This window comes from Panulirus ornatus, chromosome 22, assembly GCF_036320965.1.
Source record: "Panulirus ornatus isolate Po-2019 chromosome 22, ASM3632096v1, whole genome shotgun sequence".
NCBI lineage: Eukaryota > Metazoa > Arthropoda > Malacostraca > Decapoda > Palinuridae > Panulirus > Panulirus ornatus.
Window position 1 is genome coordinate 6,553,309 of NC_092245.1, and position 144,179 is coordinate 6,697,487.

General features: G+C 41.3%; 2 protein-coding genes across 9 annotated transcripts in view; one reads left to right on the plus strand and one right to left on the minus strand.

Annotated features, from left to right (window-relative positions):
- The first annotated feature begins 951 nt into the window (after positions 1-951).
- LOC139756514 (FAST kinase domain-containing protein 5, mitochondrial) lies at positions 952-121,523 on the plus strand. Of its 8 annotated transcripts, none has more exons than XM_071675974.1 (7): positions 968-995; positions 11,573-11,701; positions 29,928-31,458; positions 31,562-31,686; positions 43,804-43,954; positions 81,130-81,359; positions 114,381-121,523. In XM_071675974.1, the coding sequence occupies exons 3-7, from the start codon at positions 29,973-29,975 to the stop codon at positions 114,540-114,542; spliced, it is 2,154 nt and encodes a 717-aa protein (XP_071532075.1). In that variant the 5' UTR covers positions 968-995; positions 11,573-11,701; positions 29,928-29,972; the 3' UTR covers positions 114,543-121,523. The 8 variants fall into 8 exon arrangements, with proteins under 8 accessions (XP_071532078.1, XP_071532075.1, XP_071532077.1 ...); XM_071675973.1 differs by lacking the exon at positions 968-995 and adding an exon at positions 1,039-1,275; XM_071675977.1 differs by lacking the exon at positions 11,573-11,701 and having other exon boundaries at positions 952-995.
- Positions 121,524-141,291: 19,768 nt separating this feature from the next.
- JMJD6 (Bifunctional arginine demethylase and lysyl-hydroxylase PSR) overlaps positions 141,292-144,179 on the minus strand; it is a 122,700-nt gene continuing 119,812 nt past the window's right edge. The window contains exon 8 of the mRNA XM_071675981.1: positions 141,292-143,719. Within this exon, the coding sequence (XP_071532082.1) occupies positions 143,686-143,719 (34 nt within the window). The 3' untranslated portion in view covers positions 141,292-143,685. The remainder of the gene's footprint in view (positions 143,720-144,179) is intronic.

The window sequence follows — 144,179 nt, forward strand, 5'->3', positions numbered from 1 at the left end:
TCAGTGTAGAAATGAGAAATTTGAAGCGGAGGTGCAGGACCCAACCAAACTGCTTACTGACTTTATTCAACTTATGATTCCATAGGTTTTAAGGTCCTCATCCCAGGCAGACAACTAAATTAGGGAAATTCAGTAAAGAACCACTTAGACCCACATCCATACTTTCAGTGCGAGTTTGAAAAGATGGTACAATGTAAGTTGCTTGGTGATAAAGATATTCGAGGAAGATGCATGCAGTTTGTAGTGGAGTTGGTGAAACAGCTTGGTCAGCGTTTGCCAGACAATGTCCAAGTGTTACAGTCAATGTCATAACTTAGTACAAGTGAATGCCTGCAACGCACAAAGCCTGGAATACTGGAATTAACAAAGATGTTTACTGTTAACGAAAGATTTTCGCACACGCATTGAGTTCCAGTGGAGGAAGCTTTGATATGTATTGTGAAAAAAGAGCCTCGTCCTGGGATGCAACAGAAGAAAATCCTTGCAGTGACCTGTCTGAGTTGGGTTTGACTGTGTTAACATATGAACATATAAACATCGTGAAGTCGAAGCTTCGAAGTAGACTAAGTTTCAAAAGCTTAAATGCAGTAATAACTATAAAGTATAGATTAACAAGAAATAGAAACTGCTGTTATGACTATAAACTGTCTGAGGAAGTACTGAAAAACACTGGGTTATTGAAAGCATACAACTCATGGCAAGCAGAACCCTCACACCACACGACGTCCACCAAGGTCGGACAGACTGATGACTGGGAATTAGCAGATCAGGAATAATGGTCTATGGTTTAGTGATGAAGCAGTCAGACGTAATGGTTATTAATCATTTGGAACGTGAAAGACCAGAAGTAAGTAGAAAAGAAGTTTTTTTTTTAGCTCATATTGATTTTAGCGTTTCTTTAGCGGTTCTCAGGAGTGAATGTAGCGTGATGTGAAATGTTGAGTTGGCAACTGTGGTTGTTGATGGTGGGGTGACGTCAGTGTCTTGGTAACATGGTAGGTCACACAACGTATGCTGCTCTGAACATTGCACAATGTTGCTCAACTTATGTGAGAAATAACGGAATTGCAGGCTGAACTACAGTGAGATTTGGTGATAATTATTAATCAGTCATTAGAGATCATCAGAAGAACCCAGATGGACGACGTATGTGTGTGTGTGTGTGTGTGTGTGTGTGTGTGTGAGGTGAGAAAGTGATTGGTATGTACACCTCAGACGAGGTGATAACACGTATCATTTGGGAGAATATCTGGCCTGCAACTGGTGCAATAAGAAGTAAGTGCTCATTAAAGTTACTACTGACGGAGTGACTGGGTAGTAATGCATAATGATAAATAATGTCTTAATGATGTAAAGATGAACATGTTGGAGTTTGTCATGATGGTCTTCATAATTAACTGTGGTGGTAAAATGATCACAAGAAGAGGAATCCAATTAGATCAATGTAACAGTGAGTTGAACACTTTATAACAGTGAGTTGAACTCTTGATCACTTGAAAGATTGTCATGATAGGTTAAGGTAGATTTTATGTATTTTAGTCAGTTTTGCTATTGTGCTTCAGTTCATTTTTATATATTACTTACAGGAACAAATAATACCAGCTCAAGAAACTTATTGTAACTAGTATTATTACTTAATTACTTGTGTGGGGTCTTCATGAAATATAGATATATTGATTTTCTTTTTGCAACTTGTACTTTATGGAGAATATGGTAAGACAAGAAAACCATTATTTATTTTTATGACTACATAAAGGTAGGAAGGGTTGTGAAGATTAGTAAAATGTGGAGTTAATTGACATCTAAGTAGGCAAAGGACATAGAAATTAACAGAACGTTTGGACTGGTTACACTCCTCTGTGGGTATTTAGGTATTTACTTCTGCACAAACCTCTGCTCACAACCAGGTCCAAGCACACATTCTTCACATAAAGTAGGGTGCATTGTACACTATAAATAGATATATATTGATTATAACATTGGAAATTAAGATACATTGTATTAGGACTCCCAAGGGAATTTAGGGTCTATTAGTTTATTAAAGCATTTCCTGTATTATTTTGATAACTCCACAATTCCCTGGACCCTTTTATCCTTCCCAGTTTGGTGGAAATGAAAAAATATGCAGATTGTACTTCAGTCATAATGTATTTACCATACATTGTGATATGGCAAAAGAAACAAGCAAAAGTATCTGTTAAGGCCATGTTTAAACAAGATTTAGATTTGAATTTCCATTTTTACTGATAGAATCCTTAATGGAGAAATTGATCAGGAAGCAAAGCATGATTTAAGGAATTACTTTGTATTGTACCATAATAACAGTGAGGAGGGCTTTGTAGTTTGTCTGAGGTTTGGGTTGCTGGAAAATTGGGTGAAACTCTGAGGAAGCAAGAAGACCTTTGAAGCAGCCTAACATTCCCCAATATCCAAGGTTTACTTACCTTAATTTTTCATGGTATCAGAATGTATTACAGGTAATAATGTCTTGTGTATATTTGCGTTTTGCATAAGGAGTGGTTTGTTTACTAGGAATTGCATTCATTGCACCATGAATTCCATTACACATTCTTTGTGATGTTCTCACCGGATAACCAGCCAATGAAACATTATGCTCATGATGTTGTGGGATGCACCAGATGCCATTACTTAGGTAACTAAAGATCAAGGTAAATCTTGTTGACAGGGAAAGTTAGGGAACATTTTCAGAGGCTCTGTTGATATGAAACTTACTTGAAGGTCCTCCTCTGGTAGAAGACAAGCTTGCGCCTCTATTTTTTCTTTTTTCCTGGTACAGTTGCTATTCCTTAGACTTTTCCTGTTTCATGGTCTTCTCTGATTGAGACAGTGACTGAGACAGTTTTTCCCACATGTATTCCAACTACCACGCAAAAGGGCCTGGTTTGAATCCTGACTGTTGGAGGCATTGTGTGTGATACATATATGTGTGTATATATATTTTTTTTTTTTTTTTTTTATACCTCGTCGCTGTCTCCCGCGTTTGCGAGGTAGCGCAAGGAAACAGACGAAAGAAATGGCCCAACCCCCCCATACACATGTACATACACACGTCCACACACGCAAATATACATACCTACACAGCTTTCCATGGTTTACCCCGGACGCTTCACATGCCTTGATTCAATCCACTGACAGCACGTCAACCCCTGTATACCACATCGCTCCAATTCACTCTATTCCTTGCCCTCCTTTCACCCTCCTGCATGTTCAGGCCCCGATCACACATAATCCTTTTCACTCCATCTTTCCACCTCCAATTTGGTCTCCCTCTTCTCCTCGTTCCCTCCACCTCCGACACATATATCCTCTTGGTCAATCTTTCCTCACTCATTCTCTCCATGTGCCCAAACCATTTCAAAACACCCTCTTCTGCTCTCTCAACCACGCTCTTTTTATTTCCACACATCTCTCTTACCCTTACGTTACTTACTCGATCAAACCACCTCACACCACACATTGTCCTCAAACATCTCATTTCCAGCACATCCATCCTCCTGCGCACAACTCTATCCATAGCCCACGCCTCGCAACCATACAACATTGTTGGAACCACTATTCCTTCAAACATACCCATTTTTGCTTTCCCGGATAATGTTCTCGACTTCCACACATTTTTCAAGGCTCCCAAAATTTTCGCCCCCTCCCCCACCCTATGATCCACTTCCGCTTCCATGGTTCCATCCGCTGACAGATCCACTCCCAGATATCTAAAACACTTCACTTCCTCCAGTTTTTCTCCATTCAAACTCACCTCCCAATTGACTTGACCCTCAACCCTACTGTACCTAATAACCTTGCTCTTATTCACATTTACTCTTAACTTTCTTCTTCCACACACTTTACCAAACTCCGTCACCAGCTTCTGCAGTTTCTCACATGAATCCACCACCAGCGCTGTATCATCAGCGAACAACAACTGACTCACTTCCCAAGCTCTCTCATCCCCAACAGACTTCATACTTGCCCCTCTTTCCAAAACTCTTGCATTTACCTCCCTAACAACCCCATCCATAAACAAATTAAACAACCATGGAGACATCACACACCCCTGCCGCAAACCTACATTCACTGAGAACCAATCACTTTCCTCTCTTCCTACACGTACACATGCCTTACATCCTCGATAAAAACTTTTCACTGCTTCTAACAACTTGCCTCCCACACCATATATTCTTAATACCTTCCACAGAGCATCTCTATCAACTCTATCATATGCCTTCTCCAGATCCATAAATGCTACATACAAATCCATTTGCTTTTCTAAGTATTTCTCACATACATTCTTCAAAGCAAACACCTGATCCACACATCCTCTGCCACTTCTGAAACCACACTGCTCTTCCCCAATCTGATGCTCTGTACATGCCTTCACCCTCTCAATCAATACCCTCCCATATAATTTACCAGGAATACTCAACAAACTTATACCTCTGTAATTTGAGCACTCACTCTTATCCCCTTTGCCTTTGTACAATGGCACTATGCACGCATTCCGCCAATCCTCAGGCACCTCACCATGAGTCATACATACATTAAATAACCTTACCAACCAGTCAACAATACAGTCACCCCCTTTTTTAATAAATTCCACTGCAATACCATCCAAACCTGCTGCCTTGCCGGCTTTCATCTTCCGCAAAGCTTTTACTACCTCTTCTCTGTTTACCAAATCATTTTCCCTAACCCTCTCACTTTGCACACCACCTCGACCCAAACACCCTATATCTGCCACTCTGTCATTAGACACATTCAACAAACCTTCAAAATACTCATTCCATCTCCTTCTCACATCACCACTACTTGTTATCACCTCCCCATTTACGCCCTTCACTGAAGTTCCCATTTGCTCCCTTGTCTTACGCACCCTATTATATATATATATGAGCTTCGTTTCACTCAGAGCCAAAACATCCAGGTTCCTTTCCTCAAACATACTACCTATTTCTCCTTTTTTCACATCTTGGTTACATCCACACACATTTAGGCACCCCACTCTGAGCCTTCGAGGAGGATGAGCACTCCCCGCGTGACTCCTTCTTCTGTTTCCCATTTTAGAAAGTTAATACAAGGAGGGGAGGATTTCTGGCCCCCCGCTCCCGTCCCCTCTAGTCGCTTTCTACGACACGCGAGGAATACGTGGGAAGTATTCTTTCACCCCTATCCCCAGGGATAGGGAAGAGTGGTTTGGGAATGTCTGGGGAGTAAAGTCAGGGGTTAGTGAGAGGACAAGAGCAAGGGAAGGAGTAGCAATACTCCTGAAACAGGAGTTGTGGGAGTATGTGATAGAGTGTAAGAAAGTAAATTCTCGATTAATATGGGTAAAACTGAAAGTTGATGGAGAGAGGTGGGTGATTATTTGTGCATATGCACCTGGGCATGAGAAGAAAGATCAAGAGAGGCAAGTGTTTTGGGAGCAGCTGAATGAGTGTGTTAGTGGTTTTGATGCACGAGACCGGGTCATAGTGATGGGTGATTTGAATGCAAAGGTGAGTAATGTGGCAGTTGAGGGAATAATTGGTATACATGGGGTGTTCAGTGTTGTAAATGGAAATGGTGAAGAGCTTGTAGATTTATGTGCTGAAAAAGGACTGATGATTGGGAATACCTGGTTTAAAAAGCGAGATATACATAAGTATACTTATGTAAGTAGGAGAGATGGCCAGAGAGCGTTATTGGATTACGTGTTAATTGACAGGCGCGCGAAAGAGACTTTTGGATGTTAATGTGCTGAGAGGTGCAACTGGAGGGATGTCTGACCATTATCTTGTGGAGGCTAAGGTGAAGATTTGTATGGGTTTTCAGAAAAGAAGAGTGAATGTTGGGGTGAAGAGGGTGGTGAGAGTAAGTGAGCTTGGGAAGGAGACTTGTGTGAGGAAGTACCAGGAGAGACTGAGTACAGAATGGAAAAAGGTGAGAACAATGGAAGTAAGGGGAGTGGGGGAGGAATGGGATGTATTTAGGGAATCAGTGATGGATTGCGCAAAAGATGCTTGTGGCATGAGAAGAGTGGGAGGTGGGTTGATTAGAAAGGGTAGTGAGTGGTGGGATGAAGAAGTAAGAGTATTAGTGAAAGAGAAGAGAGAGGCATTTGGACGATTTTTGCAGGGAAAAAATGAAATTGAGTGGGAGATGTATAAAAGGAAGAGACAGGAGGTCAAGAGAAAGGTGCAAGAGGTGAAAAAAAGGGCAAATGAGAGTTGGGGTGAGAGAGTATCATTAAATTTTAGGGAGAATAAAAAGATGTTCTGGAAGGAGGTAAATAAAGTGCGTAAGACAAGGGAGCAAATGGGAACTTCAGTGAAGGGCGCAAATGGGGAGGTGATAACAAGTAGTGGTGATGTGAGAGGGAGATGGAGTGAGTATTTTGAAGGTTTGTTGAATGTGTTTGATGATAGAGTGGCAGATATAGGGTGTTTTGGTCGAGGTTGTGTGCAAAGTGAGAGGGTTAGGGAAGATGATTTGGTAAACAGAGAAGAGGTAGTAAAAGCTTTGCGGAAGATGAAAGCCGGCAAGGCAGCAGGTTTGGATGGTATTGCAGTGGAATTTATTAAAAAAGGGGGTGACTGTATTGTTGACTGGTTGGTAAGGTTATTTAATGTATGTATGACTCATGGTGAGGTGCCTGAGGATTGGCGGAATGCGTGCATAGTGCCATTGTACAAAGGCAAAGGGGATAAGAGTGAGTGCTCAAATTACAGAGGTATAAGTTTGTTGAGTATTCCTGGTAAATTATATGGGAGGATATTGATTGAGAGGGTGAAGGCATGTACAGAGCATCAGATTGGGGAAGAGCAGTGTGGTTTCAGAAGTGGTAGAGGATGTGTGGATCAGGTGTTTGCTTTGAAGAATGTATGTGAGAAATACTTAGAAAAGCAAATGGATTTGTATGTAGCATTTATGGATCTGGAGAAGGCATATATATATATATATATATATATATATATATATATATATATATATATATATATAGTACAGTACTCGCACTTAATGGTTGAGATTTTTAAAATATATCAGGTTAATCTCATGTTTTTTTTCTTATCATGACAGCCCTCCCTGCTGTTAATATTATTGGTAAAGTTTCAGTTTGAAGGCTGCACAGAAACACTTGTAGCTGTGGAATACGAGTGATTTCCAGCTTAGTAGTAGTAAAGTATGTCAGGGATATAATGAGCTGCAGACTGTGATAATTTTACCTGTAATAAGGATTGAAATGATAGTGGGTATGGCTGTAAATACCAGGAAAGTAAAGATAAACAAAGTAATAGTAAACTTGTTTAGGAATCAAATAGATATATGAAATCCTAATAGTTTAGTTATCTGTTTGCAGTAGTGGGGAGGAAAAAGAAATCTTGTGTGGTCCCTTTATCCAAAGTCAAATATGCAATCCTCGTTAGGCCAGTGATTATTGCATTTCAACTTCAAAGAGGGTATATATAATGCTGTCACTACTCTCTTAGGGAGTGCATTTTAGTATCTAATAGTTCTTATTAGGAACCAATTTCCCTTGAGAGTTGTATTCCAATGTTTAAGATGTTCCAGTATTGATATTTAACCATGCAATATTCAAGAACCACTTCAAAGAAATCTGCAGTTATATATGTCTTCATGCCCATGCAGAATTTTATCGACTTACTCATGTTACCTCTTGACCTGCTGTCTGTAGGATCTAGATCCCCAAAATTTACTGTATCTATATATCTGATGCCTGTTCCAGTTGGAACTCCCTCAAAAGGGTGGCCATGGTAAAAGTCTCCATATCTGAAGAACTCCAGTGCCGCTTCTTATCAGGCTACTGGCAGAGGGCAAGTCTAGTGCAGTGTTTAGAGAAGCTCCTAGCTAATGTTCCTAGTGACTACAACTGTCTAATGCTCTTGCCTACTGCTTCTACCTAATAATCCTGCCTAAATGTTCCTACCTACTACTGTCTACTGCCCCTACCATTTTGTCAAAAAGCCGAACTAGCGCAGTGCTCACTGCAGGAAAATCTAGTTGCAAAGAATGACTGTGAGTTGTGTTGTCAGGTGTTACATATGACACGGAGAGATTGCATGTTTGTGCACAGAATGCCAGTAGTCCACATGTTAGTGAAACAGAAAGAAGAACAGCTACCTGGGTCAGAGGAGTGCAACTGGACTAAAGTGCTGGATCACTAAGCAGATGTCACAAACCCTCCTGATACCTAGGCAGGTAGTACTGGTAATATATCTCTCTTGTTGTTGGCTGCCTATCAACTTCTGCCTGTATCACCCAAAATCTACATCTTTCTTTATGTACTATATCAGTGGTGTCTCAAATCATTTGATGTTAGACTACAGCTCCAAAAGAAGGGAACTAGTTACAACTGATGGGGCTTCCAATTAATTTTAATATGAGTACAGTTGTTTCTGTTATGTTGTGAAAATGATTAATGGTATGTTTAAGACTTATGTCCACAGGGTTTACCCATCCTCAGATTATTTCTTCCGCAACTTTTTCTTTGGTTGGAAGTCTCACGACTTTAAACGAGCAGCAGTTTTATCTGGAAGAAAATGCTTCCTTGAATTGAGCATTATAGCCTTGATATCTTAAGAAACTCTTGACCATAGGTTGATACTTGAACTCTCTTGAGCAAAGCATATAGCCTGAATATTTTGGAAAACTTCTAAGTCATTCCAGGCAGCTATGTATTATCTACAGTGTCCTTATGTGAAAAGAGAAATTCAGTGTAGAATCTATGGTGTCCCTACTTCTGCCCTTGCTCAGATGTGTTCTTTTAATTTGTTTTATGCTCTTTCTGTGTTATTGATTAATCTTCACGTTTTATGTTTAGGATTTCAGTAGACTAAGGAGCTGGCTGGAGTTGCTTTTCTAGGCAAGTATTGAATGTCTTAATTCTCACATAGAAAGTTGCCAGAAATGTCAGGTGATGTATTTTGCAATCAGGGAGAATGAGTTAGGTGTGTCCTGTACAGACAAAGGTAGAATCTTTATGAATCCTTATGAAGGATTTGCAGGACTGTTGTCTTGAGGGCTTTTTACAAATACTTTTCACCAATCAGGGCTCTATAACGCTCACTCTATTGGCTGCGTGTGGCCAGGGATTTTATGTGTGTCTCAGAGGATGATGTGTAAAATACGTGATTTGTAGTGGGCAAGCTTGTGGTGATCAAGATCGATTTGATTAATTGCATTTTAGGTTGCTAAGACACACAATAAGTGAAAGAGGGAAAATCTGAGTAAAAGTTTTATGATGAACATGTCCTGCTCTTTATTAGCTCATATTCATCATACCTTGCTTAGAATTGAAAAGAGACAGTATTATATTGCATTTTTAAACAGCCTCATATGATGCTAGTTTAGTATTTATTCTGTATATCTAATATCTTACTTCATGTTTTGTTTTGAAATGACTTTTGACAAATGTTTTGATTGCTTACCACATGTGACCATTGTGGCTGAATGTTATTCATATACTTGTAAAATGGCTGATTAGTTGATAAAGACTGTGGACCCCTTTTGTGAACATTACCTAAAGGGCATAATTTTCAGGTTTTGTTTTTGGCTACTATAGTAGTGTTCAGCAAGTGTGAACCTGCTTAAAGAAACTTTAGGTTTTGAACTTTTGACAGTAGTCAATTTGTCTTATGTAATGAGGTCCCAGAAAATGTCTTGCAGCATTTTCTTGATGTTTGAGGCCAAACCCAAACTCGCTTTTTAACATAACTGATCGAAAATTTATGGTACATTTGAAGATATTTTTAACCTCTTCATAGTGGAGGTATTGTGTATGAGCATGAGTTTTTTATGGTAATGCACAAGACAAGGACAATGTCAAACTTTAGAAAAAAAAATTCAACCCATTAAAAGGGTTGCATCTGAATGAGACAGTCTGTGTGGTGGCATCTTCCAAGAATTTAGCTTTTATTTTGCCTTTACTAGTGTTTCTTTTTAAAATATCTTGTTGAGAGCAGATTTTAATCCTATCATATGTGGGGTAGACAAGGACAGATGTTGAGGCCTAAGGGTGTTTTCTGTTATGGAACCTCATTGGTGCATAGTTGCTCATCATTTTACAGTTATGCTGACTGATATTTATAGGTGAAAATATCTTGCAAGCAAGTACTAGCATAATCAACCTGAATGTGTCTAATTAGTGTAGTCAAGGCAGTTTCTCATGGGCTGATTCCCAAAACCTTGGTAGAGTTTGGTTGCCTTTAGTGTGCAGAACCCAGATCATCACTGGTGAGCTAATTGCAATTTATGGCATGATCATCTCATATTTCAGGATCATCGATAGAAGTAAAAATGGACCCCCCACATCATAAGGTCCCAATTTCCTGTCTTGGGAACCAGCAAAACCATGCAGAAACAAGTTGAAGGATGTATACCCAAAGAGAGTCCTTATGTTACTTGGGCATGATCCTTTGCAAACTGACGTCATTGGATTATTGTTAGTCATTTCTTTCGATTACTCTGTTACTTGATATAAACCTGTGTCATTGGTAAGGGAAGTTAAGACACATCCTGAAGCCAAATGTCTCATGCCCCCAATTCATGCACCACTTTTACACTAATGGAACTGATTGAGGGTGTCTGGTTAGAGGAAATGAGATGATTTCTCATGGGCTAGTTCCTTCATGAAATCTCAGCAGAGCTTGATTTGCCCTCAGTGCATGGAAATCTCGAGGTTGCTATGGTTGAGAAGATCTTTCCAAAGTCAAGATGATCTCATAACTGTGGTTTTGGGTTGCAAGGACAGTTTCAGTCTTAGGTTCAATGACCCAACTAGTGGAGGCCATCTTCTCACCAGAAGCTAGTGTTCCTCTTGGGATCATTCATTTGTGGAGGTACACCAGGGCTTTGTTTTCTTCTGTATGTCAGACTTTCTGTTAAAGTGATGCAATGCAATTTCTGACTGTTCATGCTCTTAATGTAAATCTGTGTCTGGCAGGAAAGAAAGAGTCCTGAGGTGCCTGTGCTCCCTCTGGTGTACTGTTATTATACTTTATTAGGGTAAAACATTTTGGTAATTTGTTTCAGCCCCTCATAGGACAGTTCCCTTTTTTTTTTGAAACTTCATCATAGTTTGGGATGTTGTGGCAGTATGTGGAACCCTAGGTGGTGTTGATGTAAACTGAGCATTGGCAGTTCCGGTTGATGACCAGGTTTTATAGGTGCTGACAGCCCTCAAGTCTGTTGATGTATTCTTTGAAGTGTTTTTTGTAGCATTTTGAAGGGTAGTTGAGGACACATATAGCTTTTACATATTTTGGACTGACTGCATCAATGTAGGATCCTTACTATAGGGAAGGCCTATTGTTTTGCAATAAAGATGACTAAACTCTTGAAAACAAGTAAGAAATGATTTTTTTGAATTTCAAAACCAATGCTGTTGAGTTGCTTTACAGATAAACTTTTAGATATATAGTACCTCAGGGAAATTTCATAGATTTAGAGACTCCATCCCCAGTCACATTGGTTGGCAAAGTGTGCAGACACCTAGTTACATTGGGTAGACTTGTTATGTTGCTTAGCTTCCTTTTGTAAAGAGATGTGTTTTGAAATTTTCCAGTTTTTGAAAGCTCCGGGTTGGTGGTACAGCAGAGACGCATAGCTTCAAGATTTCTTGTGGACCTACTGAAGGTTTTGACGTGTGTTGAACTTAGGTTCGAGGCCATTAGTCTCCATATTAACAAGAAAGGTATGATGTTTCCTTTGCTATTCATCCTTTATGGACATTTTGAAGCTAGATCAAGGGATCCTGATTTTTAATGAACAACATGTATATACTGTAATGATTGATGAAAGTCCTTGTCATTCTCTTCTTCTTTTAGGGAACTGATCTTTTTTATTTTGGCAGAGATAGCATGGGGAGATGTAGGATGTATGTGGATCCTGAAATTAGAATTGTATCCTCTGTACCACTGTGTTAATACTTTCTTATTCTTTTGTAAGTCTTTGATTTTCAGTTCATGGGCAGGAAGACTCGGAATAATGACCTTAGTGTTGATTGTTTGATTTTAGATTTTTCCTCTCTTAGATGTTGTTGGTATGATTAATCTCATAACTTCTCGGTTAGGTTTCCTTTTCAACCCTTTAAACCTTAGCTTTCAAGTTTTATAAAAATTTCAAAGATATACAACACTGGAAAAATTGACTTTGTAATTGTTTCATCCACAACATTCACAGTGATAATGTGTGAAAGTTATATTAACATTTCAGCGCATGCTTAAAAGTTTGGAAGAATGCCCGTTTTATCGATAATTTTACACAAAAATTTATTACTTATATTCATTTTATCATCTTCCGCAAAGCTTTTACTACCTCTTCTCTGTTTACCAAATCATTTTCCCTAACCCTTGCACTTTGCACACCACCTCGACCAAAACACCCTATATCTGCAACTCTATCATCAAACACATTCAACAAACCTTCAAAATACTCACTCCATCTCCTTCTCACATCACCACTACTTGTTATCACCTCCCCATTTGCGCCCTTCACTGAAGTTCCCATTTGCTCCCTTGTCTTACGCACTTTATTTACCTCCTTCCAGAACATCTTTTTATTCTCCCTAAAATTTAATGATACTCTCTCACCCCAACTCTCATTTGCCCTTTTTTTCACCTCTTGCACCTTTCTCTTGACCTCCTGTCTCTTTCTTTTATACGTCTCCCACTCAATTTCATTTTTTCCCTGCAAAAATCGTCCAAATGCCTCTCTCTTCTCTTTCACTAATACTCTTACTTCTTCATCCCACCACTCACTACCCTTTCTAATCAACCCACCTCCCACTCTTCTCATGCCACAAGCATCTTTTGCGCAATCCATCACTGATTCCCTAAATACATCCCATTCCTCCCCCACTCCCCTTACTTCCATTGTTCTCACCTTTTTCCATTCTGTACTCAGTCTCTCCTGGTACTTCCTCACACAAGTCTCCTTCCTAAGCTCACTTACTCTCACCACCCTCTTCACCCCAACATTCACTCTTCTTTTCTGGAAACCCATACAAATCTTCACCTTAGCCTCCACAAGATAATGATCAGACATCCCTCCAGTTGCACCTCTCAGCACATTAACATCCAAAAGTCTCTCTTTCGCACGCCTGTCAATTAACACGTAATCCAATAACGCTCTCTGGCCATCTCTCCTACTTACATAAGTATACTTATGTATATCTCGCTTTTTAAACCAGGTATTCCCAATCATCAGTCCTTTTTCCGCTCATAAATCTGTTTTAGATATCTGGGAGTGGATCTGGCAGCGGATGGAAACATGGAAGCGGAAGTGGATCATAGGGTGGGGGAGGGGGCGAAAATTCTGGTAGCCTTGAAGAATGTGTGGAAGTCGAGAACATTATCTCGGAAAGCAAAAATGGGTATGTTTGAAGGAATAGTGGTTCCAACAATGTTGTATGGTTGCGAGGCGTGGACTATGGATAGAGTTGTGCGCAGGAGGATGGATGTGCTGGAAATGAGATGTTTGAGGACAATGTGTGGTGTGAGATGGTTTGATCGAGTAAGTAACATAAGGGTAAGAGAGATGTGTGGAAATAAAAAGAGCGTGGTTGAGAGAGCAGAAGAGGGTGTTTTGAAATGGTTTGGTCACATGGAGAGAATGAGTGAGGAAAGACTGACCAAGAGGATATATGTGTCGGAGGTGGAGGGAACGAGGAGAAGAGGGAGACCAAATTGGAGGTGGAAAGATGGAGTGAAAAAGATTTTGTGTGATCGGGGCCTGAACATGCAGGAGGGTGAAAGGAGGGCAAGGAATAGAGTGAATTGGAGTGATGTGGTATACCAGGGTTGACGTGCTGTCAGTGGATTGAATCAAGGCATGTGAAGCGTCTGGGGTAAACCATGGAAAGTTGTGTAGGTATGTATATTGCGTGTGTGGACGTATGTATATACATGTGTATGGGGGTGGGTTGGGCCATTTCTTTTGTCTGTTTCCTTGCGCTACCTCGCAAACGCAGGAGACAGCGACAAAGCAAAAAAAAAGAAAAAAAAAAATTCATTTTATCGTTTGCTTAATTGTATATCTTTTCATTTTATGATAGATGTGATTCACTGATAATTGTTATTATTACAGCAAATTTATAAAAGTTTGTTGAATTACTAGCTACACGTGTCAGATGTAATTTTGTGAAGATTAGATGGGCACTGACAACACTGCCTCCACTTTTGCTAGAAGCACTTCATGCCTCATTTTGTTCAACTTTTAATGCTGGAAGACTCAGTGTCCATAAAATCACTTTCCATATGATCCAAAAACAGATCATCAACATCAAGTAATTCAGGATCAGTTCTTGCATGGTCCTTTAGATTTGGTTAAAAACCACTGAGTTTACCCGACAGAAACCCATGAAAATGTGCTGTAATTGAGATGGTTGGACATTGACTAACTTAGGGGAGAAATTATTACACAGTGCCATTCTGGCAACTACCCAGGTTAGGTAAACAGCCTTGAAACAGAGAGACAAGGCTTGATGCTGAAATTTATATCTGAGTCACTTTATTCCCATACGTGTAGGAAGAGAGGAAAGTGATTGGTTCTCAGTGAATGTAGGTTTGCGGCAGGGGTGTGTGATGTCTCCATGGTTGTTTAATTTGTTTATGGATGGGGTGGTTAGGGAGGTGAATGCAAGAGTTTTGGAAAGAGGGGCAAGTATGAAGTCTGTTGGGGATGAGAGAGCTTGGGAAGTGAGTCAGTTGTTGTTTGCTGATGATACAGCGCTGGTGGCTGATTCATGTGAGAAACTGCAGAAGCTGGTGACTGAGTTTGGTAAAGTGTGTGAAAGAAGAAAGTTAAGAGTAAATGTGAATAAGAGCAAGGTTATTAGGTACAGTAGGGTTGAGGGTCAAGTCAATTGGGAGGTGAGTTTGAATGGAGAAAAACTGGAGGAAGTGAAGTGTTTTAGATATCTGGGAGTGGATCTGGCAGCGGATGGAACCATGGAAGCGGAAGTGGATCATAGGGTGGGGGAGGGGGCGAAAATTCTGGGAGCCTTGAAGAATGTGTGGAAGTCGAGAACATTATCTCGGAAAGCAAAAATGGGTATGTTTGAAGGAATGGTGGTTCCAACAATGTTGTATGTTTGCGAGGCGTGGGCTATGGATAGAGTTGTGCGCAGGAGGATGGATGTGCTGGAAATGAGATGTTTGAGGACAATGTGTGGTGTGAGGTGGTTTGATCGAGTAAGTAACGTAAGGGTAAGAGAGATGTGTGGAAATAAAAAGAGCGTGGTTGAGAGAGCAGAAGAGGGTGTTTTGAAATGGTTCGGGCACATGGAGAGAATGAGTGAGGAAAGATTGACCAAGAGGATATATGTGTTGGAGGTGGAGGGAACGAGGAGAAGAGGGAGACCAAATTGGAGGTGGAAAGATGGAGTGAAAAAGATTTTGTGTGATCGGGGCCTGAACATGCAGGAGGGTGAAAGGAGGGCAAGGAATAGAGTGAATTGGAGCGATGTGGTATACCGGGGTTGACGTGCTGTCAGTGGATTGAATCAAGGCATGTGAAGCGTCTGGGGTAAACCATGGAAAGCTGTGTAGGTATGTATATTTGCGTGTGTGGACGTATGTATATACATGTGTATGGGGGTGGGTTGGGCCATTTCTTTCGTCTGTTTCCTTGCGCTACCTCGCAAACGCGGGAGACAGCGACAAAAAAAAAAAAAAAATATCTAAAGGAGTTAAGGGGTTAAGTGACAAGCTTTTTCTATTTTTCTAAGCTTTTGTGAGTCTTGTAGTGTTAAGAGTGGGTATTTGCTATTGCTTTAGTTCTCTCATGAGGTTCCATGAACTCTCTCAACCTTTTCATTGCTAATGTTTTTTGTATTCCTAGGATTGTCTGGGATATCTGTCGATAAGATGTAAAGTCATACATCAGATGGGAATTCAGATGAGGAAATGAAAGTTTAGAGTCACAAATGTACCTCAGTGTAGAATGCTGTGTCTCTCCACAAATGAAGCTAGGCACAATGAAAGAACAATTACGTTTTCTTTGATAATTTATGATTGATTGTGTTGCATATCTCTTCAAGCAGCGTTATTATATTTCTGGTTACATTCATGGATAAGGTATGAAATCATACATATGTAGAGAATTCAAGTTTAGAGGCAAGGTTTAAAATCACAAATGTGACAGTACAATTTGTTATGGCCAGCCACAAATGTGGCCTAGCACAGAAAAAGATTCATCCGTATCAAAGATGGATTCAGTGTCAGTGATGGGTTTTGAAATCCAGTTGGACAGTACCAGAAAGTTTGGTAATTTTGGGGGGACTGTTCTGTGGTATTATGCAGAAATTTGATAATCAGTGTCTTTTAAGCTTAGTTTTCTTCTTGACAAGACTGGTTCCAGTAGCATTAGTGCTTTATGAGGAGTGTTTCATAGGAGGCTATTGCTATAACATGTGATTTAGGATGTCTGGAGTAGATTCTAGCAATCCTGTTTTCTAAGGAATCATATTTTGTACCTTTGGCTCAACTTAAATGAGACTTCTTGAAGGTTTTGAAATTTTATTTCTGAGAATAAGAGCAAGGTTATTAGGTACAGTAGGGTTGAGGGTCAAGTCAATTGGGAGGTGAGTTTGAATGGAGAAAAACTGGAGGAAGTGAAGTGTTTTAGATATCTGGGAGTGGATCTGGCAGCGGATGGAACCATGGAAGCAGAAGTGGATCATAGGGTGGGGGAGGGGGCGAAAATTCTGGGAGCCTTGAAGAATGTGTGGAAGTTGAGAACATTATCTCGGAAAGCAAAAATGGGTATGTTTGAAGGAATAGTGGTTCCAACAATGTTGTATGGTTGCGAGGCGTGGGCTATGGATAGAGTTGTGCGCAGGAGGATGGATGTGCTGGAAATGAGATGTTTGAGGACAATGTGTGGTGTGAGGTGGTTTGATCGAGTAAGTAACGTAAGGGTAAGAGAGATGTGTGGAAATAAAAAGAGCGTGGTTGAGAGAGCAGAAGAGGGTGTTTTGAAATGGTTCGGGCACATGGAGAGAATGAGTGAGGAAAGATTGACCAAGAGGATATATGTGTCGGAGGTGGAGGGAACGAGGAGAAGAGGGAGACCAAATTGGAGGTGGAAAGATGGAGTGAAAAATATTTTGTGTGATCGGGGCCTGAACATGCAGGAGGGTGAAAGGAGGGCAAGGAATAGAGTGAATTGGAGCGATGTGGTATACCGGGGTTGACGTGCTGTCAGTGGATTGAATCAAGGCATGTGAAGCGTCTGGGGTAAACCATGGAAAGCTGTGTAGGTATGTATATTTGCGTGTGTGGACGTATGTATATACATGTGTATGGGGGTGGGTTGGGCTATTTCTTTTGTCTGTTTCCTTGCGCTACCTCGCAAACGCGGGAGACAGCGACAAAGCAAAAAAAAAAAAAAAAAAGAAATTCTGTTTATTAATATTTTTATTATTATTATTATTATTATACTTTGTCGCTGTCTCCCGCGTTAGTGAGGTAGCACAAGGAAACAGACGAAATGATGGCCCAACCCACCCACATACACATGTATATACATACACATCCACACACAGCACATATACATACCTATACATCTCAACGTATACATATATATACACACACAGACATATGCATATATACACATGTACATATTTCATACTGTCCGCCCTTAGTCATTCCCATCGCCACCCTGCCAGGCATGAAATGACAACCCCCTCCCCCACATGTGTGCAAGATAGTGCTAGAAAAAGACAACAAAGGCCACATTCATTCACACTCAGTCTCTATCTGTCATGTATAATGCACTGAAACTACAGCTCCCTTTCCACATCCAGGCCCCACAAAACCTTCCCTGGTTTACCCCAGATGCTTCACATGCCCTGGTTCAGTCCATTGGCAACACATCGACCCTGGTATACCACATTGTTCCAATTCACTCTATTCCTTGCACGCCTTTCACCCTCCTGCATGTTCAGGCCCCGATCACTCAAAATCTTTTTCACTCCATCTTTCCACCTCCAATTTGGTCTCCCACTTCTCCTTGTTCCCTCTACCTCTGACACATGTATCCTCTTTGTCAATCTTTCCTCAGTCATTCTCTCCATGTGACCAGACCATTTCAAAACACCCTCTTCTGCTCTCTCAACCACACTCTTTTTATTACCACACATCTCTCTTACCCTTTCATTACTTACTCGATCAAACCGCCTCACTCCACATATTGTCCTCAAACATCTCATTTCCAGCACATCCACCCTCCTGCGCACAACTCTGTCTATAGCCCACGCCTCACAACCATATAACATTGTTGGAACCACATTGCTCTTCCCCATTCTGATGCTCTCTGTACATGCCTTCACCCTCTCAATCAATACCCTCCCATATAATTTCCCAGAAATACTCAACAAACTTATACCTCTGTAATTTGAGCACTCACTCTTATCCCCTTTGCCTTTGTACAATGGCACTATTCAAGGATTCCGCCAATCCTCAGGCACCTCACCATGATTCATACATCCATACCAAGCGGTCAACAATACAGTCACCCCCTTTTTGATAAATTCCACTGCAATACCATCCAAACCCGCTGCTTTGCCGGCTTTCATCTTCCACAAAGCTTTTACTACCTTTTCTCTGTTTACCATATCATTCTCCCTAACCCTCTCACTTTGCACACCACCTTGACCAAAACACCTTATATCTGCCACTCTATCATCAAACACATTCAACAAACCTTCAAAATACTCACTCCATCTCCTTCTCACATCACCACTACTTGTTATCACCTCCCCGTTAGCCCCCTTCACTGATGTTCCTATTTGTTCCCTTGTCTTGAGCACTTTATTTACCTCCTTCCAAAACATCTTTTTCTTCTCCCTAAAATTTAATGATACTCTCTCACCCGAACTCTCATTTACCCTCTTTTTCACCTCTTGCCCCTTTCTCTTGACCTCTTGCCTCTTTCTTTTATACATCTCCCAGTCATTTGCATTATTTTCCTGCAAAACATGTCCAAATGCCTCTCTCTTCTCTTTCACTAATAATCTTACTTCTTCATCCCACCACTCACTACCCTTTTAAATCTGTCCACTTCCCACGCTTCTCATGCTACAAGCATCTTTTGCACAAGCCATCACTGCTTCCCTAAATACATCCCATTCCTCCCCCACTCCCCTTACATCCTTTGTTCTCACCTTTTTCCATTCTGCACTCAGTCTCTCCTGGTATTTCCTCACACAAGTCTCCTTCCCCAGCTCACTTTCTCTCACCACTCTCTTCATCCCAACATTCTCTCTTTATTATTTATTTATTATACTTAATTGCTGTTTCCTGCATCAGCAAGGTAGCGCCAGGAAACAGATGAATATCCCAACCACTCATCTACACATACATATACATAAATGCCCATACACGCACATATACATATCAACATATATATACACAGATATATACGTATATACACATGTACGTATTCATATTTGCTTGCCTTCATCCATTCTTGTTGCAGTCGTGCCACACAGAAACTAGCATCCCCCCCCTTCTTCAGCGAGATATCACCAGGAAAAGACAAAGAAGGCCACATTCGTTCACACTATCTCTAGCTGTCATGTGTAATGCTCTGAAACCACAGCTCCATATCCACATCCAGGCCCCACAGCCCTTTTCATGGTTTACCCCAGTCACTTCTCATGCCCTGATTCAGTCCATTGACAGCAAGTCGACTCCAGTATACCACATCGTTCCAATTCACTCTTATTACTTGCATGCCTTTCACCCTCCTGTATGTTCAGGCCCCGATCGCTCAAAATCTTTTTTCATGCCATCCTTCCATCTCCAATTTGGTCTCCCTTTTCTCCTTGTTCCCTCCACCTCTGACACAAATATCCTCTTTGTCAATCTTTTCTCACTCATTCTTTCCATATGTCCAAACCATTTCAACACACCCTCTTATGCTTTCTCAGCTACACTCTTTTTATTACCACATTTCTCTTACCCTTTCATTACTTACTCATACCAAATATTGTCCTCAAACATTTCATTTACAACATATCCACCCTCCTCAGTACAGCCCTAGCTGTAGCCCATTCCTTGCAACAGTATAATATTGTTGGAACTACTATTCCTTCAAATATACCCATTTTTGCTCTCCGAGATAACTTTCTCTCGTTCCACACATTCTTCATTGCTCCCAGAATCTTCTCCCCTTTCCTACCTTGTGACTCACTTCCGCTTCCATGGTTCCATTTACTGCTAAGTCTCTCAGATATCTAAAACACTTTACTTCCCCCAATTTTTTTCCATTCAAACTTGCATCCCAAGTACCTTGTCCCTCAACCTTACTGAACCTAATAAACTTGCTCTTATTTACATTTGCTCTCAATACTCTCCTGTCACACACTTTTCCAAACTCATTCGCTAACTTCTGCAGTTTCTCACTTGAATCATCCGCCAGAGCTGTATCATCGACTGACTCACTTCCCAGGCCCCCTTATCCCCAGTAGACTGCATACTTGCTACTCTCTCTAAAACTCTTGCATTTACCTCCTTAACCATCCCATCCCTAAGCAAATCAAACAACCATGGTGACATCATGCACCCCTGCTGAGGCTGACCTACACTGGGAACCGACCATTTTCCTCTCTTCCTACTCATTCACATCCTTGATAAAAACCTTTACTGCTTCTAGCAGCTTACCTCCCACACCATATACTCTTTAAGACCTTCCACAAAGCATCTCTATCAACCCTATCATATGCCTTCTCCAGATCCATAAGTGCCACATACAAATCCATCTGTTTTTCTAAATATTTCTCACACATTCTTCAAAGCAAACACCTGATGCACACATCCTCTACCACTTCGGAAACCACACTGCTTTTCCCCAGTCTGATGCTCTGTATGTGCCTTCACCCTGTCAATCAATATCCTCCCATACAATTTTCCAGGAATACTCAACAAACTTATGCCTCTGTAGTTTGAACACTTACTTTTATCCCCTTTGCTTATCCCCCTTGCTTTTGTTACAATAACACTATACATGCATTCCGCCAATCCTCATGCATTTCTTCATGACGCATACATGCGATGACTATCTTAACCAACCAGTCAACAGCTCAGTCACTACCTTTCTTAATAAATTCTACTATAGTACCATTCAAACCCCCTGCCTTGCTGTATTTCATCTTCTGCAAGGCTTTCACCATCTCTTCTCTCTTAATCAGACCATTATCCCTGACCCTCTCTCTTTGCACATCACTCCGACCAAAACACCTTACATCTGCCACTCAGTCATCAAACACATTCAACAAACCTTCAAAATATTCACTCTGTCTCTTTCTCACTTCACTCCGTTATTACTTCCCCCTTCCTTCACCGATGTTCCCATTTGTTCTCTTGTCTTTTGCACGTTATTTACCTCCTTCCAAAACATCTTTTTATCCTCCCTAAAGTTTAATGATACTCTCTCACCCCAGCTGTCATTTCTCGTCTCCTTCAACCCTTGCACCTTCTTCTTGACCTCCTACTGCTTCCTTTTATACATCTCCCACTCATTTGTATTCCTTCCTTGTAAGTATTGTCCAAATGCTTCTCTTTTCTCTTTCACTAACATCTTCATCCCACCACTCCCAACCCTTTTTAATCTGTCCCCCTCCCACCTTTCTCATGCCACATGCATCTTTTGCACATGCAGTCACTGCTTCCTTCAATACATTCCATTCCTCACCCACTCCCCTCACGTTATTTGCTCTCACCTTTTTCCATTCTATACTCAGTCTTTCCTGGTACTTCCTCACATATACGTGCATGCACATACACATACATTCACATACACATGTACATATTCATACTTGCTTGCATTTATCCTTTTCCCAGCACCATCCCGCCCCACAGGAAACAGCATCGCCACCCTATGTGACAGCGAGGCAGTGCCAGAAAGCTTATGGAGAAAGGACACATCAGTTCTCATCCATTCTCTAGCTGTCATGTGTATTGCACAGAAACCGGAGCTCCTTAACTACATTTAGGGCCCCACAGACCTTTCCATGGTTTACCCCATACATTTCACATGCCCTGGATCAGTCCATTGACAGAAAATCAACCCCATTGTATCACATTGTTCCAGTTCACTCTTTTCCGTGTATGTTCAGGCCCCGATCAGAAATCTTTTCTGCTCCATCCTTCCACTTCCAGTTTGGTCTCTTGCTTCTCCTTGTTCCCTTTACTTCTGATACATATATCTTCTTTGTTAACCTTTCCTCACTCATTCTCTCCATATGTCCATACCATTTCAGCACAACCTCTTCTGCTCTCTCAGCCACACACTTTTTATTACCACACATCTCTCTTACCATTTTATTACTCACTTGATGAAACTACCTCACACCATATATTGTCCAGAAACATTTCATTTCTAATTCATCCACCCTCCTCTGCACAACCCTATCTATCACCCATGCCTTACAACCATATGATATTATTGGAACTACTATTCCTTCAAAGATACCCATTTTTGCTCTCTGAGATTATGTTTTCTTTGTCCACACATTCTTCATTGCTCCCAGAACCTTTGTCCCATCCCTTACCATATGACTCGCTTCCGCTTCCATGGTTCCATTTGTCATCAAGTCCACTCCCAGTTATGTAAAGCGCTTCACTTCCAGTTTTTCTCCATTCAAACATAACATCCCAGCTAACTTGTCCCTCAACCCTGCTGAACCTTGTAACCTTGCTTTTATTGACATTTACTCTCAACTTTCTCCTTTCACACACACACACTTCGAAAATCAGTCACTAACTTATGCAGTTTCTCACTCGAATCAGCCACCAGTGGTGTATCATTGGTGACCAACTGACTCACTTTCCAACCCTCCCATCCCCAACAAACTGCATACTCACCTCTTGCTCCAAAACTCTTGTATGTACCTCCCTTGCCACCCCATCCATGAACAAATTGTACAACCATGTTGACATCTGTGTATGTCTTGAATGCCCTTTCCCTTTGGAAACTTCATCAAGGGTTGACCATCTCTGTGACTACCGAACTCCATTCCTGCTTCTTAGCCTTTTAGTACCTCACCCTTAACAGGTCACTAGCAGAGGGCATCTTTACTGCAGTGTTTCCAGAGGCTCCTACCTGATATTCCTACTTACTACTTATACCTAATGTTTCAGCCTTTCTAATCCTCCCACCTAAGTGTTCCATTCTACAACTTCTACCTAATGCTCCTTTCTAATGGTCCTACCTACTACTAGTATTCCTTGCTCTTTCCATTTTGCCCAAAGGCATGGCTAGTGCATAGTGCTCACCCAGGAAGGTCTAGAGTTTCAGAGAATGATTTGTGAGTTAAGTTTTGTTAAATGTTATGTGTGACAAGGAGAGAGTGTATGTTTGTGAACAGAATGCCAGCAGTCCCCATGTGAGTGAGGCAGAAAGAAAAGAGATTCTTGATCCAGGGGAGTGCAACTTGACAACCAATACACAGCTGTCACTAACCCTCCCACTACTCAGGCAGGTAGTGCCAGTAATATAGCTCCCTGGTTGGTAGGTGCCTGACAGCTAATACCTGCCTTATTTATTATGCTAGTCTTTTGAAATATTTCTTTTAAAAAGATGCCTTTTTGTGTACCTGTTGGAGCTATCTATCTGTCCATCAAAATGCTTCCCGACATATGTCCAAGTTCCATTCTGACTGACCGTTCTTATCTCGAAATGGATGTAAGTCGGACTTATGTCAGCATGGCATGTAGAATTCGTATACCTGTACAGTATTCTTTTATCCTACTTAATTTCTGTCATGATTATCTCATTTTTTATTAACCAGCTTTGTTATATGATTGTTGTTTCTTCTTACCGCTTATTTAAGATTCAGTTTTCTGATTGATTCATCCAAACTTTCAATGAACTTTTTGGCAGCTTTTGTCAGCACTTTGCTGCTTCACCTGTGACTTGAACGTTATGCAAGCTATATCTTCTTTTAAATTTATTGAACCAACCATGACTTGCTGTAAAGTTCTCAATGTAATCTCCCACTCCTTCAAAGCCTCAAAAAGACTTTTAGCCTTCATCAGAAGTTTTAGTAAGCTCAGTAGTACACATTTTTAAATTTTATCTTCCATCCACAGCATCAACAGTTTTTCCATTTCTTGGATGGGCTCTTGTTGTTGCTTTGTTATTATCATAGAATTCATACTTGCTAAACCTTTCACTGCTTCTCATATTTTTTTTTCTCCTGTGAAATTGTGGAGACCGTTGAATGGGACAGTTGCAGATCACATGCAGTCACATTAACGTTTTTGCTCCTTCATATTGGATGATTATCTACATTTTCAATTCCTAATCAAGTGTTTTCCACAGCTTCCTGCTAGATCTATCTTTTTTGGGGTTTGATACAAAAATGGTCTAATCCAGCATTAAAATTCTTTAGATTTACTTGAATAACATGCTGTTACTGAATTGTGACTGAGAGTGAGAACTGAGAGAGATGCTGTGATGTACACAATGCCAGGATCATCTGACATTCTCTATTGTACACACACCGTGGTAAGCATTGGTGGACATATGATCAAGCGTAATTTTTATTTTTTATATTTAATTTTATTATACTTTGTCATTGTCTCCCATGTTAGTGAGGTAGCACAAGGACACAGATGAAAGAATGGCCCAACCCACCCACACACACATGTATATACATACACGTCCACACACGTACATATACATACCTATACATTTCAATGTATACATATATATACATACACAGACATACATATATACACATGTACATAATTCATACTTGCTGCCTTTATTCATTTCTGTTGCCACCCTGCCACACATGAAATGACACCCCCCCCCCCCCCTCCCCCTGCATGTGCGTGAGTTAGCACTAGGAAAAGACAACAAAGGCCACATTTGTTCACACTCAGTCTCTAGCTGTCATGTATAATGCACTGAAACCACAGCTCCCTTTCCACATCCGGGCCCCACAAAACTTTCCATGGTTTACCCCAGATGCTTCACATGCTCTGGTTCAATCCACTGACAGCATATCAACCCCGGTATACCACATCGTTCCAAATCACTTTATTCCTTGCACGCCTTTCACCCTCCTGCATGTTCAGGCCTCGATTGCTCAAAATCTTTTTCACTCCATCATTCCACCTCCAATTTGGTCTTCCACTTCCTCATTCCCCCTACCTCTGACACATATATCCTCTTTGACAATCTTTCCTCACGCATTCTCTCCATGTGACCAAACCATTTCAGAACACCCTCTTTTGCTCTTTCAACCACATTCTTTTTATATTTAATTATTATTTATTTTTTATTTATTATACTTTGTCGCTGTCTCCCATGTTAGTGCAAGGAAACAGACGAAAGAATGGCCCAACCCACCCACATACACATGTATATTCATACACGTCCACACACGCACATATACATACCTCTACATCTCAACGTATACATTATATACACACGCAGACATATACATATATACACATGTACATAATTTATACTGTCTGCCTTTATTCATTCCCGTCGTCACCCCACCACACATGAAATGACAACCCCCTCCCCCTGCATGTACGTGAGGTGGCACTAGGAAAAACAACAAAGGCCACATTCAGTCACACTCAGCCTTTAGCTGTCATGTATAATGCACTGAAACCACAGCTCCCTTTCTACATTCAGGCCCCACAGAACTTTCCATGGTTTACCCCAGACGCTTCACATGCCCTGGTTCAATCCATTGACAGCACGTCGACTCCGGTATACCACATTGTTCCAATTCACTCTATTCCTTGCACACCTTTCACCCTCTTGCATGTTCAGGCCCCGATCCCTCAAAATCTTTTTCACTCCATCTTTCCACCTCCAATTTGGTCTCCCACTTCTCATTCCCTCCACCTCTGATACACATATCCTCTTTGTCAATATTTCCTTGCTCATTCTCTCCTTGTGACCAAACCATTTCAAAACACCCACTTCTGCTCTCTCAACCACATTCTTTTTATTACCTCTCTTACCCCTTTCATTACATATGCGATCAAACCACCTCACACCACATATTGTCCTCAAACATCTCATTTCCAACACATTCACCTCTTCCAATTGACTTGTCCCTCAACCTTACTGTACCTAATAACCTTGCTCTTATTCACATTTACTCTCAGCTTTCTTCTTACACTTTACCAAACTCAGTCACCAGCTTCTGCAGTTTCTCACCCAAATCAGCCACCAGCGCTGTATCATCAGCGAACAACAACTGACCCTCTTCCCAAGCTCTCTCATCCACAACAGACTGCATACTTGCCCCTCTTTCCAAAACTTCCATTCACCTCACTAACAACCCCATCCATAAACAAATTAAACAACCATGGAGACATCACGCACCCCTGCCGCAAACCGACATTCACTGGGAACCAATCACTTTCTCTCTTCCTACTCGTACACATGCTTCACATTTAGCCAAAAACTTTTCACTGCTTCTAACAACTTGCCTCCCACACCATATATTGTTAATACCTTCCACAGAGCATCTCTATCAACTCTATGCCTTCTCCAGATTCATAAATGCTACATACAAATCCGTTTGCTTCTCTAAGTATTTCTCACATATATTCTCCAAAGCTAACACTTGATCCACACATCCTCTACCACTTCTGAAACCACACTGCTCTTCCCCAATCTGATGCTCTGTACATGCCTTCACCCTCTCAATCAATATCCTCCCATATAATTTCCCAGGAATACTCAACAAACTTATACCTCTGTAATTTGAGCACTCATCTTTATCCCCTTTGCCTTCATACAGTGGCACTATGCAAGCATTCCGCCAATCCTCAGGCACCTCACCATGAGTCATACATACATTAAATAACCTCTCCAACCAGTCAACAACACAGTCACCCCCTTTTTTAATAAATTCCACTGCAATACCATCCAAACCCGCCGCCTTCCCGGCTTTCATCTTCTGCAAAGCTTTTACTACCTCTTCTCTGTTTACCAAATCATTCTCCCTAACCCTCTCACTTTGTACACCACCTCAACCAATACACCCTATATCTGCCACTCTATCATCAAACACATTCAACAAACCTTCAAAATACTCACTCCATCTCCTTCTCACATCACCACTACTTGTTTATCACCTCCCATTTACCCCCTTCACTGATGTTCCCATGTGTTCCCTTGTCTTGAGCACTTTATTTACCTCGTTCCAAAACATCTTTTCATTCTCAATAAAATTTAATGATACTTTCTCACCCCAACTCTCATTTGCCCTCTTTTTCACCTCTTGAACCTATCCCTGGGGATAGGGGAGAAAGAGTACTTCCCATGCATTCCTCATGTGTCGTAGAAGGTGACTAAATGGGATGGGAGCAGGGGGCCAGAAACCCTCTCCTCCTTGTATTTTAACTTTCTAAAAGGGAAAACAGAAGGAGTAATGCAGGGAGTGCTCATCCTCCTTGAAGGCTCAGATTGGGGTGTTTAAATGTGTGTAGATGTAGCTAAGATGAGAAAAAAGAGAGATATGTAGTATGTCTGAGGAAAGGAGCTTGGATGTTCTGGCTCTGAGTGAAATGAAGCTCAAGTTTAAAGGGGAAGAGTGGGTTTGGAATGTCTTGGGAGTAAAGTCAGGGATTGGTGAGAGTACAAGAGCAAGGGAAGGAGTAGCACTACTCCTGAAACAGGAGTGGTGGGAGTATGTGATAGCGTGTAAGAAAGTAAACTCTAGATTGATATGGGTAAAACTGAAAGTGGAGGGAGAGAGAGATGGGTGATTATTGGTGCATATGCACCTGGGCATGAGAAGAAAGATCATGAGAGGCAAGTGTTTTGGGAGCAGCTGAGTAAGTGTGTTAGTAGCTTTCATGCACGAAACTGGGTTATAGTGATGGATGATTTGAATGCAAAGGTGAGTAATGTGGCAGTTGAGGGAATAATTGGTGCACATGGGGTGTTCAGTGTTGTAAATGGAAATAGTGAAGAGCTTGTAGACTTGTGCGCTGAAAAAGGACTGGTGATTGGGAATTCCTGGTTTAAAAAGAGATATACATAAGTATATGTATGTAAGTAGGAGAGATGGCCAGGGAGCATTATTGCAATACGTGTTAATTAATAGGTGCGCAAAAGAGAGACTTTTGGATGTTAATGTGCTGAGAGGTGCAACTGGAGGGATGTCTGATCATTATCATGTGGAGGTGAAGGTGAAGATTTGTAGAGGTTTTCAGAAAAGAAGAGAGAATGTAGGGGTGAAGAGAGTGGTGAGAGTAAGTGAGCTTGGGGAGAAGACTTGTGTGAGGAAGTACTAGGAGAGACTGAGTGCAGAATGGAGAAAGATGAAAACAAAGGACGTAAGGGGAGAGAGGGAGGAATGGGATGTATTTAGGGAAGCAGTGATGGCTTGCACAAAAGATGCTTGTGGCATGAGAAGCGTGGGAGTTGGGCAGATTAGAAAGGGTAGTGAGTGGTGGGATGAAGTAAGATTATTAGTGAAAGAGAAGAGAGAGGCATTTGGATGATTTTTGCAGGGAAATGATGCAAATGACTGGGAGATTCATAAAATATTTGTTATTTGATTTATATTTTTTCCGGTGGTATGTGCAGATGGCCGTAAGTTGCATAGGTCATAAGTTGGGGAGCAACTGTATATCTCTGACACATGTTCCAACTGGAATTCCCTCAATGGGGTGGCCACGACGAAGAAAAATTAGTAATAGTCGTGCAGTGTACAGACATATGTAGCTGTTTACTTGCAGGATTATCCTTTGAGTGAATGTTTAAGTCCAGATTGTCTTGCCCAATGAACCTGTAACATTGAAGCATAATTCCTGGTCTCCAGTTAAAACTTAAGAATTTCTTGATTTTACAGATAGTGATGTATACCTTAGGTTTGTTCATCCAAACTCCTTTAAGCCGTTATCAAGAGGGATGTATCCTGATTGATCTGGTTTAGGGTTCTACTTTGGTATTTTGAGCTCTGAGCAAGGGACCACATACTTTGGCCTTTAAGAGAATCTTTCTTTGGAGGAGAGGAACAAAGGAGTCTTTGGCATTCCACAAGTACTGTGGTTCGATGATATACACTTGGACCAAGTTAGCTTCCCTTGTGTGCTTTTGGATGTGCCATCACCTGAAGAGGATAGGTGAGAGTGGGAGTTAAGCTATCATTTAGGATTAGATTTTTTGTTTAGGGTGAGTTGGCTTGTTTCCTGGTTTTCGTAAATTTTTATTATCCTTTGCAAACACTGCACTAGAGTTGCCCTTTTGTCAGTAACCCATTGAGGGTGGGGCATTAAATGCTAAGAAACGGTATTGAAGCTCACTATTTATGGAGACTCTATTGCTGGGTGTGAACAGGCATCAGAGATAAGAATAGATAGATCCTAGGTTTTTCTAGGTCCTTACTCCTCTTGTGGGTGTGCTTTCAGATGCTCATTGAGTTCTGTCTGTTCATGAAATATGTAAGTTTGGAAGAATGAAAATAAATTTCTCCTCCTTCTCCGCTGTCTTGATTGTGGACAATAACAGGCATGAGGCAGATACCAGCTATAAGTCAATGAATAATGGCAGCTTATTATCCTTGCCACTTGAAATATACATTGTGATGTCATAGACCTAGGCAGGTTACAGTATGGTTTTGTAGCTTCTGTGAATAAGCATGCGCTGACATCATGATTCCCCCATCCTTTTTTTGTAGAAATTGTTTTTTAATTCTCCCTGCTAATGTATGCTCTCTCAGATTCTCATATGGCTCTGCCTTCAGTAGTGAAATAGTTTTTGATTGTACAGAACCTTCATTTTTGACTAAAGTATGGTGGAGAATTAGATGAATATCAACTCTTGTTATTTTGATAAAGACCATAATTATTGTTATATATATAAAGTCATCCTCAGGGTGGTGTCTTAATAGCACATGAATATGTATATAAGTTTTTCTTTTTCAGGTTCAGAAGTGAAGCTGTAGTTTGGCTACTAAACGTGGAAGCATAATGTGTGCTCAAAGGCTTTGGCCAACTGTCCAGGCCCTAGGGCGTGGCTTAATCAGCAGCCGGACAGAAATCATCCAGCAAGGTGTGAAAGCGTATAATGTGCAGAACTTTAATAGTGCTCACCATGGTCAGGGACATCAACAGAACTCTTTATCAGGTCATGATCGTTTCCCATGGACACAGCAAGTTACTCACACAGCTAGAGGATCCTTTAACAAAGTGGTTACTCGATCTCTGCATTCTGGGACAGTGTGTTTTAAAAAGGAATTTTCTGACAATGAAAATGAGCATGCACATGCTATTCTGTGCTCATTACCAGCTTACCATGCAACTACAGTAGGTAAAGATGATATATTAAACTACTCGTTCTACCATCAACATGCACCTCAGCTTTCAGATTCAGAATGGGCAAGATGTACTGGCGAGGAAGTTGCGAATGGATTTATTGCTATGTCCCAACAGTGCCGTTATCGTCCCATGGATTTAGAAGACTCACAGTACTCAGGACTTTGTGCTGCTCTTACTAGTAGATTAATGCATATAAGTGATAATCAGCTTCTTAAGGTACTGTCTGCCTTATCCCTTTGGCCTCCTACCAGTTCTACAACAACACCAAATTTTGTGGCTGTGTGGAATGCACTGGACCATGCTTGCACCAAACGTATGCGGCAGTGGGATATGACTCGCATGTTCTTGGTGGCTGATCTTTGGTTTGCACTGCGACTATCACGAATAACTATGTACAATGTGCAAATGACTAAAGTTTTAGGAAGAAGAGTGACTTCAATGGAACCTCCCCAATTGGTGCAGTATTTGTTTTATGCAAATTTGAGTAGAAAATTGGAACCCTTTATAGTAAAGCAAGAAATAGAAAAGCGACTTATTGAAGTGCTAGGAAAAATATCCATTGAGGAATTAGGTGTTATTGCTATGGGATTCTTTAAAACTCAGACATTTCTCAAAAATGAAAAACTCATTGGTGCCATCCTAGAGAAAACTAAAGAAAGTCTTGAATTTGTGTCTGATGCATCTCTCTGTGCCATTCTCAAGTTACTCAGAAAGAGTGTCCCTGCAACACAATGGAAGTTGTTGCATGGTCTCCTTGATTCTCTCAAACCTCACCTTAATAGACTGAATAACATGTGTCTTCTCCAAGTTGCTTTGCTTGGGAATGACCTTCTTGTTTTTCATCCTGAAGTTATCAACACCATAGCAGCAAAATTTGCTAATGATATTAAAACTCTCAGACTGAAAGATATAGAGAGAATAACTTTCGCACTGATGTTATACAATTATGTGCCACCTAGTCGACCTGACATTTTTAACCAGATTGCTGAGGAGTTAAGACAGCCAGAAAGAATTTTAGAAATTAATCATTATCCAAAGTGTTTTGTGTCTTGTGTAGTATATCTTATGACAATGGGACTACTACCTCAAGACCTCATCTCAGCTGCCCTCCAGCCTTCTATGCTAAGTCTCCTGAACAGTGAGTACATTGTATTAATTTATGTTTGCACATTCAAAAGTTTTTGAAATATGCTGCTTATATAATGTTTCTTGGAGATAACTAATGTCTGTTTTTTTTTCAGTGAACCGCAATTACTCTTCTATGGGTCGTGAGGTTAATGAGCTTGACTGGGCCTTGGAAATAGAGGGTCCTGTAAATTACCGAGGATACAGACTTGATTCCACTATGCGGATGCAGCTAACTAAGGTGCCGTGCTGCATTGTGCATGTTTTATACACCATGCTGTGATTTGAGAAATGATTCCATGCTTAATCTTGAATCATATTATCTCAGGGTGTATGTATCTGAAATAGATTACTTCATCCATAACTATAGTCATGTATCCCCATCTTTTAATTGTATAATTTCTTTGAGTTTGGTTTGCCTCATAAACCATGGAAGATTCTGCCAGATCCCAGAGGATTAGAGACTTAAACATCCAGTATTCTATTGAGTTAAATGTCTCTCAACCCTCATTGACCACCTATTTGATGGCAACATCCTATGTCTTGTCCTAGGTCCTCCCTCTAATCAGTCAGCAACTTCTGCATAACAAGGACATTATCATCTTTGGGCTTTATGATTTGTTAGATCACAGCAAAATAAACATCCTGTATTACAGGTACTTCCATCTTATCATGGATGAATATCGTCGTGTGAGTTACCTGTGGTTCATTGTATTATGTAACTGACTTGTAGTGATTATTGTGGCATTCATGAAGCTTTGGTGAGCCTCATCTGCTCATTTGGTACCATTTGCTGTAGCTGATATGTGTACCAATTGTTCTGTTATCAGTTCCTCTGGACGTATTCGTATACATATGAGATGCTGTGTGGCCATTTCCTAAATATCTTAGTTATATCTGTAATGAAAGGGTAAGAGAGATGTGTGGTAATAAAAAGAGTGTGGTTGAGAGAGCAGGAGAGGATGTATTGAAACGGTTTGGTCACATGGAGAGAATTAGTGAGGAATGACTGACAAAGAGGATATATGTGTTGGAGGTGGAGGGAATGAGGAGAAGTGGGAGACCAAAGTGGAGGTGGAAGGATGGAGTGAAAAAGATTTAGAGCGATCGGAACCTGAACACACAGGAGGATGAAAGGCGTGTAGAGTGAATTGGAACTATGTGGTATACCGTGATCGACTTGCTCTCAGTGGATTGAACTGGGGCATGTGAAGCGTCTGGGGTAACCATGGAAAGGTGTGTGGGGCCTGAATGTGGAAAGGGAGCTGTGGTTTTGGTGCATTACACATGACAGCCAGAGACTGAGTGTGAACGAATGTGGCCTCTGTTGTCTTTTCCTAGTGCTACCTTGCACTCGCGCAGGGAGAAGGGGGTGCCATTTTATGTGTGGCGGGGTGGTGATGGGAATGGATGAAAGCAGCAAGTATGAATATGTACATGTGTATATATGTATATATCCACTTATGTATATGTATGTATACGTTGAAATGTATAGGTATGTATATGTGCGTGTGTGGGCATGTATGTATATACATGTGTATGTGGGTGGGTTGGGCCATTCTTTTGTCTGTTTCCTTGTGCTACCTCCCTAATGCAGGAGACAGTGGCTAAGTATGATAAAAAAGATAATATCTGTAGAATCTTTTTTTTCTTTTTGGATCTTGGAGCTTTAAGGCTACATTACAGTCAGAATCTGGGACGTGATGGACTCCTTTTGAGGAGGATGTAATCCTTTTTATCAGGTGACAGCGATACTGCCTCACTGAAGGTGACTTTTAACTCATGATGTTACCAAAGGCAAGCAGAGTTTGGTAGTATTAGTTCCTGCATGTTTATTAATTATGATTACCCCAGGACCATGATCTATGATAGAATCCTAGTGTTACTCAGGAGCTCTTTCCTGAGGCTGTTGTAGCCCAAGGCTGCACTGCTTCTAGTAGCAGAGAAATATAAAGTTTTTGAGTGGGAAATTTTTTGATGAGTTTGTACTCCTAATGACAGAACCTTGCCAAAGGTGACTTTTCACTTGTCGTGTAACCTTGAACAGGTGAAATCTGATGACACCAGTTCCTGTATACTTAAGCATGTACACTCTACCATATGGGAGAATGGTAAAAAACTGGATCACCAGGCAGGAATAAGGGGGGGCGCTCCTTTAGTAGATAAAAGATTACTGCAGTGGAAGTTTGGAACAAAGGAAGCTTGTTAGAGGAACCTTCTCAAAATGGGTTGATGACACCAGCAGAAGTACTGCTGGAACCATCACTCTTTCTGATCAATGGAAATGAATAGCTTGAAGGTATGGACTCCTGCCTGAATATGTTTGCGGATGATGCGAAAGTCATGAGGGAAGCAAAGAGCTTGCATCAACTTACCTTTGACTGACTCCAAAATTGGTCTGATACATGGTTGATAAAGTTCAACTCACGTAAATATAAATTAGTGAGGGAGGGTCTTGGCGAAAGAAGGCCTTGATGTGCCTATCATCTAGCAGGAAATAAGCCACAGGAATTGTAGTGTTGTGTAAGGAGGACTTATATGTAGACATTGTCCCTAACCTGTCACCAGAGTCTGCTCTCGAGTATTAAAACTTCATAAAAGTTCATAGATAAGGAAATATTTAGCAAGCTGTGTGCATCATGCACAAGGCCATAATTAGAAAATGTATCTCAGGTTTGGTCATCACTTCTAAAGAAGCATAAAGAGCTAATAGAGAAGGTCCAGATGAGAGCAGTAAGGATGGTACCAGAATCTAGAGAGCTGAGTTACAAGGAAAGTTAAGAGACCTTAAATTTGTCCACCCTGAAAGTGAGAAGTGTGAGGGTGACCTGATAACTACCTTTAAGCTTTTAAAACATAATTGACCTACACTGTGAACATTTCTTCGAGAGATGTAGGGATAGAACAACAAGAGGACTTAACATGAGCGAGAAACTTAACAAAGAATGTAAGAGTGGTGGATGAAGATGTTGTTAATATAGATAGCAAACAGAAATATAAAAAGTTGTATGATATTAATGTTCAAGAGACGAAGCCTCACGAGTGTAAAGCTCCCTCCCCTCACAGTGCAAATAGATAATTACATACAGTGGTGTTACCAGACTCTGTCTACTTGTGATTACACTGCAAGTGAAAATATACTCTTTGTTTGGCTGTATTATCATCACTTGTCACATGGGAGAACTGTCTAGTTGAGAGGAACCTCTCTTCAAAATTCATGATTTCCCTACTTCACAAAGCTGTAGGAACCTTGTTAAATGGATCCTAGGGTTATATGTAATAATGATAATGGTATATACACCTAGTGCATGTGTTACTGGGCTCCACCTGCAGTTGATTACACTGAAAGTGAAAAGTCACCTATAGGGAGGCTCTATCATTGGGGGTACAGTTTTGTCAAAGAATTTCTCAAGCAAAATGAGTCCACATTTTTCTGTTATTGGAAATTGTGCATTCTTGTGCTGCTGGAAGCTCTGGAAAGAAATCCTGAGCACCAATAAAACTCTTTCTTAGAAAAGGTCATAGGATAATTATAATTAGAATATTGAGTGAAATGTACTTGGTACATCCCCACAATTGTAAACATCATCTTTAATCATTACAGTGCTTCTCCACTGTATGTTCAAAGTGTATGTATATTCTCCCTTCCTCTATTTAGTTTGTTCCATGGTTATGGGTGTTTTTTTTCATTCTCTTGGGTTCCTTAAAAGGGAAGTACACAGAGGTAGAAAGTTGATCAGTGTTGTCCTAGCTTAATGGCACTGGGGTTGTTCCATTTGGGATTAGACATCAGGTTGTAAGTCCCTGCTGTTATGGTGCTATCCCATTGACCATTCCCTGGCTCAGTCCATTGACAGCACATTGACCACAGTATACCATATTGTTCCATTTCACACTATTCCATGCACACCTTTCACCCACCTTTATGTTCAGTCCTGAGTGCTGAAAATCTTTTTCACTCCATCTTTCCATCTCCATTGTGGTCACCATGGTCTTGTTCCCTCCACTTCTGATGCATATACCCTATTTGTCAACCTTTCCTCTCTCATTCTCTCCATATGTCCAAACCATTTTAGCACACCCTCTTGAGCTCTTTCAACCACATTTTTTACCTCTCTCTTACCCTTCCTTTACTTACCTGATCAGACCACATCACATATGGTCCTCAAAACATTTCATTTCTGACATCCATCCACCTTCGCATAGCCTTATCTATAACCCATGCCTTGTATCCATGAACTATTGTTGGGACTACCATACATTCTTATGTGCCCATTTTTGCACTCCTAGACAGTATTCTCTCTCTCTCTTCACATTCTTTAGTTTTCCCAGAACCTTCACACCCTCGCCCACCCTGTGACTCACTTCTGTTTCCATGGTTCTATTCACTGCTAAGTCCACTCTCAGGTACCTAAAGCATTTCAATCTCTCCAAGTTTTCTCCAGACTCATGCCCCGAGTAACCTATCCCACTGCTGAACTTAATAACCTTGCTTTTATTCATATTTAATTTCAGATGCCTCCTTTCACTCGCTCTTGCAAACCCGATCACCATCTTCTGCAGTTTCTCAATCTAATCTGCCACCAGTGCTGTATCATTAGCAAACATTTATGGACTCACTGCCTAGGTCCTATCATTCCCCACTAAGTGCATACTCACCTCTCTTTTCAAGACTTACATTTACCTCCCTCACTACCCCATCCATGAACAAATCAAACAGCCATGGTGACATTACACACCCCTTCCACGGCCTGACTTTCATTTGAAACCACTCACTCTTCTGTCATCCTTGTACATATTTCTTACACCCTTGATAATAACTTTTCACAGCTTCTAAGAGCTTTCCTCCCTCTGTATATTCTTAAGACCTTCCACAAAGCATCTCCATCAACCCTATCTTATGCCTGCTCCAGATCCATGAATGCCACACACAAATCCTTCTGTTTCTCGTAAAGTATTTTTCCCACACATTCTTTAAACCCTTGGGCAATGGGAGGGAGAAATCTACCTCCTTATTCACTGTGTGTAGTAGAAGGCGACTAAAGGGGGCAGGAGCATGGGGTAGAAACCTACTCTTCTTGTATTTCAGTTTTGAGAAGATGGAACAGAAGAAGGAGCCAAGCAGGGAGTACTCCTCCTCTTCGAAGGCTCAGGCTGGGGTTTATAAATGTGAATGAGTGTACCTAAGATGAGAACAGTGGAGAGATAGGTTGTATGTTTGAGGAAAGAAACCTGGATTTTCTGGCTTTAAGGAAAACAAAGCTCAAGGGTAAAGGAGAAGATTGGTTTTAGAATGTCATAAAAGTAAAGATAAAGCTTAGTGAGAGGACAAGAGCCTCTGAAGCAGAGTTGTGGGTTCATGCATAAGAGCGTAAGGAAGTAAATTATTGATAGAAGATATGTTCTTTTCTTGGGTTGCGCTGTCACAGTCCTTTTTGCCCTTTCTCAGCTTTCCTTGGGATATGAGGAGAGGGTGTGAGAACAGGTGCACAGTCCATTTAGAGTGACTGACAGGTGGATGTGAAGTATGATATGATGTACATTTGTGCATGCATGGATATAAGTACCTACTTGTACTGTACAGGGAGGGAGTTTTACAAATATGGGACCCCATCTCTTCAACACTCTTTACTGTTATACAACCTCTTGAATTTATGTATGTCTGCATGAACCATATCCTATGTCAGTCTTTTCCATTCATCCCTCACTCTTATCCTATAGAAGTATTACTTTAAATCCATATTTAATAGAAATATTCATTTACATCCAAAAGTTCTAGTTTCTTGCTTGATTTCATGTTATATCTTCTGGTTGCTGTATCCCTACATCTCACAAAGTACTATCCACTGTTCACTTTGTTGATCTCTCAAAAATTCAAGATTGTGATCATGTCACCTTTCAGTGTTCTCTTCCAAGGTGGGTAACTTTGAAGCCTGCAGCCTTTCCCTGAATCTTAACTCTCTTAATTCTAAACCATTTTTATGAGTTCTTTGTGCTTCTGTAGGTGTGGTGACCAAACCTGAGAAGTATATTCTAGTTTTGGTCTTGTGTAGGATATGAATAGCTTGCCAAATATTTCCTTATCCATATACTTGAAAGCTATTCTGATAATTGTCAGTAGACACTTTGCTTCTATAAATATTCTCCTAATATGGAACTCTGGCAACAGGATATATATGTGTGTGTGTGTGTGTGTGTGTGTGTGTGTGTGTGTGTGTGTGTGTAATTACTTATTTGAACTGCAGGAAAGGGAGTTTTACACTAATTGGACCCAATCTCTTGAACACTCTTTGCTATCATACAACTTTATAGATTTTTGTATGATGATCTGTATTAATCATGTCCTCAGTATGTTCCATTCATCCACCACCCATATACTTTACTGGTATTTCATTACATTCTAGTTTACAAGTTTCTTGTGTAATTTCATTTTATATCCCCTGGTTACTCTTGTCTTACTACCTCTCAAAAGTACTATTCACTGTCCAACTCTTTGATTTCTTTTAAAACTTGATGAATGTTATCAGGTTACCCCTCACTTTTCTTTGTTCCAAGGTGGGAAAATTTAAAGTCTCCAGCATTTCCCTGTACATTAGGTCTCCTAATTCTGGTACTGTCCGTGTTGTCCTCCTATGGACCTTCTCTACAAGCTGTTTTTGCTTCTTTATGTGTGGTGACCAAACCTGAGAGGCACATTTTAGTTTTAACCAATTGTTTGATATTGATAGCTTAATTATTTTCTTATCTATATATGTGAAAGCTGTTCTGGTATTTGCTAGCATGCAGTTGACTATTCTCCTAGTATGGGACTTTGGCAAGAGGTTAGGGATGATGTTAACCCCTAAGTCCTTCGCAAACAGAATTCTGAAGCTTATATCCTGCTTGGTTATAATCATATTGAAGCCATCTTCCACTTTGTCCCATCCTCATTACTTTACGTTTGCTTGAATTGAATTTCATCATCCACGTTTCAGACCAACTTTGGAGTCTGTTTAGGATCTCTTGTAAGCTGTAAGCACTCTGCTGGTCACCTCAACCCATTGGGAACTGGTTCCGCTAACATGTCTTTTGTTCCCTCCCACTGAGGTAGTCTTCTGTCCATTGTGGGAGTTTCGTCCTTATTCCAGGTTCTTAATCAGCCTCCTATGTGGTACATTGCCAAATGCATTCTAGCATTGCAGGTGCACACAGTCCACCTAGCCTTCCCTTTTATCTAGGATTGAGCATACTCTCACATAAAAGTCATAGAGGTTGGTTACACATATATGACCTCCTTTCCCTAAAACCATGCTGCCTCTCAATCAAGAAATTTCTCAACAGCAGAGAGTCATCTACTACTTTTTAATAATCTTTTCCAGACCCTCACTTACAACACTGAAGAGTTAGACTAGTCTGTGGTTCATTGCCTGTTCCCAGCCTCCTTTCTTATACATACATATGATGTTTGACCTTTTCTGTTCTCTTGGGACTATGCTTCTCTCCAGAGACATCCCGAACAATAATTTAAGGGATTTATTTCCTGTATCTGCTCACATCTTAGCTCCTGCTCTGACGGGGATGATTTGCACTAGACCATGGAATTCTTCTTTACCCAGAAACCCACTATGCTCAAAGAGCCATATGCACTTCCATATAAAGAAAGTGTGCTGACATGACTTCTACTGACAAATGTTTTTGGTTCTTAACCAAAAGCATTTCCAGCAGCTTCTGTAATTCAACCTTTCCTTTTCTTTTCCAACATGATCAATTCATTTTTAACTCTTCAAATGATAGAGCTGTTTTTTTATCTTTTGTTCTCCTTGAATTCAATTTTATATGATTTAGATTCTAATCATCTGCCTCTGTCTCCTCCCACCGAACCTATGCCATCTCCTTTATCCACCATGTGTAAGGCCTTCCAGATACTTCCCCACATCCAAGTGGACAAGGTTTATGGCTCAGATGGTATATCCTCTTGCTGTTTAAGGAAGTGTTCCTCTCAGTGAGCAGTAACTCTTGCTTGCCTATTTTGTCTCAGACTAGTACGGATTTCATAATGCTACCTCTGCATTCAATATCTCCTGTGTGACTCATCTTTTGTCCTCCAAAACTGTCATAACCCTCGACATCTCCAAGGCTTATGACAGAGTGTGGCTTAAGTCTTTGCTTTCTTAATTCCCTTCCTTTGATTTCACTGCCCCTCTCCGGTCATAATGCATAGTTTCCTCTTAGGGCATTCCATCACAGTAGTCATTGATGGAGCATTTTCCCCCTCCTGCCCTTTCAGTAATGGTGCTCCTTAGGGTTCTTCTTATCACTTACTCTCTTTCTTCTCATAATAAGTGATTTTTTTCTCCTTCTAACCATGTTCACTCTTATGCTGAAGATTCTACTGTACATACCTCAGTTCAGTTTTCCTCCCCTCCTCCCCATATCTCTTTTTAAGTACAATTTGTTTCCATCTGTTCAGTTTCAAAATACCATAATTCAACTGTGTAATAATGTAAACATGTTGGGCATGAGCATCTCCTTCGCTATATCTTAGAAACTCCAAACAGTTAACGTCGCAAAGTTTGCTTCCCAAAAGCTGAGAGTATTGTATAGGTACTGTAATTATTTTTCTTGGGAGCAGCTGTTTCACATCAACAGGGGTTTTAATCACCCCTTATATGGAACACTTCCCATACATCTGGTGGGGTTCACCTTCCACCTCTCTTAACTGAAGTGGAATCAAAGGCCTTCCTTGTCATTAATACTCCTAGCATCATCTCTCTTCAACCTTCCCTTTCTGTACCCCATGATGTTGCTCACTTTCTATTCTGTAGGTAGTATTTTAGCCACTACTGTTTACAGGTGTTCCCAGCCTCATTGGACCTGTGGCTCGCATTTGGCTGCTGCTTCCCGTAACTTCTGCATGGAGAATTGGTTGTTATTATACCATCCTCTTTCCTCGAATAGCAACCAGTGGAATTTTCTCTTTTTTTCTTTTCCTTTTCATGTAACTTTTCCTCTTTTAAGAGTCGGGTCTACAAACACTTGTGGGGCCTTAACTTCTTTCTTTCACTTTAACTGTTTTCTTTCACCCTCTTGATATGGCCTTGATTGGGGCATATTATTTGTCTGTACCATATCAGTCTATGAAAAAAGTTATATTATGAAAGTTCATCGGGACCATGAGCCTTGAATGGATCAAGTCCTTTTAGTGTTCCATTAACATTTTTTCTAGACATCTTAATGATATCCAGAATGTCTTCCCTATTCCATCTCTGGTGCTGGGGTTATAATATCTTCCATGGTGAAAACACTTTTTAACTGGTTATTCAGTTCCTCACATATCCCTACATCATTCTCTACAATTTTCCCTCTGAGTCCCTTAGCTTGATTAGTTGCTTCTTGACTATCAACTTAGTCCTGATGAATTTATTGAGAAGTTTAGCATTTTCATCTGCCTTATCTGCAATTTTCTTTTCAGAGTGTTGTTGTTCCTTTTTTCCTATCCTGCTCTACTCATTCTGTGCTCTCTTACACCATGCTAATGCTGGCTGGCTAGAGTGATGCCACATCTTGAAGCTTCTTTATTTATGACAACTTTTATTAAATCATTCTTTTCTTTTTCTTGCCATTCCCCTCTGTATTGGAGGCTTGAGTAACCCATGCTTTTACTCCGTTGTAAATTTCACTGAACCTTTCAACACATAACCCTTGTTCCTGGCTTTTGAATTCCACTTCCCTGGCTACTGATTTTTATTTCTCAATCTAGGTTACCAAGGAAATTATTGAGGCATGTGTTGTGTCTGCGATTATATCTCTTCTTTATTTCCTGTCTCACCTCTGCTCTTGTGATGTCCTGTTTTACTATATATTCAAACTTGAGCATTACCATATAATTTCTTCCAACTGGTGTATCGTATATAGTATTTTCAATGTTCATGCTAATACAAACAAAGACAAGATATATAGTAATGATGGTATGTCAGTCCCTTTCATCCTAGTTTCCATTTTTACACTCTAAAAACTTGTTTCCATGACCCTCATCACCATGAGAATCCAAGTTCCCCCAGTCTCTCTCTTTATTATTAATTTCCCCAATTACCATTACTTAACCATCTCTAAGAAGTAAGTGCTTTACTTTTTCATATAACATCATGAGTAATTGATCCTTCATTGTTCTCATTGTATATTTTTTCCAGCTCATTGCAATTAATTAGAGGATTATATAGTAATAATACTACTATGTTCTTCTTACCTACTGTAACTATTCCCATTTTTTATTGTCTGAATGGGCCATCTTCCACTATTTCATGAAACTTCAGGCTTTCTTTCATTAAAGGGCTAATCCTCCCTCTCCTTTACCTTCTCTTTCTTTTCATTATATCATGTACCCTTCTTGGCAGAACAGGGGAGAGTTTTAACTTTTTGGTAAACTTAGTTACCATGACTTCAGCAATATCAGGTGCATTTTCCCTGTGTGTGTGTATGTGTGTATCGATACTGCGACACTTCATATGTGGAATAACAGTCATTAATCGTTAATCATATGTCTGTTTTAAGAATAATATATATATATTATATGGATTTGTATGTAGCATTTATGGATCTGGAGAAGGCATATGATAGAGTTGATAGAGATGCTCTGTGGAAGGTATTAAGAATATATGGTGTGGGAGGCAAGTTGTTAGAAGCAGTGAAAAGTTTTTATCGAGGATGTAAGGCATGTGTACGTGTAGGAAGAGAGGAAAGTGATTGGTTCTCAGTGAATGTAGGTTTGCGGCAGGGGTGTGTGATGTCTCCATGGTTGTTTAATTTGTTTATGGATGGGGTTGTTAGGGAGGTAAATGCAAGAGTCCTGGAAAGAGGGGCAAGTATGAAGTCTGTTGGGGATGAGAGAGCCTGGGAAGTGAGTCAGTTGTTGTTCGCTGATGATACAGCGCTGGTGGCTGATTCATGTGAGAAACTGCAGAAGCTGGTGACTGAGTTTGGTAAAGTGTGTGGAAGAAGAAAGTTAAGAGTAAATGTGAATAAGAGCAAGGTTATTAGGTACAGTAGGGTTGAGGGTCAAGTCAATTGGGAGGTAAGTTTGAATGGAGAAAAACTGGAGGAAGTGAAGTGTTTTAGATATCTGGGAGTGGATCTGTCAGCGGATGGAACCATGGAAGCAGAAGTGGATCATAGGGTGGGGGAGGGGGCGAAAATTTTGGGAGCCTTGAAAAATGTGTGGAAGTCGAGAACATTATCTCGGAAAGCAAAAATGGGTATGTTTGAAGGAATAGTGGTTCCAACAATGTTGTATGGTTGCGAGGCGTGGGCTATGGATAGAGTTGTGCGCAGGAGGATGGATGTGCTGGAAATGAGATGTTTGAGGACAATGTGTGGTGTGAGGTGGTTTGATCGAGTAAGTAACGTAAGGGTAAGAGAGATGTGTGGAAATAAAAAGAGTGTGGTTGAGAGAGCAGAAGAGGGTGTTTTGAAATGGTTTGGGCACATGGAGAGAATGAGTGAGGAAAGATTGACCAAGAGGATATATGTGTCGGAGGTGGAGGGAACGAGGAGAAGAGGGAGACCAAATTGGAGGTGGAAAGATGGAGTGAAAAAGATTTTGTGTGATCGGGGCCTGAACATGCAGGAGGGTGTAAGGAGGGCAAGGAATAGAGTGAATTGGAGCGATGTGGTATACAGGGGTTGACGTGCTGTCAGTGGAGTGAATCAAGGCATGTGAGGCGTCTGGGGTGGACCATGGAAAGCTGTGTAGGTATGTATACACGTGTGTGGACATGTGTATGTACATGTGTATGGGGGGGGGGGTTGGGCCATTTCTTTCGTCTGTTTCCTTGCGCTACCTCGCAGACGCGGGAGACAGCGACAAAGTATAAAAAAAAAAAAAAAAAAAAAAAAAAAAAAAAAATTATATGATGCATTGGAAACTGATGTGATGCATATGTGATAGTGATATATGCAGAGCAGTGTTTCAAATGAAATATGTAATGTATGGGAGTATTTACATACACATTAACCTACTTATCAGTTGCTCTGAACAAACAGTGTGCTCTTCGCCTCTCCTCCATATCCACTTATACAAGGGCTGTGACATTCTTCATTTACAAGACTGCTACCAGGAGTGGAGTGGAAGTTCTGTGGGCAACTGTGCATTGTATTGAATAAGTTGCACCTGCATTTGATATCAATTAAATGATTTTTATCGTAATATCTACATATAAAGAAGCTAGAGTCTCTTGAAGTTCAGAGCTGATTTCTGTTTTATTACATTTTAAATTGAATTAACTTTAAATACATATCAAATTTTTTTTTCATTTATGTATTGCAATTCTTGTGTTATGACTTTGGGCAGGTATATTTTGATATAGATTTATTGTGCCTGCAGCAATACTTGGGAAACTTACCATTAGGACCTGTAAAAAGCCTAACCCACCAAGAAAGACTGCTACTAGAAGTGAAGGACAAACTAGCAGCCATGTTGGGAGGATTGCACTTCATCACTGCGACACATGTCTTACCCCATATCCAGACTCCAGGTAAGCAGTACTAGGATGTATTTCACTGTACAGGTATACATAAGTAATTTTTAAGAAATATGAATATCCTCCTATATTGTAGAGACCCTTCCATTTATCTGTCTTCCCATGTATTCCCCGTGTGTCTTAGAAGGCGACTAAAGGGGGCGGGGGGCTGGGAACTCTCCCATCCATGTATTTAACTTTCTAAAAGGGGAAAGAAGAAGGAGTCATACGAGAAGTGCTCATCCTCCTTGAAGGCTCAGATTAGGGTGTCTAAATGTGTGTGGATGTAACCAAGATGAGAAAAAAGGAGAGATAGGTAGTATGTTTGAGGAAAGGAACCTGGATGTTTTGGCTCTGGGTGAAACGAAAGCTGAAAGGTAAAGGGGAAGAGTGGTTGGGAATGTCTTGGGAGTAAAGTCAGGGGTTAGTGAGAGGACAAGAGCAAAGGAAGGAGTAGCAGTCCTCCTGAAGCAGGAGTTGTGGGAATATGTGATAGAGTGTAAGAAAGTGAACTCTAGATTGATATGGGTAAAACTGAAAGTGGATGGAGAGAGATGGGTGATTATTGGTGCCTATGCACCTGGTCATGAGAAGAAAGATCATGAGAGGCAAGTGTTTTGGGAGCAGCTGAGTGAGTGTGTTAGCAGCTTTGATTCATGAGACCAGGTTATAGTGATGGGTGATTTAAATGCAAAGGTGAGTAAGGTGGCAGTTGAGGGTATAGTTGGTGTACATGGGGTGTTCAGTGTTGTAAATGGAAACAGTGAAGAGCTTGTAGATTTGTGTGCTGAAAAAGGACTGGTGATTGGGAATACCTGGTTTCAAAAGAGATATACATAAGTATATGTATGTGAGTAGGAGAGATGGCCAGAGGGCATTATTGGATTATGTGTTAGTTGATAGGCATGTAAAAGAGAGAATTTTAGATGTTAATGCACTGAGAGTGGCAACTGGAGGGATTTCTGATCACTATCTTGTTGAGGCAAAGGTGAAGAATTGTAGAGGTTTTCAGAGAAGAAGAGAGAGTGTTAGGAAGAAGAGAGTGGTGAGAGTAAGTGAACTTGGAAAGGAGACTTGTGTGAGGAAGTACCAGGTGAGATTGAGTGCAGAATGGCAAGAGGAGAGCAGATGACGAAAGGGGAGTGTATTTAGGGAATGGGATGTATTTAGGGAAGCAGTGATGGTTTTGCACAAAAGATGCATGTGGCATTAGAAAGGTGGGAGGTGGGCAGATTAGAAAGGGTAGTGAATGGTGTGATGAAGAAGTAAGATTGTTAGTGAAAGCAAGAGAGGCATTTGGATGATTTTTGCTGGGAAGTAATGAAATGACTGGGGAAGGTATAAAAGAAAGTGGCTGGAGGTCAAGAGAAAGGTGCAAGAGATGAAAAAGAGGGCAAATGAGAGTTGGGGTGAGAGAGTATCATTATATTTTATGGAGAATAAAAAGATGTTTTGGAAGGATGTAAATAAAGTGCGTAAGACAAGAGAACAAATGGGTGCATCGGTGAAGGTGGCAAATGGGGAGGTAGTAACAAGTAGTGATGAAGTGAGAAGGAGGTGGAGTGAATATTTTGAAGGTTTGTTGAATGTGTTTGATGATAGAGTGGTAGATATAGGGTGTTTTGGTCGAGATGGAGTGCAAAGTGAGAGGGTCAGGAAAGAATGTTTTGGTGAACAGAGAAGAGGTAGTGAAAGCTTTGTGGAAGATGAAAGCTGGCAAGGTGGTGTGTTTGGATAGTATTGCAGTGGAATTTATTAAAAAAGGAGTTGACTGCATTGTTGATTGGTTGGTAAGGATATTCAGTGTATGTATGGTTCATGGTAAAGTGCCTGAACCATGAGTGTTCAAATTACAGAGGTATAAGTTTGTTGAGTATTCCTGAGAAATTATATGGGAGGATATTGATTGAGAGGGGAAAGGCATGTACAGAGCATCAGACTGGGGAAGAGCAGTTCAGTTTCAGAAGTGGTAAAGGATGTGTGGATCAGGTGTTTGTTTTGAATGGTTTGCTTTGAATGTATATGAGAAATACTTAGAAAAACAGATGGATTTGTATGTAGCAATTATGGATTTGGAGAAGGAATATGACAGGGTGGATAGAGATGCCAGAAGCAGGGAAAAGTTTTTATCAAGGATGTAAGGCATGTATATGAGTAGGAAAGAAAGGAGAGTGATTGGTTCCCAGTAAGTGTTGGTTTGCTGCAGGGATGCATGATGTCTCCATGGTCGTTTGATTTGTTTATGGATGGGGTTGTTAGGGAGGTGAATGCAAGAGTTTTGGAGAGAGGGGCAAGTATGCAGTCTGTTGTGGATGAGAGGGCATGGGAAGTGAGTCAGTTATTGCTTGCTGATGATACAGCGCTGGTGGTTGATGCGGGTGAGAAACTGCAGAAGTTGGTGACTGAATTTGGTAAAGTGTGTGAAAGAAGAAAGTTGAGTGTAAGTGTTAATAAGAGCAAGGTTATTAGGTTCAGTAGGGTTGAGGGACAAGTTTAATTGGGAGGTAAATTTGAATGGAGAAAAACTGGAGTAAGTGCCTTTAGATATCTGAGAGCGGACTTAGCAGTGGATGGAGCCATGGAAGCGGAAGTGTCACAGGGTGGGGGAGGTGGCAAAGGTTCTGGGAGCATTGAAGAAAGTATGGAAGGTGAGAACATTATCTTAAAGAGCAAAAATGGGTATGTTTGAAGGAATAGTGGTTCCAACAGTGTTATATGGTTGCAAGGCATGGGCTATGGATAGGGTTGTGCAGAGGAGAGTGGATGTGTTGGAAATGAAATGTTTGAGGAGAATATTTGTTGTGAGGTGGAAGGGAATTGTTTTAGATTCTAGGAGTGGACAAAGCATTGAATGGAGCCATGGAAGCAGAAGTGAGCCTTAGGGTGGGGGAGGGGCCAAAGGTTCTGGGAGTGATGAAGAATGCGTGGAAAGAGAACATTATTGTGCAAAGGAAAAATTGGTACGTTTGAAGGAATAGTAGTTCCAACAATATTATATGGTTGCGAGGCATGGGCTATAGATAGGGTTGTATGGAGGAGGGTGGATGTGTTGGAAATTAAATATTTGAGGACAATATGTGGTGTGAAAGGGTAAGACAGATGTGTGGTTATAAAAAGAGTGTAGTTGAGAGAACAGAAGAGGGTGTGTTGAAATGGTTTGGACATAGGGAGAAACTGAGTGAGGAAAGGTTGACAAAGAGGATATATGTGTCAAAGGTAGAGGGAACAAGGAGCAGCGGGAGACCAAATTGGAGGTGGAAGGATGGAATGTGAAAGATTTTTGAGTTATCGGTACCCAAAAATACAGAAGGGTGAGAGGCATGCAAGGAATAGAATGAATTGAAGCGATGTGGTATACCGGGGTCAATGTGCTGTCAATGGACTGAACTAGGGCACACGAAACTTCTGGGCTAAACCATGGAAAGGTCTGTGGGGCTTAGATGTGGATAGGGAGCTGTAGTTTCAGTGCATTACACATGACAGGTAGAGACTGAGTGTGAACAAATGTGGCCTTTTTTTTCTATTTTCCTTGTGCTACCTCACTGAAGCAGGGGGTAGCGATGCTGTTTCTTGTGGGGTGGTGTAGCACCAGGAATGGTTGAAGGCAAGCAAGTATGAATATGCACATATAAGAAGGCGACTAAAAGGGAAGGGAGCGGGTGGCTGGAAATCCTCCCCTCTCATTTTTATTTAATTTTCCAAAAGGAGGAACAGAGAAGGTGGCCAGGTGAGGATATTCCCTCAAAGGCCCAGTCCTCTGTTCTTAACGCTACCTCGATGATGCGGGAAATGGCGAATAGTATGAAAGAAAGAAAGAAGTTTGTTGAGTATTCCTGGTAAATTATATGGGAGGGTATTGATTGAGAGGGTGAAGGCATGTACAGAGCATCAGATTGGGGAAGAGCAGTGTGGTTTCAGAAGTGGTAGAGGATGTGTGGATCAGGTGTTTGCTTTGAAGAATGTATGTGAGAAATACTTAGAAAAGCAAATGGATTTGTATGTAGCATTTATGGATCTGGAGAAGGCATATGATAGAGTTGATAGAGATGCTCTGTGGAAGGTATTAAGAATATATGGTGTGGGAGGAAAGTTGTTAGAAGCAGTGAAAAGTTTTTATCGAGGATGTAAGGCATGTGTACGTGTAGGAAGAGAGGAAAGTGATTGGTTCTCAGTGAATGTAGGTTTGCAGCAGGGGTGTGTGATGTCTCCATGGTTGTTTAATTTGTTTATGGATGGGGTTGTTAGGGAGGTAAATGCAAGAGTTTTGGAAAGAGGGGCAAGTATGAAGTCTGTTGGGGATGAGAGAGCTTGGGAAGTGAGTCAGTTGTTGTTCGCTGATGATACAGCGCTGGTGGCTGATTCATGTGAGAAACTGCAGAAGCTGGTGACTGAGTTTGGTAAAGTGTGTGGAAGAAGAAAGTTAAGAGTAAATGTGAATAAGAGCAAGGTTATTAGGTACAGTAGGGTTGAGGGTCAAGTCAATTGGGAGGTGAGTTTGAATGGAGAAAAAAGGGAGGAAGTGAAGTGTTTTAGTTTTCTTGGGGAGTGGTATTTTTTTTTTCCTGGCAGCGGATGGAACCATGGAAGCCGGAGTGATCATAGGGTGGGGGAGGGGGGGGGGGGGGGGGGGGGGGGGTGGGGGGGGGGGGGGGGGGGGGGGGGGGGGGGGGGGGGGGGGGGGGGGGGGGGGGGGGGGGGGGGGGGGGGGGGGGGGGGGGGGGGGGGGGGGGGGGGGGGGGGGGGGGGGGGGGGGGGGGGGGGGGGGGGGGGGGGGGGGGGGGGGGGGGGGGGGGGGGCGGGCGGGGGTGGCCGGGGGGATCGGGGTACTGGGGGGTGGGGGGATCGGGGGGGGGGGGGGCGGACGAAGGGGGGGGGTGGGAGGGGGGCTGGGGGGGGGGGGGGCGGCGGGGGGGGGGGGTGTGGGGGGGGGGGGGGGGGGGGGGGGTGGGCTGGGGGGGGGGCCCGGGGGGGGGGTGTGTGGGGGGGGGGGGAGTGGGGTGGGGCGGGGGGGCGGGTGGGGGGGGGTGGGGGGGGGGGGGGGGGGGGAGGGGAGCGAGGGGTGGGGGGGGGGTGGTGGGTGGGGAAGGACCGGGGGGGGGGGGGGGGGGGGGGGGGGGGGGGGGGGGGGGGGGGGGGGGGGGGGGGGGGGGGGGGGGGGGGGGGGGGGGGGGGGGGGGGGGGGGGGGGGGGGGGGGGGGGGGGGGGGGGGGGGGGGGGGGGGGGGGGGGGGGGGGGGGGGGGGGGGGGGGGGGGGGGGGGGGGGGGGGGGGGGGGGGGGGGGGGGGGGGGGGGGGGGGGGGGGGGGGGGGGTGGGGGGGGTGGGCGGGGGGGGGGGGGGAGCGGGGGGGGGGGGGGGGGGGGGCGGGACGGGGGGGGAAAAATTCGGGGGGGCCTTGAAGAATGTGTGTGAAGTCGAGACATTATCTCGGAAAGCAAAAATGGGTATGTTTGAAGGAATAGTGGTTCCAACAATGTTGTATGGTTGCGAGGCGTGGGCTATGGATAGAGTTGTGCGCAGGAGGATGGATGTGCTGGAAAAATGAGATGTTTGAGGACAATGTGTGGTGTGAGGTGGTTTGATCGAGTGAGTAACGTAAGGGTAAGAGAGATGTGTGGAAATAAAAAGTAGCGTGTGAGGTAGAAGCGAAGGGGTGGGGGGGGGGGGGGGGGGAGACGGGTGTTTTGAAGTGGTTTGGGCACATGGAGGGTACATGAGTAAGGAAAGATTGACCAAGGGATATATGTGTCGGAGGTGGTGGAACGAGGAGAAGAGGGAGAACAAATTGGGGGGTGGAAAGCTGGAGTGAAGAAGATTTGTGTGGTCGGGCCTGAACATTCAGGGAGGGTGAAAGGAGGGCAAGGAATTGAGTGAATTGGAGCGAATGTGGTATACAGGGGTTGACGTTGCTGTCAGTGATTGAACAAGGCAGTGAAGCGTCTGGGGTAAACCAATGGGAAAGCTGTTTAGGTATGTAATATTTGCGGTTGTGGATGTATGTTATACATGTGTATGGGGGGGGTTGGGCCATTTCTTTCGTCTGTTTCCTTGCGTACCTCGCAAACGCGGGGAGACAGCGCAAAGTTATAAAAAAAAATGAATTTATGTATTTGTCTTTTTTTTTTCTTTTTTTTTGAATTGTCGCTGTCCCACCGCATTTGCGTGGGTAGTGCAAGGAAAACCAGACGATAAACTAAGTAGGGGCCCCAAACCCCCACCCCCATACACATTATATAACTTCGTCCACACCATTGCATTGTACATACCTACACAGCTTTCCTCTTTACACACAGACGCTTCACATGCCCTGATTCAATCCACTGACAGCCGGTTCAACCCTGGTTTGGTAATACCACATCGCCTACAGTTCAATCTATTACTTGCCCTCCTTTCACCCTCCTGCATGTTCAGGCCCCGATCACACATAATCTTTTTTTACTCCATCTTTCCACCTCCAATTTGGTTCCTTTCCCTCTTCTCCTCGTTCCCTCCACCTCCGAACATAATTTTTCTCTTCTTGGTCATTCTTTCCGCATACTCATTCTCTACTTGTGGACCACAACCATTTCAAAAACACCAGCTTCCTGCTCTCTCAACCCAAAGGACTCTTGTATATTGTCATACATCTTCTCTCACCCTTAGGATTACTTATCTCCTGAGAATTTACAAACCGACCTACCTAGCCACACCACAACACACTTGTCCCTCGCTAAACATCTTCCATTTCCAAGCACAGCGCATCTCCTGAGACACAAAACGTATCCATTGCCCCACGCCTAGCAACCACATCAACATTGTTGGAACCAAACGTTTTCCTATATTACAGACCCATTTTTGCTCTTTTCCGAGATCAATTGTTCTGACTTCCACACAGTCCTTCAAGGCTCCCAGAATACTTCGCCCCTCCCCCTCACCCCTCCACACCCTATGGATCCCACTTCCGCTTCCTTGGTTCTTCCGCTGCCAGATTCCACTCCCAGTTACTATATAAACATTGCATTTCCTCCTGTTTTTTCTCCATTCGAAACTCACTGCCCGACCAATTGACTTGACCCTCAAAAATAATTACCCTACTGTACCCCAATAACCTTGCTCTTTTAATTACTATTAACTTTCTTCTTTTTACACAATATTTCCTAAACTCTGTAACCAGCTTCTGCAGTTTTTCACCATGAATCTGCCACCAGCGCTGTATCACGCAGCGGAACAAAACAAACTGACTCACTTCCCAATGCTTCTCATAACCAAACAGACTTCATACTTGCCCCGCTTTCAAAACTCTTGCATTAAGCCCTCCTAACATACCCCATCATAAACAATATTTTAAACAACAATGGAGACATCACACACCCCCCGCCGCTAACCTACATTCATGAGAAACCAATCTCTTTCCTTATCTTCCTACACGTTTACACATAGCCTTACATCCTCGATTAAAATAAAAACTTTTTCTCTGCTTCTAACAAACTTTCCCCCAACATATATTTCTTATTTACCTTCCACAGAGCATCTCTGTCTATCTACTATCATATGCCTTCTCCAGATCCATAATGACTACCATACAAATCCATTTGCTTATCTAAGTATTTATACATACATTCTTCAAAGTAATCACATGATCCACACATCCTCTTCCACTTCTGAAAACACATGATTCTTCCCCCAAACTGATGCTCCTGTACATGCCTTCACCCTCTCAATCAATTCCCTACCCATTTATTTGCAGAGTAATACCAACAAAACTTATACCTCTGTAATTTGAGGCACTCACTTCTTATCCCCCTTTGCCATTTGTACAATGGCACTATGCACGCATTCTGCCATTCCTCAGGCCCTCACATGAGTCATACATACATTATAATAACCTTACCAAACAGTCATACAATACAGTTCACCCGTTCTTTTTAAATAATTCCCACTGCATACCATCCAAACCTGCTGCCTTTGCCGGCTCTTTCATCTTCCGCAAGCTTTTACTACCTCTTCTTGGTTTACCAAATCATTTTCCTAACCCTCGCACTTTGGCTATACCACCCGACCAATTCACCCTATATCTCAGCACACTCTATCATATACAATTATATATATATGAATATGGTTGATGTGCCTGTAGGATTGGCGGAGACATGCGAGCATAGTTCGCCTTGTACAAAGCAAGGGGATTAAGAGTGTGTGCCTCATAATTACAGAGGGTTCTAAGTTTGTTGGTAGTATTCTGGTAAATTATTTCGGCGAGGGTATTGATTGAGAGGGTGAAGGCATGTTCGGTAGCATCAGATTGGGGGAAGTGCTGTGTGGTTTAAGATAGTGGTAGAGGATTTTTGGGGGATCAGGTGTTTGATCTTGAAGAAATGTATGTGAGAAACATCACTTAGAAAAGCAATGGATTTGTTGTAGCAATTTATGGATTCGGGAAGCATATGATAGAGTTGATTGAGATGCTTGTGGATGGTTTTTTTTTTTTTTTTTTTTTTTTTATAATTTGTCGCGGTCCCCGAGTTGTTGTTGCGATTGGTCTAGCGCAAGGAAAGACGAACGAAATGGCCCCCCCCCCCCCCCCATACACATGTACATTACACACGTCCACACACGCCTATTATACTTACCTACCATACTGCTTTTCCATGGTTTTACCCAAGACGTTACATGCCTTGATTCAATTTCCACTGACAGCACGTCAACCCTGTATACACATTGGGACGTCCAATTCACTCTATCCTTGCCCTCCGTCACCTCTGCATGTTCAGGCCCCGTTCACATAATTTTTTTTCACTCCATCTTTCCTACATCAATTTGGTCTCCCTCTCTCCGCGTTCCCTCCACCTCCGAACATATACCTCTTGGTCAATCTTCCTCACTAATTCTCTCCATGTGCCCATAAACCATTTCAAAAACCCTCTCTGCTCTCTCAACACGCTCTTTTTATTTCCACACATCTCTCTTACCCTTACGTTACTTACTCGATCAAACCACTACACCACACATTGTTCCTCAAAATCTCATGTCCAGCACATCATCCTCCTGCGCACAAATCCTCTTCCTTATGCCCCAGACTGCATACCATTTACAACATTGTTGAACCACTATCCCTTCAAACATACACCCATTTTCGCTTTCCGAGATTATGTTCTCGACTCAACACATTTTTCAAGGCTTCCCAAAATTTGCCCCTACCCCACCCTATTGATCCACTTCCGCTTCCCATTGGTTCCATCCGCTGAAGATCCCTCTCCCAGATTTCTAATTACTCACTTCCTCCAGTTTTTCTCCATTATCAACTAACCTTCCCAATTGACTTGACCATCACACCCCTACTGGACTAATAAAACCTTTCGCTCTTATACACATTTACTCCTCAACTTTCTTATTCACACACTTTTTCCAAACCTCAGTCACCTGCTTCTGCAGTCTTCTCACTGGAATCTAGCCACCAGAGTTGTATCATCAGCGAAACATCAACTGACTCTACTTCCCAGGTTATCTCATCCCCAACTGACTTCATACTTGCCACCTCTTTCAGGACTCTTTTCATTTACCCCCCCTTACAACCCCCTCAATACAACAAATTAAAAAAAAATGGGAGCACATAACACACCTGCGGCAAACCTACATTCACTGAGAACCAATCCTCTTTCATCCTCTTCCTACACGTACACATGCCTTAAATCCTCGATAAAAATTTTCACTGCTTCTAATCAACTTGCCTCCACCACCATATATTCTTTTAAAACCTTCCACAGTGCATCTATCAACTCTATCATATGCCTTCTCCAGATCCATTATTGCTACATACAAATCCATTTGCTTTTCTAAGTATTTCTCACATACATTATTCTAAAAGCAAACTCCTGATCCTCTCATCCTCTACCACTTCTGAAACCACACTGCTCTTCCCAATCTGATGCTCTGTACATGCCTTCACCCTCTCAATCATACCCTCCCATATAATTTACCAGAATACTCAACAAACTTATACCTCTGTAATTTGGAGCACTCACTCTTATCCCCTTTGCCTTTGTACAATGGCACTATGCACGCATTCCGCCAATCCTCAGCACCTCACCATGAGTCATACATACATTAAATAACCTTACCAACCAGTCAATAATACAGTCACCCCTTTTTTAATAAATTCCACTGCAATACCATCCAAACCTGCTGCCTTGCCGCTTTCATCTTCGCCAAAGCTTTTACTACCTCTTCTCTGTTTACCAAATCATTTTCCCTAACCCTCTCACTTTGCACACCACCTCGACCAAACACCCTATATCGCCACTCTAATCATCAAACACATTCAACAAACCTTCAAAATACTCACATCCATCTCCTTCTCAACATCCACCACACTTGTTATCACCTCCCCATTTGCGCCCTTCACTGAAGTTCCCTTTTCCTCCCTGTCTTACGAACTTTTTTTCCCCCCTTTCCAGAAAATCTTTTTTTTCCCAAAAATTTTAATAATACTCTCTCCCCCCAAAACCTTTTTGCCCTTTTTTCCCCCTTTTGGCCCTTTCCCCTTTCTTGCCTCCTGTCTCTTTTTTTTTATACATTAAAAATAAAATTGAAATTTTTTCCCTGCAAAAACCCGGCCAAATCCCTCTCTCTTTTTTTCACAAAAAATTTTTTAACCTTCTTCACCCCACCACTCACAAACCCTTTCTAATCAACCCACCTCCCATTTTTTTTCTCACCCACAAGCCCCCTTTGCGCAACCCCCATCACTGTTTCCCCAAAAACCCCCCTTTCCCCCCCCAACTTTCCCCTTACTTCCTTTGTTCTCAACCTTTTTCCATTCGTACCGTCCTTCCGGGTTTTTCCCTCAAAAAGGTCTCCTTCCCAAGCTACTTACTCTCACCACCCCTCTTCACCCCAACATTCCCCTTTTCCCTTTTCTGAAAACCCTTACAAATCTTCACCTTAGCCCCACAAAAATAATAAATAAATTTTTCCCCCAGTTGCCCCCTTTTTTAGCACATTAAACCCTAAAAAATCCCCCTTTTATTAATATAAAATATAATATAATATAAATTAGTTATAATTTTTTTATTAATTTAATAAAAAATTTTATAAAAAATTTTTATAATTTATTTTTTTTTTTTAACCCCCCAAAATTTCTCTTGGGCAAACTTTCCTCACTCATTCTCTCCATGTGCCCAAAAACCCCTTTCAAAAACACCCTCTCTTTGCTCTCTCAACCACGCTCTTTTTATTTTTAAAACATCTCTCCACCCTTAAAGTTTTTTTTACTTTTGAAACAAAACCCCCTCACACCACACATTGTCCCCCAAAAAATCTCATTTCCAAACACATCCCCTTTCCCCCTGCGCACAATTCTATTTCCTATCCCGCCCTTCAAAACCCCAAAAACATTGTTGGGAAACCCCAAAATTTCCCTTTAAACCCTAAACCCCTTTTTTTCTTTCCGAGATAAATTTTTCCCACTTTCCAACATTCTTTAAGGGGTCCCCAAAAAATTTTCCCCCCCCTCCCCAACCCTATGATCCACTTCCGCTTCCAATTTTTCCCTCCGCGCCCCGGTCCCCCCTTTTCCCCAAATCTAAACACTTCACTTCCTCCAGTTTTTCTCCATTCAAAATCACCTCCCAATTGACTTGAACCCCCAAACCCCCACTGTACCTAATAACCTCCTTTTTTCCCATTTTCTCTTAATTTCCCTTTTTCCCCACCCCTTTACCAAATTTAGTTTCCCCCTTCGCAGTTTCTTAATGGGAAACAAAAAACCCCCGCGCTGTATCTCACGAACAACAACTGCCCCCCACTTCCCCAAAACTCCCCCAACCCCCAAAAAGACTTTATAAATTTCCCCTCTTTCCAAAACTCCTTTCATTCCACCTCCCCAACAAAAACCCATCCATAAACAAATAAAAAAACCAAGGAGACACACACAAAACCCCCGCCGCAAACCTAAAATTTACTGAGAACCAATCACTTTCCTCTCTTCCTACACTTTCACATCCTTCATCCCGATAAAAACTTTTCACTTTCTTTCCCAACAACCCCTTTTTTTCCCCCCCACCATTTTAAATTTTTAATACCTTCCCCCAGAGCACTCTTCAAATCCCATCATATCCTTTTCTCCAGATCCATAAATGCTACAAAAAAAATCCATTTGCTTTTCAAAGTTTTCTCCATACATTCTTCAAAGAAACAAACCCGATCCACACATCCTCTACCCTTCTGAAACCACACGCTCTTTCCCCCAAACTGATGCTCTGTTACATGCCCTCACCCTCTCAACAATACCCTCCCCATATAAATTTCCAGGGAAACTCAACAAACTTATACCTCTGTAATTTTTAGCACTCACTCTTATCCCCTTTGGGCCCCCTTTTTACAAAGGGGACAAACACGCAAATTTTGCCAATCCCCAGGCACCTCAACCATTAGTCCCTAATACATTAAATAACCTTACCAAAACCCGTCAACAATCTTCACCCCCCCTTTTTTTTTAAATTCCACTGCAATACCATCCAAAAACCCGCTGCCCATGCCGGCCCTTTTTTTTTTCCGCAAAGCTTTTACTACCTCTTCTCTGTTTAAAACCAAAAAACAATTTTTCCCCAACCCCCCCACATTGCACAAAACCCCCCGACCAAAACCCCCCTATATAAGTTTGTTGAGTATTCCTGGTAAATTATAGGGGAGGGTATTGAATTGAGAGGGTGAAGGCATGTACAGACATCAAATTGGGGGAAGAGCAGTGTGTTTCAGAAGTGGTAGAGGAGTGTGGATCAGGTGTTTGCTTTGAAGAATGTATGTGAGAAATACTTAGAAAAGCAAATGGATTTGTATGTAGCATTTATGGATCTGGAGAAGGCATATGAATAGAGTTGATAGAGATGCTCTGTGGAAGGTATTAAGAATATATGGTGTGGGAGGAAAGTTGTTAGAAGCAGTGAAAGTTTTATCGAGGATGTAAGGCATGTGTACGTGTAGGAAAGAGGAAAGTGATTGGTTCTCAGTGAATGTAGGTTTGCAGCAGGGGTGTGTGATGTCTCCATGGTTGTTTAATTTGTTTATGGATGGGTTGTTAGGGAGGTAAATGCAAGAGTTATTGGAAAGAGGGGCAAGTATGAAGTCTTTTGGGGGATGAGAAAGCTTGGGAAGTGAGTCAGTTGTTGTTCGCTGATGATACAGCGCTGGTGGCTGATTCATGTGAGAAACTGCAGAAGCTGGTGACTGAGTTTGGTAAAGTGTGTGGAAGAAGAAAGTTAAGAGTAAATGTGAATAAGAGCAAGGTTATTAGGTACAGTAGGGTTGAGGGTCAAGTCAATTGGGAGGTGAGTTTGAATGGAGAAAAAACTGGAGGAAGTGAAGTGTTTTAGATATCTGGGAGTGGATCTGGCAGCGGATGGAACCATGGAAGCGGAAGTGGATCATAGGGTGGGGGAGGGGCGAAAATTCTGGGGGCCTTGAAGAATGTGTGGAGTCGAGAGCATTATCTGGGAAAAGGGCAAAAATGGGTATGTTTGAAGGAATAGTGGTTCCAACAATGTTGTATGGTTGCAAGGCGTGGGCTAGGGATAGAGTTGTGCGCAGGAGGATGGATGTGCTGGAAATGAGATGTTTGAGGACAATGTGTGGTGTGAGGTGGTTTATCGAGTAAGTAACATAAGGGTAATAGAGATGTGTGGAAATAAAAAGAGCAGGGTTTGTAGAGAGCAAAAGAGGGTGTTTTGAAATGGTTTGGGCACATGGAGAGAATGAGTGAGGAAAGATTGACCAAGAGGATATATGTGTCGGAGGTGGAGGGAACGAGGAGAAGAGGGAGACCAAATTGGAGGTGGAAAGATGGAGTGAAGAAGATTTTGTGTGATCGGGGCCTGAACATGCAGGAGGGTGAAAGGAGGGCAAGGAATAGAGTGAATTGGAGCGATGTGGTATACCGGGGTTGACGTGCTGTCAGTGGATTGAATCAAGGCATGTGAAGCGTCTGGGGTAAACCATGGAAAGCTGTGTAGGTATGTATATTTGCGTGTGTGGATGTATGTATATACATGTGTATGGGGGGGGTTGGGCCATTTCTTTCGTCTGTTTCCTTGCGCTACCTCGCAAACGCGGGAGACAGCGACAAAGTATAATAAAAATGAATATATGTATGTCTTTTTTTTTTCTTTTTTTTTTTGCCTTGTCGCTGTCCCCCGCATTTGTGAGGTAGCGCAAGGAAACAGACGAAAGAAGTGGCCCAACCCACCCCCATACACATGTATATACATACGTCCACACACGCAAATATACATACCTACACAGCTTTCCACGGTTTACCCCAGACGCTTCACATGCCCTGATTCAATCCACTGACAGCACGTCAACCCCGGTATACCACATCGATCCAATTCACTCTATTCCTTGCCCTCCTTTCACCCTCCTGCATGTTCAGGCCCCGATCACACAAAATCTTTTTCACTCCATCTTTCCACCTCCAATTTGGTCTCCCACTTCTCCTCGCTCCCTCCACCTCCGACACATATATCCTCTTGGTCAATCTTTCCTCACTCATTCTCTCCATGTGCCCAAACCATTTCAAAACACCCTCTTCTGCTCTCTCAACCATGCTCTTTTTATTTCCACACATCTCTATTACCCTTATGTTACTTACTCGATCAAACCACCTCACACCACACATTGTCCTCAAACATCTCATTTCCAGCACATCCATCCTCCTGCACACAACTCTATTAATAGCCCACGCCTCGCAACCATACAACATTGTTGGAACCACTATTCCTTCAAACATACCCATTTTTTGCTTTCCGAGATAATGTTCTCGACTTCCACACATTCTTCAAGGCTCCCAGGATTTTCGCCCCCTCCCCCACCCTATGATCCACTTCCGCTTCCATGTTTCCATCCACTGCCAGATCCACTCCCAGATATCTAAAACACTTTACTTCTTCCAGTTTTTCTCCATTCAAACTTACCTCCCAATTGACTTGACCCTCAACTTACTGTACCTAATAACCTTGCTCTTATTCACATTTACTCTTAACTCTCTTCTTTCACACACTTTATCAAACTCAGTCACCAGCTTCTGCAGTTTCTCACATGAATCAGCCACCAGCGCTGTATCATCAGCGAACAACAACTGACTCACTTCCCAAGCTCTCTCATCCCCAACAGACTTCATACTTGCCCCTCTTTCCAAAACTCTTGCATTCACCTCCCTAACAACCCCATCCATAAACAAATTAAACAACCATGGAGACATCACACACCCCTGCCGCAAACCTACATTCACTGAGAACCAAACACTTTCCTCTCTTCCTACACGTACACATGCCTTACATCCTCGATAAATACTTTTCACTGCTTCTAACAACTTGCCTCCCACACCATATATTCTTAATACCTTCCACAGAGCATCGCTATCAACTCTATCATATGCCTTCTCCAGATCCATAAATGCTACATACAAATCCATTTGCTTTTCTAATTATTTCTCATATACATTCTTCAAAGCAAACACCTGATCCACACATCCTCTACCACTTCTGAAACCGCACTGCTCTTCCCCAATCTGATGCTCTGTACATGCCTTCACCCTCTCAATCAATACCCTCCCATATAATTTACCAGAAATACTCAACAAACTTATACCTCTGTAATTGGAGCACTCACTCTTATCCCCTTTGCCTTTGTACAATGGCACTATGCACGCATTCTGCCAATCCTCAGGCACCTCACCATGAGTCATACATACATTAAAAAACCTTACTAACCAGTCAATAATACAGTCACCCCCTTTTTCAATAAATTCCACTGCAATACCATCCAAACCTGCTGCCTTGCCAGCTTTCATCTTCCACAAAGCTTTTACTACCTCTTCTCTGTTTACCAAATCATTTTCCCTAACCCTCTCACTTTGCACACCACCTTGCCCAAAACACCCTATATCTGCCACTCTTATCATCAAACACATTCAACAAACCTTCAAAATACTCACTCCATCTCCTTCTCACATCACCACTACTTGTTATCACCTCCCCATTTGCGCCCTTCACTGAAGTTCCCATTTGCTCCCTTGTCTTACGCACTTTATTTACCTCCTTCCAGAACATCTTTTTATTCTCTCTAAAATTTAATAATACTCTCTCACCCCAACTCTCATTTGCCCTTTTTTTCACCTCTTGCACCTTTCTCTTGACCTCCTGTCTCTTTCTTTTATACATCTCCCACTCAATTGCATTTTTTCCCTGCAAAAATCGTCCAAATGCCTCTCTCTTCTCTTTCACTAATACTCTTACTTCTTCATCCCACCACTCACTACCCTTTCTAATCAACCCACCTCCCACTCTTCTCATGCCACAAGCATCTTTTGCGCAATCCATCACTGATTCCCTAAATACATCCCATTCCTCCCCCACTCCCCTTACTTCCATTGTTCTCACCTTTTTCCATTCTGTACTCAGTCTCTCCTGGTACTTCCTCACACAGGTCTCCTTCCCAAGCTCACTTACTCTCACCACCCTCTTCACCCCAACATTCACTCTTCTTTTCTGAAAACCCATACAAATCTTCACCTTAGCCTCCACAAGATAATGATCAGACATCCCTCCAGTTGCACCTCTCAGCACATTAACATCCAATCCCAATTAACATCTATCCCAAAGCTTCTGATTCAATCCACTGACAGCACGTCAACCCTAGTATACCACATCGCTCCAGTTCACTCTATTCCTTGCCCTCCTTTCACCCTCCTGCATGTTCAGGCCCCGATCACACAAAATCTTTTTCACTCCATCTTTCCACCTCCAATTTGGTCTCCCTCTTCTCCTCGTTCCCTCCACCTCCGACACATATATCCTCTTGGTCAATCTTTCCTCACTCATTCTCTCCATGTGACCAAACCATTTCAAAACACCCTCTTCTGCTCTCTCAACCACGCTCTTTATATTTCCACACATCTCTCTCACCCTTACGTTACTTACTCGATCAAACCACCTCACACCACACATTGTCCTCAAACATCTCATTTCCAGCACATCCATCCTCCTGCGCACAACTCTATCCATAGTCCACGCCTCGCAACCACACAACATTGTTGGAACCACTATTCCTTCAAACATACCCATTTTTGCTTTCCGAGATAATGTTCTCGACTTCCACACATTCTTCAAGGCTCCCAGAATATTCGCCCCCTCCCCCACCCTATGATCCACTTCCGCTTCCATGGTTCCATCCGCTGCCAGATCCACTCCCAGATATCTAAAACACTTCACTTCCTCCAGTTTTTCTCCATTCAAACTCACCTCCCAATTGACTTGACCCTCAACCCTACTGTACCTAATAACCTTGCTCTTATTCACATTTACTCTTAACTTTCTTCTTTCACACACTTTACCAAACTCAGTCACCAGCTTCTGCAGTTTCTTACATGAATCAGCCACCAGCGCTGTATCATCAGCGAACAACAACTGACTCACTTCCCAAGCTCTCTCATCCCCAACAGACTTCATACTTGCCCCTCTTTCCAAAACTCTTGCATTCACCTCCCTAACAACCCCATCCATAAACAAATTAAACAACCATGGAGACATCACACACCCCTGCCGCAAACCTACATTCACTGAGAACCAATCACTTTCCTCTCTTCCTACACGTACACATGCCTTACATCCTCGATAAATACTTTTCACTGCTTCTAACAACTTGCCTCCCACACCATATATTCTTAATACCTTCCACAGAGCATCTCTGTCAACTCTATCATATGCCTTCTCCAGATCCATAAATGCTACATACAAATCCATTTGCTTTTCTAAGTATTTCTCACATACATTCTTCAAAGTAAACACCTGATCCACACATCCTCTACCACTTCTGAAACCACACTGCTCTTCCCCAATCTGATGCTCTGTACATGCCTTCACCCTCTCAATCAATACCCTCCCATATAATTTGCCAGGAATACTCAACAAACTTATACCTCTGTAATTTGAGCACTCACTCTTATCCCCTTTGCCTTTGTACAATGGCACTATGCACGCATTCTGCCAATCCTCAGGCACCTCACCATGAGTCATACATACATTAAATAACCTTACCAACCAGTCAACAATACAGTCACCCCCTTTTTAAATAAATTCCACTGCAATACCATCCAAACCTGCTGCCTTGCCGGCTTTCATCTTCCGCAAAGCTTTTACTACCTCTTCTCTGTTTACCAAATCATTTTCCCTAACCCTCGCACTTTGCACACCACCTCGACCAAAACACCCTATATCTGCCACTCTATCATCAAACAAATATATATATATGACTCATGGTGAGGTGCCTGAGGATTGGCGGAATGCGTGCATAGTGCCATTGTACAAAGGCAAAGGGGATAAGAGTGAGTGCTCAAATTACAGAGGTATAAGTTTGTTGAGTATTCCTGGCAAATTATATGGGAGGGTATTGATTGAGAGGGTGAAGGCATGTACAGAGCATCAGATTGGGGAAGAGCAGTGTGGTTTCAGAAGTGGTAGAGGATGTGTGGATCAGGTGTTTGCTTTGAAGAATGTATGTGAGAAATACTTAGAAAAGCAAATGGATTTGTATGTAGCATTTATGGATCCGGAGAAGGCATATGATAGAGTTGATAGAGATGCTCTGTGGAAGGTATTAAGAATATATGGTGTGGGAGGAAAGTTGTTAGAAGCAGTGAAAAGTTTTTATCGAGGATGTAAGGCATGTGTACGTGTAGGAAGAGAGGAAAGTGATTGGTTCTCAGTGAATGTAGGTTTGCGGCAGGGGTGTGTGATGTCTCCATGGTTGTTTAATTTGTTTATGGATGGGGTTGTTAGGGAGGTAAATGCAAGAGTTTTGGAAAGAGGGGCAAGTATGAAGTCTGTTGGGGATGAGAGAGCTTGGGAAGTGAGTCAGTTGTTGTTCGCTGATGATACAGCGCTGGTGGCTGATTCATGTGAGAAACTGCAGAAGCTGGTGACTGAGTTTGGTAAAGTGTGTGGAAGAAGAAAGTTAAGAGTAAATGTGAATAAGAGCAAGGTTATTAGGTACAGTAGGGTTGAGGGTCAAGTCAATTGGGAGGTGAGTTTGAATGGAGAAAAACTGGAGGAAGTGAAGTGTTTTAGATATCTGGGAGTGGATCTGGCAGCGGATGGAACCATGGAAGCGGAAGTGGATCATAGGGTGGGGAGGGGGTGAAAATTCTGGGGGCCTTGAAGAATGTGTGGAAGTCGAGAACATTATCTCGGAAAGCAAAAATGGGTATGTTTGAAGGAATAGTGGTTCCAAAAATATTGTATGGCTGCGAGGCGTGGGCTATGGATAGAGTTGTGCGCAGGAGGGTGGATGTGCTGGAAATGAGATGTTTGAGGACAATGTGTGGTGTGAGGTGGTTTGATCGAGTGAGTAATGTAAGGGTAAGAGAGATGTGTGGAAATAAAAAGAGCGTAGTTGAGAGAGCAGAAGAGGGTGTTTTGAAATGGTTTGGGCACATGGAGAGAATGAGTGAGGAAAGATTGACCAAGAGGATATTTGTGTCGGAGGTGGAGGGAACGAGGAGAAGTGGGAGACCAAATTGGAGGTGGGAAGATGGAATGAAAAAGATCTTGAGTGATCGGGGCCTGGACATGCAGGAGGGTGAAAGTCGGGCAAGGAATAGAGTGAATTGGATCGATGTGGTATACCGGGGTTGACGTGCTGTCAATGGATTGAATCAGGGCATGTGAAGCGTCTGGGGTAAACCATGGAAAGTTGTGTGGGGCCTGGATGTGGAAAGGGAGCTCTGGTTTCGGGCATTATTGCATGACAGTTAGAGACTGAGTGTGAACGAATGGGGCCTTTGTTGTCTTTTCCTAGTGCTGCCTCGCACACATGAGGGGGAGGGGGATGGTATTCCATGTGCGGCGAGGTGGCGATGGGAATGAATAGGGGCAGACAGTGTGAATTGTGTGCATGGGTGTATATGTATGTGTCTGTGTGTGTATATATATGTGTACATTGAGATGTATAGGTATGTATATTTGCGTGTGTGGACATGTATGTATATAAATGTGTATGGGGGTGGGTTGGGCCATTTCTTTCGTCTGTTTCCTTGCGCTACCTCGCAAACTCGGGAGACAGCGACAAAGCAAAATGAAATATAAATAAATATATATATATATATAATAAAATATATATATATATATATTTTTTTTTTCTTTATACTTTCTCGCTGTCTCCCGCATTTGCGAGGTAGCGCAAGGAAACAGACGAAAGAAATGCCCCCCCCCCCCCCATACACATGTACATACACACGTCCACACACGCAAATATACATACCTACACAGCTTTCCATGGTTTACCCCGGACGCTTCACATGCCTTGATTCAATCCACTGACAACACGTCAACCCCTGTATACCACATCGCTCCAATTCACTCTATTTCTTGCCCTCCTTTCACCCTCCTGCATGTTCAGGCCCCGATCACACAAAATCCTTTTCACTCCATCTTTCCACCTCCAATTTGGTCTCCCTCTTCTCCTCGTTCCCTCCACCTCCGACACATATATCCTCTTGGTCAATCTTTCCTCACTCATTCTCTCCATGTGCCCAAACCATTTCAAAACACCCTCTTCTGCTCTCTCAACCACGCTCTTTTTATTTCCACACATCTCTCTTACCCTTACGTTACTTACTCGATCAAACCACCTCACACCACACATTGTCCTCAAACATCTCATTTCCAGCACATCCATCCTCCTGCGCACAACTCTATCCATAGCCCACGCCTCGCAACCATACAACATTGTTGGAACCACTATTCCTTCAAACATACCCATTTTTGCTTTCCGAGATAATGTTCTCGACTTCCACACATTTTTCAAGGCTCCCAAAATTTTCGCCCCCTCCCCCACCCTATGATCCACTTCTGCTTCCATGGTTCCATCCGCTGACAGATCCACTCCCAGATATCTAAAACACTTCACTTCCTCCAGTTTTTCTCCATTCAAACTTACCTCCCAATTGACTTGACCCTCAACCCTACTGTACCTAATAACCTTGCTCTTATTCACATTTACTCTTAACTTTCTTCTTCCACACACTTTACCAAACTCAGTCACCAGCTTCTGCAGTTTCTCACATGAATCAGCCACCAGCGCTGTATCATCAGCGAACAACAACTGACTCACTTCCCAGGCTCTCTCATCCCCAACAGACTTCATACTTGCCCCTCTTTCCAGGACTCTTGCATTTACCTCCCTAACAACCCCATCCATAAACAAATTAAACAACCATGGAGACATCACACACCCCTGCCGCAAACCTACATTCACTGAGAACCAATCACTTTCCTCTCTTCCTACACGTACACATGCCTTACATCCTCGATAAAAACTTTTCACTGCTTCTAACAACTTGCCTCCCACACCATATATTCTTAATACCTTCCACAGAGCATCTCTATCAACTCTATCATATGCCTTCTCCAGATCCATAAATGCTACATACAAATCCATTTGCTTTTTTAAGTATTTCTCACATACATTCTTCAAAGCAAACACCTGATCCACACATCCTCTACCACTTCTGAAACCACACTGCTCTTCCCCAATCTGATGCTCTGTACATGCCTTCACCCTCTCAATCAATACCCTCCCATATAATTTACCAGGAATACTCAACAAACTTTTTTTTTTTTTTTTTTTTTTTATACTTTGTCGCTGTAATTTGAGCACTCACTCTTATCCCCTTTGCCTTTGTACAATGGCACTATGCACGCATTCCGCCAATCCTCAGGCACCTCACCATGAGTCATACATACATTAAATAACCTTACCAACCAGTCAACAATACAGTCACCCCCTTTTTTAATAAATTCCACTGCAATACCATCCAAACCCTGCTGCCTTGCCGGCTTTCATCTTCCGCAAAGCTTTTACTACCTCTTCTCTGTTTACCAAATCATTTTCCCTAACCCTCTCACTTTGCACACCACCTCGACCAAAACACCCTATATCTGCCACTCTGTCATCAGACACATTCAACAAACCTTCAAAATACTCATTCCATCTCCTTCTCACATCACCACTACTTGTTATCACCTCCCCATTTACGCCCTTCACTGAAGTTCCCATTTGCTCCCTTGTCTTACGCACTCTATTTACCTCCTTCCAGAACATCTTTTTATTCTCCCTAAAATTTACTGATAGTCTCTCACCCCAACTCTCATTTGCCCTTTTTTTCACCTCTTGCACCTTTCTCTTGACCTCCTGTCTCTTTCTTTTATACTTCTCCCACTCAATTGCATTTTTTCCCTGCAAAAATCGTCCAAATGCCTCTCTCTTCTCTTTCACTAATACTCTTACTTCTTCATCCCACCACTCACTACCCTTTCTAAACAGCCCACCTCCCACTCTTCTCATGCCACAAGCATCTTTTGCGCAATCCATCACTGATTCCCTAAATACATCCCATTCCTCCCCCACTCCCCTTACTTCCATTGTTCTCACCTTTTTCCATTCTGTACTCAGTCTCTCCAGATACTTCTTCACACAGGTCTCCTTCCCAAGCTCACTTACTCTCACCACCTTCTTCACCCCAACATTCACTCTTCTTTTCTGAAAACCCATACTAATCTTCACCTTAGCCTCCACAAGATAATGATCAGACATCCCTCCAGTTGCACCTCTCAGCACATTGACATCCAAAAGTCTCTCTTTCGTACGCCTGTCAATTAACACGTAATCCAATAACGCTCTCTGGCCATCTCTCCTACTTACATAAGTATACTTATGTATATCTCGCTTTTTAAACCAGGTATTCCCAATCATCAGTCCTTTTTTAGCACATAAATCTACAAGCTCTTCACCATTTCCATTTACAACACTGAACACCCCATGCATACCAATTATTCCCTCAACTGCCACATTACTCACCTTTGCATTCAAATCACCCATCACTATAACCCGGTCTCATGCATCAAAACCGCTAACACACTCATTTAGCTGCTCCCAAAACACTTGCTTCTCATGATCTTTCTTCTCATGCCCAGGTGCATATGCACCAATAATCACCCACCTCTCTCCATCAACTTTCAATTTTACCCATATTAATCGAGAATTTACTTTCTTACATTCTATCACATACTCCCACAACTCCTGTTTCAGGAGTATTGCTACTCCTTCCCTTGCTCTTGTCCTCTCACTAACCCCTGACTTCACTCCCCAGACATTTCCAAACCACTCTTCCCCTTTACCCTTGAGCTTCGTTTCACTCAGAGCCAAAACATCCAGGTTCCTTTCCTCAAACATACTACCTATCTCTCCTTTTTTCACATCTTGGTTACATCCACACACATTTAGGCACCCCACTCTGAGCCTTCGAGGAGGATGAGCACTCCCCGCGTGACTCCTTCTTCTGTTTCCCATTTTAGAAAGTTAATACAAGGAGGGGAGGATTTCCGGCCCCCCGCTCCCGTCCCCTCTAGTCGCTTTCTACGACGCGCGAGGAATACGTGGGAATTATTCTTTCACCCCTATCCCCAGGGATAGGGGTGAAATATATATATATATATATATATATATATATATATATATATATATATATATATATATATATATATATATTATCCCTGGGGATAGGGGAGAAAGAATACTTCCCACGTATTCCCTGCGTGTCGTAGAAGGCGACTAAAAGGGAAGGGAGCGGGGGGCTGGAAATCCTCCCCTCGTTTTTTTTTTTTAATTTTCCAAAAGAAGGAACAGAGAAGGGGGCCAGGTGAGGATATTCCCTCAAAGGCCCAGTCCTCTGTTCTTAACGTTACCTCGCTATCGCGGGAAATGGCGAATAGTAAGAAAAAAAAAGAAAAAAAATATATATATATATATATATATATATATATATATATATATATATATATATATATATATATATATATATTTTTTTTTTTCTTTCTTTTAAACTATTCGCCATTTCCCGCGTTAGCGAGGTAGCATTAAGAACAGAGGACTGGGCCTTTGAGGGAATACCCTCACCTAGCCCAATTCTCTGTTCCTTCTTTTGGAAAATTTGGTCTCCCTCGTTCCCTCCACCTCTGACACATGTATCCTCTTTGTCAATCTTTCCTCATTCATTCTCTCCATGTGACCAAATCATTTCAAAACACCCTCTTCTGCTCTCTCAACCACACTCTTTTTATTACCACACATCTCTCTTACCCTTTCATTACTTACTCGATCAAACCACCTCACACCACATATTGTCCCCAAACATCTCATTTCCAGCACATCCACCCTCCTGTGCACAACTCCATGTATAGCCCACGCCTCTCAACCGTATAACATTGTTGGAACCACTATTCCTTCAAACATACCCATTTTTGCTTTCCAAGATAATGTTCTCGACTTCCACACATGTTTCAACGCTCCCAAAACTTTCGCCCCCTCCCCAACCCTATGATTCACTTCGGCTTCCATGGTTCCATCCGCTGCCAAATCCACTCTCAGATATCTAAAACACTTCACTTCCTACAGTTTTTCTCCATTCAAACTTACCTCCCAATTGACTTTTCCCTAAACCCTACTGTTATATATATATATATATATATATATATATATATATATATATATATATATATATATATATATATATTTTTTTTTTTTTTTTTTTTTTTTTTTTAAACTATTCGCCATTTCCCGCATTAGCGAGGTAGCTTTAAGAACAGAGGACTGGGCCTTTGGGGGAATATCCTCACCTGGCCCCCTTCTCTGTTCCTTCTTTTGGAAAAAAAAAAAAAAAAAAAAGAGAGGGGAGGATTTCCAGCCCCCCGCTCCCTCCCCTTTTAGTCGCCTTCTACGACACGCAGGGAATACGTGGGAAGTATTCTTTCTCCCCTATCCCCAGGGATATATATAAATATATATATATTATCCCTGGGGATAGGGGAGCAAGAATACTTCCCACGTATTCCCTGCGTGTCATAGAAGGCGACTAAAAGGGGAGGGAGTGGGGGGCTGGAAATCCTCCCCTCTCGTTTTTTTTTTAGTTTTCCAAAAAAAGGAACAGAGAATTGGGACAGGTGAGGGTAGTCCCTCAAAGGCCCAGTCCTCTGTTCTTAACGCTACCTTGCTAATGCGGGAAATGGCGAATAGTTTGAAAAAAAAATATATATATATATATATATATATATATATATATATATATATATATATTTTTTGCTTTGTCGCTGTCTCCCGCGTTTGCGAGGTAGCACAAGGAAACAGACGTAGGAAATGGCCCAACCCACCCCATATACATGTATATACATACACGTCCACACACGCAAATATACATACCTACACAGCTTTCCATGGTTTACCCCAGACGCTTCACATGCCCTGATTCAATCCACTGACAGCATGTCAACCCCGGTATACCACATCGATCCAATTCACTCTATTCCTTGCCCTCCTTTCACCCTCCTGCATGTTCAGGCCCCGATCACACAAAATCTTTTTCACTCCATCTTTCCACCTCCAATTTGGTCTCCCACTTCTCGTTCCCTCCACCTCCGACACATATATCCTCTTGGTCAATCTTTCCTCACTCATTCTCTCCGTGTGCCCATACCATTTCAAAACACCCTCATCTGCTCTCTCAACCACGCTCTTTTTATTTCCACACATCTCTCTTACCCTTACGTTACTTACTCGATCAAACCACCTCACACCACACATTGTCCTCAAATATCTCATTTCCAGCACATCCATCCTCCTGCGCACAACTCTATCCATAGCCCACGCCTCGCAACCATATAATATTTTTGGAACCACTATTCCTTCAAACATACCCATTTTTGCTTTCCGAGATAATGTTCTCGACTTCCACACATTCTTCAAGGGTCCCAGGATTTTCGCCCCCTCCCGCACCCTATGATCCACTTCCGCTTCCATGGTTCCATCCGCTGCCAGATCCACTCCCAGATATCTAAAACACTTCACTTCCTCCAGTTTTTCTCCATTCAAACTTACCTCCCAATTGACTTAACCCTCAACCCTACTGTACCTAATAACCTTGCTCTTATTCACATTTACTCTTAACTTTCTTCTTTCACACACTTTACCAAACTCAGTCACCAGCTTCTGCAGTTTCTCACATGAATCAGCCACCAGCGCTGTATCATCAGCGAACAACAACTGACTCACTTCCCAAGCTCTCTCATCCCCAACAGACTTCATACTTGCCCCTCTTTCCAAAACGCTTGCATTTACCTCCCTAACAACCCCATCCATAAACAAATTAAACAACCATGGAGACATCACACACCCCTGCCGCAAACCTACATTCACTGAGAACCAATCACTTTCCTCTCTTCCTACACGTACACATGCCTTACATCCTCGATAAAAACTTTTCACTGCTTCTAACAACTTGCCTCCCACACCATATATTCTTAATACCTTCCACAGAGCATCTCTATCAACTCTATCATATGCCTTCTCCAGATCCATAAATGCTACATACAAATCCATTTGCTTTTCTAAGTATTTCTCACATACATTCTTCAAAGCAAACACCTGATCCACACATCCTCTACCACTTCTGAAACCACACTGCTCTTCCCCAATCTGATGCTCTGTACATGCCTTCACCCTCTCAATCAATACCCTCCCATATAATTTACCAGAAATACTCAACAAACTTATACCTCTGTAATTTGAGCACTCACTCTTATCCCCTTTGCCTTTGTACAATGGCACTATGCACGCATTCCGCCAATCCTCAGGCACCTCACCATGAGTCATGCATGCATTAAATAACCTTACCAACCAGTCAGCAATACAGTCACCCCCTTTTTTAATAAATTCCATTGCAATACCATCCAAACCCGCTGCCTTGCCGGCTTTCATCTTCCGCAAAGCTTTTACTACCTCTTCTCTGTTTACCAAATCATTTTCCCTAATCCTCTCACTTTGCACACCACCTCGACCAAAACACCCTATATCTGCCACTCTATCATCAAAAACATTCAACAAACCTTCAAAATACTCACTCCATCTCCTTCTCACATCACCACTTCTTGTTATCACCTCCCCATTTGCGCCCTTCACTGAAGTTCCCATTTGCTCCCTTGTCTTACGCACTTTATTTACCTCCTTCCAGAACATCTTTTTATTCTCCCTAAAATTTAATGATACTCTCTCACCCCAACTCTCATTTGCCCTCTTTTTCACTTCTTGCACCTTTCTCTTGACCTCCTGTCTCTTTCTTTTATACATCTCCCACTCAATTTCATTTTTTCCCTGCAAAAATCGTCCAAATGCCCCTCTATTCTCTTTCACTAATAATCTTACTTCTTCATCCCACCACACTACCCTTTCTAATCAACCCATTTCCCACTCTTCTCATGCCACAAGCATCTTTTGCGCAATCCATCACTGATTCCCTAAATACATCCCATTCCTCCCCACTCCCCTTACTTCCATTATTCTCACCTTTTTCCATTCTGTACTCAGTCTCTCCTGGTACTTCCTCACACAAGTCTCCTTCCCAAGCTCACTTACTCTCACCACCCTCTTCACCCCAACATTCACTCTTCTTTTCTGAAAACCCATACAAATCTTCTCCTTAGCCTCCACAAGATAATGATCAGACATCCCTCCAGTTGCACCTCTCAGCACATTAACATCCAAAAGTCTCTCTTTTACGTGCCTGTCAATTAACACGTAATCCAATAACGCTCTCTGGCCATCTCTCCTACTTACATATGTATACTTATGTATATCTCGCTTTTTAAACCAGGCATTCCCAATCACCAGTCCTTTTTCAGCACATAAATCTACAAGCTCTTCACCATTTCCATTTACAACACTGAACACCCCATGTATACCAATTATTCCCTCAACTGCCACATTACTCACCTTTGCATTCAAATCACCCATCACTATAACCCGGTCTTGTGCATCAAAACCACTAACACACTCATTCAGCTGCTCCCAAAACACTTGCCTCTCATGATCTTTCTTCTCATGCCCAGGTGCATATGCACCAATAATCACCCATCTCTCTCCATCAACTTTCAGTTTTACCCATATTAATCGAGAATTTACTTTCTTACATTCTATCACATACTCCCACAACTCCTGTTTCAGGAGTACTGCTACTCCTTCCCATGCTCTTGTCCTCTCACTAACCCCTGACTTTATTCCCACGACATTCCCAAACCACCCTTCCCCTTTACCCTTTAGCTTCGTTTCACTCAGAGCCAAAACATCCAGGTTCCTTTCCTCAAACATACTACCTATCTCTCCTTTTTTCCCATCTTGGTTACATCCACACACATTTAGACACCCCAGTCTGAGCCTTTGAGGAGGATGAGCACTCCCCGCGTGACTCCTTCTTCTGTTTCCCATTTTAGAAAGTTAAAAAAAATACAAGGAGGGGAGGATTTCTGGCCCTCTGCTCCCGTCCCCTCTAGTCGCCTTCTACGACACGCGAGGAATGCGTGGGAAGTATTCTTTCACCCCTATCCCCAGGGATAATATATATATATATATACATATATATATATACACAAATACGCACATATACACACACACACACACATATACATATATATACATATGAAAATGTAAGAAACAATTTAGAAAACTGAAACTTCTAGCTTGAAATGAAATGAAAAAATGAATGTCACATAATGGTTCAACCTCTGGCTATGGAAAAGGGAAATGTATAATTTATTGACACAAACGTCAATAGTAGTTCTCATCAATTTAACCACTGTGTCAATAAGCTTCAATGTCTAAGCTACAGTTTTTCCAATTTCACTATTTTCTTGTGAAAGCACCATGTATGAAAACTATCACTCCAGTAACACAACTATAAGGAAAGGATCACAATTTTGCACGTGATCAAGTATATTCCTAAGAATCCACAGGAAAATGAAACACGATAAGTTCCCAAGTGCACTTTCGTGTAATAATCACATCATCAGGGGAGACACGAGAGAAATATAGCATTCAGTTGATATACAATGAAGAGACGTAGCTAGGACGCCATTTGGAAAAAATACAGGCAACGAGTGTATCATAAACTTGTCATTTTACAAATTTTATCAACTAAGATTATAATTCTTTGTGTATATAATGATAGAAGATTCAGTGATATTTCTCATGGTAATAGAGTAAGAGTTAATAACTGAGATGGCATTACTCCAGTCAATACAGTGATCACGTTAAAAACTGTGATCATTGTATTGACTGCAATAATGCCATCCCAGTTATTAACTCTAACTCTATTCTTTTTTCTTTCATACTATTCGCCATTTCCCGCATTAGCGAGGTAGCGCCAAGAACAGAGGACTGAGCCTTAGAGGGAATATCCTCACCTGAACCCCTTCTCTGTTTCTTCTTTTGGAAAATTAGAAAAAAAACGAGAGGGAAGGATTTCCAGCCCCCGCTCCCTTTCCTTTTAGACGCCTTCTACGACACGCAGGGAATACGAGAGAAGTATTCTTTCTCCCCTATCCCCAGGGATAACTAACTCTATTACCATGAGAAATATCATTGAACCTTCTATTATTGAATACACAAAGAATTATTTATTCATTTATATATTATACTTTGTCGCTGTCTCCTGCGTTAGCAAGGTAGCGCAAGGAAACAGACGAAAGAAATGGCCCACCCCACCCACATACACATATATATACATACATGTCCACACACAGCACATATAAATTCCTATACATCTCAACGTATACATATTTATACACAGACATATACATATATAGTGTCGGCGGAAAAAAATGACACCTACAATGAAAACGAACACCAAATATGGGAAATAGGGGAAAAAAAATGATCAATCAGGGATTTTTATTCATCCTAATACTTTGTGATGTCTCCTCTGAGCTTCCTAATTTTTTCAAGATGGTCTGGCATGCTCCAGGCCAAGGATTTGAAGTATTCTTTGTCAATATTTTTCTACACCTTGGTGATCACCTCTTTTATGCATGGGATGGACGTCGTCTGCATAAGGGATAACTCATGCTGGATGTGTGCCCAGGCATTCTCAATCGGGTTGAGATCTGGGGAATTTCCCGCCCACTCACGCACTTCGATGTTTGTGTCTTCCAGGCACTTTTTGATGAGGTCTGAGCCATGACAAGGGGCCCCATCATGCATAAACACGCCTTCGGGCCGATGAAGGTCATAAAAATGGTGCCTGTGATCCTTCAGCACATCCAAATAATTAGCAGTGTCTCGTTTTTAGGGAGAAAAAATAAATCCCCAGCTCTGTTGGTGCCAATGAAAATTCCCCAAACCATCACTGAAGGAGGGTATTTGACGACTTTTCCGGTGTATCTAGGGTGGTAGCGGTTGGAGTTTGGGCTTCTGTGGCAGCGCATAACACAAACACACTGTCTTGAAGATCGATTCATTGGAGAAACAGGTCTGCATCCATTTCTCTGGGGTCCAGTCTTGGTATCTTCGTGCAAATTGAAGTCTACGGCACTTCATGCCGGCTTTTACAAGTGGCTTCACTGCTGTATGTTGTGACGGGAGGTAGAGGTGACGCTGTAAGCGTTCATGAATGGTGCGCCCTGCCGTCAGTGAGAAGCCTCAAGACGGTCGACCAAGAACGTCCAACTCGGACACAAATATCTTTAATGGAGACGTTTTCCTCCCTCAGAGCGAAGATACGGGACCTCTCCTCCTTCAACGTCATAGTTCGACCCATATTTACTAATGTGGGGCACTATGGGGACAAGCAATGGCATTGGGCGGTATCTTGGAGGTAGCACAGGCAGGAGTGCCAAAATGATATGTCCACACACCGCAGAGTTTTCAGGCAACTGGGGCAGTCAGTTGCCCTGGGCTACGTTCGAGGTGTGAAAACATTCCAGATGTCGCCAGAGAGAGCCACCACTAACATGAGGTGGTTTGTGGCGGTCTTTTTTGAGATGTATTTTCCATTGCGTTTCATTGGGATGTGTCATTTCTTTCCGCCGACACTGTACACATGTACATGATTCATACTGTCTGCCCTTACTCATTCCTGTCGCCACCCCACCACTCATGAAATGACAATCTCCACCCCCCGGCATGTGCGCGAGGGAGGGCTAGGAAACGACAACAAAGGCCACATTCATTCACTCTCAGTCTCTAGCTGTCATGTATAATGCACCAAAACCACAGCTCCCTTTCCACATCCAAGCCCCACAAAACTTTCCATGGTTTACCCCAGACACTTCACATGCCCTGGTTCAATCCATTGTCTGCATGTTGACCCCGGTATGACACATCGTTCCAATTCACTCTATTCTATGCACGCCTTTCACCCCCCTGCATGTTCAGGCCCCGATCACTTAAAATCTTTTTCACTCCATCTTTCCACCTCCAATTTGGTCTCCCACTTCTCCTTGTTCCCTCCACCTCTGACATATATATCCTCTTTGTCAATCTTTCCTCACTCATTTTCTCCATGTGACCAAACCATTTCAGAACACCCTCTTCTGCTCTCTCAACCACACTCTTTTTTATTACCACTCATCTCTCTTACCCTTTCATTACTTACTTGATCAAACCACCTCACACCACATATTGTCCTCAAACATCTCATTTCCAGCACATCCACTCTCCTCCGCACAACTCTATCTATAGCCCATGCCTCACAACCATATAACATTGTTGGAACCTCTATCCTTTCAAACATACCCATTTTTGCTTTCCAAGAAAACATTCTCACCTTCCACGGATTTTTCAATGCTCCAAGAACTTTCACCCCCTTTCCCACCCTATGATTCACTCCTGCTTCCATGGTTCCATCCGCTGCCAAATCCACTCCCAGATATCTAAAACACTTCAATTCCTCCAGTTTTTCTCCTTTCAAAACTTACCTCTCAGTTTTCTTGTCCCTCAACCCTACTCTACCTAATTACCTTCCTCTTATTCACATTTACCATCAGCTTTCTTCTTTCACACACTTTACCAAACTAAGTCACCAGCTTCTGCAGTTTCTCACCCAAATCAGCCACCAGTGCTGTATCATCAGCAAACAAAAACTGACTCACTTCCCAAGCTCTCTCATCCCCAGCAGACTACATACTTGCCCCTCTCTCCAAAACTCTTGCATCTACCTCCCTAACAACTTCATCCATAAACAAATTAAACAGCCATGGAGACATCACGCACCCCTGCTGCAAACCAATATTGACTGAGAACCAATCACTTTCCTCTCTTCCTACTCGTACACATGCCTTACATCCTCGATAAAAACTTTTCACAGCTTCTGACAACTTGCCTCCCACACCATATGTCCTTAATACCTTCCACAGAGCATCTCTATCAACTCTATCATATGCCTTCTCCAGATCCATAAATGCTACATACAAATCCATTTGCTTTTCTGAGCATTTCTCACATACATTCGTCAAAGCAAACACCTGATCCACACATCCTCTACCACTTCTGAAACCACACTGCTCTTCCCCAATCTGATGCTCTGTACATGCCTTCACCCTCCCATATAATTTCCCAGGAATATTCAACAAACTTATACCTCTGTAATTTGAGCACTCACTCTTATCCCCTTTGCCTTTGTACAATGGCACTATGCATGCATCCCGCCAATCCTCAGGCACCTCACCATGAGTCATACCTGCGTTAGATATCCTTACCAACCAGTCAACAACCCAGTCACCCCTTTTTTAATAAATTCCACTGCAATACCATCCAAACCCGCTGCCTTGCCGGCTTTCATCTTTTGCAAAGCTTTTACTTCCTCTTCTCTATTTACCAAATCATTCTCCCTAACCCTCTCTTCGCAAACCATCTCGACCAAAACACCCTATATCTGCCACTCTATCATCTAACACATTCAACAAACCTTCAAAATACTCACTCTATCTCCTTCTCACATCACCACTACTTGTTTATCACCTCCCCATTATCCCCCTTCACTGATGTTCTCATTTTTTCCCTTATCTTACTCACTTTATTTACCCCTTTGCAAAACATCTTTTTATTCTCCCTGAAATTTAATGATACTCTCTCACCCCAACTCTCATTTGCCCTCTTTTTCACCTTTTGCACCTTTCTCTTGACCTCCTGTCTCTTTCCTTTTTTACATCTCCCAGTCATTTGCACTAATTACCTGCAAAACACGTCAAAATGCCTCTCTCTTCTCTTTCACTAATAATCTTACTTCTTCATCCCACCACTCACTACCCTTTCTAATCTGCCCACTTCCTCTCTCTCTCTCTCTCTCTCTCTCTCTCTCTCTCTCTCTCTCTCTCTCTCTCTCTCTCTCTCTCTCTCTCTCTTTCAGTTATTATTATTATTATTATGCTTTGTCGCTGTCTCCCGCGTTTGCGAGGTAGCGCAAGGAAACAGACGAAAGAAATGGCCCAACCCACCCCATACACATGTATATACATACATGTCCACACATGCAAATATACATACCTATACATCTCAATGTACACATATATATACACACAGACATATACATATATACACATGTACATAATTCATACTGTCTGCCCCTATTTATTCCCATCGCCACCTCACCACACATGGAATAACATCCCCCTCCCCCCCTCATGTGTGCAAGGTAGCACTAGGAAAAGACAACAAAGGCCCCATTTGTTCACACTCATTCTCTAGCTGTCATGTAATAATGCACTGAAACCACAGCTCCCTTTCCCCATCCAGGCCCCATAGAACTTTCCATGGTTTACCCCAGACGCTTCACATGCCCTGATTCAATCCATTGACAGTACGTCGACCCCTCTCTTTATATATATATATATATATTCCTAAGAGTCCATGGGGAAAATGAAACACAAAAAGTTCCCAAATGCACTTTCGTGTAATACTCACATCATCAGGGGAGACACAAGAGAGAAATGTAACAGTCAGTTGATATACAACGAAGAGACGTAGCTAGGACGCCATTTGGTAAACATACAATTGTCCAAGACAGACAATGAGTGTATGATAAACTTATCACTTTACAAATTTTATCAATGATAAAGTTATCGAATTTGTATAGACCATCACTAATATTAAGATTATAATTTATCCCTGGGGATAGGGGAGAAAGAATACTTCCCATGCATTCCTCACGTGTCGTACAAGGCGAATAAAGGGGACCAGAGCGGGGGCTAGAAACCCTCCCCTCCTTGTATTTTAACTTTCTAAATGGGGAAACAGAAGGAGTCATGCGGGGAGTGCTCATCCTCCTCAGAGGCTCAGATTGGGGTGTCTAAATGTGTGTGGATGTAAGCAAGATGGGAAAAAAGGAGAGATAGGTAGTATGTTTGAGGAAAGGAACCTGGATGTTTTGGCTCTGAGCGAAACGAAGCTCGAGGGTAAAGGGGAAGAGTGGTTTGGGAATGTCTTGGCAGCAAAGTCAGGGGTTAGTGAGAGGACAAGAGCAAGGGAAGGAGTAGCACTATTCCTAAAACAGGAGTTGTGGGAGTATGTGATAGAGTGTAAGAAAGTAAACTCTAGATTGATATGGGTAAAACTGAAAGTGGAGGGAGAGAGATGGGTGATTATTGGTGCATATGCACCTGGGCATGAGAAGAAAGATCATGAGAGACAAGTGTTTTGGGAGCAGCTGAGTGAGTTTGTTAGTAGTTTTGATGCATGAGACTGGGTTATTGTGATGGGTGATTTGAATGCAAAGGTGAGTAATGTGGCAGTTGAGGGAATGATTGGTGTACATGGGGTGTTCAGTGTTGTAAATGGAAATGGGGAAGAACTTGTAGATTTATGTGCTGAAAAAGGACTGGTGATTGGGAATACCTGATTTAGAAAGATAGATGTACATAAGTATACCTATGTAAGTAGGAGAGATGGCCAGAGAGCGTTATTGGATCACGTGTTAATTTATAGGCACGCGAAAGAGAGACTTTTGGAAGTTAATGTGCTGAGAGGTGCAAGTGGAGGGATGTCTGATCATTATCTTGTGGAGGCGAAAGTGAAGATTTGTAGAGGTTTTCAGAAAAGTAGAGAGAATGTTGGGGTGAAGAGAGTGGTGAGAGTAAATGAGCTTGGGAAGGGGACTTGTGTGAGGAAGTACTTGGAGAGACTGAGTACAGAATGGAAAAAGGTGAGAACAAAGGAGGTAAGGGGAGAGAGGGAGGAATGGGATGTATTTAGGGAAGCATTGATGGCTTGCGCAAAAGATGCTTGTGGCATGAGAAGTGTGGGAGGTGGGCAGATTAAAAAGGGTAGTGAGTGGTGGGATGAAGAAGTAAGATTATTTGTGAAAGAGAAGAGAGAGGCATTTGGATGATTTTTGCAGGAAAATAATGCAAATGAGTGGGAGATGTATAAAAGAAAGAGGCAGGAGGTCAAGAGAAAGGTGGAAAAGGTGAAAAAGAGGGCAAATGAGAGTTGGGGTGAGAGAGTATCATTAAATTTTGGGGAGAATAAAAAGATGTTCTGGAAGGAGGTAAATAAAGTGCGTAAGACAAGGGAACAAATGGGAACTTCAGTGAAGGGTGCAAATGGGGAGGTGATAACAAGTAGTGGTGATGTGAGAAGGAGATGGAGTGAGTATTTTGAAGGTTTGTTGAATGTGTTTGATGATAAGAGTGGCAGATATAGGGTGTTTTGGTCAAGGTGGTGTGCAAAGTGAGAGAGTTAGGGAGAATGATTTGGTAAACAGAGAAGAGGTAGTAAAAGCTTTGCGGAAGATGAAAGCCAGCAAGGCAGCGGGTTTGGATGGTATTGCATTGGAATTTATTAAAAAGTGGGTGACTGTACTGTTGACTGGCTGATAAGGTTATTTAATGTATGTATGACTCATGGTGAGTTGCCTGAGGATTGGCAGGAGCTTGCACAGTGCCATTGTACAAAGGCAAAGGGGATAAAAGTGAGTGCACAAATTACAGAGGTATAAGTTTGTTGAGTATTCCTGGTAAATTATATAGGAGGGTATTGATTGAGAGGGTGAAGGCATATACAGAGCATCAGATTGGGGAAGAGCATTCAAATCACCCATCACTGTAACCCGGTCTTGTGCATCAAAACTACTAACACATTCACTCAGCTGGTCCCAGCACTTGCCTCTCATGATCTTTCTTCTCATGCCCAGGTGCATGTGCACCAATAATCACCCATCTCTCTCCATCCGTTTTCAGTTTTACCCATATCAATCTAGAGTTTACTTTCTTACACTCTATCACATACTCCCACCACTCCTGTTGTAGGAGTAGTGCTACTCCTTCCCTTGCACTTGTCCTCTCACTAACCCCTGACTTTACTTCCAAGACATTCCCAAACCACTCTTCCCCTTTACCCTTGAGCTTCGTTTCACTCAGAGCCAAAACATCCAGGTTCCTTTCCTCAAACATACTATTTATCCTTTTTTTTCATCTTGGTTACGTCCACACACGTTTAGACACCCCAATCTGAGCCTTCGAGGAGGATGAGCACTCCACGTGTGACTCTTTCTTCTGTTTCCCCTTTTAGAAAGTTAAAATACAAGGAGTTGAGGGTTTCTATCCCCCCCGTTCCTGTCCCCTTTAGTTGCCTTGTACGACACGTGAGGAATGCGTGGGAAGTATTTTTTTCCCCTATCCCCAGCATAACAGTATAATTTGAACACTCACCTTTAATCTTCTCGCTTTTATACATTAGCACTACACATGGTTTTTGCCAGTCCTCGGGCACTATGCCATGAGCCATACATACATTGAAAATCCTAACTAGCCAATCAACAGCATAGTCATTTGCCTTATTAGGATTTTCAGTGTATGTAAAGATCTTGGTGAGGATTGTTGGAATGCTTATTTAGTTCCATTATATAAAAATAAGGGAGATTTTCAACATATGGAATGATTTACCAGTTGATGAATGTTTTGCTTCAAGTCCAAGACTGACATTGTGTGTGCCTCCTTAGTTGTATATAAATTTTGCAGGTTTTTCTGTTTAAGTCATCTGTTTGCCATCCTACTCTTACCATACAGATTTGTGAGTTTCTGATCCCTTCCACTGTCACAAAGCTTCCAGTGGCCTGTTACTGTTTGAATTCTTTTGTATTCACAGCCCATGGCTGACCATCATCTCCCTACATGTCATTTTTGTGTGCATGATTCTTCCATTGCATTTGATCCTGAATCAAATGCATACTTTTCCAGGGCCTTTGTCTTCTCTTTATCCCCTTAGCTGTACTATAATGTCATTTCTCCCCATTCTTTTATCAGCCATATGTTCTACATGAGTAACAATAATGTTTTTGGGTTTCCTACAGATTTGGTATTTTGCACAACCTACGATGGTGAACCTGCTGCAATACCCGAAGAGTACCTAAATTCTGCTCCAACTTCACTGAAACGTCCCATAGAATACATGAAAGATCTACAGTGGAATGTTGTTATTGTTGCAGGACGCAATTCTTTCATTCGCAGTACTGATATCTTACGAGGCAATATACACATGAAGAAGAGACAGCTGAAGAGATTAGGTTATCATGTTTGTGTGGTAAGTTTCTTTTTATGTAAGGTAAATTTTACTTTTGTATCCTTAGCTTTATTGTATATTAACTCATATATAATATTGTGTGGTATAATGTCATGAAGAAAATACCAGGAGAGATTGAGTGTAGAATGGCAAAGTGAAACAAGGGGATTGGGTTAGGATTAGGAGGAGGTTTATAGGGAAGCAGTGCTGACATGTGCAAGAGATGCATGTGGCATGTGAAAGGTTGAAGGTGGGCAGAGTAGAAAGAGTAATGAGTAGTCGAATGAAGAAGTGAAGTTGCTATTGAAAGAGTAAAGAGAGTTGCTTGGGCAGTACTTGCAGGGAAGGAGTGCAAGTAATTGGGGGATGTACAAGAGAAAGTGGCAGGAGGCCAAGAAGAAGGTGCTGGGGTTGAAAAAGAGAGCAAATGAGAGTTGGGTGAGTGAGTATCACTAAACTTTAGGGAGATTACGTTCTTTTGGAAGGAGATTGATAATGTATGAAAAACAAGAGAACCAATAAAAACATTGAAGGAAGCAGAAGGGGAAGTGATAAGTGGTAGTGATGAAATGAGGAAGAGATAGAGTATTTTGAAAGACTGTTGAATGTGTTTGATGATAGGGGTGACAGATGTAGGTTTTTTGGTTTGGAGTGGTATGCAAAGTGAGAGAGTCATTGAGAGTGGTTTGATGAAGAGAGAAGAGTTGGTGAATGCCTTAAGTAAAATGAAATGTGGCAAGACATCTGGAGTGGATGGTACTGAAACTGAATTTATTAAGAAAGGGGGTGATTGTGTTGATTGGTTAGTTAGGATTTTGATTATGGATGGATCATGGTGAGGCACCTGAGGATTGGTAGAATGCATGTTTAGTGCCATTGTAAAAGGCAAGGGAAATGTTGTGTGTTCAGACTACAGAGGTAAAAGTTTGTAGATTGTAGCTGGTAAGTTGTATGGGAGAGTAGTGATTGGGAGAATAAAGGTATGTACAAAGCAACAGATTATGGAGAAGCAGTGTAGTTCTAGAAGTAGAAGGGGATGTACACATCCGTTGTATGCTTTAAAGAATGTGTGAAAAATACTTAGAGAAACAGTTTGATTTGTATGTGGCAATTATGGATCTGTTGAAAGCATATGTTTGATAGAAATGCCATGTGGAAGGTCTTGAGAATGTATGGTGTGGGAAGAAAGCTGCTAGAAGCAGTAGGAAGTCTTTGGCAAGGGTATAAAGCATGTGCATGAGTAGGAAGAGAGGAGAGTGCATGGTTCCAAGTGAAGGTTGGTCTCCAGCAGGGGAGTGTAACATCACCATTCCAGTTTGATTTGTTTGTGGATGAGTTGATGAGAGATAGATGCATGAGTCTTGGAGAAAGCGGTAAGTATGCACTTTGTAAGGTATGAGAAATGAATCCGTTGTTTGCTGATTGTATAGCACTTGTTGCAGATTTGAGTGAGAAACTGCATGTTGGTGATTGAGTTTGGAAAAATGTGTTAAAGGAAGAAGCTGAGTGTAATTGTGAATAAAAGCAAAGTTATCAGGTTTAGCATAGTTGAGGGACTTATTAATTGGGATGTAAGTTTGAAAGGAGAAGAGTTGGGAGGAAGGGAAGTGTTGAAGATACCTGGAAATGGACATGGCAGTGTATTGAATCATAGAAGCAAAAGTGATCATAAGGTGGGTGAGGAGGCGAAGGTTCTAGGAATGCTGAAGAACGTCTGGAAAGAGATAACATTATCTGGGAAGGCAAAAATAGGTATATTATTAACACTTAGTACCAATGATGTTTACCTATGTATTGATGAGGTTGTAAGCTGAGCATCACTGATTCTTAATTTTGAAGAGTACTTTGGGAAACATGTCAGATATTGAAAACATGGATGAAAGATTTAAAAAAGGCTTTGCTAGATACTAGAGTTATGAAAGGATTATTTGGAGACTTACATTAGCCTACAGTTGGACAAAATCATCTAACTCAAGGCTTATTTTATGATAAAGTGTTGAATATTCATTTAATTAATTGAGTACTGTACTGAAAAGAAAAAACAGAATGGTTGTATGAGTACTTACCATTAACGTATACAGCTGAAAGCACACTAGGCCTGAAGAATGTTTGAAGCATATTTATTTATATTTTATATTTATTTATTTTGCTTTGTCGCTGTCTCCAGCGTTTGCGAGGTAGCACAAGGAAACAGACGAAAGAAATGGCCCAACCCACCCCCATACATATGTATATACATACACGTCCACACACGCAAATATACATACCTATACATATCAATGTACACATATATATACACACATAGACACATACATATATACCCATGCAAACAATTCACACTGTCTGCCTTTATTCATTCCCATCGCCACCTCGCCACACATGGAAAACCATCCCCCTCCCCCCCTCATGTGTGCGAGGTAGCGCTAGGAAAAGACAACAAAGGCCCCATTTCGTTCACACTCAGTCTCGAGCTGTCATGCAATAATGCCCGAAACCACAGCTCCCTTTCCACATCCAGGCCCCACACAACTTTCCATGGTTTACCCCAGACGCTTCACATGCCCTGATTCAATCCACTGACAGCACGTCAACCCCGGTATACCACATTGATCCAATTCACTCTATTCCTTTCCCGCCTTTCACCCTCCTGCATGTTCAGGCCCCCATCACTCAAAATCTTTTTCACTCCATCTTTCCACCTCCAATTTGGTCTCCCACTTCTCTTCGTTCCCTCCACCTCCGACACATATATCCTCTTGGTCAATCTTTCCTCACTCATTCTCTCCATGTGCCCAAACCATTTCAAAACACCCTCTTCTGCTCTCTCAACCACGCTCTTTTTATTTCCACACATCTCTCTTACCCTTACATTGCTTACTCGATCAAACCACCTCACACCACACATTGTCCTCAAACATCTCATTTCCAGCACATCCACCCTCCTGCGCACAACTCTATCCATAGCCCACGCCTTGCGACCATACAACATTGTTGGAACCACTATTCCTTCAAACATACCCATTTTTGCTTTCGGAGATAATGTTCTCGACTTCCACACATTCTTCAAGGCTCCCAGGATTTTCGCCCACTCCCCCACCCTATGATTCACTTCCGCTTCCATGGTTCCATCCGCTGAGAGATCCACTCCCAGATATCTAAAACACTTTACTTCCTCCAGTTTTTCTCCATTCAAACTTACCTCCCAATTGACTTGACCCCCAACCCTACTGTACCTAATTACCTTGCTCTTATTCACATTTACTCTTAACTTTCTTCTTTCACGCACTTTACCAAACTCAGTCACCAGCTTCTGCAGTTTCTCACGTGAATCAGCCACCAGCGCTATATCATCAGTGAACAACAACTGACTCACTTCCCAAGCTCTCTCATCCACAACAGACTTCATACTTGCCCCTCTTTTCAAAACTCTTGCATTACCTCCCTAACAACCCCATCCATAAACAAATTAAACAACCATGGAGACATCACACACCCCTGCCGCAAACCTACATTCACTGAGAACCAATCACTTTCCTCTCTTCTCCTACACGTATGCATGCCTTACATCCTCGATAAAAACTTTTCACTGCTTCTAACAACTTTCCTCCCACACCATATATTCTTAATACCTTCCACAGAGCATCTCTATCAACTCTATCATATGCCTTCTCCAGATCCATAAATGCTACATACAAATCCATTTGCTTTTCTAAGTATTTCTTACATACATTCTTCAAAGCAAACACCTGATCCACACATCCTCTACCACTTCTGAAACCTCACTGCTCTTCCCCAATCTGATGCTCTGTACATGCCTTCACCCACTCAATCAATACCCTCCCATATAATTTACCAGGAATACTCAACAAACTTATACCTCTGTAATTTGAGCACTCACTCTTATCCCCTTTGCCTTTGTACAATGGCACTATGCACGCATTCCGCCAATCCTCAGGCACCTCACCATGAGTCATACATACATTGAATAACCTTACCAACCAGTCAACAGTACAGTCACCCCCTTTTTTAATGAATTCCACTGCAATACCATCCAAACCTGCTGCCTTGCCGGCTTTCATCTTCCGCAAAGCTTTTACTACCTCTTCTCTGTTTACCAAATCATTTTCCCTAACCCTCTCACTTTGCACACCACCTCGACCAAAACACCCTATATCTGCCACTCTATCATCAAACACATTCAACAAACCTTCAAAATACTCACTCCATCTCCTTCTCACATCACCACTACTTGTTATCACCTCCCCATTTGCGCCCTTGACTGAAGTTCCCATTTGCTCCCTTGTCTTACGCACTTTATTTACCTCCTTCCAGAACATCTTTTTAATTTCCCTAAAATTTAATGATACTCTCTCACCCCAACTCTCATTTGCCCTCTTTTTCACCTCTTGCACCTTTCTCTTGACCTCCTGTCTCTTTCTTTTATACATCTCCCACTCAGTTTAATTTTTTCCCAGCAAAAATCGTCCAAATGCCTCTCTCTTCTCTTTCACAAATAATCTTACTTCTTCATCCCACCACTCACTACCCTATCTAATCTGTACACCTCCCACGCTTCTCATGCCACAAGCATCTTTTGCGCAATCCATCACTGATTCCCTAAATACATCCCATTCCTCCCCCACTCCCCTTACTTCCATTGTTCTCACCTTTTTCCATTCTGTACTCAGTCTCTCCTGGTACTTCCTCACACAGGTCTCCTTCCCAAGCTCACTTACTCTCACCACCCTCTTCACCCCAACATTCACTCTTCTGAAAACCCATACAAATCTTCACCTTAGCCTCCACAAGATAATGATCATACATCCCTCCAGTTGCACCCCTCAGCACATTAACATCCAAAAGTCTCTCTTTCGCGCACCTGTCAATTAACACGTAATCCAATAACGCTCTCTGGCCATCTCTCCTACTTACATACGTACACTTATGTATATCTCGCTTTTTAAACCAGGTATTCCCAATCACCAGTCCTTTTTCAGCACATAGATCTACAAGCTCTTCACCATTTCCATTTACAACACTGAACACCCCATGTATACCAATTATTCCCTCAACTGCCACATTACTCACCTTTGCATTCAAATCACCCATCACTATAACCCGGTCTTGTGCATCAAAACCACTAACACACTCATTCAGCTGCTCCCAAAACACTTGCCTCTCATGATCTTTCTTCTCATGCCCAGGTGCATATGCACCAATAATCACCCATCTCTCTCCATCAACTTTCAGTTTACCCATATTAATCGAGAATTTACTTTCTTACATTCTGTCACATACTCCCACAACTCCTGTTTCAGGAGTAGTGCTACTCCTTCCCTTGCTCTTCTCCTCTCACTAACCCCTGACTTTACTCCCAAGACATTCCCAAACCACTCTTCCCCTTTACCCTTGAGCTTCATTTCACTCAGAGCCAAAACATCCAGGTTCCTTTCCTCAAACATACTAACTATCTCTCCTTTTTTCACATCTTGGTTACATCCACACACATTTAGACACCCCAATCTGAGTCTACGAGGAGGATGAGCACTCCCCGCATGACTCCTTCTGTTTCCCATTTTTAGAAAGTTAAAAATACAAGGACGGGAGGATTTCTGGCCCCCCGCTCCCATCCCCTCTAGCATGCAACATTAAAATCAATTGCTAGATAATGAAGAGGCTACATTGACAGGGTCATCAATATATCTCTCTTCTGATGAGGTTCGAGAATAGCTAGTAGAAGACACTGGGCCATCGACATTTGTTTGTGGTTTAGATTTCTTCAGGAAGATATCAAGTGTTAACTGTACAGTTTGTTTCTTCTTTTCATTTTATATTTCTCCATAACAAGCAAGAGCATCCTGTATCTGCCTGTTAGTTCTTGCAAATTTCGTAATTTACATCCATTTCTTCTAACATCCGTACACCTCTGCTGATAGTAGCAAATGTCTTAGCCAGTTTCGTTGCTTTGAACTTTCTTGGTGGCTTGAGTATAACTTCATGCTGGGCAATTATCTTTAATATCTTCTTAAGAGTAATTGCCTTCCTCTTCTTCACACCCGAGGCAGGATACACAGATGGGTGTTTTGTAAACATGATGGGACGCAAAAACACTCAATAGGAAAGTGTCACGAGAGAGTATTGTACCACATGTTGCTAGCCCAGGCAAAGATCAGAAATCAAATTTTGAAGAATGGTTTCTGCTGAATGCATATCGCTAAAACACCATCGTAAAGTAAAAAAAATCGTAAGTCAAACCATCATGTCAGGGTCATCTGTTGAGTATTCCTGGGAAATTGTATGGGAAGTTATTTAGCATCAGATTGGGGAAGAGCATTGTGGTTTCAGAAGTGTTCGAGGATGTGTGGATCAGGTGTTTGTGTTGAAGAATGTTTATGTGAAATACTTAGAAATACAGATGGATTTGTATGTAGCATTTACGGATATGTAGAAGGCATATGATAGGGTTGCATATGATAGGGTTGATAGAGATGCTTTGTGGAAGGTCTTAAGAGTATATGGTGTGGGAAGTAGGCTACTAGAAGCAGTGAAAAGTCTTTGCCAAGGATATAAGGCATATGTACAAGTAAGAAGAGAGGAGAGTGATTGGTTCAGAGTAAAGGTTGGTCTATGGCAGGGGTGTGTTATGTTCCCATAGTTGTTTAATTTGTTTATGGATGGGATGGTTTTGGAGGTGAATGCAAGAGTTTTGGAGAGAGAGGTGGGTATGCAGTCTGTTGGGGTTGAGAGGGCGTGGAAAGTGAGTCTGTTGTTGTTTGTCGATGATACAGTGCTGTTGGGTGATTTGAGCGAGAAACTCCAGAGGTTGGCGTCTGAGTTTGGAAAAGTGTGTGAAAGGAGAAAGTTGAGAGAGTAAATGTGAATAAGAGCAAGGTTATTAGTTCATTAGGTTTAGAGACAATTTAATTGGAATGTAAGTGTGAATGGAGAAAAATTGGAGGAAGTGAAGTGTTTTAGCTATCTGGGAGTGGACTTAGCAGTGAATGGAACCATGAAAGTGGAAATGAGCCACAGGGTAGGGGAGGGGTGAAGGTTCTCCCAAAGGTTCTGGGAGAGATGAAGAATGTGTGGAAGGAGAGAATATTATCTCAGAGAGCAAAGATGGGTATGATTGAGGGAAAAGTGGTTCCAACAATATTATATGGTTGCGAGGCATGGGCTATAGATAGGGGAGTACGGAGGAGGGTGGATGTGTTGGAAATGAAATGTTTGTGGACAGTATGTGGTGAGAGGTGGTTTGATCGAGTAAGTAATGAAAGGGTAAGAGAGATGTATGGAAATAAAAAAAAAGGAGTGTGGTTGAGAGAGCAGATGAGGGTGTGTTGAAATGGTTTGGACATATGGAGAGAATGAGCGTGGAAAGATTGGCAAAGAGGATATGTCAGAAGTGGAGGGAACAAGGAGAAGCGGGAGACCCAACTGGAGGGGGAAGGATGGAATGAAAAAGATTTTGAGCAATTGTAGCCTGATCATACAGGAGGTAGAGAGGTGTGCAAAGGAATAGAGTGAATTGGAACAATGTGGTATACTGGGGTCAGTGTGCTGTCAATGGACTGAACCAGGGGCCTGGATGTGGACAGGGAATTGTGATTTTGGTGCATTACACATGACAGCTGGAGCCTGAGTGTGAATGACTGTGGCTTTTTTTGTCTGTTTTCCTGGCACTTCCTCACTGATGCAGAGGGTGGCGATGCTGTTTCCTGTGGGGTGGGGTGGTGCAGGGAATGGATGAAGGCAAGCTAGTATAAATATGTAGATGTGTATATGGCTCTGTATATGTATGTATGTATGTTGATATATATATGTATGTATATGAGCATGTATGTACCTATATATGTATATGAATGGATGAGTCTTTTTTTTTTCATCTGTTCCTGGTGCTACCTTGCTGATACAGGAAATGACGATCAATTAAAGTAAAATGAAAAAAATGATATTTATGTCCTAATCTCTCTCTCTCTCTCTCTCTCTCTCTCTCTCTCTCTCTCTCTCTCTCTCTCTCCACTGATGTCATTTTGTCATATTTCAATACCTGTTTTGGAATTCTCATTATACAAATACAGGTGCACCACCGAATTTCCGGCAACTGATGGTTCGGCACCTATAGTCCAGACAAAATTATGTGAGGGAACTTGAAATTACTGCGGCCACCAGACTAGTTCACTGGGTGGCCACAGATGGTGTTGTGTGTAGGGCGCACTTATTTACATTCTTTACACTGCACTTGTTGGTGGTGATACTGCAATTCTGTGAGATTCTTTGCTTATTTTGCTTAAATTCAACCCTAACTATGGCTTCTAAGACATATGAGAGTGTCAGTTGTGGTGTCAAACGTAAACACCAGTCCATATCGATCTAAGATAAAGTAGTACTTGAAAAAATGGACCTTGGTGTTTTGATGCATAAGCTGTGTGACATCTACAGTATTGGTTCATCAACTGTTTATGATGTAAAGAAGCAGAGGGAGAAGATATTTGAAATTCTATGCAGACAGCGATTCCAAGAAGTAAATGATTAGAAAACCTGTGAAGGAATAAAATCTAGACACATGAAGTAACTTTGCTTGGATAAAATGTTTAAGAAGATAGCAGAGAAGAATGTGTCTCACAGCAGTAAGCCTACTGGTACATCTGTGAATCCTGTGGCTTTAACTTCAAGTACCCCAAATGTCTCACCTGCAACATCAGAAATCTAAGATGAAACGATCAGCTACGAAACGGACAGTAATTCTGACTGCCCTCAACTTCCAGACCTTTGTGAATAGTTATACAGTTCCAGTAAAAGTCTAAAATCTGCTACTTTGGGAGCAGCAGTGCTGCAGCATTTTTTGTAAGTAAAGAAATTAATAAATTTGCATGTAATTTTTGTTTAATCTTGTTTAATTAATACCTGTAATCTTGTTTCACTAATGTACTGTTGCACGAGTACCTTTTTTCATTTATTTTTTAATTTACATTTAATATTTGTTTAAATTTCTAGCAGTCCATGGTATACTTTAGACACATGGGAGATGTATAATTAGTGGGTTAGAGGTGTGAGTTTGATAAATTATTATTACGTGACCACGGTGGGATCGGCAAAATGGTTAATCTGGCAAGGCTTTGGAACCAAGAGTGCCAGAAAATTGATGGTGTACCTGTACTAAACATTTCATGATCCAACTTTTTTCCTAGAATACTGAATTACATTGATCTTTTAACATCTTGCTGATTTTCCTGGTTGCCTTCATATTTTTCTCTCACCAAAAAATCCCAGTCTAATATTTCTTATTCTTTGCTTTTTTCATATATGACAGCTAGAGACTGAGTGTGAACGCATGTGACCTTTGTTGTCTTTTCGTGGCGCAACCTCACGCACATGCGGGGGGAAGGGGTTGTCATTTCATGTGTGGCGGGGTGGCGATGGAAAAGAATAAGGGCAGACAGTGTAAATTATGTACAGGTGTATGTATGTATATGTCTGTGTGTGTGTATGTATATGTGTACATTGAGATGTATAGGTGTGTATATGTGCGTGTGTGGACGTGTATGTATATACATGTGTATGTAGGTGGGTTGGGCCATTCTTTCGTCTGTTTCCTTGCGCTACCTTGCTAACGCGAGAGACAGCGACAAAGTATAATATGATATATATACAACTAGAGTCTGTTTCATTGTGTTTATTACTTTCTCATCATTCTCTGTCCTTTGTATTTAGTATTTCTTTTTCAGCATTTCTTATTTTTCAGACTTTTCTTTGTTTGCTTATGTTCAGCTTTTTCTTGTATTCATCTGTTGTTTCCAGTCACATGGCATCATCTGTTTTACACAATTTTTCTTGTGAAGTACTTTTTATTCTTTAATGGTTTTGCTAAATCTCTCATTGGAAATATTTGTGTTGGTATATATATTGTTGTTTTTATCCCCTTATTATTGAGTCCAAGTAAGTTATCCTTACTAACCCTCTAAAGTCACTTTTTTGTAACTCGTTTCAGAAATTCACTTAATTGCACAGATTTAAAGATTTTCGTAGAATGATGAGAATAATTGCTTCTGAACTATTGATTCTTAGTGAATGTCAGTTTGCGGCAATGGTGCGTAATGCCTCCAGGGTTGATTAATTTGTTTATGGATGGGTTGTTAGGGAGGTGAATGCAAGAGTTTTGAAGAAGGGGGCAAGTATGCAGTCTGTTGTGGATGAGAGGGCTTTAGAAGTGAGTTAGTTGTTGTTTGCTGATGATACAGTGCTGGTGGCTGATTTGGTTGAGAAACTGCAGAAGCTGGTGACTGAGTTTGGTAAAGTGTGTGAAAGAAGGCTGAGAATAAATGTGAATAAGAGCAAGGTTATTAGGTACAGTAGGGTTGAGGGACAAGTCAACTGGGAGGTAAGTTTGAATGGAGAAAAACTGGAGGAAGTGAAGTGTTTTAGATATGTGGGAGTGGATTGGGCTGCTGATGGAACCATGGAAGCAGAAGTGAGTCACAGGGTGGGGGAGAGGGCGAAGGTTCTAGGAGCATTGAAAAATGTGTTGAAGGCGAGAACGTTATCTTGGAAATCAAAAATGGTTATGTTTGAAGGAATAGTGGTTCCAACAATGTTATATGGTTGGGAGGCGTGGGCTATAGATAGGGTTGTGCAGAGGAGGGTGGATGTGTTGGAAATGAGATGTTTGAGGACAATATGTGGTGTGTGGTGGTTTGATCGCGTAAGTAATGAAAGGGTAAGAGAGATGTGTGGTAATTAAAAGAGTGTGGTTGAGAGAGCAGAAGAGGGTTTTTGGTCACATGGAGAGAATGAGTGAGGAAAGATTGACAAAGAGGATATTTATGTCAGAGGTGGAGGGAACGAGGAGAAGTGAGAGACCAAATTGGAGGTGGAAGGATTGAGTGAAAAAGATTTTGAGTGATCGGGGGCTGAACATGCAGGAGGGTGAAAGGCGTGCAAGGAATAGAGTGAATTGGAATGATGTGGTGTACCGGGGTCGACGTGCTGTCAGTGGATTGAACCAGGGCATGTGAAGCGTCTTGGGTAAACCCTGGAAAGTTTTGTGGGGCCTGGATTTGGAAAGGGAACTGTGGTTTTGGTGCATTACACTTGACAGCTAGAGACTGAGCGTGAACGAATGTGGCTTTGTTGTCTTTTCCTAGCGCTACCTCGCGTGTGTGCGGGGGAGCGGATTTTCATTTCATGTGTGGTGGGATGGTGATGGGAATGAATAAAGGCAGACAGTGTGAATTATGTACATGTTCATATATGTGTATGTCTGTGTATATATACGTTGACATGTATAGGTATGTATATGTGTGTGTGTGGATGTGTATGCATATACATGTGTATGTGGGTGGGTTGGGCCATTCTTTCATCTGTTTCCTTGCGCTACCTCATTAACGCGGGAGACAGCGACAAAGTATGATGAATAAATATATAAATACTTTTACTGTAATAGTATGTAAAAGTTTTGTAGGTGCTTGATTAGCATGGTGCTTTAGAGAGTGTGAGAGTAAGGCCTCAGTGTCAAGGGAGTTGCCACTTTGCATGTTTGATTAATTATTTTACATACAAAAATATATCCTTATCATCATTATGCTTTCATCTTTTATAATAGATCTCTTGTAATCGGTTTCATTCATTGATAAACTTTTCATAAAACTATAAAAGTTTGTAAAATTACTGGTGGCAGCAGTTAGATGCAGTGATGTCAAGGACAAGTGGGCACGGGCAAATACCTCTGCTTTTGCTAGAAAACCTTTTCCTGCCTTATCTTGGTCAACTTTTGATGCTGAAGGAGGGAGTGTCTGTAAAATTTCTCTACATTCAATTTGAAGACAGATCATCTTTGTCAAATCATTTAGGATCATGACCTGTTTGGTTTTGTGAAAATATCTGAAAACTGCTCAGTTTTCTTCCTAGAAAACCAGTGAAATGTGCTTTCATTGACATGGCTGGAGGATGATTAACTCCAGAAATATTTTTGTTCTCTGCCATCTCTCCTTCCGCCTAGGCTTGGTGCATGGTGTTGAAATTGAGGCATGAAACATTGCGTAAATACGTATCTATAGATTCATCTTTTAGCTCGCAGTAATATATGCATTGAGGCATTTAGAGGTTAAGGATATTATTTCGATTTGTATTTGCAATGAGATCATTAGTCTCATTCTTGAAAAGAAAGTCCTTGTCACTTATTGTGCTAACGTTATCCACAGCTGCATCATATGTATCATATGTATTTTCTCCCATTTCTGTGTTTCGTGCTTTAAGTGCTTTCGTGATATTATGATCCAAAATACTTGTTTATTGATTTGTAGTGTCCAAGTAATGGCACATCACTTGTAGGAATGAGTTCATTCATATTTATTCCCCGTGGTATATGGTTTCCTTTATCAGTTTAGATACCTCACATACATTCTACCCTTTTTTGTTGTTCCCATTTGTACTAATGTGCAAGCTTCTGGTACGAGAATTTGCTTTGATGGTAGGGCTAGTGTGAAGAGCTCACTGAATGTCATGCATGGTGAATAAGATGATGATTCTCAGCTTCCACCTGAAGTACATAATTATTTATTCTTGGTCCATATGGAACTGATTTCAACCTCATATCAAGTATTCTTTAATTGTTTTTTGTTGTTTCATGCAAGGTTCTTATTTCTGGCAGCATTTTGAATTGTCATTTTTGCTTCCTGGTTGAACTGACGTACGTTGTTGTCTCATTTTTGATGTGTTCCATGGTATTCTTGAAGATTTAACTGCATCTTCCTTGTTAAGAGTCCTTCAGGATTAACATGTTTTCTTTATACCCTTGATTTGTTGCCATTTGTAGGTTATTATGCATCTTTGTCTTCTTTTTTCAAGGCTTTGTAGTTGTTTTAGTCTTTCATGGTAGCTCAAATGTTCCATCCCATTGATTTTGCATGTGAAGTGCTTCTGAATTCTAATTTATTCATTTACTTTTTTCATTATACTTAGTCGCTGTCTCCTGCGTTAGTGAGGTAGCACAAGGAAACAGACGAAAGAATTGCCCAACCCACCAACATATACATGCGTATACATAAGCGCCTACACACGCACATATACATACCTGTACATTTCAACATATGCATACATATACATACGTAGACATACTTATATACACATGTACTTATTTATATTTGCTGCCTTCGTCCATTCCTGGTGCCACCCCGCCACACATGAAACAGAACACCCTTCCCCCCGCGTACGCATGAGGTAGCGCTAGGAAGCGACAACAAAGGCCACATTTGTTCACACTCAGTCTCTAGCTCTCATGTGTAATGCACTGAGACCACAGCTTCGTTTCCACATCCTGGCCCCACAAAACTTTCCATGGTTTACCCCAGACACTTCACATGCCCTGGTTCTATCCATTGACTGCACGTCAACCCTGGTATACCACATTGTTCCCATTCTCTCACCCTTTTGTATGTTCAGGCCCCCATTGCTCAAAATCTTTTTCACTCAATCCTTCCACCTCCAATTTGGTTACCGACTCGTTCCCTCCACCTCTGACACATATATCCTCTTTGTCCATCTTTCCTCACTCATTCTCTCCATGTGACCAAACCATTTCAAGACACCCACTTCTGCTCTCTCAATCAACCACTCTCTTTATTACGACACATCTCTCTTACCCTTTCATTTCTTACTCGATCACACCACCTCACACCCCATATTGTCCTCAAACATTTAATTTCCAACACATCCACCTTTCTCCGCACATTCCTATCTATAGCCCATGCCTCGCAACCGTATAACATTGTTGGAACCACTATTCCTTCAATCATACCCATTTTTGCTTTCCGAGATAATGTTCTCGCCTTCCATACATTCTTCAGCGCTCCCAGAACCTTCGCCCCCTCCCTTACCCTGTGACTCACTTACACTTCCATGGTTCCATCCGCTGCTAAAGCCACTCCCAGATATCTAAAACACTTCACTTCCTCCACTTTTTCTCCATTCAAACTTACCTCGCAATTAACTTGTTCCTCAACCCTACTGAACCTAATAACTGTGCTCTTTTTCACATTTACTCTCATCTTTCTTCTTTCACACACTTTACCAAACTCAGTCTCCAGCTTCTGCAGTTTCTTACCCAAATCAGCCACCAGCGCTGTATCATCAGCGAACAACAACTGACTTACTTCCCAAGCCCTCTCATCCACAACAGACTACATGCTTGCCCCTCTCTCCAAAACTCTTGCATTCACCTCCCAAACAACCCCATCCATAAACAAAGTAAACAACCATGGAGACTTCATGCACCCCTGCCGCAAACTGACATTCACTGGGAACCAGTCACTTTCCTCCCTTCCTACTCGTACACATGCCTTACATCCTTGATAAAAACTGTTCATTGCTTCTAGCAACTTACCTCCTACACCATATACTCTCAATACCTTCCATAAAGCATCTCTGTCAACTCTATCATATGCCTTCCTCAGATCCATAAATGCTACATACAAAGTCGTCAGTATTTCTAAGTATTTCTCACGTACATTTTTCAAAGCATACACCTGATCCGCACATCCTCTACCACTTCTGAAACCACACTGCTCTTTCCCAATCTGATGCTCTGTACATGCCTTTACCCTCTCAATCAATACCCTTCCATATAATTTCCCAGGAATGCTCAACAAACTGTAATATGAACACTCACCTTTGTCCTCTTTACCTTTGTACAATGGCACTATACATGTATTCTGCTAATCCTCTGGCACTTCACCATGAGCCATACATACATTGAATATCCTTACCAACCAATCAACAACACAGTCACCCCCTTTTTTAATAAATTCCACTGCAATACCATCCAAACCCGCTGCCTTGCTGGCTTTCATCTTTAACAACACAGTCACCCCCTTTTTTAAATAAATTCCACTGCAATACCATCCATACCTACTTCCTTGCCGGCTTTCATCTTCCACAAAGCTTTCACTACCTCTTCTCTGTTACCAAACCATTCTCCCTCACCCTCTAACTTCGCACACCACCTTAACCAAAAGACCCTATATTAGCCATTATATCATCAAACACACATCTCTCTTACCCTTTCATTACTTACTTGATCAAACCACCTCACACCACATATTGTCCTTAAACATCTTATTTCCGACACATCCACCCTCCTCCGCACAACTATAGCCCACGCCTCCCAACCATATAACACTGTTGGAACCACTATTCCTTCAAACATACTCATTTTTCCTTTCTGAGATAATGTTCTCGCCTTCCATACATTTTTCAACGCTCCCAGAACTTTTGCCCCCTCCCTCACCCTGTGACTCACTTCCACTTCCATGGTTCCATCCACTGCCAAATCCACTCCCAGATATCTAAAACACTTCACTTCCTCCAGTTTTTCTCCATTCAAGCTTACCTCCCAGTTGCCTTGTCCCTCAACCCTACTGTACCTAATGACCTTGCTCTTATTCACATTTACTCTCATCTTTCTTCTTTCGCACACTTTACCAAACTCAGTCACCAGCTTCTGCAGTTTCTCACCCAGATCAGCCACCAGCGCTGTATCATCAACGAACAACAACTGACTCACTTCCCAAGCTCAACAGATTGCATACTTGCCCCTCTCTCCAAAACTCTTGCATTCACCTCCTTAACAACTTCATCCATAAACATTTTAAACAACCATGTAGACATCATGCACCCATGCCACAAACCGACATTCACTGAGAACCAGTCACTTTCATCTCTTCCTACTCCTACACATGCCTTACATCCTTGCAAAGAACTTTTCACTGCTTCTAACAACTTGGTTCTCACACCATATATCCTTAATACCTTTCACAAAGCATCTGTATCAACTCTTATCATATGCCTCCTCCAGATCCATAAATGCTACATACAAATCCATTTGCTTTTTCAAGTACTTCTCACATACATTCTTCAAAGCAAACACCTGATCCACACAGCCTCTACCACTTTTGAAACCACACTGCTCTTCCCCAGTCTGATGCTCTGTACATGCCTTCACCCTCTCAATCAATACCCTCCCATATAATTTCCCAGGAATACACGACAAACTTATACCTCTGTAATTTGAGCACTCACCTTTATCCCCTTTGCCTTTGTAGAATGGCACTATGCATGCATTCTGCCAATCCTCAGGCACCTCACCATGAGTCATACATACATTAGATATCCTTACCAACCAGTCAACAACACAGTCACCTCCTTTTTTTTATAAATTCCATGGCTATACCATCCAAACCCGCTGCCTTGCCGGTTTTCATACTCCGCAAAGGTTTTAATACCTCTTCTCTGTTTACCAAATCATTCTCCCTGACCCTCTCACTTCGCACACCAACTCGACCAAAACACCCTGTATCTGCCACTCTGTCATCTAACACATTCAACAAACCTTCAAAATACTCACTCCATCTCCTTCTCACATCACCACTACTTGTTATCACCTCCCCATTAGTCCCCTTCACCGATGCTCCCATTTGTTTTCTTGTATTACGCACTTTATTTACCTCCTTCCAAAACATCTTTTCATTCTCCCTAAAATTTAATGATACTCTTTCACCCCAACTCTCATTTGCCCTCTTTTTCACCTCTTGCGTCTTTGTCTTGACCTACTGCCTCTTTCTTTTATACATCTCCCAGTCATTTACACTATTTCCCTGCAAAAATCATCCAAATGCCTCTCTCTTCTCTTTCACTAATAATCTTACTTCTTCATCCCACCACTCACTACCCTTTCTAATCTGCCCACCTCCCACGCTTCTCATGCCACAAGCATCTTTTGCGCAAGCCATCACTACTTCCCTAAATACATCCCATTCCTCCCCAACTCCCCTTATGTCCTTTGCTCTAACCTTTTCCCTTTCTGCACTCAGTCTCTCCTGGTACTTCCTCACACAAATCTCCTTCCCATGCTCACTTACTCTCACCACTCTCTTCGCCCCAGCATTCTCTCTTCTTTTCTGAAAACCTCTAAAAATCTTCACCTTTGCACCTCTCAGCACATTAACATCCAAAAGTCTTTCTTTTGCACGCCTATCAATTAAAACGTAATCTAATAATGCTCTCTGGCCATTTCTCCTACTTACATACGTATACTTATGTATATCTCTCTTTTCAAACCAGGTATTCCCAATCACCAGTCCTTTTTCAGCACACAAATCTACAAGCTCTTCATCATTTCCATTTACACCACTGAATACCCCATGTACACCAATTATTCCCCCATTTGCCACATTTCTAACCTTTGCATTCAATTCACCCATCACTATAACTCGGTCTCGTACATCAAAACTACTAACACACTCAATTAGCTGCTCCCAAAACACTTGTCTCTCATGATCTTTCATCTCATGCCCAGGTGCATATGCACCAATAATCACCCATCTCTCTCCATCCACTTTCAGTTTTACCCATATCAATCTAGAGTTTACTTTCTTACACTCTATCACATACTCCCACCACTTCTGTTTCAGGAGTAGTGCTACTCCTTCCCTTACTCTTGTCCTCTCACCAACCCCTGACTTTACTCCCAAAACATTCCCAAACCACTCTTCCCCTTTACCCTTGAGCTTTGATTCACTCAAGAGCCAAAACATCCAGGTTCCTTTCCTCAAACATACTACCTATCTCTCCTTTTTTCTCATCTTATTTACATCCACACATATTTAGACACCCCAATCTAAACCTTCGAGGAGGATGAGCACTCCCTGCATGACTCCTTCTGGTTCCCCTTTTAGAAAGTTAAAATACAAGGAGGGGAGGGTTTCCAAACCCCTGCTCCTGTCCCTTTAGTCGCCTTCTATGACACGTGAGGAATGCATGGGAAGTATTCTTTCTCCCCTATCCCCAGGGATAATGAATAGTAAAAAGAGTGTTGTTGAGAGAGCAGAAGAGAGAATGAGTGAGAATAGATTGACAAAGAGGATATATGTGTCAGAGGGGGAGGGAATGAGGAGAAGTGGGAGACCAAATTGGAGGTGGAGGGATGGAGTGAAAAAGATTTTGAGTGATCTGGGCCTGAACATGCAGGAGGGTGAAAGGCGTGCAAGGAATAAAGTGAATTAGAACGATGTGGTATACCGAGGTGGACGTTCAGTCAATGGATTGAACCAGGGCATGTGAAGCGCCTGGGGTAAACCATGGAAAGTTTTGTGGGGTCTGGATGTGGAAAGGGAGCTGTGGTTTTGGTGCATTATACATGACAGCTAGAGACTGAGTGTGAACGAATGGGGCCTTTATTGTCTTTTCATAGCGCTGCCTCATGCACATGCAGGGGAGGGTGGTTGTCATTCCATGTGTGGCAGGATGGCGATGGGAATGAATAGAGGCAGCAAGTATGAATTATGTATATGTATATGTCTGTGTATGTATATATATGTATACGTTGAAATGTATAGGTATGTATATGTGCGTGTGTGGACATGTATGTATTTACATGTGTGGGTTGGGCCATTCTTTTGTCTGTTTCCTTGTGCTACCTCGCTATCGTGAGAGACAGCGACAAAGTATAATAATTAGATAAATAAATAAATCATCAAACACATTCAACAGACCTTCAAAATACTCACTCCGTCTCCTTCTCACTTCACCTCTACTTGTTATTACCTCCCCATTAGCCCCCTTCACCGATGTTCCTATTTGTTCTCTTCTCTTATGCACTTTATTTACCTCCTTCTAGAACATCTTTTTACTCTTTCTAAAATTTAATGATACTCTCTAACCCCAATTCTCATTTGCCCTCTTTTTCACCTCTTGCACCTTTCTCTTGACCTACTGCCTCTTTCTTTTATACATCTCCCAGTCATTCACACTACTTCCCTGCAGAAATTGTCCAAAAGCCTCTCTCTTCTTTTCTCTTTCACTAATAATCTTACTTCTTCATCCCACCACTCACTACCCTTTCTAATCTGCCAACCTTCCTCGTTTCTCATGCCACAAGCATCTTTTGCTCAAGCCATCACTGATTCCCTGAATACATCCCATTCCTCCCCACTCCCCTTACGTTATTTGCTCTCACCTTTTTCCATTCTGCACGCAGTCTCTCCTGGTACTTCCTCACACATCTCCTTTCCAAGCTCACTTACTCTCACCACTCTCTTCACTCCAACATTCTCTCTTCTTTTCTGAAAACCTCTACAAACCTTCACCTTTGCCTCCAGAAGATAATGATCAGACAACCCTTCAATTGCCCCTCTCAGCACATTAACATCCAAAAGTCTCTCTTTCACAAGCCTATCAATTAACACGTAATCCAATAATGCTGTCTGGCAATCTCTCCTACTTACACACATATACTTATGTATATCTCTTTTTAAAGCAGGTATTCCCAATCACCAGTCCTTTTTCAGCACACAAATCTACAAGCTCTTCATTTCCATTTACAACACTGAACACCCCTTGTACACGAGTTATATCCTCAACTGCCACATTACTCACCTTTGCATTCAAATCTCCCATCAGTATAACCCGGTCTTATGCATCAAAGCTGCTATCATACTTACTCAGCTGCTCCAAAAACACTTGCCTCATGATTTTTCTTCTCATGACCAGGTGCATAAGCACCAATAATCACCCATCTCTCTCCATCCACATTCAGTTTTACCCATATCAATCTAGAGTTTACTTTCTTACACTTAATCACATACTCCCACAATTGCTTCAGGACTAATTTATTATTTTTGTTTATTTAGTTGGTGGCTGTGCAGCACATCAATATTCAGTTTGCTTCATATACATGTATAGACATTAAATATACATTAAGTAGGTTTCTGTCTCTTGTGAAACTTCTCAGAATCATATCACTCATCACTTGACTCAGTGATGTTCTCTGAAATTTAGTTTGTGATTTATGATTGCTCTCAAATATTTGACATTTCTGCTTTCTACCACTTTCTCTTTTGGGCCCATTTTATTCTTTCTTCCATAACGTATTTGCTTAAACTTAGCATTGTTAGATTCCTCCAGCTTCACTCATGTCCATTTGTAAGTTGTGTTCAAGTGTATTCGCATCTTTTGATCAGTTTCTGACCCAGTCACTTTGCTTACTGTTGTGTCATCAGCAAAGCTTCTTACTATGATTTTCTTTACTTTGTTTGTCAGTGTAATGACAGCATTATTATATGGAGTGTTGAGGCTAATACTATTTCCTTTGGTATCCCAGATAGGCTGATTTCCTCCTCAGACATGGTTCCTTTTGCTGCCTTTGAAACTTTCTGTCAGAAACTCTTTAAACCATCTTCTTCTCATATCCTTAACTTATTGTTTAGTTACTCTATCTACAAAATTCATGGGTTTACTTTTTCAGATACCTTTTGTGAAGTTAAGAAAAAGTGACCATCCTTTTCCTTTGGATTAAACTTCAGTGTTTCATTGTAATGAGCTAATAAATGGGTTTGCATACCCGTTTCTTAGTGCAAATCCTAGTTGGCCTTTGTTTATGAAGCTGTTCATGATTAGATAGCATAATATGTGTCCTTTATCACTCTTTAGAAGACTTGTTACTTGCAAAGTCAAGCTAACTGCTTTGTATTGTTTAGGCATTGGCTTGGATGCTCCTTATTGTATTAATGTTACATATACCTGTTTGTGAATAACTGGAATTTTGCTCTCATTAAGACTTTGCCTCAGTAACAAAATCATTGTTTTCTGTTGATGCGTTTGATTTGAGGTATATGGATTTCATCTGGTCCTGGAACTAATTTTCTCTTAGCTGATCAATCATTGTGACTATAATCTTCATCCTTCAGTTTCTTTTTACATTTTTAGGTGAATAGTGATTTCTGTTGTTCAGTGAACACCCTGCATATTTCTTTGTTTTTTTTTCCTGTTTACCTCCTACTGTAACACCCATGTGCAGCAGTGTAGTAATAACATTATCTCAGCTGTTACATTTGCCAGCTTAAAGACACCCTTTCTTTGATTTAACATCTCATCTCTTCAAATGAAATATCACTGTCCATTATACACCACATTTTACTTTTCCTACATTGGCTATGATGACAGTTTTCAGTATTTGCATGTCACTGTACAAAGCTCGTCTCTGCTTTTTGATATTTTGGCCATAATATATGTTTTCTGTTCTACGAGTCTGATTACTGTTTGAATCCATATTATGTCATTTAAACTGTTAGCTTTAATCACTGTGCTTATTATCTCTTCAATATTCACTTTGCCACCATATTCTTAATATTTCATTAGTTTTGTACTTTCATTATCTCCCCCTAGAAACCAGCAATGCACCATGTGTTTTACCTGTAAGTTCATCTTGATTCATCTCTTTCCATAAAAATGCTCCCAGATTCATTTAGTCATAAGATTAATTGAAATTGCGAAGGTAGTATTTGATAGGTAGTCACTGATCAGTGATGTATATTACTGGTACTACACTCCTGGGTATCGAAAGGGTTTGTGAAGGCTGCATGGTGAGCTAGCACTTCAATGGTTGTCAAGTTTCATTCCTGTGACTCAGGTAGAAGTCTTTTTTTTCTGCCTTACCCACGTATGGACTGTTGGCATTCTGTTTACAAACATACAGTCTCTCCTTGTCACACACAACACTTGAAAACACTTAACTCGCTCAGCTTATTCTGAGTAACTAGATTTTCATGCATTGGATTCAGCGTGCTAGTCCTGCCTTTTGGCAAAGTGATAGGAGTAATAGATAGAACTTTAGACAACACCATCAGGTAGAAGGTAGTAGGTTGGGATATTTGGTACAATTATTTAGTATTTAGTGGGAACATTAGGTAAGTACCTCTGGAAATGCTGTGCTAAAGTTACCATCTGCCAGTAGAATGTTAAGGGTGAGTCACTAAAGGCCAAGAAGTGGCTTTGAAGTTCACCAGTAATGGAGATTTATTTTGCTGAAGCCACCCCTTATGGGAGTTCCCATAGGTAATGGGGATCAGAGACATAGATAATTAGATAGAAATTCCAAATTTTCTGTTAACTGACTGTTTTTTTCATACATGCTCACCATTTCCTGGATGAGCAAGATAGTGTCAAGAACAGATGACAAAGCTTTAGAGGGAAAATTAACTGACATATATGCTGAAAAAGGACTGGTGATTGGGAATACCTGGTTTAAAAAGCGAGATATACTTAAGTATACGTATGTAAGTAGGAGAGATGGCCAGAGAGCGTTATTGGATTACGTGTTAATTGACAGGCGTGCAAAAGAGAGACTTTTGGATGTTAATGTGCTGAGAGGTGCAACTGGAGGGATGTCTGATCATTATGTGGAGGCTAAGGTGAAGATTTGTATGGGTTTTCAGAAAAGAAGAGTGAATGTTGGGGTGAAGAGGGTGGTGAGAGTAAGTGAGCTTGGGAAGGAGACTTGTGTGAGGAAGTACCAGGAGAGACTGAGTACAGAATGGAAAAAGGTGAGAACAATGGAAGTAAGGGGAGTGGGGGAGGAATGGGATGTATTTAGGGAATCAGTGATGGATTGCGCAAAAGATGCTTATGGCATGAGAAGAGTGGGAGGTGGGTTGATTAGAAAGGGTAGTGAGTGGTGGGATGAAGAAGTAAGATTATTAGTGAAAGAGAAGAGAGAGGCATTTGGACGATTTTTGCAGGGAAAAAATGCAATTGAGTGGGAGATGTATAAAAGAAAGAGACAGGAGGTCAAGAGAAAGGTGCAAGAGGTGAAAAAGAGGGCAAATGAGAGTTGGGGTGAGAGAGTATCATTAAATTTTAGGGAGAATAAAAAGATGTTCTGGAAGGAGGTAAATAAAGTGCGTAAGACAAGGGAGCAAATGGGAACTTCAGTGAAGGGTGCAAATGGGGAGGTGATAACAAGTAGTGGTGATGTGAGAAAGAGATGGAGTGAGTATTTTGAAGGTTTGTTGAATGTTTTTGATGATAGAGTGGCAGATATAGGGTGTTTTGGTCGAGGTGGTGTGCAAAGTGAGAGGGTTAGGGAAAATGATTTGGTAAACAGAGAAGAGGTAGTAAAAGCTTTGCGGAAGATGAAAGCCGGCAAGGCAGCAGGTTTGGATGGTATTGCAGTGGAATTTATTAAAAAAGGGGGTGACTGTATTGTTGACTGGTTGGTCAGGTTATTTAATGTATGTATGACTCATTGTGAGGTGCCTGAGGATTGGTGGAATGCGTGCATAGTGCCATTGTACAAAGGCAAAGGGGATAAGAGTGAGTGCTCAAATTTCAGAGGTATAAGTTTGTTGAGTATTCCTGGTAAATTATATGGGAGGGTATTGATTGAGAGGGTGAAGGCATGTACAGAGCATCAGATTGGGGAAGAGCAGTGTGGTTTCAGAAGTGGTAGAGGATGTGTGTCAGGTGTTTGCTTTGAAGAATGTATGTGAGAAATACTTAGAAAAGCAAATGGATTTGTATGTAGCATTTATGGATCTGGAGAAGGCATATGATAGAGTTGATAGAGATGCTCTGTGGAAGGTATTAAGAATATATGGTGTGTGAGGCAAGTTGTTAGAAGCAGTGAAAAGTTTTTATCGAGGATGTAAGGCATGTGTACGTGTAGGAAGAGAGGAAAATGATTGGTTCTCAGTGAATATAGGTTTGTGGCAGGGGTGTGTGATGTCTCCATGGTGTTTAATTTGTTTATGGATGGGGTTGTTAGGGAGGTGAATGCAAGAGTTTTGGAAAGAGGGGCAAGTATGAAGTCTGTTGTGGATGAGAGAGCTTGGGAAGTGAGTCAGTTGTTGTTCGCTGATGATACAGAGCTGGTGGCTGGTTCATGTGAGAAACTGCAGAAGCTGGTGACTGAGATTGGTAAAGTGTGTGAAAGAAGAAAGTTAAGAGTAAATGTGAATAAGAGCAAGGTTATTAGATACAGTAGGGTTGAGGGTCAAGTCAATTGGGAGGTAAGTTTGAATGGAGAAAAACTGGAGGAAGTAAAGTGTTTTAGATATCTGGGAGTGGATCTGGCAGCGTATGGAACCATGGAAGCGGAAGTGAATTATAGGGTGGGGGAGGGGGGCGAAAATCCTGGGAGCCTTGAAGAATGTGTGGAAGTCGTGAACATTATCTCCAAAAGCAAAAATGGGTAGTTTGAAGGAATAGTGGTTCCAACAATGTTGTATGGTTGCGAGGCGTGGGCTATGGATAGAGTTGTGCGCAGGAGGGTGGATGTGCTGGAAATGAGATGTTTGAGGACAATGTGTGGTGTGAGGTGGTTTGATCGAGTAAGTAACGTAAGGGTAAGAGAGATGTGTGGAAATAAAAAGAGCGTGGTTGAGAGAGCAGAAGAGGGTGTTTTGAAATGGTTTGGGCACATGGAGAGAATGAGTGAGGAAAGATTGACCAAGAGGATATATGTGTCGGAGGTGGAGGGAACGAGGAGAAGTGGGAGACCAAATTGGAGGTGGAAAGATGGAGTGAAAAAGATTTTGTGTGATTGGGGCCTGAACATGCAGGAGGGTGAAAGGAGGGCAAGGAATAGAGTGAATTGGATCGATGTGGTATACCGGGGTTGACGTGCTGTCAGTGGATTGAATCAGGGCATGTGAAGCGTCTGGGGTAAACCATGGAAAGCTGTGTAGGTATGTATATTTGCATGTGTGGATGTGTATGTATATACATGTGTATGGGGGTGGGTTGGGCCATTTCTTTCGTCTGTTTCCTTGCGCTACCTCACAAACATGGGAGACAGCGACAAAGCAAAAAAAAAAAAAAAAAAAAAAAGTGCTTTATTATTTTCCTGATCTAAAAATTATTTGTTTCAAGTTGACTACCAAGCTTCTTTATGGACAAGGTTAGGATGGTTGGGTGTTAGTAGATTGATGTAAGTAATGCTAATGTTTATAAGAAATGTGAGATGCCAGAGAAGGGGAATACTAGTGTGAGATGTCACCCATTTTAAGTGGTTGGGAAGATAAATGATGATAGGTCGTTAAAGAAAATATTTATGAACAGGATAGAAGGAAAGAAAAGTTTGTAAGACAGCTGGTGTTCTGAAAGGGAAAATATTTCATAGGAATCCAGAAAGGTGTGAAGTGAATGGAGCATTTAAGGGAGTTGTGTTTGGACAGGGCAGACTGGAGACATTTTTGCTATGTGCACTCTCCCTGCCTTTTCCTCAAGGGATGAATTCTGAAGGGGGTCAAGGCATCAGAAATATAGATAATTGTAAAAGTAGCAAGTTAAACTAGAGGTTTTTAAATATTTTTCTCCTTTATATAAGACTCCTAATTAATAGTACAAAACCTGTACTCAGTTACCATTGAAAGCTGAAATACATTGTATTGTGTATAAATGAAATTATCCCTGGGGATAGGGGATTAATAATACTTCCCACGCTTTCCTCACGTGTTGTAGAAGGCGACTAAAGGGGACGGGAGCGGCAGGCCAGAAACCCTCCCCTCCTTGTATTTTAATTTTCTAAAAGGGGAAACAGAAGAAGGAGTCACGCGAGGAGTGCTCTTCCTCCTCGAAGGCTCAGATTGGGGAGTCTAAATGTGTGTGGATGTAACCAAGATGAGAAAAAAGGAGAGATAGGTAGTATGTTTGAGGAAAGGAACCTGGATGTTTTGGCTCTGAGTGAAACGAAGCTAAAGGGTAAAGGGGAAGAGTGGTTTGGGAATGTCTTGGGAGTAAAGTCAGGGGTTAGTGAGAGGACAAGAGCAAGGGAAGTAGTAGCACTACTCCTGAATCAGGAGTTGTGGGAGTATGTGATAGAGTGTAAGAAAGTAAATTCTAGATTGATATGGGTAAAACTGAAAGTTGATGGAGAGAGATTGGTGATTATTGGTGCATATGCACCTGGGATGAGAAGAAAGATCATGAGAGGCAAGTGTTTTGGGAGCAGCTGAATGAGTGTGCTAGTGGTTTTGATGCAAAAGACCGGGTTATAGTTATGGGTGATTTGAATGCAAAGGTGAGTAAAATGGCAGTTGAGGGAATAATTGGTATACATGGGGTGTTCAGTGTTGTAAATGGAAATGGTGAAGAGCTTGTAGATTTATGTGCTGAAAAAGGACTGGTGATTGGGAATACCTGGTTTAAAAAGCGAGATATACTTAAGTATACGTATGTAAGTAGGAGAGATGGCCAGAGAGCGTTATTGGATTACGTGTTAATTGACAGGCGTGCGAGAGAGACTTTTGGATGTTAATGTGCTGAGAGGTGCAACTGGAGGGATGTCTGATCATTATGTGGAGGCTAAGGTGAAGATTTGTATGGGTTTTCAGAAAAGAAGAGTGAATGTTGGGGTGAAGAGGGTGGTGAGAGTAAGTGAGCTTGGGAAGGAGACTTGTGTGAGGAAGTACCAGGAGAGACTGAGTACAGAATGGAAAAAGGTGAGAACAATGGAAGTAAGGGGAGTGGGGGAGGAATGGGATGTATTTAGGGAATCAGTGATGGATTGCGCAAAAGATGCTTATGGCATGAGAAGAGTGGGAGGTGGGTTGATTAGAAAGGGTAGTGAGTGGTGGGATGAAGAAGTAAGATTATTAGTGAAAGAGAAGAGAGAGGCATTTGGACGATTTTTGCAGGGAAAAAATGCAATTGAGTGGGAGATGTATAAAAGAAAGAGACAGGAGGTCAAGAGAAAGGTGCAAGAGGTGAAAAAGAGGGCAAATGAGAGTTGGGGTGAGAGAGTATCATTAAATTTTAGGGAGAATAAAAAGATGTTCTGGAAGGAGGTAAATAAAGTGCGTAAGACAAGGGAGCAAATGGGAACTTCAGTGAAGGGTGCAAATGGGGAGGTGATAACAAGTAGTGGTGATGTGAGAAAGAGATGGAGTGAGTATTTTGAAGGTTTGTTGAATGTTTTTGATGATAGAGTGGCAGATATAGGGTGTTTTGGTCGAGGTGGTGTGCAAAGTGAGAGGGTTAGGGAAAATGATTTGGTAAACAGAGAAGAGGTAGTAAAAGCTTTGCGGAAGATGAAAGCCGGCAAGGCAGCAGGTTTGGATGGTATTGCAGTGGAATTTATTAAAAAAGGGGGTGACTGTATTGTTGACTGGTTGGTCAGGTTATTTAATGTATGTATGACTCATGGTGAGGTGCCTGAGGATTGGCGGAATGCGTGCATAGTGCCATTGTACAAAGGCAAAGGGGATAAGAGTGAGTGCTCAAATTTCAGAGGTATAAGTTTGTTGAGTATTCCTGGTAAATTATATGGGAGGGTATTGATTGAGAGGGTGAAGGCATGTACAGAGCATCAGATTGGGGAAGAGCAGTGTGGTTTCAGAAGTGGTAGAGGATGTGTGTCAGGTGTTTGCTTTGAAGAATGTATGTGAGAAATACTTAGAAAAGCAAATGGATTTGTATGTAGCATTTATGGATCTGGAGAAGGCATATGATAGAGTTGATAGAGATGCTCTGTGGAAGGTATTAAGAATATATGGTGTGTGAGGCAAGTTGTTAGAAGCAGTGAAAAGTTTTTATCGAGGATGTAAGGCATGTGTACGTGTAGGAAGAGAGGAAAATGATTGGTTCTCAGTGAATATAGGTTTGTGGCAGGGGTGTGTGATGTCTCCATGGTGTTTAATTTGTTTATGGATGGGGTTGTTAGGGAGGTGAATGCAAGAGTTTTGGAAAGAGGGGCAAGTATGAAGTCTGTTGTGGATGAGAGAGCTTGGGAAGTGAGTCAGTTGTTGTTCGCTGATGATACAGAGCTGGTGGCTGATTCATGTGAGAAACTGCAGAAGCTGGTGACTGAGTTTGGTAAAGTGTGTGAAAGAAGAAAGTTAAGAGTAAATGTGAATAAGAGCAAGGTTATTAGATACAGTAGGGTTGAGGGTCAAGTCAATTGGGAGGTAAGTTTGAATGGAGAAAAACTGGAGGAAGTAAAGTGTTTTAGATATCTGGGAGTGGATCTGGCAGCGTATGGAACCATGGAAGCGGAAGTGAATTATAGGGTGGGGGAGGGGGGCGAAAATCCTGGGAGCCTTGAAGAATGTGTGGAAGTCGTGAACATTATCTCCAAAAGCAAAAATGGGTAGTTTGAAGGAATAGTGGTTCCAACAATGTTGTATGGTTGCGAGGCGTGGGCTATGGATAGAGTTGTGCGCAGGAGGGTGGATGTGCTGGAAATGAGATGTTTGAGGACAATGTGTGGTGTGAGGTGGTTTGATCGAGTAAGTAACGTAAGGGTAAGAGAGATGTGTGGAAATAAAAAGAGCGTGGTTGAGAGAGCAGAAGAGGGTGTTTTGAAATGGTTTGGGCACATGGAGAGAATGAGTGAGGAAAGATTGACCAAGAGGATATATGTGTCGGAGGTGGAGGGAACGAGGAGAAGTGGGAGACCAAATTGGAGGTGGAAAGATGGAGTGAAAAAGATTTTGTGTGATTGGGGCCTGAACATGCAGGAGGGTGAAAGGAGGGCAAGGAATAGAGTGAATTGGATCGATGTGGTATACCGGGGTTGACGTGCTGTCAGTGGATTGAATCAGGGCATGTGAAGCGTCTGGGGTAAACCATGGAAAGCTGTGTAGGTATGTATATTTGCATGTGTGGACGTGTATGTATATACATGTGTATGGGGGTGGGTTGGGCCATTTCTTTCGTCTGTTTCCTTGCGCTACCTCACAAACATGGGAGACAGCGACAAAGCAAAAAAAAAAAAAAAAAAAAAAAAGTGCTTTATTATTTTCCTGATCTAAAAATTATTTGTTTCAAGTTGACTACCAAGCTTCTTTATGGACAAGGTTAGGATGGTTGGGTGTTAGTAGATTGATGTAAGTAATGCTAATGTTTATAAGAAATGTGAGATGCCAGAGAAGGGGAATACTAGTGTGAGATGTCACCCATTTTAAGTGGTTGGGAAGATAAATGATGATAGGTCGTTAAAGAAAATATTTATGAACAGGATAGAAGGAAAAAGTTTGTAAGACAGCTGGTGTTCTGAAAGGGAAAATATTTCATAGGAATCCAGAAAGGTGTGAAGTGAATGGAGCATTTAAGGGAGTTGTGTTTGGACAGGGCAGACTGGAGACATTTTTGCTATGTGCACTCTCCCTGCCTTTTCCTCAAGGGATGAATTCTGAAGGGGGTCAAGGCATCAGAAATATAGATAATTGTAAAAGTAGCAAGTTAAACTAGAGGTTTTTAAATATTTTTCTCCTTTATATAAGACTCCTAATTAATAGTACAAAACCTGTACTCAGTTACCATTGAAAGCTGAAATACATTGTATTGTGTATAAATGAAATTATCCCTGGGGATAGGGGATTAATAATACTTCCCACGCTTTCCTCACGTGTTGTAGAAGGCGACTAAAGGGGACGGGAGCGGCAGGCCAGAAACCCTCCCCTCCTTGTATTTTAACTTTCTAAAAGGGGAAACAGAAGAAGGAGTCACGCGAGGAGTGCTCTTCCTCCTCGAAGGCTCAGATTGGGGAGTCTAAATGTGTGTGGATGTAACCAAGATGAGAAAAAAGGAGAGATAGGTAGTATGTTTGAGGAAAGGAACCTGGATGTTTTGGCTCTGAGTGAAACGAAGCTAAAGGGTAAAGGGGAAGAGTGGTTTGGGAATGTCTTGGGAGTAAAGTCAGGGGTTAGTGAGAGGACAAGAGCAAGGGAAGTAGTAGCACTACTCCTGAATCAGGAGTTGTGGGAGTATGTGATAGAGTGTAAGAAAGTAAATTCTAGATTGATATGGGTAAAACTGAAAGTTGATGGAGAGAGATTGGTGATTATTGGTGCATATGCACCTGGGCATGAGAAGAAAGATCATGAGAGGCAAGTGTTTTGGGAGCAGCTGAATGAGTGTGTTAGTGGTTTTGATGCAAAAGACCGGGTTATAGTGATGGGTGATTTGAATGCAAAGGTGAGTAAAATGGCAGTTGAGGGAATAATTGGTATACATGGGGTGTTCAGTGTTGTAAATGGAAATGGTGAAGAGCTTGTAGATTTATGTGCTGAAAAAGGACTGGTGATTGGGAATACCTGGTTTAAAAAGCGAGATATATATAAGTATACGTATATAAGTAGGAGAGATGGCCAGAGAGCGTTATTGGATTACTTGTTAATTGATAGACGCATGAAAGAGAGACTTTTGGATGTTAATGTGCTGAGAGGTGCAACTGGAGGGATGTCTGATCATTATCTTGTGGAAGCAAAGGTGAAGATTTGTGGGGGTTTTCAGAAAAGAAGAGAGAATGTTGGGGTGAAGAGAGTGGTGAGAGTAAGTGAGCTTGGGAAGGAGACTTGTATGAGGAAGTACCAGGAGAGACTGAGTACAGAATGAAAAAAGGTGAGAACAAAGGAGGTAAGGGGAGTGGGGGAGGAATGGGATGTATTTAGGGAAGCAGTGATGTCTTGCGCAAAAGATGCTTGTGGCATGAGAATCGTGGGAGGTGGGTTGATTAGAAAAGGTAGTGAGTGGTGGAATGAAGAAGTAAGATTATTAGTGAAAGAGAAGAGAGAGGCATTTGAATGATTTTTGCAGGGAAAAAATGCAAATGAGTGGGAGAGGTATAAAAGAAAGAGGCAGGAGGTCAAGAGAAAGGTGCAAGAGGTGAAAAAGAGGGCAAATGAGAGTTGGGGTGAGAGAGTATCATTAAATTTCAGGGAGAATAAAAAGATGTTTTGGAAGGAGGTAAATAAAGTGCGTAAGACAAGGGAGCAAATGGGAACTTCAGTGAAGGGGGCAAATGGGGAGGTGATAACAAGTAGTGGTGATGTGAGAAGGAGATGGAGTGAGTATTTTGAAGGTTTGTTGAATGTGTTTGATGATAGAGTGGCAGATGTGGGGTGTCTTGGTCGAGGTGGTGTGCAAAGTGAGAAGGTTAGGGAAAATGATTTGGTAAATAGAGAAGAGGTAGTAAAAGCTTTACGGAAGATGAAAGCTGGCAAGGCAGCAGGTTTGGATGGCATTGCAGTGGAATTTATTAAAAAAGGGGGTGACTGTATTGTTGACTGGTTGGTAAGGTTATTTAATGTATGTATGATTCATGGTGAGGTGCCTGAGGATTGGCGGAATGCTTGCATAGTGCCATTGTACAAAGGCAAAGGGGATAAGAGTGAGTGCTCAAATTACAGAGGTATAAGTTTGTTGAGTATTCCTGGTAAATTATATGGGAGGGTATTGATTGAGAGGGTGAAGGCATGTACAGAGCATCAGATTGGGGAAGAGCAGTGTGGTTTCAGAAGTGGTAGAGGATGTGTGGATCAGGTGTTTGCTTTGAAGAATGTATGCGAGAAATACTTAGAAAATCAAATGGATTTGTATGTAGCATTTATGGATCTGGAGAAGGCATATGATAGAGTTGATAGAGATGCTCTGTGGAAGGTATTAAGAATATATGGTGTGTGAGGCAAGTTGTTAGAAGCAGTGAAAAGTTTTTATCGAGGATGTAAGGCATGTGTACGTGTAGGAAGAGAGGAAAGTGATTGGTTCTTAGTGAATGTAGGTTTGCGGCAGGGGTGTGTGATGTCTCCATGGTTGTTTAATTTGTTTATGGATGGGGTTGTTAGGGAGGTGAATGCAAGAGTTTTGGAAAGAGGGGCAAGTATGCAGTCTGTTGTGGATGAGAGAGCGTGGGAAGTGAGTCAGTTGTTGTTCGCTGATGATACAGTGCTGGTGGCTGATTCATGTGAGAAACTGCAGAAGCTGGTGACTGAGTTTGGTAAAGTGTGTGAAAGAAGAAAGTTAAGAGTAAATGTGAATAAGAGCAAGGTTATTAGGTACAGTAGGGTTGAGGGTGAAGTTAATTGGGAGGTAAGTTTGATTGGAGAAAAGCTGGAGGAAGTGAAGTGTTTTAGATATCTGGGAGTGGATCTGGCAGCGGATGGAACCATGGAAGCGGAAGTGAATGATAGGGTGGGGGAGGGGGCGAAAATTCTGGGAGCCTTGAAGAATGTTTGGAAGTCGAGAACATTATCTCAGAAAGCAAAAATGGGTATGTTTGAAGGAATAGTGGTTCCAACAATGTTGTATGGTTGCGAGGTGTGGGCTATGGATAGAGTTGTGCGCAGGAGGGTGGATGTGCTGGAAATGAGATGTTTGAGGGCAATATGTGGTGTGAGGTGGTTTGATCGAGTAAGTAATGTAAGGGTGAGAGAGATGTGTGGAAATAAAAAGAGTGTGGTTGAGAGAGCAGAAGAAGGTGTTTTGAAATGGTTTGGGCACATGGAGAGAGTGAATGGGGAAAGATTGACCAAGAGGATATATGTGTCAGAGGTGGAGGGAATGAGAAGTGGGAGACCAAATTGGAGGTGGAAAGATGGAGTGAAAAAGATGTTGAGTGATCGGGGCCTGAACATGCAGGAGGGTGAAAGGCGTGCAAGGAGTAGAGTGAATTGGAACGATGTGGTATACCGGGGTCGACGTGCTGTCAATGGATTGAACCAGGGCATGTGAAGCGTCTGGGGTAAACCATGCAAAGTGTGTGGGGCCTGGATGTGGAAAGGGAGCTGTGGTTTTGGTGCATTATTACATGACAGCTAGAGACTGAGTGTGAATGAATGGGGCCTTTGGTGTTTTTCCTAGCACTACCTTGCACACATGAGGGGAGAGGGGGTTGTTATTCCATGTGTGGCAAGGTGGCGATGGGAACAAATAAAGGCAGACAGTATGAATTATGTACATGTGTATATATGTATATGTCTGTGTGTGTATATATATGTTTACATTGAGATGTATAGGTATGTATATTGTGCATGGGTGGACTGTATGTATATACATGTGTATGTGGGCGGGTTGGGCCATTCTTTCGTCTGTTTCCTTGCGCTACCTCGCTAACGCGGGAGACAGCGACAAAGCAAAATAAATAAAAAATAAATAAATGAAATTATTTTCTTTTTTGCCACATTTAGTGTTATGTTTCCTTGGTTCATTGCCTCCAGTGTGTGATTGATGGAACAAACTCATATCATAGATAGCATGTAGAACATTCTATGTTTAAATTTTGAAAGTTGTGGTCAAAGTTGAAGGTTGTCAGGTGTCATTTACTGTGGTGGCAAAAAGCCATATATGTGGAAAGTAAAAGGGTATCAAACATTTTCTTGTCAATGTCGTGTTGTAATCAGATTTAAAGTTGGTTAAGTGATGACTTAATATTCATATTTACAAAATATTCTTATGGGATCTAACATTCTTATTTACAAAGTATTCTTATGGCAGATCCCATACATGGAATACAGCCGCAAGAGTTTACGTGCAAAGCTTGGATGTTTGGAACGCTCCTTGAATGAAGGGTCCACGCTTGTTACTGATGGTCTTGTAGATAGTGCTTGGGTCATTCTGAAGGGCCAGATAGAACAACAGGAAGAGATTAATGGCTGAGATATTACTGTCTTCATTAATTTTTAAACCTGTGGTGTAGATAATAGTATAACTTTTTCTTCAGGGAAAAAGGTCAGTTGAAGGTGTATAGCAAAAGTGGCATTGTTCATTGTTATATATGTACATATGTAAATATAAATTTTTTCACTTTTCTAAGTTTACAGACTAATTTGTGAGTGGATATGCACATCATTTAATGGGAAGAAAAGATGATTTGAAGGTAAAACTATGGATTAAAGTGATGGTGTTATAAGTAAATAAATTGTTGAAGTTGCTGGTCATCAGATTAAAATGTCTGTGATTATTCTCAGTCCATTTGTTGATGAAATTCCTTGGGTAATGATAAATAAGAATCAGTGAATATTGTTTGATCAAACATTTATGGTAATTTACAGGGAAAGAAGATATATATTTATCTAATACATGAAAACAGTGCCATGACGAGCTTGTTGATCAGCTCATGAAACAAGTAGGAAGCATTCACACAACAAACTGTCTGTTCATGCTTATGAATACTTGGGTAGGCATTTAGGAGTAAGTGCAATTATAAATCAAAATTAATGAGGGTTTTATGTTTTTTTTAAAACTTACGAAGATTTCATTGATTGCAGGCTTACTAAAGATGATTAGTTTACTCTAAATCATTTCTGCAGTTATGTATGATGGGATTTATTGTTAATTTGTTGATATATTTTTTTTCATTTGGAATTCAAGAATTATTATAGTGTATATAAAGTTAGATCTGCCAGGAATAGATTTGATTCTTTCATTGTCATTATTTTCTGAAATGAGAAAAATGTGTCACTAATTCATATTGAATTTTTCTGTAATACATATTGCTATATTTTATCCTTACCAGTTTGAATAATTCAAGTAAAAAACAATTTTACGAATACATTTTTTGCTTGGATGTGTGTCCATGCATAAACTCAACACTTGTCAGCAAATGCATGCATACATTGTGCATACAAGTGAACACACACTTGCAAATGCATATGTACTTGTGGGCATGCAGTCATATGTGCTGAAATAATTTGTGCATAGAAGAACAGTTCCATATGACAATTTCAGTTCAGAGTGGAAACATATGTTTACAGGTAGTTTGTGGTGATGTAGTGAGTGAGCACATATTAAGAACTTTTGTATATAGGCTGTGAGGAGAAAAGAGTTACAGCTACTGCATAAGTGCATTGAATAGTTAATGCATTTATTTGGTGTATCTGTGACATCTGACTCACAATATATTCTTATATTTAGATGTTCATTTTTCTGTGGCATGGATAGGTTTAGTGAGGTGCCTCATTTGAAATGAGCTTTTAAGTATTGTGCTTATGGTAATTTCAATTTTGCATATGTTAAACATGTTCCACTGGTGTTGCCAGTTGCTGCCAGCTTATGGTTGCACTGAAAGTGAAAAGTAACTTTTGGTGAGGGTGTATATCATTAATTGAAAAAAGAGGGCACAATCTTTTAAGAAGAACTTTTCACCCCCATGGAGTCCAGTAATTTCCCTGCTTCTGATTGTAGCCCAGCTTTGAAGCCAAAGGAACCCAATAAAAGGGACCTGAGGTTATGTATAAATGTAATGATGTGCTTCAGATCATTCAGTATTGAAGAGAATAACCTCGAAGTTCGACATATTTTTTAAGATGGAGGTAGTGAATTGCTGCTTCCTGTATCTATAAATATCGTTGTAATGATTGAAAATTAGAATCAGTTGTGTTTTATTCTACCTGATTTCCAAGTCCATTTCTGTACGACTGAAATTTAGAGTTTAAATGATTTAGCTATATTCATTTCTGTATATATTATCATGTTCAGATGAATTAGGGCATAAATTACTGGAGTACGTTGAATTCTTATAATAATATTATTTTCATCATATCATGACAGTAGCTACTATGATCTGATGTTCAGATTTATGTGCATTGAAAACAACTTTGCATCAGCACCATAAAATTATGCATATTTTTATATCAAATATTGTGAGTGTAGTGATGATTGTATACACATTATTTAATGGCCTGATTGGTAATTTCTTTTCACATTTGCTGTTTTTCTACCAGGAACAGATCATATACAAAAAAACCCACTCTTACAGTTGTCATGTATAATTCACTGAACCCAGAGTCCCATATCCACAACCAAGCCACATAAACCTTTATGGGGTTTTGTCTGATTGCTTCATATACCCTTGTTTAGCCCACTGACAGCTTTTCTGTCTCCCACATTGCTCCAATTTGCTATTTCCCATGCATGCCTCACACTCTATTTCATCTTCAGGCCATGTTCACTGAAAGCATCTTTTTCTCTGTCCTTCCATCTCATCCTCTCTACTTGTTCCCTCATATTGTAACATTTATATTTATTTATTTATTTATTTATTTATTTTGCTTTGTCGCTGTCTCCCGCGTTAGCGAGGTAGCGCAAGGAAACAGACGAAAGAATGGCCCAACCCACCCACATACACATGTATATACATACATGTCCACACATGCACAATATACATACCTATACATCTCAATGTACACATATATATACACACACAGACATATACATATATACACATGTACATAATTCATACTGTCTGCCTTTATTTGTTCCCATCGCCACCTCGCCACACATGGAATAACAACCCCCTCCCCCCTCATGTGTGTGAGGTAGCGCTAGGAAAGACACCAAAGGCCCCATTCGTTCACACTCAGTCTCTAGCTGTCAAGTAATAATGCACCAGAACCACAGCTCCCTTTCCACATCCAGGCCCCACACACTTTGCATGGTTTACCCCAGACGCTTCACATGCCCTGGTTCAATCCATTGACAGCACGTCGACCCCGGTATACCACATCGTTCCAATTCACTCTATTCCTTGCACGCCTTTCACCCTCCTGCATGTTCAGGCCCCGATCACTCAAAATCTTTTTCACTCCATCTTTCCACCTCCAATTTGGTCTTCCACTTCTCCTCGTTCCCTCCACCTCTGACACATATATCCTCTTGGTCAATCTTTCCCCACTCATTCTGTCCATGTGACCAAACCATTTCAAAACACCCTCTTCTGCTCTCTCAACCACACTCTTTTTATTTCCACACATCTCTCTCACCCTTACATTACTTACTCGATCAAACCACCTCACACCACATATTGTCCTCAAACATCTCATTTCCAGCACATCCACCCTCCTGTGCACAACTCTATCCATAGCCCACGCCTCGCAACCATACAACATTGTTGGAACCACTATTCCTTCAAACAAACGCATTTTTGCTTTCCGAGATAATGTTCTCGACTTCCAAATTCTTCAAGGCTCCCAGAATTTTTGCCCCCTCCTCCACCCTATGATTCACTTCCGCTTCCATGGTTCCATTCGCTGCCAGATCCACTCCCAGATATCTAAAACACTTCACTTCCTCCAGCTTTTCTCCATTCAAACTTACCTCCCAATTGACTTGACCCTCAACCCTACTGTACCTAATATCCTTGCTCTTATTCACATTTACTCTTAACTTTCTTCTTTCACACACTTTACCAAACTCAGTCACCAGCTTCTGCAGTTTCTTACATGAATCAGCCACCAGCGCTGTATCATCAGTGAACAACAACTGACTCACTTCCCAAACTCTCTCATCCACAACAGACTGCATATTTGCCCCTCTTTCCAAAACTTGCATTCACCTCCCTAACAACCCCATCCATAAACAAATTAAACAACCATGGAGACATCACACACCCCTGCCGCAAACCTACATTCACTGAGAACCAGTCACTTTCCTCTCTTCCTACATGTACAAATGCCTTACATCCTCGATAAAAACTTTTCACTGCTTCTAACAACTTGCCTATCACACCATATGTTCTTAAAACCTTCCACAGAGCATCTCTATCAACTCTATCATATGCCTTCTCCAGATCCATAAATGCTACATACAAATCCATTTGTTTTTCTAAGTATTTCTCTCATACATTCTTCAAAGCAAACACCTGATCCACACATCCTCTACCACTTCTGAAACCACACTGCTCTTCCCCAATCTGATGCTCTGTACACGCCTTCACCCTCTCAATCAATACCCTCCCATATAATTTACCAGGAATACTCAACAAACTTATACCTCTGTAATTTGAGCACTCACTCTTATCCCCTTTGCCTTTGTCCAATTGCACTATGCAAGCATTCCGCCAATCCTCAGGCAACTCACCATGAATCATACATACATTAAATAACCTTACCAACCAGTCAACAATACAGTCACCCCCTTTTTTAATAAATTCCACTGCAATACCATCCAAACCTGCTGCTTTGCCGGCTTTCATCTTCCGTAAACCTTTTACTACCTCCTCTCTATTTACCAAATCATTTTCCCTAACCCTCTCACTTTGCACACCACCTCGACCAAAACACCCTATATCTGCCACTCTATCATCAAACACATTCAACAAACCTTCAAAATACTCACTCCATCTCCTTCTCACATCACCACTACTTGTTATCACCTCCCCATTAGCCCCCTTCACTGAAGTTCCCATTTGCTTCCTTGTCTTATGCACTTTATTTACCTCCTTCCAAAACATCTTTTTATACTCCCTGAAATGATACTCTCTCACCCCAACTCTCATTTGCCCTCTTTTTCACCTCTTGCACCTTTCTCTTGACCTCCTGCCTCTTTCTTTTATACCTCTCCCACTCACTAATTCATTCTGTATGTCCAGACTACTTCAACACTGTACTCAGCTCCCTCAACCATATTCCCCCTACTACTACCTCTTTCTCTTACTCAGTTAACCCCCTAACACCACTTATTGTCCTCACATAAAATTTCCAACACATCCACCTCCTTTCAAACTTTTTTTTTTTTCTTTGGCCCACACTTCACGTCCATACAACACTATTGGGATTACTATGCCATCAAATATACTTATGTTTGCCATCATAGTCTGTGATCTCTCTTTCCACACACTCGTAAATGCACCCAGGACCCTTATCTACCCCATAATGTACTTCAGCTCCTGTGTTCCATCCCCTGCCATGTCTCTTCCCATGAATCTGTAACCCTCCACTTATGCGAAGTTCTTTCCATTTAAACTCACACTTCAACCAACTTGCATCTCCTGCTTGCTAAATTTAATAACCTTACTTTTACTCACATAACTCATCTTTCTCCCCTCATACACTTCCAAACTCAGAAGACTCCAGGTTCTGCAGTTTCTTGCATGAGTTTGCTGCTAGAGCTGTGTCATTAGCAAACAGGAACTGTCGCCCCAAAAGACATACACACGCTGTACACCTGCTTGTCTTTCCAGGACTCTTACATTCACCTCCCTTACTGCCTCATGCATGAACAGAAACAGCATTGGTGACATTACAGACCCACCCTCACTTGGTACCAACCACCTTTGTCTCTTCTTTCTTGCACACTTGCTTTTTCTTCTTGGTGGAAACTCCTCATAGCTTTTCCCCCAATCTCTGTCAACTCGTGTTTTCTCCAGAGTCATGAATGCCACATACAAAATCTCTAACAAATGTTGCAAATCAACACTAGAGCCACCTCCCACTCTTGATGCCATATTGTTCCATCCTAGTATTATGCTGTGTTCATGCCACCATCCCAGTGTTATGCTGTGTTCATGCCACCACCCTTTTTAATTGCCACTCTTCCATACAGCTTACCAGTACTCAATGGACTTCTGTAATTTGAACATTCCCAACATTCCCTTTTATTCCCCATACCGTGAAACAGGCTTTCTGCCAAACTTCAGGAACCTCACTATGATACATGCATATATTAATAATCCTAACCAACCAGTCAACATAATTATGACCTCCTCTCTTGGAAAAATTTAAGCTGTTTTGCCATACTTCAACTTAATCAAGCATTCACCATATCTTCCTGATACACCACAACACACGCCATAACATTTTTATTTTGTAATGTTATTTTGTGATGATTATATCGGCCTTGATACAGTAACCCATTCGTGTGGCATTCCTAATATCAACTTTATGCTTGTGTGGGATGTCCTCAAATGTTTTGAAGAATATATCTCTTCAAGTTTGTTGTTATAATTACTTGAATATAATTATCTTCAATAAAATTATGTGCAACTTAACCTGGTGAAGAGTTGTACATAGTGATATACACTCTTTAACTTATGCTGCTTTACAGTCAGGCATACTTAGTGATGTATGTGGTATTTTTATGTGTTTGTCAAACATGATTGCAAAGTTTTTTTTTATCACTTAACATTTGTTATCTTGTAAGAGCATTATAGTTTCATAAATGATTCATAATAGGGTGCAGATATTGTACAGGCTGTATTGGCATTTTCATGTATACTGATCAGCAACTGGAAAATAATTTAGGTGGTAACATCTGGAAACAATACAGTGAATACTGCTAAAATAAAAAATAGTTGTATATAATATCCCTAAGCCATAATGAACAGATGAAAATTACTTGGTGGTATACATTTTTGTCATTATACTTGGTAAATGTTTAAGTTAAAATTTAGTTGCTCATTTAATAATTAGGCTTGTCTTCATCCATTGAACGTTCATTGCATTACAAGTAGGCTTGTCCACAGTAGTTACATTGTTTATGGTCACCATTTTAGTGAATAGAATTTAAAACGAGTCAACTTCCATACATTCTTAATTTTTGTTGCATTATTCGAGTGAGATCTCACCTTTTAATGCAGAGACTATATCAGTACATAAAAAAGTTGTTGCAAAGAGTTCCCCTGAATAGGTTGTTCAGAAGGTTTAGTCTCATGCACATCCAAGGATTTTTAGAATTTTTATAATACTGAGAGGGTTGCAGCTGGAATTTTTCCGACATAAATCCCAGATTAATTGGATTTCAGATTCTTACTAAATTGTATTCTTTTTGCGTCTTTTTTCATAATTTAAAGTGCATTGTGTACATTTCAAAGAATTTTATGGCAAAGTTTCATACTTCTAATCATTATACTGTATAATGGATTCTCCTTTTTTTATCCACACTTATGCTGTCGTTGGAGAGAGAGAACTCAGTTGTAGACTGTCTAATTGCCCTTGAATATCCCAAAAGAGATATATTATTCCCAGATATGCATCTTTTTACTTTGTGATAAGGATCAGATTGTCTAAATGGATGCTACATGCTCAGCATCTGATGATATATTCCTATTTCACCATATTTTGATTGATTTCTTTTACACTTTGTTGAGTATTCCTGGGAAATTATATGGGAGGGTATTGATTGGGAGGGTGAAGGCACGTACAGAGCATCAGATTGGGGAAGAGCAGTGTGAATCTGGAGAAGGCATATGATAGAGATGTTCTGTGGAAGGTATTAAGAATATATGGTGTGGGAGGCAAGTTGTTAGAAGCAGTGAAAAGTTTTATCAAGGATATAAGGTATGTGTACGTGTAGGGAGAGGAAAGTGATTGGTTCTCAGTGAATGTTGGTTTGTGGGAGGGGTGCGTGATGTCTCCGTGGTTGTTTAATTTGTTTATGGATGGGGTTGTTAGGGAGGTGAACATGAGAAACTGCAGAAGCTGGTATCTGAGTTTGGTAAAGTGTGTGAAAGAAGAAAGATGAGAGTAAATGTGAATAAGAGCAAGGTTATTAGGTACAGTAGGGTTTAGGGACAAGTCAATTGGGAGGTAAGTTTGAATGGAACCATGAAAGCGGAAGTGAATCATAGGGTGGGGGAGGGGGCAAAAGTTCTAGGAGCATTGAAAAATGTGTGGGAGTCGAGAACGTTATCTTGGAAAGCAAAATGTTATATGGTTGCGAGATGTAGGCTATAGATAGAGTTGTGCAGAGGACGGTGGATGTGCTGGAAATGAGATGTTTGAGGACAATATGTGGTGTGAAGTGGTTTGATCTAGTAAGTAATGTAAGGGTAAGAGAGATGTGTGGTAATGTAAAGTGTGGTTGAGAGAGCAGAAGAGGGTGTTTTGAAATGGTTTGGTCACATGGAGAGAATGAGTGAGGAAAGATTGACAAAGAGGATATATGTTTCAGAGGTGGAGGGAACGAGAAGTGGAAGACCAGATTGGAGGTGGAAAAGTGGAGTGAAAAAGATTTTGAGCAATCGGGGCCTGAACATGCAGGAGGGTGAAAGGCGTGCAAGGAATAGAGTGACTTAGAACGATGTGGTATACCAGGGTCGACGTGCTGTCAATGGATTGAACCAGGGCATGTGAAGCATCTGGGGTAAACCATGGAAAGTTTTGTGGGACCTGGATGTGGAAAGGGAGCTGTGGTTTCGATGCATTATACACGACAGCTAGAGAGTGTGAATGAATGTGGCCTTTGTTTTTTTCCTAGCGCTACCTCGCACACATTTGGGGAGAGGGGGTTGTCATTTCATGTGTGGCGGGGTGGCGACGGGAATGAATAAGGGCAGACTATAAATTATGTACATGTATATATATATATATATATGTCTGAGTGTGTATATATATGTATACATTGAGATGTATAGGTATGTATATGTGCGTGCGTGGACGTGTATGTATATACATGTGTATGTGGGTAGGTTGGGCCATTCTTTCATCTGTTTCCTTGAGCTACCTCGCTAATGTGGGAGACATTGACAAAGTATAATGAATAAATAAATATTCTTTTCCACATTTATCATGGGAAGGAAGAGCAAATTGAATAAGTACTTAGACGGTATATAGAAGTCAAAACAGGGAATACAGAAGAGGAGACAGAAATCTCCATGATATGAGGTACTAACTATCCCAGTACCACTACTTGGACCTCATTCCTGTTCCATCCACTCTGGAGGGAGAAGTCTTTCACATTAAAATTTAACTGAAAATAGATATAAGAAAGATATTAAGACCAATACAGTACTTGAACACTATATACTGAATGTACTTCAACATTATGAGTGGCAAGGAGTGAAATCTTTATTGAACCAATCTCAATTTTTCCTACATTCAAAGCTCTGTTGCTCAGCTGTTTATTTACCAGTGTCAAAAAGTAAAAGCCCAACAATAGCTGAAGGAATCCTCTAAAAGAATATATATCCTGAACTTTGATATGTTTTAAGAATTTTTTTTTTCATGATTGCCATTTCCTGCTTTATTGAGGTAGTGCCTGGAACAGATGAAGAAAGGTTGCATTCACTCGCATCCATGTGTCATGCATTGAAACCACAGTCTCCTGTCCACAACCAAGCTCTACAGACCCTTCCATGGTCTACCCGGCTGCTTCAGAAGCCCTGGTCTGTTGTTCTTACCATTTTGCCAAAAGGCAGAGCTAGCACGAAGTGCTCACCGCAGGAAAATCTAGATATGAAAAATAAACTATGTGAGTTAAGTGTTGTCAAGTGTTATGTATGACAAGCAGATATTATATGTTTGTGAACAGAATGCCAGTAATCCACATGTAGGAGAGGCAGAAAGAAAAGACAGCTACCCGGGTCAGAGGAACGCCACTTAACTTACTGAAGTGCTGGTTTACTACCCAGCTGTTACTAACCCTCCCAATACCCCAGGCAGGTTGTGCTGGGAAATATACCATCTACTACCAGCAATTATACTCTCTCAAGTTACATTAGTCAACTTCGCATTTGAATCACCTGTCAGTAAAACCCAGTCTCTTGCACCAAAACTGCTCCCCAAACACTCGTCTTTCATGATCTCCCCCAGGTATCCAAAACACTTACTCCTTCCACATTTTCTTCATTTAAACTTGTATCCCAGCTAGCCTTTCCCTTTAAACAAGTCACCCATCTCTTGCAATCCAATTTCATTTTTACCCATATCATGTAGCTCACTCTCCCACAACTCCTGCTTCAGCAGTAGTGCTAACCTCACACTAACCCCTGACTTAACTCCTGAGACATTTCTAAACCATTCTTCTGTACTTTGTTTCTCTTGGAGCCAGAACATCCAGATTTATTTCCTCAAACATACTACCTATCTTTCTATACATCTTTGTTACATCCACATACATTTAGACTCAGACACATCAGCCTGAGCCTCTGAGGGGGATGAGCATTCCCCACTTGGCTTCCTCTTCTGTTACACCTTTTACAAATTGAAATACAAGATTGGAAATGGGAGGGGCACCCCTTGCTTCTGCTCCCTTGAGTCATTTTGCATAATATGCAGGGAATACAGAGGTAGATTTCTTTCTCCTCTATCCAGTTGATAATTATGGCAATTTTTTTCAAAAATGTTGTTGAAATCTTTATGGTAATATTTGATCAAAAAACCAATTCATTACATTAAAAAATGTTTTCTTCAATAATAATATTTATCCTATGTATGGTACATCTCAATATAAATGAAATATAGATGAATTAATAATGAAGAAATAAAATTTCTAAATGGAAGGATGGAGGAGGGGTAGGTGGGTGAGGGCAATAGGGTCAAAAGACATAGAAAGTATGGATTTAATTGAGATAATATAAGGTCGGATGAAATTGTGAATACAATAGAACACAAATTAAGCAATCCCTCTACATAACAAATGTAGTCTATCTATCTGCATCTCTGATGCTTGTTCCCTTTGGTAGCTCCATTGAGGTGGGTGGCCACAGCAAAAGTCCACATAACTGGTGAACTCGTGCTGTTTCTTAGTCTTTATGCCTCACCTTTAACAGGCCACTGGCAGAGGGTAATTCCAGCGCAGAGTTTTCAGGGGCTCATACCTAATGTTCCTACCTATTAATTCTACCTAATGCGCCCAGCTAATGTTCCTGCCAACTACTTCTACCTAATGCTCCTGTTTAACATTCCTACCTATTATTTCTATCTATTGCTCCTACTATTCTATTGCTAGAACTATTTTGCCATAAGGCAGAACTTGTGCATAGCACTCTGCAGAAAAATCTAGTTACAAGGGATGAGTTGTGTGAGAATGTATGATTGCAGACAGAATGCCAGCAGTCCACATTTAAGTAAGGCAGAAAGAAAAGACAACTACCTGGGTCAAAGGACTGCAGTTTGACAACCCTTGAAGTGCTGGTCAACTACACAGCTGTCACTGATCCTCCTGCTACATGCAGCAGTACCAGTATTATACCTCCCTGGTTGGTGGCAAATGCAGTCAATAAAATTTTTGTTTTCTTAAAAGGTAAAATTTTTAATTGTACCTTTTAATTACACAAGTCAATTGGGAGGTAAGTTTGAATGGAGAAAAACTGGAGGAAGTGAAGTATTTTAGATATCTGAGAGTGGATTTAGCAGCGGATGGAACCATGGAAGCGGAAGCAAGTCACAGGGTGGGGGAGGGGGCGAAGGTTCTGGGAGCGTTGAAGAATGTGTGGAAGGCGAGAACGTTATCTTGGAGAGCAAAAATGGGTATGTTTGAAGAAATAGTGGTTCCATATGGTTGTGCGCAGGAGGGTGGATGAGTTGGAAATGAAATGTTTGAGGACAATATGTGGTGTGAGGTGGTTTGATCGAGTAAGTAATGAAAGGGTACGAGAGATGTGTGGAAATAAAAAGAGCGTGGTTGAGAGAGCAGAAGAGGGTGAGTTGAAATGGTTTGGTCACATGGAGAGAATAAGTGAGGAAAGATTGACAAAAAGGATATATGTGTCAGAGGTGGAGGGGACGAGGAGAAGTGGGAGACCAAATTTGAGGTGGAAGGATGGAGTGAAAAAGATTTTGAGCGATCGGAGCCTGAACATATAGGAGGGTCAACCCCAGTATACCACATCGTCACAATTCACTCTATTCCTTGCACGCCTTTCACCCTCCTGCATGTTCAGGCCCTGATCACTCAAAAATCTTTTTCACTCCTTCTTTCCACCTCCAATTTGGTCTCCCACTTCTCCTCGTTCCCTCCACCTCTGACACATATATCCTCTTGGTCAATCTTTCCTCACTCATTCTCTCCATGTGACCAAACCATTTTAAAACACCCTCTTCTGCTCTCTCAACCACACTCTTTTTATTACCACACATCTCTCTTACCCTATTATTACTTACTTGATCAAACCACCTCACACCACATATTGTCCTGAAACATCTCATTTCCAGCACATCCACTCTCCTCCGCTCAACTCTATCTATAGCCCACGCCTCGCAACCATATAACATTGTTGGAACCACTATTCCCTCAAACATACCCATGTTCTCGAATTCCACACATTCTTCAATACTCCCAGAACTTCAAAACTTTCACCCCCTCCCCCACCCTATGATCCATTTCCACTGCCATGGTTCCATCTGCTGCCAAATCCACTCCCAGATATCTAAAACACTTCACTTCCTCCAGTTTTTCTCCATTCAAACTTACCTCCCAATTGACTTGACCCTCAACCCTACTGTACCTAATAACCTTGCTCTTATTCACATTTACTCTCAGCTTTCTTCTTTCACACACTTTAACCAAACTCAGTCACTAGCTTCTGCAGTTTCTCACACGAATCAGCCACCAGTGCTGTATCATCAGCGAACAACTGACTCACTTCCCAAGCTCTCTCATCCACAACAGACTTCATACTTGCCCCTCTTTCCAAAACTCTTGCATTCACCTCCATAACAACCTCATCCATAAACAAATTAAACAACCATGGAGACATCACACACCCCTGCCGCTAACCTACATTCACTGAGAACCAATCACTTTCCTCTCCTCCTACACGTACATATGCCTTATATCCTCGATAAAAACTTTTCACTGCTCCTAACAACATTCCCTCCACACCATATATTCTTAATACCTTCCATAAAGCAACTCTATCAACTCTATCATATGCCTTCTCCACATCCATAAATGCTACATACAAAGCCATCTGTTTTTCGAAGTATTTCTCACATACATTCTTCAAAGCAAACACCTGATCCACACATCCTCTACCACTTCTGAAACCACACTGCTCTTCCCCAGTCTGATGCTCTGTACATGCTTTCACCCTCTCAATCAATATCCTCCCTTATAATTTCCCAGGAATACTCAACAAACTTATACCTCTGTCATTTGAGCACTCACTTTTATCCCCTTGGCCTTTGTACAATGGCACTATGCACGCATTCCGCCAATCCTCAGGCACCTCACCATGAGTCATACATACATTAAATAACCTTACCAACCAGTCAACAATACAGTCACCCCCTTTTTTAATAAATTCCACTGCAATACCATCCAAACCCGCTGCCTTGCCGGCTTTCATCTTCTGCAAAGCTTTTACTACCTCTTCTCTGTTTACCAAATCATTCTCCCTAACCCTCTCACTTTGCACACCACCTTGACCAAAACACCCTATATCTGCCACTCTATCATCAAACATATTCAACAAACCTTCAAAATACTCACTCCATCTCCTTCTCACATCACCACTACTTGTTATCACCTCCCCATTAGCCCCTTCACTGAAGTTCCCATTGATTCCCTTGTCTTACCCACTTTATTTACCTCCTTCCAAAACATCTTATTCTCCCTAAAATTTAATGTACATGTGTACATATGTATGTCTGTGTATGTATAGGTATGTATACATTGAAATCTACAAGTATGTATGAGGGTGTGTAAGTATATACATGTGTATGTGGGTGGGTTGAGTCATTCTTTCGTATGTTTCCTTGCACTACTTTGCTAACGCGGGAGACAGTGACAAAGTACAATGAAAGTGAAAGCTTTGCGGAAGATGAAAGCAGACAAGGCAGTGGGTTTGGATGGTATTGCAGTGGAATATATTATAAAAAGGGGGTGACTGTGTTTTAGCTGGCTGGTAAGGATATTTAATGTATGTGGCTCATGGTGAAGTACCTGAGGATTGGCAGAATGCATGCATAGTGCCATTGTACAAAGGCAAAGGGGATAAAGGTGAGTGTTCAAATTACAAAGGTATAAGTTTGTTGAGTATTCCTGGGAAATTATATGGGAGGGTATTGATTGAGAGGGTCAAGGCATGTAGTAAGTATCAAAGTGGGAAAGAGCAGTGTGGTTTCAGAAGTGGTAGAGAATGTGTGGATCAGGTGTTTGCTTTGAAGAATGTATGTGAGAAATACTTAGAAAAACAAATGGATTTGTATGTATCATTTATGGATCTGAAGGCATATGATAGAGTTGATATAGATGCTCTGTGGAAGGTATTAAGAATATATGGTGTGGGAGGCAAGTTGATAGAAGCAGTGAAAAGTTTTTATCAAGGATGTAAGGCATGTGTACGAGTAAGAAGAGAGGAAAGTGATTGGTTCTCAGTGAATGTCAGTTTGCAGCAGGGATATGTGATGTCTCTATGGTTGTTTAATTTGTCTATGGGTGGGGTTGTTAGGTAGGTGAATGCAAGAGTTTTGGAGAGAGGCAAATATGCAGTCTGTCGTGGATGAGAGGGCTTGGGAAGTGAGTCAGTTGTTTTTCACTGATGGTACAGCGTTGGTGGCTGATTCGGGTGAGAAACTGCAGAAGCTGGTGACTGAGTTTGGTAAAAAGTGTGAAAGAAGAAAGCTGAGAGTAAATGTGAATAAGAGCAAGGTTATTAGGTACAGAAGGGTTGAGCGACAAGTCAATTGGGAGGTAAGTTTGAATGGAGAAAAACTGAAAGAAGTGAAATGTTTTAGATATCTGGGAGTGGATTTGGCACTGGATGAAACCATGGAAGCGGAAGTGAGTCACAGGGTGGGGAAGGGGGCGAAAGTTCTGGGAGTGTTGAAAAATGTGTGGAAGGCGAGAACATTATCTTGGCAAGCAAAAATGGGTATGTTTGAAGGAATAGTGGTTCCAACAATGTTATATGGTTGTGAGGTGTGGGCTATGGATAGGGTTGTGCAGAGGGTGGATGTGTTGGAAATGAGATGTTTGAGGAGAATACGTGGTGTGAGGTGGTTTGGTCGAGTAGGTATTGAAAGGCATAGAGTGAACTGGAATGATGTGGTACACTTGGGTTGACATGCTGTCAGTGGATTGAACCAGGGCATGTGAAGTGTCTGGGGTAAACTATAGAAAGTTTTGCAGGGCCAGGATGTGGAAAAGGAGCTGTGGTTTTGGTGCGTTACACATGACAGCTAGAGACTGAGTGTGAACGAATGTGGCCTTTGTGGTCTTTTCCTGGTGTTACCTCGTGCGTGTTTGGGGGGGAGGGGGATGTCATTTCATGTGTGGCGGGGTGGCGATGGGAATGGATAAAGGCAGCAAGTATGAATTATGTACGTGTGTATGTATGTATGTATGTGTATATATATATTATACGTTGAAATGTATAGGAATGTATATGTGCGTGTGTGGATGTGTATGTACATACATGTGTATGTGGGTATGTTGGGCCATTCTTTCATCGGTTTTCTTGAGCTACCTTGCTAACGCAGGAGACAGCGACGAAGTATAATAAATGATTTTATTTATTGTATTTTGCTTTTTCGATGTCTCCCGCGTTAGCGAGGTAGCGCAAGGAAACAGACAAAAGAATGGCCCAACCTACCCCATACACATGTATATACATACACGTCCACACACGCAAATAAACATACCTATACATCTCAATGTACACATATATATACACACACAGACATATACATATATACACATGTACACAATTCATACTGTCTGCCTTTGTTTATTCCCATTGCCACCCCGCCACACATGGAATAACAACCCCCTTCCCCTCATGTGTGCGAGGTAGTGCTAAGAAAACACAACAAAGGCCCCATTCGTTCACACTCAGTCTCTAGCTGTCATGTAATAATGCACCGAAACCACAGCTCCCTTTCCACATCCAGGCCCCAAAGAACTTTCCATGGTTTACCCCAGACGCTTCACATGCCCTGGTTCAATCCATTGACAGCATGTCGACCCCGGTATACCACATTGTTCCAATTCACTCTATTCCTTGCATGCCTTTCACCCTCCTGCATGTTTAGGCCCCGATCACTCAAAATCTTTTTCACTCCATCTTTCCACCTCCAATTTGGTCTCCCACTTCTCGTTCTCTCCACCTCTGACACATATATCCTCTTGGTCAATCTTTCCTCACTCATTCTCTCCATGTGACCAAACCATTTCAAAACACCCTCTTCAGCTTTCTCAACCACACTCTTTTTATTTCCAAACATCTCTCACCCTTACATTACTTACTCGATCAAACCACCTCACACCACATATTGTCCTCAAATATCTCATTTCCAGCACATCCACCCTCCTGCGCACAACTCTATCCATAGCCCACGCCTCGCAACCATATATCATTGTTGGAACCACTATTCCTTCAAACATACCCATTTTTGCTTTCTGAGATAATGATCTCGACTTCCAAACATTCTTCAAGGCTCCCAGAATTTTCGCCCCCTCCCCCACCCTATCATTCACTTCCACTTCCAAGGTTCCATCCGCTGCCAGATCCACTCCCAGATATCTAAAACACTTTACTTCCTCCAGTTTTTCTCCATTCAAACTTACCTCCCAATTGACTTGACCCTCAACCCTTCTGTACCTAATAACCTTGCTCTTATTCACATTTACTCTTAACTTTCTTCTTTCACACACTTTACCAAACTCAGTCACCAGCTTCTGCAGTTTCTCACATGAATCAGCCACCAGCACTGATCAGTGAGCAACAACTGACTCACTTCCCAAGCTCTCTCATCCACAACAGACTGCATACTTGCCCCTCTTTCCATAACTCTTGCATTCACCTCCCTAACAACCCCATCCATAAACAAACTAAACAACCATGGAGACATCACACACCCCTGCCGCAAACCTATATTCACTGAGAACCAATCACTTTCCTCTCTTCCTACACGTACACATGCCTTACATCCTCGATAAAAACTTTTCACTGCTTCTATCACCTTGCCTCCCACACCATATATTCTTAATACCTTCCACAGAGCATCTCTATCAATTCTATCATATGCCTTCTCCACATCCATAAATGCTACATACAAATCCATTTGCTTTTCTAAGTATTTCTCACATACATTCCTCAAAGCAAACACCTGATCCACACATCCTCTACCACTTCTGAAACCACACTGCTCTTCCCCAATCTGATGCTCTGTACATGCCTTCACCCTCTCAATCAATACCCTCCCATATAATTTACCAGGAATACTCAACAAACTTATAACTCTGCAATTTGAGCACTCACTCTTATCCCCTTTGCTTTTGTACAATGGCACTATGCAAGCATTCCGCCAATCCTCAGGCACCTCACCATGAATCACACATACATTAAATAACTTTACCAACCAGTCAACAATACAGTCACCCCCTTTTTTTATAAATTCCACTGCAATACCATCCAAACCTGCTGCCTTGCCGGCTTTCGTCTTCTGCAAAGCTTTTACTACCTCTTCTCTGTTTACCAAATATTTTCCCTCACCCTCTCACTTTGCACACCACCTCGACCAAATCACCCTATATCTGCCACTCTATCATCTAACACATTCAACAAACCTTCAAAATACTCGCTCCATCTCCTTACATCATCACTACTTGTTATCACCTCCCCATTAGCCCCCTTCACTGAAGTTCCCATTTGATCCCTTGTCTTATGCACTCTATTTACCTCCTTCCAAAACATCTATTTATTCTCCCTAAAATTTAATGATACTCTCTCACCCCAACTCTCATTTGCTCTCTTTTTCACCTCTTGCACCTTTCTCTTGACCTCCTGCCTCTTTCTTTTATACATCTCCCACTCATTTGCATTTTTTTCCTGCAAAAATCATCCAAATGCCTCTCTCTTCTCTTTCACTAATAATCTTACTTCTTCATCCCACCACTCACTACCCTTTCTAATCAACCCACCTCCCACACTTCTCATGCCACAAGCATCTTTTGCGCAAGCCATTACTGCTTCCCTAAATACATCCCATTCCTCCCCCACTCCCCTTACCTCCTATGTTCTCACCTTTTTCCATTCTGAACTCAGTCTCTCCTGGTACTTCCTCACACAAGTCTCCTTCCCAAGCTCACTAACTCTCACCACTCTCTTCACCCCAACATTCTCTCTTCTTTTCTGAAAACCTCTACAAATCTTCACCTTCGCCTCCACATCAGACATCAGACATCCCTCCAGTTGCACCTTTCAGCACATTAACATCCAAAAGTCTCTCTTTCGTGCGCCTATCAATTAACATGTAATCCAATAATGCTCTCTGGCCATCTCTCCTACTTACATACGTTTACTTATGTATATCTCGCTTTTTAAATCAGGTATTCTCAATCACCAGTCCTTTTTCAGCACATAAATCTACAAGCTCTTCACCATTTCCATTTACAACACTGAACACCCTGTGTATACCAATTATTCCCTCAACTGCCACATTACTCACCTTTGCATTCAAATCACCTATCACTATAACCCGGTCTTGTGCATCAAAACCACGAACACACTCATTCAGCTGCTCCCAAAACACTTGCCTCTCATGATCTTTCTTCTCATGCCCAGGTGCATATGCACCAATAATCACCCATCTCTCTCCATCAACTTTCAGTTTTACCCATATCAATCTAGAATTTACTTCCTTACATTCTATCACATACTCCCACCACTCCTGTTTCAGGAGTAGTGCTACTCCTTCCCTTGCTCTTGTCCTCTCGCTAACCCCTGACTTTACTCCCAAGACATTCCCAAACCACTCTTCCCCTTTACCCTTGAGCTTCATTTCACTCAGAGCCAAAACATCCAGGTTCCTTTCCTCAAACATACTACCTATCTCTCCTTTTTTCTCATCTTGGTTACATCCCAATAAATACATAGAAAATAAAATAAATGTTGAAATGTATAGATATGTATATGTGCATGTGTGGGCGTTTATGTATATACATGTGTATGTGGGAGGGTTAGGCCATTCTTTTGTCTGTTTCCTTGCGCTACCTCGCTAATGCGGGAGAAAGTGACAAAGTATAATAATAAAAATAATTTTTCATTATTCAATTTTCAGTTTTTAATTAGATTTCATTAGGCAACAGTGCATAAGCTACATTATACTCTCGCTTCTCATTGCTACTTTTTATCCCGTGATTCACAGCTGCTACTGTATGCTTTGTAATATTAAGTAAATGAAGATAGTAAAAGATGCTGAGAATCCCATTAGAAATGTGAAATTAGTGTCAGTTCATACAGAAATGTCTATGAATGAAGTACACTTATACAAGGTATAATATGCTACTGACATTCCTCCTTTAACAAGAATGGTGTTTCTGTAACAAGTAACTGCATAACATGAATAGCTTAGTCTACATCTAAATAACTCTTGAATTTTAGAAAGATGCCAAAGATTCTCTTCTGTGCAGCTTTGCTCAAAAGACTGATCCAATCTTGTATAAAGTTTTATTCACACCCAAGCACCTCAAACACATACTAGCAAAGCTGAGTCTGCAGCAGTTTGATTTGTCAAATTACCTGGTGTGGCCTGAAAACTTCATCCACTTTCCCTGTTATACTGCTGATTTTCTGTAACTCTTATCTATACACTGTTTGCAGAGGCTCCTACTGACTACTACTACCTAATGTTCCCACCTACTACTACTACTGTCTACTGCTCCAATCATTTTGTGTTCACCATAGAAAAATCTAATTACAAAGAATGAGTTGTGTGTCTTGTGCTGTCAAGTGTTATGCATGACAAGGAGAGATTCTGTTTGAGGACAGAATGCCAGTAGTCCATGTGTGGGTTAGACAGAAAGACAAGACAGCTACCTGGGTCTGAGTGCAACTTAACCACTGAAGTGCTGGCTGACCATGCAGCCTTCACTAACCCTCCCTATACCCAGGCAGGTCGTACTGGTAGTATAACTTCCTTGTCGTTGGCTGCCACAGACTACTAACCACTGTTACTCTACATAGATATTTTGGTTTCTACTTCTAAGAGATGGCTGCATGTATGCCTCTGCCATAATTTTGGCTTCACAGTACATGGCTTGCCTTTGTGTTGCAAAATTTGTGTGTGGATGCTTACAGCTCAAGCATAAACAATTTTGACACCCACTTCGTTCCCATTTTAGCTAAGCCGAGGAAATCTTTACTTATCTATATCTCTGACATCTGTTCCTTTCTGAAACTCCCTCAAGGGGATGGCCATGATAAGAGAGTCTCCATAATTGGGAAACGTCAGTGCAGCTTCTTAGCCTTTATTGCCTTACCCTTAACAGGCCACTGGCAGGGGGTATGTCTAGCACAGTGTTTGCAGAGGCTCCTACCTAATGCTCCTACTTAAATGTTCCTACCTACTACTCCTAACATTTTGCAAAAAGGCTGGGCTTATACAAAGTGCTCAGCATAGGAAACTCTAAGGTTACAAAGAATGAGCTGTGTGAGTTAAGTGTTGTCAAGTGTTATGTGTGACAAGGAGAGATTCCGTGCATACTGACAATGTGTGGGTGAGGCAGAAAGAAGAGACAGCTACCTGGGTCAGAGGAGTGCAACTTACAACCACTTAAGTGCTGGCTCACCACACAGCCATCACTAACCCTCCTTCCATGTCTTTTCTAATAACTATGACATGTCCTCTTGAACTTAATAGAATCAACCATGACATACATCATCCGAGACAGATTTACATGCAACCGTTATAAACTGTGCACCAAATGTAGCTTTCATAAACCATGTCATGTCCCAGTAGGCCTCCTTACACTGCCCACATCACTCGGGCCCAAAGTAGCATCTTTTAGCAAGGAGGACTTACAGAGGTCACATGGTTGGCAAAGGTACTAACTTATGAGAAATACGTAGGGGGTTAGGGGCAGTGACCATTAAGAAACATACCTTCAGTCTTATTATGAGCACTTCAAAAATAAAAATCAGCATTTTCTACCTCGGAAAACACATGTTTATTGTACAAAAGTATAAAGAAATGATGTACAAAACTGTACAATAAAGGAATAAAGATGTAATGCTGAACAGAATGATGGCAGCACATTACCCCTCCTGATGCTCTGCACTTGGCATCTATACTCCAACAGAGCTGCCAGCCTGCTCTACTACACAAACGGCTGCCTCTTTTTTTTATGCTTCACACTGCTGACTCATTAACACCAAAAGTCCTCCAAATGGATGGTGTACTATCATCATGTAAAAGCAATCAAGACCACCATTTTCCTTGCCTTCCTTGGGGTAGCATAATCTGCATTACTTGCTTTATGTTTAGAGGCCATATCTAAGGGCACAAAGTACAGTAATTCCTCAAATAAACTGGGGTTGGTTAACATGATTTAGTTATGAAGATGCAATGTGCTATTAACCTTAGCTTTTGTAACTCAAGAGAAACTTGGCTTCAATGTATTCTTGCCGAAGCTAACCATCAAACAAAGTGGGAGACATAAAATTATATTAACATTAGTTTTATATATTTTTAATAACTTGAAAATCCTGAGTATGCATTTTCATGAGAAATGTTCAAGAAGTGAAGACATTATCAAAAAATAGCATGAAATAGAAAAATTAACTGCAATGCAGCCATTATTCTAACCTGATGCACTTTGTTCATGAACACATCCACAGAATTACTCATTTTTTTTCTTGAAACATGAGGAGTATTCTAAAATGTAATTTCATTTGTCTTGCCATCTCTTATGGTACTGCTATGTGCAGATGCCTTGGTAACAGGGCAAAATTATTCTACAATCAGCTCACTGTTTCACAGCTATTTTCAATTCATAAAAAAAGTAGCTATAAATGGCAAGGTCAGTTGTGGTTATTAAGGCTAATGACAACACATTACAATTAAACCTACATAATATGAACATACAGTAAGATTCTGATAATACTAATTGGGGTAACCCCCTATTGAAAAGATATAATGTCCATATCACTCAACTATCTTTAAGTTATATGATGAAAAATCAAAAGTACATGAAAATCACAGACATATGTGTAGTAATTCATATATGTAATACAAATAATGCCAGGCAATTACTGGATGTGGGAGCTTCTTTCATCGAGAGGTAATACAAAATGAGTACCACCATAATATCACAAGTAACACTAATTGCAGATTAAAAAAAAATTCCATTCACTAAAATTTGAAGTATTATGCATTTTGTGTTCACTATACTCTAGTTTTCAAAACTTTTAGATACAGCAATTATTTGTCAAAAGTGTTAGAAACAGTTGTTCTTGTAGTTGCATTTCATTGCACTCATGTCAATATCTGAAGATAGTGATTGTAATTTTGTCTATATTCCTCTGGATTTCATATAAAAATCTTTATGTTCATATCAAAATTATTCTTTTCAGTTCCTTCCAAGACCATCATGGAGAGGACTGTGGGGCCTGGATGTGGATAGGGAACTGTGGGTTTCATGCATTGTACATTACATGACAGCTAGAGACTGAGTGCAAACAAATGTAGCCTTTTTTGTCTGCTTTCCTGGCGCTACCTAGCTGAAACAGGGAATAGCATATATATATATATATATATATATATATATATATATATATATATATATATATATATATATATGTATTAAGAATATATGGTGTGGGAGGCAAGTTGTTAGAAGCAGTGAAAAGTTTTTATCGAGGATGTAAGGCATGTGTACCTGTAGGAAGAGAGGAAAGTGATTGGTTCTCAGTGAATGTAGGTTTGCGGCAGGGGTGTGTGATGTCTCCATGGTTGTTTAATTTGTTTATGGATGGGGTTGTTAGGGAGGTAAATGCAAGAGTCTTGGAAAGAGGGGCAAGTATGAAGTCTGTTGGGGATGAGAGAGCTTGGGAAGTGAGTCAGTTGTTGTTCGCTGATGATACAGCGCTGGTGGCGGATTCATGTGAGAAACTGCAGAAGCTGGTGACGGAGTTTGGAAAAGTGTGTGAAAGAAGAAAGTTAAGAGTAAATGTGAATAAGAGCAAGGTTATTAGGTACAGTAGGGTTGAGGGTCAAGTCAATTGGGAGGTGAGTTTGAATGGAGAAAAACTGGAGGAAGTGAAGTGTTTTAGATATCTGGGAGTGGATCTGTCAGCGGATGGAACCATGGAAGCGGAAGTGGATCATATGGTGGGGGAGGGGGCGAAAATTTTGGGAGCCTTGAAAAATGTGTGGAAGTCGAGAACATTATCCCGGAAAGCAAAAATGGGTATGTTTGAAGGAATAGTAGTTCCAACAATGTTGTATGGTTGCGAGGCATGGGCTATGGATAGAGTTGTGCGCAGGAGGATGGATGTGCTGGAAATGAGATGTTTGAGGACAATGTGTGGTGTGAGGTGGTTTGATCGAGTAAGTAACGTAAGGGTAAGAGAGATGTGTGGAAATAAAAAGAGCGTGGTTGAGAGAGCAGAAGAGGGTGTCTTGAAATGGTTTGGGCACATGGAGAGAATGAGTGAGGAAAGATTGACCAAGAGGATATATGTGTCGGAGGTGGAGGGAACGAGGAGAAGAGGGAGACCAAATTGGAGGTGGAAAGATGGAGTGAAAAGGATTTTGTGTGATCGGGGCCTGAACATGCAGGAGGGTGAAAGGAGGGCAAGGAATAGAGTGAATTGGAGCGATGTGGTATACAGGGGTTGACGTGCTGTCAGTGGATTGAATCAAGGCATGTGAAGCGTCCGGGGTAAACCATGGAAAGCTGTGTAGGTATGTATATTTGCGTGTGTGGACGTGTGTATGTACATGTGTATGGGGGGGGTTGGGCCATTTCTTTCGTCTGTTTCCTTGCGCTACCTCGCAAACGCGGGAGACAGCGACAAAGTATTAAAAAAAAAAAAAAAATATATATATATATATATATATATATATATATGTATATATATATATATATATATATACATATATATATATATATTTCTTTTTTTTTTTTTTTGCTTTGTTGCTGTCTCCCGCGTTTGCGAGGTAGCGCAAGGAAACAGACGAAAGAAATGGCCCAACCCACCCCCATACACATGTATATACATACACGTCCACACACGCAAATATACATACCTACACAGCTTTCCATGGTTTACCCCAGACGCTTCACATGCCCTGATTCAATCCACTGACAGCACATCAACATCAACCCCGGTATACCACATCGATCCAATTCACACTATTCCTTGCCCGCCTTTCACCCTCCTGCATGTTCAGGCCCTGATCACTCAAAATCTTTTTCACTCCATCTTTCAACATCCAATTTGGTCTCCCACTTCTCCTCGTTCCCTCCACCTCCGACACATATATCCTCTTGGTCAATCTTTCCTCACTCATTCTCTCCATGTGCCCAAACCATTTCAAAACACTCTCTTCTGCTCTCTCAACCACGCTCTTTTTATTTCCACACATCTCTCTTACCCTTACGTTACTTACTCGATCAAACCACCTCACACCACACATCGTCCTCAAACATCTCATTTCCAGCTCATCCACCCTCCTGCGCACAACTCTATCCATAGCCCACGCCTCACAACCATACAACATTGTTGGAACCACTATTCCTTCAAACATACCCATTTTTGCTTTCCGAGATAATGTTCTCGACTTCCAAACATTCTTCAAGGCTCCCAGGATTTTCGCCCCCTCCCCCACCCTATGATCCACTTCCGCTTCCATGATTCCATCTGCTGCCAGATCCACTCCCAGATATCTAAAACACTTTACTTCCTCCAGTTTTTCTCCATTCAAACTTACCTCCCAACTGACTTGACCCTCAACCCTACTGTACCTAATAACCTTGCTCTTATTCACATTTACTCTTAACTTTCTTCTTTCACACACTTTACCAAACTCAGTCACCAGCTTGTGCAGTTTCTCACATGAATCAGCCACCAGAGCTGTATCATCAGCGAACAACAACTGACTCACTTCCCAAGCTTCTCATCCCCAACAGACTTCATACTTGCCCCTCTTTCCAAAACTCTTGCATTTACCTCCCTAACAACCCCATCCATAAACAAATTAAACAACCATGGAGACATCACACACCCCTGCCGCAAACCTACATTCACTGAGAACCAATCACTTTCCTCTCTTCCTACACGTACACATGCCTTACATCCTCGATAAAAACTTATATATATATATATATATATATATATATATATATATATATATATATATATATATATATATATATATATATATTATCCCTGGGGATAGGGGAGAAAGAATACTTCCCACGTATTCCCTGCGTGTCGCAGAAGGCGACTAAAAGGGGAGGGAGCGGGTGGCTGGAAATCCTCCCCTCTCGTTTTTTTTTTTTTTTTTTTTAATTTTCCAAGAGAAGGAACAGAGAAGGGGGCCAGGTGAGGATTTTCCCTCTAAGGCCCAGTCCTCTGTTCTTAACGCTACCTCGCAAATGCGGGAAATGGCGAATCGTATGGAAAAAAAAAAAAAAAATATAGGGGATAGGGGAGAAAGAATACTTCCCACGTATTCCCTGCGTGTCGTAGAAGGCGACTAAAAGGGGAGGGAGCGGGTGGCTGGAAATCCTCCCCTCTCGTTTTTTTTTTTGATTTTCCAAAAGAAGGAACAGAGAAGGGGGCCAGGTGAGGATTTTCCCTCTAAGGCCCAGTCCTCTGTTCTTAACGCTACCTCGCAAACGCGGGAAATGGCGAATAGTATGAAAAAAAAAAAAAAAAAAATATATATATATTATCCCTGGGGATAATATATATATATATATATATATATATATATATATATATATATATATATATATATATATATATATATATATTTTTTTTTATTTTGCTTTGTCGCTGTCTCCCGCGTTTGCGAGGTAGCGCAAGGAAACAGACGAAAGAAATGGCCCAACCCATCCCCATACACATGTATATACATACACACACGCAAATATACATACCTATACATCTCAATGTACACATATATATACACACACAGACACATACATATATACCCATGCACACAATTCACACTGTCTGCCTTTATTAATTCCCATCGCCACCTTGCCACACATGGAATACCAACCCCATTCCCCCTCATGTGTGCGAGGTAGCGCTAGGAAAAGACAACAAAGGCCCCATTCGTTCATACTCAGTCTCTAGCTGTAATGCAATAATGCCCGAAACCACAGCTCCCTTTCCACATCCAGGCCCCACACAACTTTCCATGGTTTACCCCAGACGCTTCACATGCCCTGATTCAATCCACTGACAGCACGTCAACCCCGGTATACCACATCAATCCAATTCACTCTATTCCTTGCCCGCCTTTCACCCTCCTGCATGTTCAGGCCCCGATCACTCAAAATCTTTTTCACTCCATCTTTCCACCTCCAATTTGGTCTCCCACTTCTCCTCGTTCCCTCCACCTCTGACACATATATCCTCTTGGTCAATCTTTCCTCACTCATTCTCTCCATGTGCCCAAACCATTTCAAAACACCCTCTTCTGCTCTCTCAACCACGCTCTTTTTATTTCCACACATCTCTCTTACCCTTACATTACTTACTCGATCAAACCACCTCACACCACACATTGTCCTCAAACATCTCATTTCCAGCACATCCACCCTCCTGCGCACAACTCTATCCATAGCCCATGCCTCGCAACCATACAACATTGTTGGAACCACTATTCCTTCAAACATACTCATTTTTGCTTTCCGAGATAATGTTCTCGACTTCCAAACATTCTTCAAGGCTCCCAGAATTTTCGCCCCCTCACCCACTCTATGATTCACTTCTGCTTCCATGGTTCCATCCGCTGCCAGATCCACTCCCAGATATCTAAAACACTTCACTTCCTCCAGTTTTTCTCCATTCAAACTTACCTCCCAATTGACTTGACCCTCAACCCTACTGTACCTAATAACCTTGCTCTTATTCACATTTACTCTTAACTTATATATATATATATATATATATATATATATATATATATATATATATATATATATATATATGTATATATATATATGAAATCCAGGGTAACAGGTATGTATTCTGACAAATAATCAATGGTTAATTACTCAAAAGATAGCTGAATATGTCTACAATTAGTTTCAAGCTCTCACTGTGACATGACATGACATGAGCTTCATGACACCACTAACATGTGAGTGGCCAGGCACACAACGTCCCTGCTAGGGTGGGTGCAACATGTAAACATTCAAATGAACCACCTAGTTATATGTACATTGTACTCATTATCATTTTCTTCTGATGGTATGCATATGTACACATTTGTGGATAGTATATAAAACCAGAAGTTGAATCCATAGAATTTCACTATAATGCAACAACATTTCTTTATGAGCCTTTACAAGACTAGTCTTGAAAGAAATGCTGAAAATCTGGTAGTAACCTGGGCCCTGCAGTATATTTAACAACCAGCTAAATGTGCATGTCAATGACAAAGCAACAGCCACGTGAAAGCAAGTGAACAATGGATGCCAATGTAACTGCTTGACAGGGACAAAATGAAACTTTAAAAAAATGCAACACATGGCTCCATCAAAAGTTTCTACACACCCTTACCTACTCATGCCTTGCTTCAAATCTTTTCTTGCTTACAATGAAAATATTCATCCCAATACTAACACCACAAACACATTGCTCTAACCAATGAAAAATTATCTTGCACATCACTACATAACAATCACACTAAATTTTTGTTGTACTCAATTTCTTAAAAATCTTTCAACTTGAGTATACATATCAAACATTCTATTCAACATATGCCATAACTGATTTTCTAATTCTTGAAGCCAAATTAAACCAACACACAACCCAAACACACCTTTTTAATTGTACTTTCTGATGATTCAATTAAGGGCACCATTAAGAAGCACCTTTTAATGTCATTACAACTAATATTCCCCTTAATACTGAAATCAACAGATCAATTAAATTCACTGTATTTAGTACTCAGAGAAATACACAAATTGTGAAGAAACTGGGAACAAAAGATGAAATATCAATTACAGTGAGATAGCTTGTTTTACATATTAATTGGATTCTAACACCAACTATATTTCAGCATTAACAGAAAGAAAAAAATTATGAATGAAGAATTCTGCAAAGGTGAACACTTACCAGGGCACATTTATTAGTTTGTAAATTTATCAAAAGTTATCTCGCATGATTTAAATTTAGCAAAAGAGTAAATTCACCGGATTAGTAGATACCAAAAGTAATTAAGAAAGACCTAGTCTTATAGTACATGGAAAAAATCCAATGTTAAGTAAACAAAGTAACCAAACAATGGAGGGGGGAAGTATAGAAGTGTTATAATATTAAGATGTAAAAACATATGAAGGATCCCACAGAAATTTGTGGAAAAATAAATAACTTTTACAAGAAGGCATTTTGAGGTTAACAGCCTCTTGGAAGTCTTTCATATGGTGTTAGGTTTCACCAAGTTCATGCATTATCACCAATGATGATGTGGGAAAAAAAATCAAATACAAGTCAGTTTAACCATCAAGCAATGGTTTCTTGGGTTTCTGGGACATTATGACTTAATCTTTTTATGTTGTTGAAATTCAATATATTACATCAAAACCATAACCATATGATTTAAACTAAGGTACTTCCAATTTTGAGTGATGTAGGATAAAGAAGTGCTGGAGCATTAGAGATCATTACAGTACAGTAAAATCAATTCTATACAAGATTTCTTTATGCTCTCATTTAGGTTTCAACTTAATGTAAAGAAGCACAATTTACTGAATTTACATTTTAGTAACACTAAATCAAAACACACTTCTGAAGAAGTACAGGGACCCTAGGATGATGTTAGAGGTAAGGGTGATAAGGATAAACTGGCTGAATATCTCCCTCATATAGATACATTTTAGGAGAATGAAATAACTGTATAAAAGCTAGCATGAAAGGCTATTTCAAACAAAAACTATATTTCAATTCTTTCATTTCGCTCAGAATGACTTAATGACTTGTTATATTAATAATAAAATAGAGGCACGTAGTGAGAGAAATTAGGTACAGTAGAATGCTACCTTTTGACTTGTCAGTTTCCTAAAAATAATACTTATTCCAATAATACCCATAAAAAAAATTTTGTATTTTTCTTTAAAAAAAATCAACTTAAGATGTCTTTAAAAATACCTGGCAGCAAGTGTTCAAAACTAGTTACGTTTCTATGACATATTCAAGGAAATAATTTCATAAAAGTCTTCTGATTGATTTAATAATGTTGGCTCCTAATGTTTTTTTCCAAATTCTGATGCTGCGAGGTAAGTGATGGCATGCCTAACAGGCAGAAATTTTGCCTGAGCAGGTAAACACTCTTGGGTGATAAGTAATCTAAAGATATGACTATTCTTTTTAAAGTCTATCTGGGGTGATGCCTCAAGAGTGTTGGGGTGAGTTGTGTCTCTTCCTTCTGCAAATGAAGAACAAGGTAAATCTTTTAGAATTCGTATTTGACCAAGTTGATAAACACTATGTTTACACAAAGAATAACATTATAAAAACTATAAAATCAATGATGTAAATACCTAAATATAGTGAGTACCACACAGTATAGAGATTAGCATATAAGATATTTAGAAGGTTTCTGCATGTGCTAAGCTTTTAATGAAATAAATGGTACTTATAATGTACACAGACATGTTGCTTTAAGTACTAAGGTGGTCTGACACATTATAAGTCAAACTGCCTACAATGAAACTCTTCAAAGTCTAACCAATGTACACACAACAAGCCATTGCCCAAGGTTTCACCCCTAATGTTATAAATTGGTTAACTCTCAAATGCTTTTAAAAATGCAAATGAAATTAACTAAAACTTTTTTCCACAGAATGAAGATATCATTTTGTGAATCTGGCAGTGTCAAAACAACT

Bases quoted from the DNA above. Each gene is read 5' to 3' on its own strand.
- LOC139756514 (XM_071675977.1), top strand. From the start codon at position 29,973: ATGTGTGCTCAAAGGCTTTGGCCAACTGTCCAGGCCCTAGGGCGTGGC. The intron at 31,459-31,561 runs GTGAGTACATTG...TTTTTTTTTCAG, and splicing joins TATGCTAAGTCTCCTGAACA to TGAACCGCAATTACTCTTCT. The intron at 81,360-114,380 runs GTAAGTTTCTTT...TTCTTATGGCAG, and splicing joins TAGGTTATCATGTTTGTGTG to ATCCCATACATGGAATACAG.